Source organism: Excalfactoria chinensis, chromosome 3 (assembly GCF_039878825.1).
Source record: "Excalfactoria chinensis isolate bCotChi1 chromosome 3, bCotChi1.hap2, whole genome shotgun sequence".
NCBI lineage: Eukaryota > Metazoa > Chordata > Aves > Galliformes > Phasianidae > Excalfactoria > Excalfactoria chinensis.
This window is the reverse complement of record NC_092827.1, coordinates 52,533,810-52,677,988: the sequence shown is the minus strand read 5'-3', so window position 1 is coordinate 52,677,988 and position 144,179 is coordinate 52,533,810. Positions and strand designations below refer to the sequence as shown.

Genomic DNA, 144,179 nt, shown 5'->3' with positions numbered 1-144,179 from the left:
GATGGGATTTTCCTTCAGCTAGTGACAGAACTAAAAGAAGCAGATTTGTTTGGTATCTTAATGCAAAGTAAGCAGAAACAGGCCTGAAATCAATTTGAAAAAAAGCAATACACACTCAATGTGTAAGTCTCTCTGTAGAGAGACAATTCTGTTGTCTGAATTATTTTCCCTGGTTTAGCTTTAGATCTAAGGAAACAACTGGGAGCACCTGTACTAAAGAAGCCCAAGAAAACCATGAAAATAAGGAATTAAACTCAGTGGAAGACTAACTATAGAGAGGCAACGTGACATATTTTGAAGAACTATCGTATTAATAGTGTTGTCATCAGTACAGACACAAAAAGTGACAAAGAAACCTGGAAAACATGCAAAATCTCATTCTGAAGGCCATGATACAAAGAAATTATCTAGAAATCATGGTCCTCTATTTTTGCTTCCTGGCCAAGCATTCCCTATCAGTCTCACAAAACAGAAGCATGTTTAAGTTAGAGAACTGCACTGTAATTGAAAAAGATGCTACTTGAAAAGTATGAATAAAGAATATGGAAACTGAGGTCAGAAAACTTTTTGTGATTTAAATAAGAGGTGCTAAACCTCAAAAGATGGAGAAAAGACAGATCCTGTGCCAAAGACAAAAATGGACTCTTATTTCCACCTAGTCTCAGCAGACTTTGTGAGTAAGATGTACATAGAACTTGCATAAACAAATTTCACAAGATCAAGATTGTGTGAGACTACATGTCATGGTTTTGCAATGTTGTAATTTTGCTATCAGTATTCCACATCATAACATCACGATAAAGCATGGATAATTTTGATGAATCTGCTGCTCACAAAAGAAGACTGAATGTCCCAGAGAACACCACGGTCAGTCATATGACCAGGACTATATAATCTCACTTCAGTGCTGGACTCGCTCTCTCGGATCCTGCCAGCCATGGGGGAGCCGTGTGGGAGCGTTCCAGCCGTTTCGCCTAGAGTTACAGTAGGCCTCTCGGTTTCGGGACTCACTCTCTCTTATTTTACTTGATTTGTTAGCCTTAATTCCAATTATATTGTGTTATATTGTGTTATTCTGTGTTCCGATATAGTATTTAGTAAATAAGTGTGCCTCCTTAGATCGTTGCCGCTGTATTTATTTTCCTTTTTTTCCTTTTCCCTTTTTCCCTTTTCCTTTTGGGATAGTGGCCTGCAGGCCGTCTATTTCCCCTGTCATGGGTGCAGGTAGACTTTAGGTTAAACTGTGACACTACACACTGAAGATAATTGTTTTTCTCCCTCAGAATTTCTTATCTGAGAGGGGCAGTCATTTAAAATCCACAGATATGAAACAAAAGTGATAGAAATAATAGCAGAAAAAGAAAGCCACTTTTCAAACTACTAAATCACTTCTTAGGTAGAACATCTTAATAAAATTTTAACTATAATTACTGCCTCAATAAATTAAAAGCTCTCAGTGGTGCTATCAATTCTCAGTAAAGGGGATGGATAGATTTCAGCAAATCCTTTCACCTTAAATTGCTCAGGTTTGAGAATGCTGATGGAACTTTAGAGGAGTGGGAGAGGAAGGGAGATGCCAAAAAGAGAAAAAAAAGATGACAACATAAAAAATCAAGAATTATCAGATCAAAGTCTGATACAGAAATGTATATTGTAGAAACAATTGTAGGTTATTTTTGTTTGTTTGTTTTTAATTAAAAGCCATGTATTTTCACATCTTTATTCTGATTTTGTTTAGTATCTGTTCCTCAGTATAAAGTATGTGGCATGTTACAAAGGCAAAATGCCAAAGAGCCACGAAATCTCTACTGAGTAACACCAAATAAAGCTCAAATACAATGCTAGTTCTCGTAATTCCTTAGTGGCTAGCAGTGGGCTCATTCAGGAGCACGTGTTATTTCTGTTAGTTTTTGGAGACTTGAGTTTGAATTAGCAACTCTGTTTTAGAAGGTGCCCAAGAAATAAAAGAAGACATGATTTTGACCTACTAAATATCAATAGCTATTTGATAAGATTGGAGGGACTGTGATACAGAGTAATTAGAAAAGGAATAAGGGATAAGATACCATCAATCACTTAGAAGATTTCCAGACTGTGTGGCAAAATGCATACCCGAGTTAGATGAGGAAAAAAAATGAGTCTGAGGCTAAAATGCCCTAAAGAACTGTAAAGAATTTTCATTTCACTGGCAAACAAAGGAAAATATTGTAGTGACTTTGTTTCAGTGAATAATGCTATGGGGGATTTCTTTTTAAATGATGTCAAATATCAAGCAAACATACATGTTAAAATCTTTTCAAAAATAATCCAAACTAGTCTAGTAGTCATTGGTTTGTTGAAAGAACAGATACATGAATTAAGTGCAAAGCAAAGCAATACTTATGCTTCCTGTGACAAAATGAAATACGATATGCAAAAAACCAACAACAAAAACCCTACTGATACATTGATTTCTTATGTCATTATATTCAGCATTGAAAACAGGCACTGAGTCATTTGCAGGCAGAAGAGCAAGGTCACGCGAAGAGGTCTTGGATAATGTGTACTTCTTTTTAGAATGTAAAGAAGAAAGCATTCAAAAATACAAAGAGTTGTTCCCAGGATACTCTCTAAAAAATAAAAATAAAAATAGACATTGAGATATAGAAAACTGATCTGCCATGTTGTCCTTAGACACCTGTACACAATAATCAATTGCAGTGCATTGTTAACCTATGAATCTCTTCAATCAATGTTCCCAAGAAACATCTTGCTGAAAACTCAGTAGCACAGAATGACCTTAAAAAAGAGTGCGTCAGCTGCTGACCAGATTAATTAGTTTGTATCTAGCTCAGCACTAGTCAAGGTTTGGGTTATTTTCACAATCCACCAGCCACATACATTTTATATTAAACCTCATTTTTCCTGTTACTTTGTAGGGGATGACATCACACAATATTCAGGACTTTTCATCTCCAGCAGTGAGGGATTTGCTGGTCAATACACTCTGTTACAAAAGACGACTTATTGATACTGCCAGATGAAATGCTTGGCTGATCTTCAGGATATCTTTCAGACAATATGCATTTCCTCACCAAAGGTAATATCAACATTAATACCATAACCTATAGATGTGACAGCAACATGAAATACAAATGAGATCCGTCTTTTAAAAAGAAACGCTGTGTACCCTAAAAACTATTGCTCTACTGCAGCAGAAATCAGATTATATGGGCTAAGTAATCACTGTTAATTCGTAAAGTTCCTCACAGGAGACTTGGAAGTCTCACTGCATTTTCTTTACTGAAGGAGTGTGCTATCATCCTTTTACCAGAAATCATAGTCTTACCACTCAGTATTTATTTACAGCTGATTGGTGCAAAAAGGCTCTGAACAAAGTCTCAGGCAGCCTGAAGAGAACTATTTGGAGTAAAGTGGCAAGATAGTTAAAGATTGTAGGTTACATAAAGTTTGTTCAATGATACAGCACTTGCATAAGGGTTAAAACTGCACCTATTCTATGTGGTGGAGTCCTGCCAGTGTTGGCACTAACCTAACCTAACACAGCTTATATGCACAACAAAATCAGACAGAGAATAAGGAGCTCAAACAACATGATAGTGGTAGGCTGAATTCCAAAAATGTAATAATCAGAAAGACATCTCTGTGCTTTATAGATACTCTCCTAAACCTGACCAGCTCGCACAATTCAGTTCTTATATTCTAAACATTCAATGAGGATGAAATGCAACTGCCCCACAAGTCAGCCATGTTCATCTTGAGAAATGCTCATTAGAAGTTTCTGCCTCTTGGGTTATTTACTAATAAGCCTCAAAAGAAAATTAAATCAGTATCAATCAGCTTCTTTACGAATGAAAGAATTTCTGAACTCTACGGCACAAACTGAGAAGTTTCACAGCTGGTCCTTGAACTGAATAACCCAAAGCTCTGTTAGAATCACCTGATGATGACAGTAAGTTACCGATATGAAGGCAATGGATTTAGAAATGTCTTCTGTAAATGAGAGTTTGTACATGTAAGTACTTCATTTATCATAATTACTATCTTTTAGTATAGGGGAAAGAATGTCTTTGAATCTGATGGAAGTTAAATTATTTTAAATGTGGGGGGCAAAACACTTTAAAATACAAACATACCAGAAATGTTGAAAGCTAATGCTAACGGGGGCACAGATATAAAATAATAATTACTTACAGAAAGGAAAATTTTGCCCTCAAAAGTGGAAGAATAATTAAGTGAACTTATTCCAAAGTTACATTAATCTATTATTTACTGCAGAAGGGATGAAACCATATTCTATCACTTTATGCAGCTGCTGTTGATAAAACAAGACACGTTTTCTGTATGACTTAGCTAGCCAGCCATCACACTCTACACCAATACCACTTCTGCTTCATCTTCAGATAAAGCTCGGTGTTGTAGTAATGTGGAGGACCACAGAAGGCTGGGAAAAACCCTATGACTAAAGCAATAAATGGCAACTTCCTACTTATGAATTAAAAAGCAAAACAAAACAGCAACTGAGAAAACAGTAAAAGCTATGAAGTAAATAGGATTAGTAATCACTACTTCAGATGAGCTACTTGAAAGTAGGAGAAAGTGCAAGGTGACCTCTTAATTGCTTACAGTGTGATGAGTGTAGATAATAACATCTGCTCCATTTACAGATAATTTGCACCGCTCGTAAACATCGTTGTTTTCCCCACAGGGAAGAGCTAAAGAGTAATTTTATTATACATTACAAGGTGCAGGAATATTAGGGGAAAAAAAATAAATAAACAAAGCACACAAAAAAATGTAAGAATAAAGTTAGTTTACTTGAAAAGGAAACTTATTCTGAGGTGGACGTTAGGCCTGCAAGTAATATGTGGGGAACTCAGGCCAGTGGAGGTGGTGGTGGTTTAAAGCCTTGTTGCTTTCTCAACTCCCCTCACACCAACGTGTAAACTCAGATTTATTTTGTTCATTATCAGCAATGACAAATCACTGCTATCTACGTTATCTGACAGTGTAGATTATATTAATATAATGAATGGACTAAAGATAATTGAAGTACATGCTGATCTGAAACTATTTTGTTTCAATTTGTCTTATTAAGTGTTGCATGGGATTGCAAACTGTTGGCGTTAACCAGTTTTGGTTTTTTATCATTTACTGAAGTTAATTAATTCACTTCTAAAATGAGCAGCTACTGGATTTAAAGCTTTAAAAGGGCCAGAGTTGTCTTTGTTTTCATTCAGAATTTATTTGTAAATCTCATTTTCTCTTGGGCTTTGAGACTTCTTTATAGAGCATCACTGCTGATTTTCAGACACATTGAATTTGTTGAAAAATAAACAACAATAAAATGGACCATTAGCTGCTGTTACTGCCTGGTGTAATACCATTCTTACAGACTGACATCTTGTGGAAATGCAGGGGCACTTGGAATAAAACATCATATATGACCAATATTGAGATTTAGATGCTCATGACATCAGGCACACACAGCACTCAAAGCACATAGAGGCCTCCTCCAAAATACACTGTGCTTGTGGGACACTGACTTTTGTTACGTTAATAGAAATTGATATAATATAAAGAAGAGTGAGATGGAGCTGCTATAGCTGATATACATGATATCCTCCTTCCATCACCCTGATGCAGTGTTAGAACCTGCTCCTATCAATTGCAGCTCATTTAAAGTTATAAATAACAAGGCACTTCCATTTTTTCCACTCCATTGGTACAGAGACTCATAGTCTCTATAGGAGGAATACATAACATATGCCTTTTGTTAGTAAGTATAAAAATGACAAATAGCTGCATAACTAAATCAATGCATGCTAAGACTGTACACAGTATTATTTCCTAATGAACAGCTTTCATTACAAAAAGCTGAGATTATTAAATGGAATCAAAATATTTATTTGTAAAACCATTTAAAGAAAATAACAAAAAATTAACACCAAAATTATTTACACATTTCCATAGAGACTAGTCATTAAAATGTTGTTTTGGAGTTTATATGTAACACTGACGAGCATTAAGGAAGAACTCCCACATCAAAAACAACCCTGTGCTTGTTAATTCTTTCCACTTGCAGGGCTATTTTGTGTTGCATGAGGAAAGAGATTAAATTCAGTTTAGTTTTACATTAGCATGGGCACAGACACTAGAAGCAATTAGCAAGAAGGTGCAGAGACTTCCTGGGTAACACAAAGGTTTGTTGCTTCAGAGATTAAGAGTCTGTTCTTGCTTTCACTTACTTCTTTTGAGATGCTGAAACTCAATTACTAACCTTTCAAACTTTTCACACCGTTCATTTTTTTGAAAACTTATTCATTAGCAGTAAAGAAAAATGTGTAACTTAAAACAGGGTTTTTGTTCTCAGGACTCCTTCACCTTTATGTTCAAATTTTGATTCTGTTAATTTTAATGTATTCTTTTCGTATTAACTTTAGTAACACTTTAACTAGAGGATTATTATTATATTTTACCCCATTTGCTGACTTCAGCTTTCAGAATATATAGAAGTCCTCCTAAAACCACTAGTTTACCAAAACATGGCACTTACCTGGAAGGGTAGAAAACTGTTTTGGAGATATAAGACAGCCCTTGCCCTAACATTTGTAAATCTTATCATTATAGAAACGTCACTTTTCTCTACTCTCACTCAATGCTAGTTACATTTTAAATCTTATTGTAAATGTGAGTTCAATCTTGCTTTAAGATAGAAAACTTTTTAATGCTCAAAAATTTGGGAAATTTTCAGAAGGGTTTATGAATAATGTGCTTTTCAAGGACAAGTGGGAATAAATTTTAGGACTTCAGAAACATCTGAAAACAGTTCAAGATCTGTTGTGCCTCCACCTCCTATGACAAGAGACTGAGAGAGCCGGGACTGTTTTGTCTGAAGAAAAAGAGGCTCAACGGGGATCTTATCAGTGTGTATGAGTACCTGAAGGGAAGATGCAAAAAATATGGAGATAGGCTTTTGTCAGTGATGTCCAGCAACAGAATAAGAGGCAATGGGCACAAACCAGCGCACAGAAGGCTCCCTCTGAACACCAGGCTACACTTCTGGCACAGACTGCCCAGAGCCTGTGGAGTCTCGTTCTTGGAGATACCAGAAGCTACCTGAACATGGTGCTGAGAATCCTTGCTTGGGCAGGGGTTGGAGGAGATGAACATGGAGGTTCCTGCAAATCTTAGCCAGCCCCAAATTCTGTGAATCCCTATCAGTTAGGGAACTATGGGGGCAGGGGAGGGAAGGATCTTGCAGACTGTCTATTTTCATTGCCTCCTTTCTGTATATACCTTTCAATAAATTCATACTGTTTTCCATGTACGGTATCATTTAAACTGAGGCATACAGGTGCTGATGAAATTTGGACCTGTTTCTCAAAACCAAATATATTTTGCCAGAATGTGCTTTTTAGCATTGCAGGAAATCTGTAATTTAAAGGTAAACAAGCTTAACTTTAATTAGAGGATCAGAAACGAAAGGCTAAATTGAAAGTAAGAGATTCCGACTCAGAAAATGTAATGTTTCAATTAAATTATCTATTCCATGAACAAGTAAAACTACATTCAAAACTACAGTTGTAGGATTTGATGTCTCCTTTTTCAAAGCAAGTACGTTTTATGCAATGGGAGGCGGAGGTTTCCATGTTTATGACTAATTTAGTTTGCTAATTTAGATACCAGCTTATCATTCAGATATTTGGTGTTATAACTGTGCTATATTTAGCTGTCAATCATTAACAGAAAGGAAAATTGCTATAGTGCATTCTAACAACTATGTTAGTAATAGCGTTTAACAAATAGCTTTGCAGATGTGTTTATGACTCTGGCTACACTGAGAAAGAAAATTAAAAATACATTCTATTTTGCACAGTATCAATTACTGATTCAAAACAGGAAAAAAAAAAAAACAAACTGTTAGAAGAAGTCAGAAAAAAAATAATACCAAAAACTGTACAGTGAAACTGAAGGGCATTCTTTCTCACAATATCTCCAGAGATTTATTGATTTGATTCTTTTATTCTACTTCGTACTAGGAATTTGCCTACCAAAGTAACCTGTTCTCAAATAACACAGCTTACAACTAGAGGTTCAACTTTTGATGAAACATCGGGGAATCACAGCTCATGATTAACTTTGATGCTCACAGGAAACACTTCTCAGGAGAAAGAGAGAAATGATAATCTCCAAGCCTCTTTTTCCATGATCATTTGTTCATCTTCCAAAGTTGTCGTCCCACTCTCTTCCAGAGATGCTCTTATACAAGAGGATATAGAAATATATTTGGGATCTGTACTCACATTCTCCAGTGGACCTAACATCAAATTCTCCACAACAAATAAATTAACCTATTGGAATCACTTCTAAAAGGATTTTCAAAAGTTCATTACGCAAGTTGTCATCCATCTCACATTACTCCAACCTCATAATGTAAATGCCAGCATGCTGATGAATAGGTCATGTTCAATGCTTTCCTTCATCATAGGACTGTGTGGAAAGGGCCTTACACAATCATGTACTGCAAAGGTTTCTGCTACAGCTAAAGCAGCCAGAAGACCAATTTGTGTACTCTATTTATAGTGTTTCTAATTATGTGTGTTGCAAGCTGATTCCAATTATCTCAAGGAGCTCTGTTTGAAATGCTAACATACCAACCACACATAAGTTCAGGACAGACTTGAAATGGTAATGTCATCCTGTCTGAAGACCAAACTTTAGAAGAGATGTCCATAAGCCAGTTCAGGTAATTCAAGCAACCTAATCTAGCGGAAGCTGACCTTGCCTATGTTATGGGGGTTAAAACTAGGTCATCTTCACAGCTTTCCCACCAACTCAAACCATTCTGTATTCTATGATTCTAGGAAGTTAGAGAAGTCAAAATCGTATGCAATGTAAGCTCAATGTGATTTTTTTTTTCCTCCTGTTTTCTCCAAATAATTTCACTGCAGGATGACTGCATTGTTTTGCTTACCATAACCTCCACTGCTGCCAGTCCTACCGTCTTTCAAACAATGCTTTAACACTCATTTCCCATTCTGTTTCACAAACATCCTTTTACAGGCTAATGCGAAAAGTTTTTGACATAATCATTACAATCCAGACTGAATTTTAATAAAAGATAAAGAGATCCTGGGAATAAAAACAGTTTCAAATGATGGTAGCAAGAGACCAAAAACAAGTCCTCCTTTTATAGAGTTAATATTCTTAAATTACCTTGTAACTATTATCAGAAATTAAATGAACTAGTAACTGTATGAAGCGTGCAAAGTTTTATCATGTCCCTAAGTATGATACCCATTGATTGAATCGGGAGTGTAGAATCTCACTGTTTGGTAACTGAGGATTTAATTTTCTGTCTTCGATATGCATTCATACAGGCTTTGAGAAGCCTTCCAGTACAGAGTGATATTGTTGTCATTTTACTACTTCCAGAAAGAAGTAAAATTTCGCTTTGAAAAACTGGGAATAAAAAGCAAAGAAAGCAGAGAAAAATAAGATACTCCATTTCATACTCTGCAACAACAAAAATAATTGAGTTCATGTTTGATTATTTGTAAGTGTACTTCAAAACAATACGAACAGCTCTTTTGAACAGAGAATTCCCTTCATAGCAATGGAGTGGAAAAAAGTTTACTTAAGTTTTGGGTCTTAATGAAGAATCTCAGTGTTTCCTTAAGGAAGAACTTTTCGATGGCATAATTTTTCATATTGTTTCATTATTTCAGCTAGACTTGCTCTCACTGTACAAAAGACTCATCAGCATCTGGTAAAGTTATCTTTCTATTTTTGTGGAAACAGGCCAAGATATGCAATAACAGCTAGTAACTCTATGGTAATGAAGTAACCATTTCCTGGAAATTTAGGAGTTGAAAAATATTTTTTAAAAAATTATCTAAAAAGCAATACGTCAATGTAGAAACCAGAGTTAATTTCCTTACTCCTTTGCTACTTCTTCATGGAGACCCCAGCACAAAACTTGATGTAAGAATTGGACGTATGTGAACTGTAGACGTGACACTGTAGTTAGGACAAAAATATAAGCAAGAAAATAGGAAAACCTCTTCTCAGTCAGGGAAAGCTAATGAGAGAGAGATGAGAACAGAATCCAGGTCTCTGGTATTCCTGACTTCTCCTTCTCCCCCAGCTTGTTGTGGTTGGATTTGTTGATTTAGAAATCTCCTTAGCAGTATCACAGAACAAGCTGAAGCTAACAAACCCAAAGGATTTTGTTCAAACTCTAGTCCTTACTCTGACATGTCTTCCTTTTATTGTATTACTGACTAGGAATTTACCAAAAACAGTATAAAAATGTATACTAACAATTTTAATTGACCTATAGGTCTCATGAATACCTTTTCTTTTCTGGACAACTGGCATATGTTTGATAACTAGATGGCAGTCATTTATTAATGTTTTGGTCAACATTTTTCCTCATTTCATTCCAGGAAATCCTTCTATTCAATCACAGTCTCCAGAGATGGATGAGCTGGGTGTGGGTACAGCTTGCTGACCTTACCAAGGTTTTGCTTATGATGCAAACTGATGATCTTGGAGAAAATTCTCCTAAGAATACTAAAAATATCACTCATCCTGTGTTTTTAGCTTAAACAGTGACTCGATGTTTTTCTCTCTCTACGTTGATCTTTTTCACTCCCTCTCTATATACACATAAATGCACAATGAACACTATCTACATTTGGACCATTACCTCATCAAGTCTTGTCTAACTGCTCTCTTCAATGTATACGAACACCTGTACTTTACTCCAAGAACCATATTTGATTTTACTCTTTCTATGCATTCAGATGAGTACTTACATAGCACTGCCTTCTATATCTCTGGATGTCTACACCAAGGAAGGGTGAAAGGCTGGCAGGACATAAAAACCCACACACACTGAGAAGGTTTTCAGACTAGCTGATATGGTAATCTTTTTCATCAGTGTCAGCCTTAAATTCAGATATAAGAAAACTGATGGATCATTTCAGTTGTTTCTTCTCATAAAACTCATGGTAATGAACACTAAAAATGAAGGAATCATTTACCTACACATATACCCAGTAAACATAAATTTAAAGCCATAATCTCTGGTCTAGAATTCTATCATCAGAAAACTTAAAGGCAAAATAAAATCTAACTTTTTCACCTTGATTTTAAAAAGAACAGCATTTTGTGAACATCAAGAAAAAAAAAGTTACATTGTTTTATACTGTTTGCTTTTGTCTTCATCCATTTGCAATTTCAGTTCTAGCCAGGAGCAGAAAATAATGTGTTAAACAGGACCAGAGAAGACAAATATGAAGTTTTAAATTTCCCACTACCTGTGGTTTATTTTTTTTTTTTTTTTCATTACAGTAGAAACCTATTGCTATCACACCTCAGGAAACCATTGATTTACAATCACAGTGGGACTGATGGGAACATAGTACACAGGGAGATGCGATTCCATTTAAAAGCAAACACCTTTTCAGACGTATTCTGCTGACACAGCAAAACAATAAGCAAACTGCCTAACCTTGTACTGTACCCCACACTGGCTTTCCCCTGATTCCTCAAAGGTGTTCAGAAAACACTAGCATTTTCTTTTGGGTAGTTGCCAGTTTAGAAATATTTCAGCAGGATTAACTTTTTCATGCAGAGATGTCCTGAGAGGAATTATAAACAATAAGAGTGGTGCTTATTTGAGGGTAAGCAAAGATAATCTTCAAAGATTGATATCTGAAGGTTTCATTTCCATTGAAAAACTTTGGAAAATGTAGTGGAAGAACCTAGCCAAAAGAATCCACGTGTTGCACAAAGATTGGTATGGGCTTATTCTTGAAGAAGGCCTACCTGTTGCAACTTCTTTCTGTATCCTCATTAAGGCACTCAACAAAAACAGCTTGTATTAATCAGTATTCAAAGATGGACGAAAATGCAAGTTTATTAATAATCTAAAAATGATCACTGCGTGATCAGCAATGTATTACCTGCTTCAGATTAGCAGGATTCATATCCCCAAACTAACAGAAATATAAATGTAATTATGTCCTAAAATATTTGGTTTGATTAGATAATCTGGTTATGATTTCACATGGCTCAAATCTGCTCAGAATTCCCTTTCTAAAATCTTCACATTCCTGCATTAATGCAAGAAATGAAGCCATTGTAAAATCACTACCAGTGAGAACACTGTTCAGCTTGTGTACTCCTGGCACCTCAGCACAATTTAACCTACAGGGCATGGAATTTAAGGGATACATTTGAAATGATGAAGTAAAATCTACACAATACTGACATCTAGTTCTGTAGAAATATATGCATATTTGATTTCAGACAATTACATAAGATGTATGAACAGATCTAAGAATTTTCCTTATCCTGCAGTATTCCATCATAAAGAAAAATAACAGAAACAGAAATGAACAGGCTCTGAATGAAAGGAAAACAAAAAAGCTGCAAGTCAAAATGGTTTTGTGAGCCTAAGGTACCCATAAGATTTAGATAGTAATTATGTGCTTAAATCTGAGTCTCAAACTCAGACACACTCTGCTTTTCATGCTTTGCATTAGAGCCCTCTTTTTTGTTCTGAAGTAGCAAAGTGGCTTTCTCTTCCTGGAAAGGAGCTCCTGCCCATGCTCTATTCATTATATCCTACAAGCCAGGATAATCACAACATCACTTTCTATTCAGAACCATCCTAACGACATCCTCAGCTTGTCTTTGTATTTCACTAAATAATTCTTCTCCATGAAACACAAGACTGACACTCCAAACAGCGAATAAAGACCAGAAGATTTTTCTCTCAGGAAAAGTAAACACTAAGACACTCACATACAATAATAATCATCATCATCATCTTGATTCCTCACAGATTTTTTTCCAGAGATTCCCAATTCAGTGATTTTCTTCTGCATGCTCTCAGCGAATGCAATGATAAAAAGCATTCTCTCTCCTTTAGCATTCTCTAGTCTCTGATTAGGATTACCACAGGAGATAAAGTTGTGGGTCTAAGAGCCTCTAAGCAGGAAAAGCCATTGACCAAAATCTTGTTTTCCCAGAGCAAGTCCTCAAAGTAGTACTTTAAACTAAAAAGAAGGGCACCATCACTCTGGCTATACCTTAAAGGAATAAGCCCTGCTCAGCTTATTGAGGTTATTTAAGAGCTCTGAGTTTCACTCCTCAGCAGAGTAAATATATATGTGTGCCCCCAGTGGCGCAGTGGTTTAAGCTGCTGCCTGCGGCACTGGAGGGCCCGGGTTCGAATCCCCCCTGTGGCGCAGGGGTAGAAGTGCCACTTCGCTACACAGAGGGCTCGAAACCCGGGAGTTGGACTCGATGATCTCTAAGGTCCCTTCCAACTCGCACGATACTATGATACTATGATACTATGATGATATATTTTTAAAGCCCTGAGCAGATTATCTCTGGATTCAGGGACTGAAACATTCAAGATGTGCATGTCTGCTCTCAGCTGTTCCCTTTCCAGTATTTCCATCACAATGTCTGTTTTAGACAGTTGTCTACTGATTTTTGGAAGCCAGTTTCTCAATGTGTTTTACGTTTTGAATCTCATTTTGACACAGTTCTTTCTCAGAAATGCGTTATAATTATCCATTCTTCCAGATTCACCAAGAGAAATGGACTTGAAAAAGGTCAGGTAACAGATAGAACTGACCTAGGCTGTCACAGATTCTGTGTTTGTGAAAGAAGATGCTTAAAGCAAGGGTAGAACTACCTGATGATTGTGGCAAATCTCAAAGTCCTCGAGATTGACTAATCATTCTCCATATCCTCACTTCCCTCACTGAATGAGCTTCTTATAGCCAAAAGCCTTTTTACAAACAAGAGTAGCTTTGTTAAGCCGGATAAACTTTCCTTTCTTATCTGAAACCATTGTGATTTGGATGTATTTGTTTCCCCCCAACTTGAAAATCTTCCCAGTACCAACTGTAATGGCACTTTCTCATAAAACCAGTGAAAACTATTAGAAATTTGAGTATTTATCTGTATTGCTTTGGTGCTGTTTTTCATTTTTAGGAAAAGATCTTGAGTCAAGTCACTAACATTTCTCCAATTAGCAGCAGCAATATGAGTTTGATTCTGCAGCTGATTTAGTCACAGGAAATGGCTTTACAGCACAGCAACACATCACTGATAGGATAATTAGGTACTGCGCCTGGGGCACGCACTCTAGGTTTTCCTCTAAAATATCAGAAGAGGAACATTTTAAATAAAACCCTTCAGAAACCATCTACATATCTTAACATCCGGAATAGTAAACTGTCTTTCTACCTGCACGTAATCTGCAACTCCCAAGTGCCTGCAGGAAATCCACAAGAAAAACCTCACTTACGCACATATTCACCACAGCAAAATCATGCAATCAGTGAAGCAAAGATAGCAGCTGAGGCCTGCTGCCGCTGGAATATACTTGAAATAAAGAAAGCCAAACCTACCCACTCCTTAGCATTACTTATACATAAAACGCAATAAAATAAGTGCCTATATGTGCTTTTTTTAAATGTAAATATGATAAATATACACAAACTCACCATTAGTGCATGTAAACATACAAAAAAAAGAATAACACCTATTTTTATGTGATTATTTTTTGTTAAGCGTAAAGTATGTACACGTTTGTACTGTGAGGACACACATACAATGGCATCATTGTGTTATTACAGTGCCCTTCGTCAGTAGAAATCTGTGCTGGTTCCAACTTGTCTGCTTTGTAGCTGTCTGAAATTGATGTCTGACCTTCTGGGTTTGCAACCTACATGTACACAGATTTATATCCAGGACTGCACATGTTCTGAAATCTATCTGGTGATTGCTTTTAAGAAGGCCAGAGAGGCCTTGTATTAATTTATTGTGCATCTCACTAAGAGAAATTATCAGATGTGTATTTTTAGTCTTTGTGTGTTAATTTTAGGTTAGTTTGTTGAGAGCAATACTGTGCAATACTTACATCCTTACAATGTAAAAATACATATGCCAGGGCTTTGTAGAAAAGAGCATTACAAGTGTATATGTAAACACAAAAAAACCCTCCTATCAGTCTAGTTATGAAGAAAGATGCATCACAATATTGAGGAGGGGTGAAGTGCTGCTGTACAAACTCAAACTAAATAAAAAATTCTTCCAGGTTTTGAAGAAATTACACTGTTTTCTCCCCGTCTTCATTTTTATGCACTGTGTCATTCCCTAACTTCAGCCAGAAACACAGGTACCACACAGTGCTAAGGGAAAAGCTCTTCCTCTGCTACTGTACTTCTGCTCTGATGAGAAACAGGAAATACCAGCACTCTCATGAGAGTGCCTGTTTTCTAAAGACATCCAGCTCAAATTGGGATGATTACACAAACCCATCTAAGCCTGAAAATCTTTTGAAATTGGCCCATTTCTAAGCAGGACATAATAAGCATAGCAGAATGCCATAGCTTCATCTCCTTAAGACACTCATAAATATGAGGTGAAGCAGCACTGTTTGTCTGACATCTCTACAACAAGAATTAACTCTTGATAAATATTGAATTGGAAACCTTGCCAACTCTGTGCACAGATCTCTACATTTAAAGCCTCCTTTAACAAACAGATAAAAGTAAACATTTTCAGACAGGGGTTTCTGTCCCTATGATAGCTTATAAGGGCTGTACTTTTACAGGTTGCACAGTCAACTTTCTGATAAGCAGAATCCTTTGGGATTTAACAATGAGTATACAGAATCTCAACCACACAAATCCTTGATAAAAGGGTCCTAAGAGTCAAAACCAAAAAGTCAGTACATAAGCAGACTGACTGTACTGTTACCCAACGTAATGCTGACAACAGCCAAGAGCAGATGCTTCAAGAAAGAATACAAAAATCAGGACACATGGCATGTGTCTAGAAAAGATTTTAGCCATCTGGTTGAGTGACTTTCTTAGACAAAAGGCATATTTGGGCCATCATGTTTACTGGCAATATGAAACACTTTTGTTGTTGTTTTAATTTTGAAAACAATCATATTTTTGGCCTCAAGATCTCAGAGCAACGAATCACAACAATTTAACTGTGCGCTCTGTAGAAAAGTAAATTCTTTGTTTTTCTTTTAAGCTGCTTTTAGAGTTCCTGTGCTATGAAGAGCGTGATTATTCCTTACTCATTTTCTCTATGATTTTATTATACTTTTTCTTTTCAATCCATCTTTGGTCTTTTTTCAAACCAAACAATATTCCCCTAATCAACCCCTAATTAACTCCTCGTGTGCTACACTCCTGAGCAGGTTTTTGTACGTCTTTGTATACTAATGTTTACTTACTGGAATTAGACAACCAGAACTTCACTTAATGTTCAAGATGTGGACATATCCTGGATTATTTAGTGATGCAGTGACACTGTTTATTTTTCTCTCTTCCTTTCCTCATTCTTTTCACATTTTTTGGCTGATAACATGTCAGCTGATGTTTTCAGAGGCCTACTCAGAGAGTCCAAGCTATCTTTCCTTAAATGTCACAGCTTGTTCAAAGTCCATTGCTTCACAGACATAATTCTGGGGACTTCCCACCCCAATCCCTGCACATTATAAGTATCAATACAAAAGCACTATCTTATCCTTTATCCAGCTAATGTGAACCAGAAAATCCATTTGTAGCTATTCCTAGTTTTTGCCATGCTGAACAATTTCTGATTATTAGAAAATTTCTTCTTATCCTTCTCCCATCACTTCTTTTCCACCTCCCTGTGAATAGCTGAACAATGCATCTTCCAGCACATACCCTCATGAGACACCAATGGAAACCTCCCACTACTTTGACAACTCAGCCATCTTTTAACCAATAATTTATCCTTTAAAGTATGGTTTTTATTTTGTCTTACAGAAATTTGGCCTCTTCAGGAATGACTGTGGAGGGCTTCGTGGGAAGCTTTTGGAAATCCCAGTATGCTTTATTCACTAGACCACCCTTATCCACATGCTACTGACCTTAAAAACTGCAATACTTGAGATTGGCTTTCCTTTACAAAATCCACATTAATATTTCACACATGCATTTATGCATATGGTTACCAGTTCTATTTATTGTTGTTGTTTCTCAAGATTTGGCTGGTAATAGAGTAAGATTTATTGTCCATAGATTGCCACAGCACCCAAGGACTTCTAAAGCTCAAGGTCATATTTAGCACCCTAATTTCCTGTTAGAGTGAAAAAAGGCATGTTACACACATTTCTTAGCTCACTATTTTTATATCCGTGTTCTTTTAAAACTCCAGGTTGACTCTGGCAATCTGATTCTTCAGATTTGTTATTCTAGAATAACATTTTAAGTTCTTTGAAAGTACAGTGAGATACAGGCATAACAAAATGGAGCATATATCCAGCAGGTTCCCTGTGTAACACTATAGATACCTGTAGTATTCTCCTTGATTGCAGCCATGCTAGAGCTGGGACTCCTTAGGGACAGATCAGTAAAACCCAGTACTAAGACCATAACACAGTATCTCTCAGAAAAGCAGCAAGGCTAAGTTCCTAAGAGTACTGCATATCTTTAAGAAACAGACAAACCTGAGCTTGAATCCCTGCCTAAAGAAGCCAGTACAGACTGTGTTCAACTGCAGCAGAGGGGCAAGTGTCTGCTAAAGGCTGTGTCCTGCCTACATCTCTCCACAAGCAAAAAAACAGCTGAGGATGTGCTGTAGCAGCAGATGGATACAGGTTTAAAGTATCAAGCTTCAGTTGGGGAAGATCCTGAATGATCTGCTACAGATTCAGAGCTGAAGATTATAATGAAGTACAAAATTATATCTGTTCCTGAATTATGGAATCTCACCTAGTTTGTGGTTTTCAGGTGGTGGTGCATATTCTGATCACATACTGGATCCACTCAACATATTAAGTATCAATTATGTGATTATTTTAAATCTATCTAAAATGCATTACCTTAAAAGGTAATTAGCATTTCCTGGGTTTTGTGTCATAAGGGAAGATATGCAAATCTATAACCATTTCACCATTTTATTTCTAAATTAGTTTTAAATCTAATGGGTTTTCCCCCTCATTTTCAATCACTAAGTATATATATTGTATAATTTTTACTATTCTCAACTCCAATATTTTTTAGTTCTGGAAACAAGGTATGTCAAAAACGTGAAAGGTTGTTCAAGAGTAAGTTATATTTCCCAGAAATATGAATGAATTCAAACTATAAGAAAGCCTCTAAATCTGAAGGTTTTAGGGCTCATCGTTTCAGATATTTTTTTATACCAGATTTAGAGAAATACGGGATCTGGATGACTTTCAGATTAGATTTCTGAAATATTCAACTGTTTACTTTTAGTACCTGTCCTCTGCACCCTCTCACTGTTCCACTTCTTTCATTTCTCGCTTATTCATGTCTGACATTTCTTTCACTCCACAAGCATGCACTGAGATTTTCATAACATGCTTTTCTCTTGTTGCTTTGTAAAAGAACTAGATAAAAATACAACAATAAAAGCCTTTTTACAACACCTTTACAGACTCATTTTAACAGCATCATTTGTCATCATAATACTGTCCCTGCTGCATGACCACAGAGTGCATTGCAACCTGCAACAAATCCCATCAGACAGGCCCGATAAGGCCCTTCCAGCTAAAGACTATCCAGACTGTATTTAGACATAACCACACCAGGCCTGCAGACTGTCATATTTTCCCTGGCCCCTGCAGGCTTTCCCTGCCTACTCTAGAGTTATTTCCTGTACATAGCTTTTTTTTATATGGCCCCCAAGTGGCTTTTCCTGAGCCTTTCATACAAGGGCTAACTACAATCATTCTTCCTTCACCCTCTGGGAGCTTTGGGATTACCCTTCATCCTCGAAATGCATTCAAGGTTGTAGCATTATTCACATGGACCTCCATGTTTCCGTTGATTATTAAATAAGTTTTGGATACTCTTTCAGATGAGTTCACAGAACTCTCAGGAATCAAAGCTAGCACAAACCCATCCCATCCCGCTTTCTGCCAAGGGCTTTTCCTCCACATTACAGGATCCATCTTCCATATAGCATGCCTTCCCTTTACTTGGCTTGCTCCACCCAGAAGCTAGTCACCACTGCAACAGACGTGCTCTCTTTTTCTGCCTTTCCAAGTCTTCCTGCCTGAGAGCTTCACTGGATTAGTCAACACCAGTTGTTGCTTCTGCAGTGATGGCTTTAGGCATGATGTGTTCCTCAGACTGTCCGCTTGCTTACCCAGCTGCTTGCAGGCAGTCTGTTCTATCAGGTAAGGTAGGAAAGCTTCTGGTCACTCCTATACCTGCAGTGAATTTAGGATTGAATCTGTAGCCCTGCTCTCTTTAATGATCGAACATAGTGTCAAAAGAAAAGATCGATGAAACCTTTTAGCTAATCCTCCACCCACCTCTGCTTGCCAGAAGTGAGGTTTTTAAAGCTCACCATTAAGAATGTCATTTCTTTGTCTTTCTTTCCGGGGGATTTCCACATTCAAACCACCATCTTCAGCAGAGCTTCTGGAGAAAATAGCCTTCGTGAAGGATGTGGTTGTCTCATTGTTATAAGTCAGCCCCACTCAAGCTTTTTTATTGCTGCAGACAAAACTGAGCATAGAGGAGGCAGAGACGCTGCCCTAGGCTCCATACCCCACCCTGTTACTACTTTGTTATTAATAACACAATGCAATGAGCAGTGGAGGGAGTATGTGCTCAGTGAAATGAAGTAGGGTTTTGAACTTAAATACATAATCTCTAAAACTGAACTTTAATCCCTGGAGCCTTTTCCCAAAACTGAATGGAGCTAAGCACAGCAGCCCCATTTTGACTGGTTTGTTTGTTTTAAAGTTGATAACAAAACAATAAAAGTTGGATTACAAAGAAAAACTTAGGCTTCGCTCTGCTGACCTTCTCAACACGCAGCATATATGCCTCTGAAAATATCTATATATCTATACTGCATTGAGAGCAGGGTGTGATAATGCTAGGAGACTGTAGTCTTCTAGACTATCATTTTGCAGGCAGTATTATTTATAATGTCTTTAGTGGATAAAAGATAAACAGACAAAAAGAAATGAACTAAAATATCCTTATCTTTTATTATAATCAACCTACTTTCTGACAGAAAGCTAAACTTTATGGAAAGTGCATTAAAAGCATTTTTGCTAAAGGTCATAATTGCAACAACCACTAGCATTTCCTAACTAACCCTGGGGACTCTTCAGTAAATTATAATATCTGGTAGATGACATATCTCCATTTATTGATACAAAAAAGTGTCCTTCATAATACATACACTGTCTCATACACTGCCACATATATATGCCTCATATGAAAGTCATTTCCTGTATTATTTGGACTATTAAGATATTATCTGCAAGATAGCCAGACTGGCAACTTTTTTTGTATTTTCCAGCAAGCCTAGATACTGAGGAATGAGGTTTTTACAGTCTATTTGTTATACCTTTAATAGAAAGGGATTAGTAGCATGATGAGGAGGAGTATTAGTTTGGTCATACAGGCATTTCCCTAGAAGGAGACAAATATTATGTTCCACTGAAAATACATATGTAACAGCTGCCATCTCTACAAAGTAATTTTTGTTAAGGTATGTTAGTTACTTGATCTAAGTACCTTCTTTAGTCTTTGTATATACAGTTCTCCCAGATGGTTAACAAAGATGAATCAAATAAACTGAGGTGATTTAAAGTGGAGTGTCAGTCAGAAATACAACAGGGATTCATTATCTGTCTGATGCTGCCATAATTTTAAATACTGCCAGCGCTGGGATTAGGTTGTATCTGTTGTTTTGCTTGTCTTTAAAAAAAAACAAACCAAAACCTGGAGGTAAGAAATACATTAAGTACAAGTACAAGGCATAAGCTTGTTGAAAAATGTGTTACAGTCAGATGTAATAATGTTTATTATTATTATTATAGTTATTATACTTTTATATATGTGTATGTGTGTGTAAAGCTATATATATCATGTATATGGCTTTATATATATATAAGCTTTATATATATATATATAAGTATTTGAAATTAAGAGTGTTATGAATATGTAGCATAAAATAAACAATAACTATCCTGAGATAGATAGCAGTCATAACCAGTCCTTGACTACAACCCTTTTCACCTGGCTGTATCCGTCATGTAAGTTGTTTGCATATGATAGAACTGCACCAGTTTGCATTCTCATTGCAGACAGTTATGCTAATCAAACTGAATTTTAACTGGAATATCTTAATTGGTGGGAATGGAAAAGGAAAAAAAAAAAACAAAACAAAATAACAAAACACTAAAATGTATCATGTAGAACAAAAGAATTTTGATCCTCCAAGCTGCTTTCAAATATGAGAACACTATCACTATAATATGTAGCTGCAGTGACTACATTAGCAAACATGCCCAGTATAAATCTGGAAGAGAAGATGTTTGTTGTTCGAAAGAGTGTGAACTAAATAGCAACAATTAAGTACTGCATATGCCCTGAAAAGAAAGCAATAGTGTTCACAGAGACAGAAACAAAGATAAAGATTTCTACATGTAAAGTGAGCGATTATATTCATTTAATTGCCTGTTCATAAAAGATTAACTAAAAAGTTACAGCACTTCAATAAAGTATTATGGTGACTTCTGTCAAGTATTCTCTTGGATTATTAAATGGCAGATAAATAGGAAAAGGGGTCATCAGGACACTGCTAATAATCAAACACATCAGGCCTAGAACTCAGTCAATGTCCACAGTACATAAAACAGCGTCACGTTCGCTCTCATAAAATTGGACATTCCAGAGTCAAATTTAAGCTAATTGTGAAGTTGGAGGCAATAACTTGAAATGCAAAAGCATTTCAGTTACTGAAAAACATTTCCCCTCATCTGAAAAACAGAGGAGGGGAGGAGAGAATGAGAGAGAAAGAAAAATAACAAAAAAAAAAGAAGCATCTCCGGAGGTTCACTGCTAGCTTAGTTTCTGGTTTGTGTCAACTTGTTTATATCAGCTGCTGATTTGCGTCACTGGCTTGGCTTTGTGGTTGTATCTGGGGCGTGATGGACACCCTGGTGCATTAAGAAATTCACCACAACAGTACAGCATGTTAAGATCAAATAGCACAACCTAACGTTGTTTTCTTAAGTACACACACATCGCACACAACCCTAAGAAGAAAAATTACTGGAGGCAGCTAAGAAAGGCAAATTATCGGTTTTATGCAAGACAGCTTTAAATTCAGATAAAGAGAAAAATGTTGATGTAGTACCAAAAGAGTGTACGCCAAATATTATAAAGGGTTTCAAAATGTTGTTGTTGTTGTTTTTAAAGGGCTTGAATTTCTAGGAATCAAGATATCTTGCATCCTTTCACCTCCTCTGAATTTTTAGTGCAAGTATCTTGAACCACTTCATACTCCCTGTGGTGTGCAGGGAAATTTTAGTTATGTCTTTAATCAGCTCGTTGGAAATGGAAATAAAACAAAACAAAAAAAAATCTTGAACATTTAAGCTTGAGCACTGCGTTTGCACAAGATACCTTTGATGCTCTGCTTAAGGCACATACACTGGGCAGTATAATTACAGTATCTGGAGTACACATACAGCTGAAATCAACACTACATTTTAAACTCTGTGCTCATGATCTGACTGCCCAAGCTCCCACAGACAGAACTGCCTGAGCACTTCATAAATGAGCAAAAGGTGGTGTGTACTCTCGCCTGCTGTACCAGATTCTGTAGAGCAGAAAAGGCAGAGCAGAAACTACTGCAAATCTGAGAGCTGGCTTCAGTAAGTCTAATAGTAATCGTCCTCAGCTCATATTTTGTTTCACATTTTCTATCCAAACTTCCTCAATCAAGTTTTGCGATAACTCATAGCAGGCCTAACAAATAAACAGACAAAATAAATGCACGAAATCTTAACAGCGCCATGCGGAAAATAAATTACTTTCAAAACCATATTTTCTGTGAGCAAACTTCCTTTAATAAAACCTGAGAACAGTTCCAAGAGCATCAGAACACTTAAGATTTTTCTAAAAAAAACCAAACATGGATTCATTTTTTGAAAATAAAACAAATGTGGTCAAATTTATAAAGATATTAAAAAGTCATTTGAGGCAAATGTTACAGTTGAAATGTTGTGATCAACCTGTTTTACTTCTTTTCTTTCTGAGAATTTAAAAATATTTGGCTGTTTCCCAATTTGAAATGAAGTCAGATTTTGAAATCTCAAATTCTTGAGTAAAGTAGAAAGATTCTCTTCCAGGTTGCTCTGATAACACATTGTATTTCAGAAGTGGGAGCTGAATGAAGTTATTGACCTCCGTAGCTGTCCAAACACATGATCTCCATTTTCATCCTAGGAGTCTGTCCTCCTTGTCCCCTTTCCCATGTGCTAACATTACCACAAAGCATTACAGGGCAACCCGGTTGAAAGTTATGAGATAACCTCCAGTCATCACTCTCAGCTGACACTGGGAATTTTGAGACCTGGCAGGATGCCTCAAATCTGGAACTGGGAGCTTCTGAAAATATTGTGTTAACACAGCTGCTAGAAGCACACTGAGGATTTGGTGAGCAAGGCAGAGCCAGAAAACTGGGCTGGAGTAGCTCTGTGGCTTCAGGACTGTGGCATGGGCCCCAGGCTTAAGGAATCCTCACTCTGTTAGCTTGAGTATTGGAAGATAAATACCTGGCTACAAAGGAAGGTTAAGAGGCACCTTTTCTATTGGGAAGAGTAAGAACAAGCAGTAGCATCCAGCAGCATTTTCATTGGATCTATGTGCAAAAGAGAACCCTCATTTCCTCCAAGTGGGAACTACATCTCTAGGTAGCTTCTCTGTTCTCCATTATTACACTAAGCCAGCAGGTTTGCTGCTCCCATTCTCAGGGCTTTTTTTGCTCAGACATCCTAGACAGTTTCCTTGGTTCCCAAATTTTGTCCTTTCAGACCTCCTTAAAAACAAAAGAAGGGCCCTGAAGTGTGCCTTTATTACAGCCAGAGAAACTTGGAAAAGAGAGTTTACAAAAATATTTACTATGTGAACTCCCTTCTGCCTGTCTTCATAGAAACTGATCTAAGTGACCAAGGGAGAAACTTGAAACCCAAGCTTCTAACTCAATCCACAATGAAACAGAAAATCAACATGCCCTGAACTGACAACTGGAAAATTATGTCGAAAGAACAAGTCTTCACTGCCTTTATAGCTTTGCAGTTCTTCCCTCCCACCCTCCCCCTCTCTTACCCTCCATTTGCTTAAGCATGTACTAATTGGATAAGAAACAGAGGAAGATGACTCCTTGGAGCTTTGCTGACAGCATGAACTACTTCAGTTTACTGCAGCAGTTTGACTAACTGCCTATTATCAATTGTTAGTCACTTTGATATAAGCAAAGTTGGAAAATGAAGAGTTAGTACTTTAGTCCAACAATCCTCTCTAGCTGAGATCATAAAAATGTGCAGTTCTGGCTGCAGTACTTAGATGCTCATTCCTCAGCCAATTCAGTATTAGGAGATTATTATTCTACCATATGAAGACAGTGTGTATTATTTATATTAGAGAAGTAACCCCTTTTGAAGTTGTATGGGAAACTGGTAATCACAGCCTGAACCTCTGATTAATCAGCTGAGGCAAGTGTTGGGTCAGCTGTGGGAGCACAGGTGGGAATAATTTAGCTGTGCTCCCGGAAGGGGTGGAGTTCGACTCCACCTCCTCTAGACCTCATTTAAAGGCTGACACCCACTGAGGCAGCATCTCTTGGAGATTGCTCTCTGGTGGAGATTGCCCCAGCTTTTCCAGCCAAGGCATTGATATCGGTGAGTTTCCCTTCACATATAACCTTTTGTATCGTCTTTGCTATCATCTTCATATTATTCAACCTTACAGAAGTATACAACTGTAAACTGCAAAGCATACATAACACTGTTCAACTGTTTTCACCTAGTTTTTCACACTCCTACATAAATGACATATAAGAATAACACCACGGGTGAGAGAGGTGCCATAGTTCGATAACACGATATCTAACACACTGAACAGCAGCTGCCTCTCTTAAAAAGGCCTTGCTTAGTTATAGATTCATACACCAATAAACATACAAATTTGTTTCTAAGGTCAGTTTTTTTCCTCAACACTATCCATAAGGTGTGCAGACAACCCAGCCTTCTTTGCATCCAGTAGCACTGGTGTAAACAAAATTATTATGCTCCACACCCACTGTCTTCTTCAGCTTCAGAACTAGAAAACTTCCAGATATTCTGGGGCAGAAGGGTGGTTGTGAAAGCACATATAGACAAAACAACTTGATGAAGAACCTTAGATGGCCATCATTCTCCCTTGAGTATTTATATGCATTGTCATATGGTATGTCTACATGAAGGACACCTAAAAAATTATCATTGACCTTAAGAATGATTCTGGACTTTGAAGCTGAACAGCATGCCTTTCAAAGGCAGGGGGGTCAGAAAGGATTAATGTAAAGCAAATAATGCTCAGAAGGTGGGTAGGTGAACCTCAGGGATGGAGATATTTATCAGAGAGGTCACTGATATCACTTCAAGTCTAACTGAAAAGGCCTCAGTGGTTGCAGGCATGCTAAAATACAATTAACTACTCATCAATATATTTTGTGTTGGTACATCTATGGTCTTTTTGCCACTAACTCACAGAGGAGATATACCTTGTAAAAAACTTGGCTTAACAACATAAAGACAGCTTTCCTATTAGCTAAGTTATAGAGGCAAACACTGTTCATGACAGTCTGTGGGCTAGGAAATTACTGTGGTTAATCTTCTGACTCATGGAATTGAAGAAAACCTCAGGAAGAAACTTGGAATGGATCTGAACCATGTCTTTGTCTGAAAAATATATCAGTAGAGATTTGCATGGAGGACAGTTTCATACTGAGGCCTTTGGCAGTTGTCATTATCGATAGTTGAAAGTAAGAACAAGAAAATACTCTTGCATGGTCTCTCCCCTAACTGTGAAGCTTCATAGGCCTGTCCAGCAAAACCCAACTGGAGCCAAGAGTTGCTTCCAAGCAACCACTTCAAACACTTCAATGAAGTGTTCAATAAAACTTGAAGTGTTGAAGGGGACAGGCTTTGCCAAGAGTAGATAATATCTTGGTGAAATTTATACAGCTGCATCTCCATAAACTATGTCAGATGGCAAATTATAACTACACCAATGCCAATATGAAGAATCAAAAATATCAGAATGACACCATTGAGTACACTGCCAAGGCTGACTTCTCTGGTAATTTTTCTATCGTGTAAATTGTGCTCAAGCAAGAGTATTTCTGTTTCAGAAAGTTTAATTTCTGTGGAGCTTTTCCCTGTTGTGACAAATGAATGCCCACAGACAGTTGCAGCAATGCAGGAGAACATAATAGACCCAAGAAAGTCACTGCTTGACACTAGTGAAAGCCATTCCAGCAATACCTGAGAGCCCATTACAATGGATACAGGCACATAGGTTGCGTATAAGATATTAGTAATCAGATGACTTCAAAGAAGACTCACAAGATTTCCACCTGAAACAATTAATGATGAAAATATAAATGGTCAGATTTAGAAGGTTGAGGGGAGTAGGAAATACAGAGTATTTCACTTCAAAGTGTGGAAGGTGGGGAACAGCTTGCAGGCATGCATTATCAAACAGTAAGTTCTCCTGGAGCAAACATTTAACCGGATGCACGGGGAGACCATCAGCATAGATGAGCAAGGGAGAATATGAAGAAAAATATGGTTTTATTAAACACTTTGCCAAAGACCTGGTTTTCTTTAAACATACTTGTCCAAAGTCTCATACTTTTAAGCTGTTGTAAATTAGGAAGAACATAGTTATATGAGAATTATGTAAACAGGTTAGTATGACACTCCTCATATGAATGGATAACTCATCTTAAGACAAAGACAAAAGCCATAATGCAATTATTGCTCAACTTACATGTTTAACTAGTGCCAGTATCAGAGAATGAAAACACGGTTTAATATATTACAGTATCTTTGGCAGGGGGGTTGGACTCGATGATCTCTAGAGGTCCCTTCCAACCCCTACAATTCTGAGATTCTGTGATTCTGTGATTCTGTGATCCAGCTACTGGCTTGGTGACCACTTCAGGTCAAAGATTCAGTCTAGTTTTCTCCGCAGTTTAACGGAACACACATTTTGGATTAGGAACAGAATTGTTTTCCTTAGCCTGCCAAGTGACATTCAACAAATCACTTTGCTGTGCCACAATTCTTTGCAAATTAAATACAGCATAACACTGGTGACTCTTAGCAAAGTACCTCCAAAAGAAACTAAGTCCTAGAAATTATTCAAGAATCATTGCCTGGTTATAGTCATGTGAATGCACTGTCTAGTATGTTAATATTATTAACCTGATTATTTTTGTATAAACACATACACACTTCATCTAATTTCTTAATTTAATGAATAATACTATGATTAACTAAACTACTACGCCATGTTAAAGGTTATGAAAAGACTGTGAAAGTGGAACAATCTTTCACAGGGGCCCATATAGCTCCCACTGCTATTGGGAGAATTCACACATACATCAGAAAGGACATGGTTTATTTTATATGGCAGGATTCATAAATCATGCGAATAGTCTTATAGAAATGAGAAGTTGTGATCTACCATTAACATCCCTTATGCTTACTGAGTAAAAGAGCATTCATTTCCTTATCTAGTGCAAATAGAACTGAATAGCTATGTAATGAGATTGTACTTGTATTACTTGCATTTCATCAGGAAGGAGTTCTGGAATAATTAACTGCCCATGACACATGTAATATTGTCACCACATCCTTCCATGTTTGAGGAATAACTAGACAATTTGCATGAAGAATATTCTCCTAAAAATGTGTGTTTTCCCAAATAAGAGAAAAGTATCTGCTATCTCTTTTCTATTAAAGGGTCAACAGTATGAATATAAATATCCAATAATTTTGTATGCATCATTCTTAAATAGTCTCCAAACCAAAATTCTTCTGGATCTTAGTTCTTTGTAAATCAATTACAGTCTTGGTATTTTGTCCTGATATGGGATGAAAGTTATCCTTGAATCTTGAAGAATTTTACAGAAGTGAAGCCAGTGTGATTCAGTTAGCACAAAAGCCATTTCAAAGAAAAATACAGATATTTGACATAAGTACATATGAGAACACATTTTAGAATGAAAAGGGCTAAAGTAGATTTACCCTGCTGTTTTTGAAAGTAAACAAACATTTCCATAGTTGCAGGGAGTGAGATGAAGAGACCTGGACACTACACAGAGACAGCTGAGGAGCACACTAAAACAGAGCATTATGAAATCATTCAAGTCTGTGGATTCATTACACGTGAGAAGGTGCTCTGTGGAAGTCACTGAAGTCTTACATCCCTACAGCCACTAATATACAAAGTAAAAAAAAACATACTATTCCAGCTCATGAGAGAAGCTTCTCCAGAAAAACAAACCAAAAAAGAAAACACTCAAATCCAAGCAAACAGAAAAACTTACATTTCCATAGAAGCTGAGCTACTCATTGAAAGAGATTCTTGAAGCAACATCATATTTCTCTACATTTGTTAGGACCCTGATGCCCTAATAAGACTTTGATTATCCTCACCTGGGAACTCCAGCCAGACCCTGCCCTGGGCTCAGGAGCCTCATTTAAGCTCAGCAATGCCAGCCTTCTTCTCTTCTCCAGACTGAAGAACACCAGATCTCTCATCCTGTCTTTACAGGAGAGATGGTTTATTTTGAGGATCATCTTTGCAGTCCTTCTCTGGATGCACTCAAATAGGTGTATGTCTTTCCTGTATAGACAACTCCACATCTGGATGCAGTGCTCCAGGTGAGGTCTCACCAGTGAGGAGTACAGGAGCAGGATAACTTCCCTTGTTTTGCTGGCTGTGCTTCTTTTGATGCAGCCCAGTATACGGTTGACTTTCTGGACTTCATCACATTGCTGGCTCATGTCCAGCTTCCCATACTCCATTGCCCCAGGTCTTTTTCAGCAGGGCTATACTCAGGCCTTTCACCCTAGAGCCTTCTGAATGGCATCCCATCCCTCTGGTGTGTCAATCGCATCCCACAGTTTGGTATCATCAGCAAACTTGCTGAGGGTGTACTGAAACCCACCACTGATGTCACTGATGAAAATATTAAAGAGTAACAGTCCCAACATTGACCTCTGGAGGGGCACCACTTGTCACTGATCTCCATCCAGACATTGAGCCACTGACCACCACTCTCTGGACTTGATCCTGCAGCCAGTTCTTTGTACATCAAACAGTCCACCCATCAAATCCATATCTTTCTAATTTGGAAATAAGGATGTTATGGGGTGCTGTGTCAAAGGCCTCACTGAAGTTGACATAGATGACATCCGTGGCTCTTCTCCATTGATATGGTAATGCTATCAAAAAAGGCTAATATGTTGGTCAAGCAGAACGTGCACTTGGTAAAGGTATGCTGGTTCTTCTGTATCACCTCGCTGTCTTCCATGTGCCTTAGCAGAGTTAAATCAAGCAACATAAATTGAGTAACAAACTATTGTGAAATTTCAGTGCAGTTCACCCAAGTTTTCCTAGCTCATGACCTATAAAGTTTCATAGTAAGTCAGCCAGCATATTAGTATTAGTACTGTAAAAATTTACTTGATACCAATACTATGTCCAATCTATAAACATATGCTTCGGAATGTTAGTGACCAGCCACTTCATTCACTTAGGAAACTTGCTTCTGAATATAACACTGCTTTGCTAAAGTTGGTAATATTAAAAGAACCTATTTTAAGAACTCAATTACTATTTTTCAAGTGATTTTACCAGTTGGGATCCTGAGAATGTAGCAGAATATTTTATCTGTGGGAGACAAAATACAAGACAAAATATTTTGTTGCCAATTTATCAGCCTGAATATCATTGGAATAAACATTACTACTAAGAAGTCCCACTCAAGCACCACTGCATCTATTTCTTTTCCTTTTCTGAAGTTAAAAATGTATAATCATTATGTGTAACAGGTCATGACTGATTTTCTGGTTTTGAAGCTCTACTTGCAAGTACTATCTGGCATAAAACGTGGTCTTCAATTCTCCACCTGCACCACAATTATTTTTCCCATTAGCAATTTACAGTAAGCGACTTGATGGTATTTGAGCCGTAAAATCTAGTTCTTCACATACATACCCCAAAGTTAGCGTATGTCTAATTCAAGAATATTTGCACACAGGCTACTGTAGTGACAAAAAATAATAAAACATAGGGCTGGTGTTAACAGAAGACATCCTTTGTGTCTTTATTTTAAACATGCAGCATTGTAACTCAGGGAGCAAAAATGCACTCTGGCTAAGCTATGGTGATACTTTTTTGCTTTACTGGCATTGTTTAAAATGAGGTTTCTATTGTATTTTGGTGACATTAAGAGTTAGACTAGCTCTCCTCACCAAAGTCAGTATGGATGCTTTCCAACATGTATGCAGCTCTCCAGCACGACAGGATATTTTAAAGTCAGGTTTAGAGCACGGCTGAAGACATGCTTCCCAGGGAAACACAAGGCTGAAGATCTAGGATGTTTGTCCCGTAAGGCCTGCAGAGCTGAGCAGGAGGTCAGATCTGGCAAATGATGCCTGTCTTTTAGGGTTGCAGGGCCTGTAGCTAAGGCCAGGGTTGAGGTCTGATTGTGTCATGCTCTGGATTAAGGATGATAGGGACTGAAGATGTGAGTTTATCCTGGAAACTGTCAAGAGTCATGCTGCTGCAAGTAGCAATGACAGATTTATGGCAGATTACTGGTTATCTGGCGGTCACTGGGTTGTAGTTAGCTAAGATTAGCGTTATACTTAGGACTTAAGAAAGCAGAGCTCCAAGAGTTTGCTTTTCTGACACACTTAACAGAATTAGCATGGTAACTGTGGCAAGAGTGAATGGGACCGGCTTAGTGTTGTGTCACAGCTACTTGGCAGTAACTACAACTGAATGAGGTTTAAGGTTATGGCCTAGCAGAGCATAGGTTGAAAGATGGCTTTAATGATGGTTCCTCTATAGTCTAGAGTGAGATCTGATGCTGGTAGTTTTAGAAAATCTAGTTGCTTAAGGAAGTTTCTAGGAAAGAGAGGATCCTGAAATCATGGTCAATTTTAAATTGGGATTTGAAGTTTAAACACTGTTGTGCACTGGAGGCTCGTCCCTGTCTTGCTGGGAGATGTCATTTGTTTCCATTGGCGTTGGGAAAGTATTTGTGCGTCCTACAGTATAAACAGTGTTCAACTTTAGTGCTGATTCTGCAAGACCTAAAACAGTGGAAAATAACTAATCCTGGGAGAAACAATGGCTTACGATAAAGCAGTTATGGATTACTTGGCTATCGCTAACCATAGGGAAAATATGTTAAAGAACTTGTACAGGGGCCATGTTTGACACACGTTTTGACTGATGGTGAGGATGAGTTATAAATCGTTCAGCTTACATTTTCATACAAAACACACTATGATGCTTAACTGCTTTATCAGAGAGGCAATGAATTTCTTGCAAGAAATTATGGAATTATGAAAAGTGACCTTTTAATTGTTAAATATTAATTAAATTAATTAAATGATTTTATTCTTTGAGCATTATTTGAGGCAATATTCTTTATGTGTTTAATTTGTTGTAAATTAATAGCTAAAAAGTATAAAAACAAACCTGTTTGCTTTGTCCTGTTTAAGTAACAAAGGCAAGTGTCATGTAATTTTTCTCTTTAATGATCTGCCACTTATTTAACTTAGATGTCTGGTTGGATAGCAAGACTGTTAATAGAGAATTTGTGTTCAAAGAGAGTATGTCAATAAAATATATCAAATTTCAGTATGAAATTGAAAACTAGGTCTTAAATAAAGTAATATAGAGATGATGTAATTCAAAAGTTCACTATATGATACTCACCTTAGTGTGAAATAAGAAAGTCCCCTTTTTTAAAGAAAAGAAACCAAGATAGCAAAACTGTTATAACTCTAATGGTAGAGGGCAGGATGCTGTAGAATCGACTTGTCACTGTTCAATAGTCTTCGGTACCAGTTAAGATGCAACGCTACCTTGTATTCACAAAATGTGCAAAAACAGTCGTAACGATTCCTAAGCTGAAGAAGTTCTATCTTCTTTAAAAGAAAAAAGTGGAATACTTCCTCCAAGTTGCTAGGTTTCCTTTGGAAAAGAGTAAGAAACCCAAAATACAGGAAGCTGAAGATTCAAGTATCATTTTATTCAACTTTTCAATTTAGTGCATTTGGAAAGTACTAAGTAGAAATAAGTAATACGATAATTACAAGAACATGGCACAAAATATTTAGGAACTTACTAAACCAATCAATATGTTATTCTTAGAAATTAAAGTAATACTGAGAAGGACTGAAATTAAGACAAATGCTAGATTCATATGAATCAGTGCTTTTAACTCTGTTAATCCTTGTTTGACTGCCATGTACTCAAAATTTGAATGCACATTTTCTTTAACAAAATGTGCTGCATTTTATTCATTGCTTATACAGAACTCTGGGTATGTACGATGTTGCTTTCTTAATTTAGATTACTGCATATCCCCACTGAGATGTTTAGCCTCCATTTCAAGTGTAGTAATCATATAAAAGCAGTTTGTTTAAAGTATTTTTTTAACTGATGCGTCATTTATTTCATTACGGGATAGAACTGGACAAATTTGTCATAAAATATAAATAAAGTTCTGTATTTGACCTCATTCTCTCGAGCAAAATAATAAACAGAAGAGATGAAGTACAGACAAGAACAAAGCTCTACGAACGGTAGATGTTCAGTTTCTGTTAAAAGTCATTACAGGTTTGAATAAAAGTGACAAACGCTGGCCTTGTACTCTTCTCACCCAAGAGAACTTGCTATCTTTGTGGCTTAATATTTTCTGTGAATGTGCAATTTGCTGTTTACATTCCTAAGCCTGCTTTGTGCTAGATCTGAAAGGAAAGGCTTCTGCAAAACAGCTGAAAGACACAGAGTGAAGTTTGTGTGATTCTCATGAGCACAGGAACAGTGAACTATTAGAAAAATAACTTTGCGAAACAATGTCTTAACTAAGGAGATATTATCAGGTTTCAGGAAGAAACTCCCTTTCTCTTTCATTCCAGATGGATATTAAAACTAGTGCCAAATGATAATTATTCTTCCCCATGTTAGTCCTTTCCTAATACTTTCTAGTCCTCAGGGAGGTCTTGATGTTCTCAAACAATTTTTGTGCAGTAACAATGCCCACTCAGCTAATTTATAGACCTTGCCTGGTCTCAGACAAATCTGCATATCCTGACTTTTCCTTTCAGAAATCAAGGACTCCTTCCATGTTTGCTGGGGAAAGTCTGTATTTTTCACTATCTAAAATAACCACATTCCTGAAGAAAAGAGAATTTCTTCTTTGAAGTACAAATCTCAATCTTTTCTATGTTATTCAGATACATAAATGCTTCTTAATGTGGGCATTCCATCAAATAAGTTGTTTTCACTAAGAATGTACCATTTCTACTTTTTGTAAGCTTTTGAAAGCAATGTTATGAGAATAAAAGTTGCATTTTATAAGGAACGCTTAGTGTATTCTTATATTTGGGTTCTGTCTTAGATTAATTTTTCTCTCAATTCTTTCATCCCTCAAGAATGTATGTATGTAATAGTTTGGTAACGTGCCAGCTTTGCTTGAAGCATGAACAGGACAGTTCAAGGCAATCCCCAAACACTAGATCCTCCCTTCCTAGAGAAAGGCTTTTACTAATGTGCTCTAAAAGAGATTTTGTTCTTTTCCAAAATCTAGAACTCAAGTTGCTGGTCAAAGATCACACCACTTCAATTTAGTTGATGTTCCCAATGAATTCTTCAGGAATTCCCAACCTGTATAGAATAACAGAACTGATGAATCATTTGATTTGGAAGGGATCTTTAAAAGTCATCTTATCCAATTCCCTTGCAGTGAACAAGGACACTGTCATGGTTTTGTGCTGTCAATATTCTACATCATGACATCATGTGCGGTATGAACTGTTTTGGTGGTATAAGAAAGTGTAACAGAGGGTATGTGGAAGTGTAACAGAGGGTATGTGGAAGTGTAACAGAGGGTATGTGGAAGTGTAACAAAGGGTATGTGGAAATGTAACAGAGGGTATGTGGAAGTGTAATAGAGGGTATGTGGAAGTGTAACAGAGGGTATGTGGAAGTGTAACAGAGGGTATGCGGAAGTGTGGAAGGTTCATGCTCCAGATCTGTGGAATGGCAGCATCCCGAGTACTCAGCCCTTGGAGGAAACTACATATCCCAGGGGACAACGCGGCCAGAGATGAATCACCAGAGGAGGAGGACACACATATAATCTCGCTCCCAGGCTGGAACGTCCCTCTTTTCGCCCTGTCTATCACTTTGGAGCGCTCCATCCCTGCCGTCTCGCTCTATCAGCAACGTTCCAGCCTGTCGCCTAGAGATTGCAGTAGGCCCCCGGTTCTCCGGGACTCTTTTTCTCTCTTTCTTTTTCTCTGCCTTGTTTGATATAGTAGTTGTAGTTATATTGTATCATATTGTGTCTCGTATTTAGTAAAATAAGTTCTTTCCTTAGATTGCTGCCGTTGTTTTCGTTCATTTCTCCCCTTCTAGGGGCAGCAGCCTCTATCACGGATAAATCTAGATAACCCGATTACAGACACCTACAGTTAAATCAGATTGCTCAGAGCCCCCTCCAACCAGACCTTGAATGTTTCCAAGAGTGGGACATCCACCTCCTCTCTGGACAGCGTTCTCCAAAGCCTCACCACTCTTACTGTAAAAAAAAGCTTCCTTCTTATAACCAGTCTAAATCTGCCCTCTTTTAGTATGGAACCATTTCCCCTTGCCTTATCACAACAGACCCTGCTAATGAGTCTGCCCTTTCTTTCTTAAAGCCGCCATTTAGATTCCTGAAAGACTGCTGTCGGGTCTCCTAGGAACCTTCTCTTTTCTAAGCTGAAGAGCCCCAGCTCTCTCAGCTTGTCCTCATAGAGATGTTCCAACCCTTGGATTATTGTTATGGCGCTCCTCTGGACGTATTCCAGCAGGGCCATGTTTCTCCTGTACTAAGGGCTCCACAGTGCTCTAACTGAAGTCTCACCAGAGCAGAGTGGAGGGGCTGGGTCACCACCCTTCAGCTGCTGCCCATGTTTCTTCTGATGTAGCCCAGCATAGGGTTGGCTCTTTAAGCTGAATAATGACATGACATTTAAAAGAGTCAGGAAGTGTTATGTTCCCACTCAGGATGGAATTTAACATCTATTTGCCTCCATGAAATTAGACTTAAGACCAGAAAAGATGTAGAAAAGCAAGTTTATTTTCAAAACAATACAAAGGTTACATTACAAAGAATATATCACAACATTTGGAGGAAAACAAATGACAAAAAAAAATCACGTTATCTGTCAGATACTTTGGAATGCCTCTGTTCTTTTACATGGTTAGCAGAACTAGGAATTGAAAATAGTGAAAAAATTCTACAGTGGTTAGAATTACGACCTGGTTCTTATTACGACCCCTGGGCATGGTCTCCCTGAGTAATAACTGCTACTTATTGCAGGAGTAAGGGACAATTCCCCCCACTCCCAGGTGGTATAAACAACATATCCTGCATATTTGCTGTGATCCTTTATCTTGGCAGTTATTTCAATAGAAAGATCAAATTTTACCTTCTCTGCTAATGAAATTCAGTTTGCCTGGAGATTTAAGGCTCTGTTTATCAATGAAGAAATGCACTCTTCTACTGGCTTTTCATTGAAAACTGAGTGTGATAGGTAATTTTTTTTAACACTTCTGCAAGCATGTTCATTTCATGACTTAATTTTTTCTATATTATATACCTTTGAGGGCTAGTTATTGTATAATAATTGTATGATAATTTATGCAGTTTTTTGTCAGCTCTTTGTAACAAACACATGATCATTAATGAGAAAATGATAGAGATAATGGTATGCTTGTATCAGGTGCATCTGATTCACATCTAGTCTAATCTGAGACATGTCACCATGAGAACTTCATCTTCTGCTACAAGAGTTCACAGTTCTGTGTATGTCAGATCCCTGACCCTTGAAACAAACTTGCCCTCTGAATTCATTCTATGCTTCTTAGTCTCCTCTGCTTTCTTGAAGCTATCAGCTTAAAGCATTTCCAAATCCTGTGCTAAGATGTAAAGAAAGGTGAAGGGAAGAATCATTCCAATAGTCATAGGGTAAGAAAATTCTCTCATGCAGCTGGACTTTCAGAAAGAACTTCTTTACAGAAAGGGTGGTTAGGTACTGGAATGGGCTCCCCAAGGAGGTGGTTGAATCGCCATCCCTGGATGTGTTTAAGAGCCGTTTGGATGTGGTACTCAGGGATATGATTTAGCAGAGGTTTGTTGTTGTGGTATTGTATCGTGGTTGTTTTTTAAGAGATAGGCTACCGGTTAGGCTGCGGTTGGACTTGATGATCTTCAAGGTCTTTTCCAACCTGAGTAATTCTATGATTCTATGATTCTCCCCTTCTGGCTTTGAGAACAATCCAGAGTCTTGAAATGGTAAGGAGAAATCATGGCTTGTCTCCCAAGGCAGCACCAATAACATGGATGATCAAGAGAAAGCTATCAAGGAAAGAAAGATGTTCTTTCCTGCATCTCTGGAAGTCTACAGTTGGAACATTTCCAACTGAAACTCATAGATTCATGAAAACACGATGAAAGAACAGTCTTACATGAGCATAAAACATCACCACCTTTGTTACCGAATTATCTGATATCATAGATGAGTAAACCAGAATATTCTCTTCATCTTAGTCTTTTTAAAGACTTAATTGAAAATACCTTGCTATGCAAACAAACAAAACCAAGTTTAAAAGGACAAGGCAATTCTTGAGTGCCAAAAAATGTACTATTTGATATACTTTTATATCTGTCAATAAAAAAGTAAGTATTACATTTACTCAAAATGTGACTCAAAAAAAAGAAAGAAAAAAAGTCAGAGAAACTTAAGCCTGAAACAATCAAAAGCCAGCTGTAAACAACTTGAGTGATAATAAACTTCTACAGCTAATGCGAAACACAGGAATGATCCATACTAGGGGACAATTTAGTCCTCCTTTCTGACTGGGTCATTCAGTGATACTTGAGTATGTGCTGATCCATGCTTTACATGGAAAGAAGACTGTGAAAATATAAGACTCTCAGCTGACTTGAAGCAGCACAAATCAGTCCAAATTATTAGCCTTTAACAGGGGTCTTGTGTACTTGAATTGCATGGAAAGAATTTTCAAATAAGCAACACCATTATTTGTTGTGGCTTCACATCAGAGGCTGCAATGAAGTGTTTATTTTTAGTCTGTGAAGTATAGACTTCTCCTACTAAACACAGAATTACATACTGAGATAAACTTGAAATAAAATAATCAAAAGGGCCATACCTGTTGAAGCCAGAAAAGGAAATAAAACAAAGTCTGAAGAATTCTTAAACTGCAAAGTATTTAAGAGCTGAAAGGACCATTAAATCATCTGATCAACCTATGGAGGTAAGAGGCCATTAGGTTTTCTCCAGATACTTGTCCCTACAAATTAAAGATTCATAAAATAACTCAGTTCTCGGAGGATGAAGCTATATCTCCCAAGCAAAGACAGTGGTTTAGCTCTCAGCAGTGACACCAATCTGAGATGAGTATTAGCAGGTAAACCGTAACTGAAGCTACTGAAGGAATACAAAGTTAAAGAGCATTCTTGTCAATGGAGTCAGAGAAAACTTGTTTCCACTTCCAAAGATAAGGATTAGTATCAGCCTAACAAAAACAGCAACAACAACAACAAAAACAAACAAACAAAAAAACAAAACAAACAAACAAAAAAACATCTGTGATTTGGCAGTAACAAAAAAATTGCTTCACCTCAAAACTACTCTGATGTCTAATGCTTTGTCTCTGATACTTCACTGGTAAAATGGAGGGAAAAAATGTAATATATGCTGTTAAATACTGATCTTTGTATTTTGAACTATGCAGGCACTGACAGCATAATAATAATAATAAGAAGAATAACTGAAGTGAAATAACTGGTGATGCTGAGCTGCAAGTATTAAGAGTGTGCTGCAGATAATGTAGTTATCATTTTCTCCGTATCATGGCAGAAACTCATTTAGTGGCTTGGTTATTCATAGACTAGTTTCTCCCTCCCTCTCACCTTCCACTTGCAAGTGCAAGAAAGTCACCTAAACTTTTGTTCTAATAGATATAATTAGTCCTACATTGTAGTATTATTGCAGTTCTGTTTGTGTGATCTTTCTTTTGACAGTTGCTGGGAACTTCCAAATTTGGACAAAGACACCTATCAAAGAGCAGGGGATAAACAGAGGAAATCATATAACGATCAATTTCACAGGAGTTCTCATTTAAAAGATAATTATCATGGAATCAAGACTCTAAATGACTGAAGTAACAGCCATCATAGTTGTGTTGAAAATAAACTGATTTAGATCACACAGTTTATTGCTATAAGAGGGTAGCAAACTTTGGGTATTAGGTAACAACAACAGATGGCACACATCCTTCTGTTGTATATACACATATATTTTTTGTACTCATGTACAGCTTGCATAAGCAAGTCTGAGATATCTAGCCTAGAGAAAATAAGCATACCGGTGATATAAATGCGATTGAAAAACTATTTAGAAGTAATTGTTGTTAATTCACTGCCACCATGGAGGCAGTATTAAATTGAGATTTGCAGGAGTCTGCCCTGAGTCTGATACTATTTGATGTTCTAGTTTGTATTCTAGTTATTAACTGGATATTGTAATAAAGAGGAAACTTTTTAAACTACTGGTAAAACCAATCTGTGAGGAACTGCAAGCATTTTAGACAAGAAGGTTGTACTTCAAAGGGGTCTTGACAAATAGGAAATATATCTGAAAAAAAAAGAGAATGCAATTCAATAAGGATTGGTATAAGACTATATACAAAGCAGTGAACACATATACAGCTTGAGGAATGTTTACTTGGCAGTTCTGAAACTACATAGATCAAGATCTATGAAAGAGTCAACAACATCAGTGCCACTGGAAAAAGCATTCATGACTATCACCCAGAAGACTGTAAGGAGAATTTTACTATTTTGACACTAGGACCTTAGCTGCAGTACTGCACTTAATTTAGGCACCATGCTTTTAAAAATGTTTGGAGCGATTCCAGGGAGTCTAGCATTGAGCAACAGGCATGGCTGAAGATCTAGAAAATATCATTTAAGGGGAAAGACTGAAAGTACTGAGATTGTTCAGGCTGGAGAAAAGACGGGAAAAGTGTTAACAGTGTTCACATTTTGAAGAATGCTCCCCTTTACTGCTTCAAAGAGAAAGGCAGTAATCTATTCTCTTTCTGCTGAACAGGAGTAAAAGACCTAAATGGTAGCAAAAGGTAGAACAATGTTCTAAAAACAAGCGTAACTAGTCATTGGAGCTCTGTGGGTGAAGAGGCTGTGTGACCTCCAGTTCTATAAGATTTTAAGAACTACTTGCAATAATAGAGATATCATTCCCCCTACATTAAAAAGAACAGATAGATTGTGGGTCAATTCAGAGTCCTGTATTCTACATTGCTAAGGCAGATGTATCAATCTTTCCTCTCCACAGGTCACTTGATTAGAACTAATCACTGCAACTACTAGAACTAGCCAGTAGAATCAATCTAATGGACTAATCTGAGTTACTCAAGATCAATCAGATCATAAAATATTTGAGTTCAGGCAGTGCAAGCAAAAGGTGAGAACTATGAGACTATTCAAAAATGCATGGTAACATGAAATAATGCTAAAAAGCAAAGTAAGAAAGGAAAATGATTTTATACCCATTCACTGGTAGCTGGATTTATATATGTGGACCGTTCTTCAGCTTGATCCGATAATGCAGAGGAATGCTGGGTTTAGTGGGGAAATGGAGACGGAAAATCATTTAGATGAGAAGGTGATTTAATAAGCAGTATGTGAAAGTTTCAGAGAGTTGATGTAGTCTCAAAATTATCTTTTAATCCAGTGAGGATCTGCAAATCTGAGTAAGAGTAATGATAGAGACCAGACACATGTCAAAGTAAAATGATTGAATACAGAGGTAGAATTCTGATTATGGAGAGTGATGGAAAATTAACATAACTGGTAGGAATCTGAGTATCTAAAATCTTAGGAAAAGACTGCTAATAAAAAGGCTGTAGGCCAGTAACAGAGTCGGCAAAATCATAAAAATGCAGAGAGAAACCGTGGCAATCAAAACTTCAAACAGATATAAGTAGAAAAATATCTAAACTTCAGAAGTAAACCAGTGAACATTGACACTATGATTTTCCAACACAATGGTTTCATACACAGTAGGGCTTCTATCTGACTGATCTATGCATATGACTGACACCTTTGCTTCAGATGTGGTCAGGTTGCCATGTCCTTGTTTACACAGCTCAAAAACAGGCAAAATCACAGAATCACAGAATTGTAGGGGTTGGAAGGGACCTCTTGAGATCATCGAGTCCAACCCCCCTGCCAAAGCAGGCTCCCTACACCACATCACACAGGTAGGCGTCCAGGCGGGTCATGAATATCTCCAGAGAAGGAGACTCCACCACCTCCCTGGGCAGCCTGTTCCAGTGCTCCGTCATCCTCACTGTGAAGAAGTTCTTGTGCACATTCATGCGGAACTTCCTATGCTGAAGTTTCAGCCCATTTCCCTTAGTCCTGTCCCCAAATATATATGAGTCTTCTACTTCCTGAAGTAAAAGAGGGCTTGCCATTATTCTTTTGCAGTCTCAAAAAGTAAGAGCTGCCTTGAGGTTACCTAGTTTAACAGAAAAAGAACACAGACTATAAAAGAAGCCAGTTAAGAAAAAAAAAAGGCACAAGCACAGAAAGAGGAGGCAATACTACATTAAGCACAAACAGCATTCCAAATGACAGAGAAAACATTAGAGAAAACTGGAATTTAAAGGAGAAGAGGGTATCAATGATAATTCTTAGATTTCTGGTTTCAGAAGCAAAGTTAGGAACTGAGTTACTAATAAGTATGCTGAAATCAGAAACAGGGAAACTTTTGGCAATAACCTCAAATGATGTTATGCCTTTGCTCAGGAGATAACAGAATCCAGAGAGGCATGTAATTGGGAATTAAAAATGTAGATTTGCTAATATGTACATAGAAACAATGGCTAAAATACATATTAATTATGAGTTGTGACGAGATAAGGTTATACATAAAGAAGCCTATCACAGTTCAATCGTAGAGATAGGGAAAAGGAATGCAAAGATACCCAAAACTGAAAACTGAACAGGTTGAAAAGCATCTTCAGTCAATTCCTGGTTTCTAGCTCAACAAAAAGGGCAGAAATAGTAGAACAGAGACTTAGAGTTACGTGTGCTGAACACATGAATTACCTAGCAGATTTTTCTTTAACTATAAGCATCATTTTAATTATAAGCATCTGTTATTGCTTTGCATACTACTTAAGGAGGAATATCCTATGCAAAATCAGGTGCTGTTTATTCTCTATCATCAAACCAACAGGATATTCAATTAGCCATTTGAGTTCATTTTACTTCAAAATAAATTTGAAATGTTGTTCCAAAAGCAATGCCTCCTATTTATTTACATGGAAACTGCAAGAGATACAAAGAGTACTATAACACTATTTGTGGGGGCAAATTCTCAGCTACAAAACACTATTTTTCAACCTTGTCATCATCATTAGCGATGCATTTTTATCAGTGACTAATGAAAGCCTGCATGCCATACACATACAAATCTGTCAACTTCAGCCTCATATTGGTTCAGTAGGTTCTGACAAACTTTCTATTCCTGCATGAGCTTTTCATGGGAACTGTCAGCCTCAAACTTCGCAGTATTCCACCATCATTTCCAATTATCTGAAGCTGATATTAAGCTTCTTATGCAGCAGTTTGTATGGGTGAGCTGATCAAGTCGCTCTCACTTCTGTAGTGTGCCAGCTGTGCATGGCCATCCGGAATGTGGCGTGACATTGTGATCATCACTGCTGAAATGCACCACTTACTGCCTGTGTTCACATCCACTGTTTGTCTCCATAAAAATTCAGCAAGCACTGCTGAATGTCAGTGAATGCCATTTCTTCTAATGGAAGAATTCAGTGACACACACATGCTTCATATTTCCATGTCAGATGTCATTTTGTCAGACTGCCCCTCTGTTGCCATCTGTCACACAGCAGCAACTTGTGGGAAGGTTCAGTGTCTAGTGTCATACCACTAATATCCGCCTCTGACACCACGAGCAAACATATTAAAATAGGATGCATTACTTTCGGAGCACACTTGTAAATTGACTTATTAAGTATCATTATAAATCATATATGTGACTTTGACATAATGGTGCCTTCAAGAGAAATTAAAGGTAAAGTTTTTTTTTCTGTGCCAGTATCAAAATCTGATTATGCTACTGTACCAATGCAACACCCTAACAAAGGTAAAATCACCTAATTAGTATCCATAACTGCAGAAATAAACTGCACGTTTGTTTGACAGCAGAATTTCAGTACAAAAATGAGATTTCTCACCTTTTCAATCCCAGATCTTTCCAATGCAAAACTGCAATGAAGTTAAACATTCACACTGTTTCATCTACCTCTCAGATACCTACAGTGAAGCTGCAGCAAGATTCCACAAGAGATGGATCAGGAGCAAGCAAAAACAAGGCTGCCCAACAGCCCATTTGCAATAGAAATCTGAAGTATCTCTGAAGTTAAATGGAACTCTTGCTGGCAGGAATACTGATTTTTATTGAACAAACCACTGGAAGCTTGGAAAGAGATGAATATTAATCATGCTAACAAATTATTCCAGTAAGATAAGCAATGATTAAAACAGTATGCTTGAATATTCTGAAAACAAATGAAGAAGAACCTACCAGAAGTCTATGAACTAAAATCTCTGAGATGACCTAAAGATACAGATGATACAAATCAACTGAACCATTTTAAAGAATACATTAGTCTTCTGTGAAATGATGGAGGCCACAAGTAGTCTGCAAATAAAAAACTATTAATCATAGGATACAAGAGGGATGTACAGCAGAGCCAAGCTCTCTCATCATTATTCTTTCATCATTATTCTTAATTAATTAAAGAACACTGAAGAGCTGAGAAACAGAAAACAATGTAATTAAAATGTATGCAAAGATGCAGTAACCATCGACAAATTGAAAAGTTAAATAGTGCTGCACTTAGTTGCAGGAAAAAATTAGCTCCAATAAGCAGTGTTTTCAAATACTTCAGAAACAAAACAACCAGACTGAGTGACAAGTGTTGCTACTCTGCCATCATGTGGCGAAGTACCTGCAGTTTCCCCGATGAGAACCTGCTTTCAAGAACACAAGACTTTGTAAATGTTATTGTTCAGAAGACATGAAAAAAAAACAAAACAAAACAAAACAAAAACAACAAGAAAAAAAAAACCAACAAAACAGTAGAGATTTAGCTATATTTCAGGAGATCGTGCTGGAGAAACCTTAACCCCACTGAAATCACTATCAGATCCAGATCACAGAATCACAGAATTGTAGGGGTTGGAAGGGACCTCTAGAGATCATCGAGTCCAACCCCCCTGCCAAAGCAGGCTCCCTACACCACATCACACAGGTAGGCGTCCAGGCGGGTCTTGAATATCTCCAGAGAAGGAGACTCCACCACCTCCCTGGGCAGCCTGTTCCAGTGCTCCGTCACCCTCACTGTAAAGAAGTTCTTGTGCACATTCGTGCAGAACTTCCTATGCTGAAGTTTCAGCCCATTGCCCCTTGTCCTGTCCCCAAATATATATGAGTCTTCTACTTCCTGAAGTAAAAGAGGGCTTGCCATTATTCTTTTGCAGTCTCGCCACTATGGCTTCCACATTTCAGGTATTTATAAACCTGGATCAAGTCCCCTCTCAGCCTTCTTTTCTCAAGGCTAAACAGACCCAATGACGGTGATGACTTCTCTGTTTGAAAAGGCAATTTGAATCTATGGCTTCTGCATCCTTATTTTCTGACAGTTAAACAAAACAAGCTTATCTCATGCTTCCTCATGTTCTAAAAATAAAACACATTACCAAGAATGGCTAACTGAACACATCAGTACACAACCTGAGATAAGAGGGAGTGTTGATGGGAGCCTCCTATTAACTTCAGCCTAGTTAAAACGAAGAACAGAATTACTCATTCAAAAATAAGGAATCTAATATCGCCCATTAACACCAGCTTCTAGGAGTGTGCTACTTTTTAGTTTCAAACTTGCTCCAACTCTCTCCACTGCTAAGACTGGAGTTTCATAAAAGATTCCTAAACTCAAAGCATCTGCACATAGACAAATGAGATTTAGCATTTAGATGTTTCTTTCAATTTTAATGCATTGACTTTCTGTTATCAGCCTACAAGTAAAAGCTGCAGCAAACTGTGAAATAAGTCTTCTCCATTTCAGAAATTTTAGCTTTGAGGGAATTGTCACCCACAATAAAGTGATAAAAGCAGAAAATAATCCATTTTCTACTTAAATTTAGAATGATAACTGCAGCTCAAAAAAGTCAATAAGGGTAAAGGATATTCAGAAACACATGCAAAAAGTCTTTACTGGAAAAAGGCTGAGTATATTGTGTGCTTGTGTATTCCCCTGAACTACAGATACTAACTTCAAGTGGTGTGTCAAGGTCTGAACTAACAAGGAAACCTTTTCATCTCAAGGAACCGAAGCTCTGAGAAAAGCCAATAGAAATCTACACTGCCAAATGAGCATGTACTGACATTTATAGTTACACTATCCAACTATTTAGGAATTCCAGAATAGTTAGGCCACACGATTTGCTTTCAAAGTCCTAAAATTTGGCATGGTAGATACACTGATCTCAGGATATGAAGTATCTTGCATGACTCATTTCTAAGCTTACTAAAGGAGCTGGTAATTGATCTTAGACATTTTTTGTGGCATTTCTTTTCCTAACCAGTATCACTGCATTTCTTCTGTGAGTTGTCACATTAACTACACAAGCTTCAATTTCTGTGAAAAAGATTCTTTGCTCAGAACACCCAATAACAGAAGCCAAAATTATATTTGCCTATGAAGAGAACATAATTCACAAATAACTTCTGCTAGAACCCTGCGGTATATTTAGACCTGTGTAAATCGCCCAATCTCAAATCCTGTTTCTATTTCATGACTTCAAGTGACACCTAGAGGTTGTCCCCTGCATGGGACAGATTCTACCTTTCTGTTGTCATTTAGGTACTGACAAGACCTACAATCCATTCTTCATCATTTCAAAATGCCTGCAATATTTTCAAATGCACACCATATCTGCAAACCTTCCTAATGTGGACTATAATACATCATCATCGTGCATGTCCCTTTCTACTTCTCATACTTAAGTAATGGGAAACTTTCAACACAAAAGCTACTTCACTTGAAAGGTGAATACAGTGAACAAACTTTTCAATTCATTTTAGAATAAAGTTCCATGCACCCATGTAACTTTTCTTTCTCAGGAGTCTTGTTTTTCTCCATACAGCAGAATAGGATTCGTGTACTTGTGTATGTTTTTGGGTAGGATGCATTGCATTTGGAATACGCATGCTTTTCTTTGGTCACTCAGAGGTCATCCAAGTACAGACAAAATGCATCCCATGATTTTCTGGGCTGACAAAGTTCCCAGCTGGACCTCTTAGACTCTGCCCCTGACTTCCATTGCTTTTGCAATAACAAGTGAAGTCTACATCTTTTCCAAATACATTTTACTATCAGGAAATGGGAAAAAAAAAGGATATTTGTGACACTGACTTTGTTACACATTGTAATTCCCCTCCAACATGGAAAACTGTCGTAACAAATATTTGTTTATAGAACTCAGGCTTCAGAAATACATAGAGTACTTTATAAGTGTAATAGCTACAGAACACTTCAAGACATTTTTATGAAAGAAGTATTCCTGGAAACTGTACACAGGTTTGTACTAGTAATAGAAAAACATGTCGAAGTCTGATGCCTGCTTTATTTAGAAGGCCCTGTAACTCATTATTGCTGCTGATCTGTGCCAAATCTTTGACAATATCAAAGCTGGCTTCAATGTCAATGAGTAAAAATGAGCGCTGTTGAATAAGTGTATAAGTGAGCATCCTAACTCTCATATGTCACTCCCAATGCCAGGCCCAGCTTTCATCCAAGCCCCAAGGCCTTGTACAAACCTGACTTTCAACAGCCTTAAAAAGTAGGACATTTTTCATCCTTGCTGTAACATCCACCTGACAACAGTCCCAATACCTATGAATTACAACCCTGTACATCCTGAAAGTGATTTTATATAGTGGGCACCAATTCTTACCTGTGAGAATCAGGCGATTCTCATTTAATCCCAATACTAATCTTAACAGGAAGCGTAATTTCAAGAGTGACAGCACTCTTCAGCGATCACCATAAAGGACTAATCACTTTAATCACTGCTCATTTCAGTTTGTCTCAATTTCCTCTGTTGGTTTGCCAATCCAGCAATATATTCTATGTTTTTTTTCTGTCTCAACTATTAGATGAATCTTAATCGTAACCTAGAAGCTTCAGTACAGTGAAGAGAACAGTCTGCCAACTGTACTAGAACATCTGTGTATGTGCACAATATGTAGGCTGATTTACAGGGGAGGACAGTGCTTATGCAATGTTATACCAGATAAATATGAAACGTTACCGGCAATCTCTAAGATTAAAGTTCATTGTAGCACACGGAAGGCTTTTAGGACCCTTGACTACTCACTGACTCACAGTGGACTCCTAAACCCGCACAAAACTTGTAAATCTGAAAGAACAGTGCTTAAATCAGCTACCTCTACCAGCTCAAGTTGATATACGACTCTGCAGACTTTGGGAGCGAAGGTGATTGCTTTTCAATCCATGCTAACTTGGAATGAATATTGTATGTCTGACACCAGATTTACTTTTAGAAGAATTGTAGCACACTATAATGGATGACAACCCTAAGCATCATAGTCTGGAAAAGTTGTGCATATATTCCCACACACATTCTAATTCTCTGCGATTAGTGATGACCACATTAAGAAGTACTGTGTGAGAACGTAAAGGCTGAGGAAAACAAAGATAACACGTGTAAACCCGAGAGTGATCTCTATAGAAATCGTTCCCAATTCAGGAGTAATTCTAACTAATTCTATTTGACATCAAGTTCTACATGTCTATTCCAAACGCGATCGATGTGATGCAAAGCACCGCCCCACAAACACCCTCCAGACCGCCTACCCTCACGACGCAGCCGGCCGCCTCCACAGCGCCACAGCACTTCCGCTCCTTGCCAGCAGGAAGAGCCACGAGCAAGTTCTACCCAGCGCTGTCCCATTGACGCGCATGCGCAAGACGCACGGTTTCCCTGGCAGCGGGGATTGTTTTCGGCCAAACCACCTGCGCGGCGCTGCGGGGGGGGAGCGTTGGGTGAGGGAGAGTCCACTGACGGGGGGAGACGGTGCTGCCTCTGCGCTGCCACCGAAGCGGACGGGCCCGATGTGAGTGATGTCGTTGCGCCGCGGGCGGGCGGGCAAGCGGGGTAGCGGCAGGCAGTGGACGGCTGGGGTCCGGAGGAGGGCAGACTGGGATCCGCCCCCAGCCCCCTTTAGCGGTCGGTGGTCGGCGGTGGATGCGGAGCGCGCTGTGACGCAGCCGTTGGTGCGCGCGGGAGGTGCTCGGCGTGGACCGGCCGGGTGGGCCTGCGGGTGCGGGGGGGACCCATCGATGGTATTTCAGTCTCCCGCAGGCTGAGAAGCCTTAGGTTCAGCCCCTCGGTTAGCTTCGTTGTGTATTTGTCGCTTGTGTCCCTCTTGCTGCTCCCACAGCTCCGTGCAAAGCGAAACAGCACTCTGGAAACGCTGGCTGTAGTCTGCTGATGGGAACTAGCCTTCATAACTCTGATTAGTAAGGCAGAGGCTTGAAGTAAGCAGTGATAGAAATCTGCGCTTCCTCAGCGAGAGCTGATATCCACAGTTTTGCCATCAAGACAGCAGCTGGTGTTTTTTTTAGCCTTCTCGGTCACGGAAAGGCCCCAGATGTAGTGAAAACTAAAAAAATAAAGAGTTCCTCTGAGGCTTTTTGGTATGCTACTGCCAGAAAGTCAGAGGGCATTTTGCTGTCCTCCCATCCCTGGAGATTCTCAAGGCCAGGGATGGGCCCTGGGCGGTCTAAGTTGGAGCTGGGTGGGCTTTGAGGTCCCTTCCAACCCAACCATTCTGTGGTTCTGTGATCAACTTGTTAAAATATCCCCTCAGAGTAGAGTGAGCACAAAGCATTTGCAGGCACATCTGTGCACTTCTCATAAGCCGTTTTTACAGGCAAGTTCATAGATATTTGCATGGTATTAATCAAGTTCACTGTCAGCTTTCTTAACTAAGAATAACACCCCTGCTTTGTGAACTCACATTTATTGTTAGTAAAAATAAACAGATTCGACTCAGTATTATTTTACTGTATAGTTCTGCATTAAAGCTTTTACGTGTGTCTAGAGATGGTGGTCCCTAGAGACACCTGAATGAGAAACCTACTGGTAAAATCCAAGATCTCCTACTATGAGATGACTGATCTCATGTAAAGGATGAGTTGTGAACAAAGAGCTGCTGGAAGATTTTTGAATTCCCATTCTATAGCACAATTTATACAAATTCTGATTTGTTATAGCTTGCTTTTAGTTTGTCATTCATTTATTAATAAAAGCATTTTTCCAGGGTGGTGTGGCATGCTTTGCTTTGGGAATACCCACACTGTAAATGAAGAATATAGTGATTCACTGTACTGCAAACGTGAAAAGAACAGAAATTGATGGAGAATCAGATTTAGAAGTACAGGTGAAATATTAGAGAAGATCAAGACTATTGATTTTTCTGAAAGGTCTCCATTGGTTCTTGGAAGATTTAATGATTTATTTTTCCCGATTATTCCTGATGGCTGAAATATGCTCCTGTTCCCAATAATAAGTATAATATAACATAATAAATAAGTTTTTTTTGTCGTTCCTGGATTGCTTTACGTTAATTAACATGGGAAAGATTAAGTCCAGTCAGGCAACACTATATTTTACCAGATTAATCTCAGTGAGTTTATTTTAGGTTGGATAGTCAGGGCGTCGCTATGAGAGTGGCGAGGCGCTGGCACAGGCTGCCCAGAGAGGTTGCGGGTGCCCCATCCCTGGAGGTGTTCAAGGCCTGGTTGGATGGGGCCCTGGGCAGCCTGGTCTACTATTAAATGTGGAGGTTTGTGGCCATGCCTGTGGAAGGGGGTTGGGGATTCATAATCCTTGGGGTTCCTTCAACCCCAGGCCGTTCTGTGATTCGGATTTGGGGCTTGTGGTTGTTGATCTCTAATGTAAGGTTAAATCTCTACTATTTTAAGGTGATGTTATATAAACAGTTCTTATCCCTGTTGATTAATGATCTATATTTACACCAGTCTCATAGCTGCTTTAAGCACATCAGACATCATGTAATTCTAAACTAGAAATGTGCGTGAAAGAGAAGCACTGCCACTATAGGATTTAATCTCAGTTTTACTGAGATGATATTTCGTAATGCTCAGAGGTAAATGGAAAATGATGCAGTCTGTGGTCAATTTGGCAAACCTATGCATTTCACAGAGACTACTGGTCATGTAAGATGAGCCTGGCCTTGGGAAAGGTATTTGTTCCATTATGAGGAAAACTGTCTGCAAAATTAATTTACCTGTAGGTTTTTGTTGTTGTATGACTCACTTGTCCTTTGGCTATAAAATATACCCGTACTTGAAGTAGGTTTGTACTTCACTTACTGCACTACTTTGCTCTATGTCATCTTGCATTTTTTGTTCTTCATCATTTCATTCGATTTTATCATTACATTTTTGGAGAGGTGGTTGAAATCAGTGAACTAATCATAAGAGGATCGTAGACATTCTTGTCACTTGCAGTGAATGATTCAAGTGGTAGTATGCTAAGTTTTATTATCGTATTGTTTTCTACTCCTGCAAATTATGAGTGTTTCCAAGTTGATGATGAACTGTGCTTTTAAAATGGTCATTTTGTAATAATAGTATAAATTTCAAAGGCAGATGTACTTTCAGTAGCGTTTTCTGTTTTCATTCCCTGTTAGAATAAGGCATTTGAGTTACTTTAAACAGGCACTGTTTAATTGTGCTGTTGAACTGTTGAAGCTTTGCTCTACAAGTAGGAACATTTTTAGTAAGGAAATATATTTGTGCCCTGGCGGGTGAAAGGATGAAGCATATTCCAGAATAGATCATTTCCTGTAAAGTCACTCTGGCCATTCTTGGGCATTTCAGATGTTCTTACATTGTTGGATGCTGAGTACACAAAACTAATAACATCTGCCAACTGACTATGCAGCATTTATTTAACCTCAAACCAACCCATACACTTTGCCTATTTTTTTGTTTGTTTCTTAATTTGGTTTGGTTTTGTCAGTTAACAGGCCAGGCTACCATAAGTAACTGAAAGCTTGTGCCAGTGGGGGTTAAGGAAGAAGCAAGTAACACTGAAAGAGACAGGAGGAACCTGAGACCTACCATAGTGAAGATGCTCGGGCCCATTATCCACCCCAATTCCTAATCTATATACAAGTATTGTCAGTGCTAGATGAAGCTGGGTTGAAGTGCTAGGGTTGAAGCTGTACTGGGGAGAATTAAGTCAGTAGAGCTTAGTAAAGTTTACTAGTACATCTTAATTTACTAGGACTGGTGTATTTTGGGTCCTGTCAGTGCATGAGTGGTGTCTAACACAGGCTGTTATGTAGGAAGAACTTGGAGCTCTTGCCTGAGGAGCTATTGGAAAGGTAGGTAGTGATAGTGATGATAGTGTGTTGCATAGAAGGCCAAGGGAAACACAATACATTCATAGGTCATAGGAAGGAAGGTTTCATTAGTTCCACGGTTTGCAAAATGGCTTTTTGTATTATACAACCATTCTGCTTCTGACACATTCTTGACAATACTAAGGAAAGTATTCACAGGTAGACCAATAATCTTAGAAGAGCTGAACTCACCTTACTAGTGAAGGTGCTCTCTGGTTGTGCAGCATTTTTCCTTAGGAAAAAGCCTAGGCATAAAAGATATCCTTCCTACACTGGCTGGCCCTTACATGGGCCCAGGGCAGCTCAACACTGTGTCCAACCCTTCTGGTCAGGTAGAGAGTAGAGGTGCAAACAATTTGCCTGTGCTCCCTGGGCCAGCCAACCCCTTCATCAGGTGCTCCATTACCAGTTTAAGTCCTGACCTAACAATTCCCCTACAGTGACATTCTCATTTTTCTTGATGAAGAGATAAATCCATGTAATATTTTTATTTGCCTTCCAGCTTTGTTTGTATTTCAGATTAAAGCTTTTCTCCACAACCAGAAGGGTGTAACATTTTTTTTCTTTGCAGAAAAGTTTCATGTAATTGCGTGTCTACTTCATACAAAACACAAATGCTTTAGGTCAACATAAATATTTAGAGAACTGCACTAAAGTTAGATTTGCTAACAGCTGTGGATCTTTTTCAATGTAGTTTATCAATTGGCTAACATGGGATTTCTTTAAGATGCTATCAGATAGGAATCTGATTAGGGAAGTTTCAGTGTAAATGGCTTGTCATAATTTAGAGAGATACTTATTTCTAAACTGACTGAAAGACCTGTAGTCATACTTGATATTAATGAACACACATTCAATTTGTAGCTTTAATAAAGTCTATGGCCCAGTTATGTTAATTAAAGTTGTTAATTACTTTGAAGACAATGATGAATGCCGAGGAAGAAGCAGCCGTTGTGTTGAGCCGCCTTTAACTGAGGACTGAAAATGCCGACAGGTAAGAGTATTTGTGTTTGATTTCTAATGCATATTTTAATAGATAGAACTACGTGATGGGAGCTTCTTCTGTTGATGAATTTTTCAAGCTGCATTGCTTTTGTTTTGAGCCCATGGTTGTGCCTGGTTTTCAAGATACAGCTTTTTAAAAATTATTTTTTATTTTTTTATTTTTTAATGTATCTGCTTCTTTAAATATGTTAATTATAATGGTAAATATGCTCTAGCTGAGGATTCAGTAGGCTTTTCTGGTGGTGTGCTGGATTGCATTTGTAATAATTTAGTTACAAATTAATCATTAGCTAGGCATAGGGTGGCAGGTCTAGAACACCTGCTACTTCAAGCGTTGAAATGCTGCTGATAACAATATTACGGTTTAGATAAATCCAGGGGCTCTCAACTTTAGCTGTTTTCAGATCCATAGGTGATTCTGCCTCTTGCAGATTTGTTTCAGGCTCAGTAAGAACCCAGAGCTGCTCCTTTTTCTGGGGGACAGTATGTTAATCTCTTTTATCAGGGTACTACTGATCAGAAATGATGAGGGCAATCATCTGTGCTATGCTTTGGGTAGCTCAAGGTCTTTTGCTGTTCCTGATGTGTGTACTGTTTAAAAATCTGCTTTCTTTAGGAAACAGATTAAAAACAGTACTGGTTTCACCAATGAGTAGCTGTGCTGTGTGTGTTTGTACCATGTTGCCAAGTGATCTTCTTGCAGTTCACACTGTCAGTGGAAATTCTTAACTAAATGCTAAGCACATTTCTTGGTAAATTTTTCCCTGGTAAAAATAATTACTGCCTTCTGTTGTGTTAAAGCACTTTTATGGGAGAAGTTGTTTTTGAATCACAGTCTAATTTACATTTTTCAGTTGAAAGTGAGGCAAAGGCAAAAACCAAAGTTCGCTTTGAGGAAATCTTCAGACGTCATGCTGACGTAACAGATGAAAAGAAAGCAAGTAAAAAGAAGTTCCCCTCTCAGGAGAATATTGTGGTAAGTCTGAATGCATCCACATTTTCTTTAGCTGCCTTTCTTAATGGAAAAAGACCAGGAAAATGTACCTCAGAAAGGAAATGTGCAGAACAAAATGCTTACGTGTCTTTTGGTTTAACGTGGGTTTCATTTATTGTTTATGTACCAGAAGTTGACCCTTTTACCTTAGTGGCCTGTCAAATCATTTGGTACGTAATTTTGGAAAAGAATGAGTGATATACACTCATTTAAAGTCAGTCGGTACTTTTTTGTCATTATGTTTTTTAAAATTCTTGCAATTTTCAAATTTGCAACTGACTTCAGTAGGAATTTGAATGATAGAATAATGTGGGATTGTAGCCATAACAGTGTTTGGTTTTGAGTAATACAGGGGTGTAATAGATCTGTGAATTGAGAACTTATAAAAACTTAGATCTTCATCAATTTCATTCCCTAAAGTTACTGATATAGGAATTTACAAACAATATTAAACAACACTTGACATGCTTTTTCATTTTGATCTCTATAATCAACATATTTCTGCATGTGCTGAACTATACTTCTTTACCTGTGTCATCGCATGTGTACTTACGCAGTACACCCATTTTAAGGATTGTGCCTTAACTCATGACTTGCAGATTAGGAATGCTTCTATCAACGTGACTGCATGGTTAGATGACTTTTGTTTCTGGTTTGCCTCTCATTAAAAGAACCTGAAAGATTCCTTTGAGTTCGTATCATAACATTTTTCCTGAACAGAAACATAGTTTTTGAGTCCTATATAATTCCAACTATTGGTGATTAGATTTTCCAAGGAAAGATCTTTGCTTAAAAGACAAGTTTATTTTTGTGTGTGTTCTTTTATTTTGGTTTGGTTTTTATTTTCTCTGTGTTAGGTTTTATGCTGTCCATCTTCTTTCTTGCAGTTGCATCCATTTCAGATGTTGGAAGTGAAAGTCAATTCTTTTGTAACTTGTTAAAGACAACTGAATGCTATTCTATATTATCTCAGATCTTTACATATATTTATTACTGATTATGTAACTACTAAATGTACTTATACATAAAACCACCCAATATTGTCGTACAGAAATACAGCTTTGTCTTTTGATCATCTGAAGCTAGTATTTATGGATATGCATATATACGTATATATTTGGAGGCTCAGGGGAGACCTCATTGCACTCTGCAACTTCCTGAAGGGAGGTTGTGATGAGGAGGACTTTGGCTTCTTCTTCCAGGCAACAAACAGGACCCAAGGAAGTGTCCACAATTGTACCAAAGGAGGTACAGATTAGGCATAAGGAAAAACGTTTTCTCTCAGAGTGGTCAGGCACTGGAATGGCCTGCCCATGGACTCGCTGTCCCTGGCAGTGTTCAAGAGGCGTCTGGATGAGGAGCTATGAGATATGGCTTAGTGGCTTTTAGTAGCAATGATAATAGGAGAATGGTTGGACTAGATGATCTTGTAGGTCCTTTCCAACCTTGGGATTCTATGATTCTATTTTGTGAGCCTTGGAGCATATATTAGGTAGTCTATATAGAGAATCAGTGTGATGTTTAAAATATAAAAAAGATTTTTGCTTTGCTGCATGTGTAACTACAAGAGTATTCTGTTTTTAGGTTTATTTCAGTAGCAAAGAAGGGAGACACATGTGAGCTGCAAGTGTAGGTGCTAAGGTGTTACATACTACAGGTTTTGAAACATAGTATGCAAACATCACCACTGTTAAATGCAGCTAGTAACAGCTTAAGAAACTGTCAAAACATCCTTTTGAGTATCTCAACCATATTTACATTTTGAACAGTGCTCTCCATTGCTTACTTAGTCCCTGATGCAATCAGAGGCATGTGTAACTGTGGCCTTGTTGTAAGGGTTATCAAGTGAAGATCACCAAGCTGTTTTGCTGTTCTGTAGATCAATCCCTATGGTAAAGAAAAGGAAATACACACAGTGGATGAAGGTTCATTCTAGAGTGACGCTCAGTGCATTACTGGTTTTTAAATTACTTAAGCCACCAGTCACAACCAAAAACTCATTGCAAGGTTATCAGCATCTTCTAAAAGAAGGCTTCTTCAAAAGTGATATTCAAAGATCTGCTAATGCAATAGTACAGGGATTTTTCGTAGCACAAACATAACTATATAAGTGTTCTGATGCTGAAGGGAGTAGGTGATCTTTAAGGTCTCCTCCAACCCAAGCCATTCTGTGCTTCTATGGAACATGTTTTTGTTTTTAAATTGTAATTTTTAAGGATGATGTTTCTTTGAGCACATTATTGTATATTCACATGCAACTATATATTACTCACATAAAAATCTAATGATTTCTTTGCTTTTTAAGTTGGTTTTCAATTCAAGTGTTTCTGGTGTAAAAACGCTCCTGTTTTGAAATTAGCTAAACAATCATGATGAACTGAAACAAAAGCAATAACACACCAGTAAAGTAGCATTTTTAGTATTAATGTGGGTGGAACTGTGAGTTTAAACCAATCAAAACACTGAACCAAAAACAAGTTGAGAACAAGATATATTGAAACCTCACACTGACACAGTTCTGAATATTTCCTTGAAGTCTGTCAAAGATTTAAGAGCTCACACTGATATTTTCCATGCTGCATTTTGTTAGGAATTTCTTCAGCAAATGCCTTTCATTTATTTATGAGAAATAAATGTTTGTGAGAAAGCAAGAGAAGGATACGGTCAGATTTGCCTGGTCCTCTTCCGGTTTTGCTCACTTCATATAACAACTGTACGGAGCTTCAGATGTCTTTAAGTAATGTGAAATTCAACAGTGATGTTTGTCTTTGTGCCACATACTTGCCATGAATGGTCTTCTGTCACATCAGCTGCACAAGCAGGCCTGTTCTATGCTTTAAGTTGCAGTGGTCAGGTCCATACATGCTGGAGTTACTCCAAAGGGTATGATTGTCCTCTGAGCTGATTTTGTGATTAAAATGCTTTTTCTAACTTGAATCAAGTGTGTTATACATAGATGGTTGCTCTTAGCTGATCTCTTGTGGTTCTGCTTTTCAGATGGATCATCTTTATAGTGGTGTCCTCTTATTTGTTCAGCACCTAATTCAAATGATGTTTTAATTGCGTTTTGTAATTGTAAGTGTAGAAAACATGGCCTGAGTTAAGATAACACAGGCTATATGTCTGAGGAACTTGTGTTTCAAGAGCTGTCCTGAAACAGCTTTGTGCTGCTTGCTGTATTTTTTTTAACGTTCATGGAATTTGCTGAAGTTTGTGATTGTTTTTTATCTCATTGTGAGGTTCCTCTGTTTTTTTTTGTTGATATATATATTTTTTTTTTCTGAAAAATAAATATGATTAAGTGTCTGTACTGCATTTTTGTGGACAAATGGTATTGTTTGTAGGCATAGTAAGTAACCGGTTCTAGTTAACACATGGAGCAGGATTTTGTAAAATCCAGGTTTCATTTAGGAAATGACTCTTGCACACCAGGGTTATTTTAGAAATACTCAAACAGGTCAGATAATAGGGTTTTGATTTTGGTTTCTGAAAGAATTCTTTTTGCATTATGATTTAGCACTGTGAAGTAGCCAAGAGCCCTGAAGCCTGTCTTCTCAACACAAAGGGGAGAAAGCAACAATGAAAAGGGACCTCTTGGGGTGAGATAAGGACAAGGAGGTCTTTCACAAATTACTATCACAAGTAAAATGGACTCAGTTTGAAATGTATTGCCTACTGATAACAGACTAGAGCAGTGAGAACTAAATGCAAACTAAGAAGATGTCTCATAATCTCATAATGCTCCTTCTCTGCTGTTCATTCTTGTTTACTCTGTCTCTGCTCCAGTGTGGGATCCTTCCCATGGGATGCTTACCTTCCTGAACCAATCTTGTGTGGGGTCTCCAAGCACTGCCCCAACACAGCACTATACTATGGGGCCCACCCTTCAGGCAGTGTTCTAGCATGGGTTCCCTGGCCCTCCTGCCCCACTGTGGGCCCCTCCCCATAGGCTGCAGCTCTAACCTGAGCTGCTCCTCTGGGGCTCTCCATGGACTGTGCCTCCTTCAGGCCTCATCCAGCATTGCACCATGGGCTCCTCCATGGCTGCATGAACAGATCTGCTCCATTTGGTGTCCATGGGCTGCAGGGAGAGAGCCTGTTCTTCTATGGATCTCTCCTTGGCTGCAGGGAGCTGCTGCTCTCCACCCAGAGCACCTCCTGCCCTCCTTCTGCATTAACATGAGAGAAACAGCACTGCTGCCTCCAAGTTTCTCACTCTAGTCTCCCAGCTGCTGTTGGACAGTGCCTTTTTCTTTTTTAAAATTGCTTTCACAGTGATGAATTTGTGTTGGAGCAGCTGGATCTGACATGGAGCGGTGCTGGTCTCTGATCACAGATCTTTATGGTCTCTGCTATGTCTCTGCTATAAAGATCTGTAGAGATTTAGATATCGAGGTAGATAATCTATTAGAAAGTAGTATTTTACTTAGATTATGCAAGACTTTAAATTTTATTTTCTTTCCCTTTATATGAGATTTCAAGTTATCTATATGTACATCCTCTTAAATTATTGACTTATGAATAAAGAGGATGTTACTGGTATAAGCAAGAAAAAGATGAAGGTACAAGACAGCCTTTTTCATGATTTTGTATTGAGATAATTTAAACTAGTTTTAGACATGGGGAGCTAAAAATAAATATACCTACTGAAAAGATATGTGAATGCGTTTAGAGTTTTCTGATGTGTTTGATAAAGATACTTGTGTTAAATTCCAAACACTTTCTTTTTATTCATCAGTATTTTATTAGGATAGTAAGTTTAAGTTTAATATATGGAGTTCTTGGTAGCACTTAAAAGCCTTATTTTGGCAAAGAAAAAGTTTTTATGCAGGCTTTTAAATTGTTCTGCAGCTTCTTCTGTGTGTGTTTTGAAGTCAATTAGTAGTGTTTCATATGGAAACTCTAGAGAACTTTATTTTAGAATACAGAGGAGATGATCCCCAGTGACTTTATAGAAGCTCCAGTGAGGAAACAGCAGTCTGTTGAACTTCTTACAGAGCTGGACTTAGTTACTTGCTGTGTTGTTTATTGTAATTTCAGTGTCCAACTTTGGCAACTAACTTGCAGTGAAAAATACTCCAAACAGCCAAGCCTGAAGCTTGTTTCTAACTTGAATTTTAAATGGATGAAAATATATATTTTTTTTGCTGCACCTAGTTTTCAAGTCTGTCATAGTGTAAAGCATTATTATGGAATATACTTATAGAATGGACTTGTTTGTTTCTTTTTTGCTAGATATACACAGGTCATTTGAAAAGACAGTCAAGCTATACTGATTGTGAAGTGTCCAAACACATTCTTTTTCCAGTGTGAATTATTTGTTGTCTTTCAGTTTGTCATTTGTTAATTTTAAACATGAAAACTATTAGATCCTTGATTTTTTTTCTAATATACAATTATATTTTATTTTTTTTTCATTTATAGCTTGACACTTTTAGAAGTAATATTGATCTAACCAAAGAAAGTGGGAATGATGAATCAATTATAAACAACACGTACAATCCTGAAGAAGAGAGTCCCCGATTCACAAAAAATAAACTCAGAGAGGTAGCATCAATCTCAGAGAAAATAAATAACGATGTTGTTAGTGAAGAGGAGAGCAAGCAAACAAAGTCTAACAAGAAGAAAAAGAAATCGTTGTTACAAGAACAATTTAATGAGGAGGAAGATGTATGTGAAGCTAGATCGGAGAGTTTTGAAAAAAAGATTAATGATTTTCCTAAGAAAAAGACAAAAAGTAAATCACAAACAGATGTACCTCATCAAGAAGGTGATGGGAAGATTAAAAATTCCTTCACTGAAGTGAGAAATGCAACTGAATTAGATGAGGAAGAAGAGCTAATTCAAGCCTATCAGTTGCATGTGGCTGAGAATGAGGTAAATGCAATTAAAAAGAAAATAAGAATGAAACTTAAAGAACAGATGTCTGAATTTACCTCTGCTGTTCAAAGCGATGAAGTTTTATTGAGTGATGAAGTGGGCAAAAAGAAGAAAAAGAAGAAAGAAGTCGCAGTCGTATGTGAAGCTGAAACAAGGTATTGTGATAAGTAGACCATTTGTGTATGAATCTTAAGCAACATTTTTCACATTAAGATAGTCTATCAGGGAGCTTTTGTATTTATATGTTAAGTGCTGAGCTAACTGAATAATTCTGTTACGAGATAAATGCTTCAGAACACTGTTGACATTAATATTAAACTTACAGATTCATAATCTTTCATACAGTTTTTCTATATGCCATGGAATGCAATTGCTGACAACAATCCATTACATTGCAGTGCAATGTCCCTTTCTGAGCTACAGCATCATCCAGCAGAAGCTAACAATGAAAATCATTTATTGGAAAGAGAATTTGTATCAGAAGGACAGAACCTGGAAGAAAGTATGGAAAAACAGAAACCTAAAGTAAAGAAGGTTAAAAAGAAAACCAAAAAAGGTCTGCCAGCAAAATGAGCGGTGTGCTTCTGTATCCAAACCTCTTTGTTTTTGCTTCTTTGTTATTTGTTTCTTACCTAAATATTTTGCCACTAGTAATACCATAACAGTGACTGAGACTGGAGCTGAAGTTGCATGTTTCTTTAACTAGTTGTAATTTTTTTGCTTCCAATTCTAGCATTCAACTGTAAGGAAGCTAATTTGATATATACGTAAATATGTATATTTAATCACATCTTTATAAATATTGTATTGTCGCTGCTTTGACGTGTTGCTCAGTTCAAACGTTTCCAGATAGCACATGGCCTTGTTGGAGGATTAATTTCCTCAAATACTGTAGAGTCCAAAATAGGAAGTGATTTGGGGTTTGTTTTGTTTTTTTTTTTTGAAAAGGTTGTCACATGAATTCATGTTTTGCTCACTATTCAGCATGGCAGTCTCACTGTAACTTCTAAATTGGGATATTCTTCAGCCAGTGTTTGATAGATTCAGGCAAAATGCACTAGCAAAAGCATCAGTTGCTGCTTATATAGTTTGGTTTGGTTTTGGTTTTAATAAAATTACAGGCCATAGCCCTGAGCAGGTTAGTGAACTATATTAATTTTAAGTAATTATGGCAGAGAAAAGCTTATGTCAATCAAGAGAAAGACCTCTGCTTTTAAATATTGTTAATAGAAGTAGTTTGTATACATTTTTATATATTGTGTGCATTAAACCATTTTATTCTAGCCTAGTACAAAAAGAACATACAAAATACTATTACTGTTGAATGTTAATAGAATATGAAATATTTTTATACTCATTAAACTGCTACAGTAATCTCTTGAGTTTTGTTTTTCTGTTTGTTTGTTACTGTTTCTAGAAGATAGCGCAGGAATTACTGCAGAAAATGACGAGGAAATGAGGACTTCAGAAATTTCAACTCAGTCTAAATTTGGTTCTGATGATGATCTTGTGTTGGGAGTTTATATCCATCGATCTGATCAACTTAAAACCGATCTGGTATCTCATCCTGTAGTTAAAATCCATATTGTTGATCAGAAAAGTGGGCTATATGTCAAGAAGGATCACAGGTGACTTTTGTTTAGTAAACTGTTTCTGTTGTTTGTGATTGTTATAAATACATTTATTTTCTTTATACTTATAAAATGGAACATGAAAATAATGCTGAATTTGAAGCTTACAAGGCTTCTAATTTTATAATAAATTTTAATAAATTTAACAAATTTTTAATTTATTTTCTAAAATCAAATTTTATCTTGTATTTTTCCTTGCTTTTGTTAATTAAAGTTACTGTTTTGTTGGAGTTTTGTGATTCTAAGACATTATAACAATTATAACTTTTTGGAAATTTTTTATACAGGGAGAGGAAAGTAGTGTCTTACTACGAGGAAGAGCAAATTGACCACATTCTTCCTATTATGACACAGCCGTATGACTTGAGACAGTTTAAATCAACAGTCCCAGAATGGGAGGAACAAGTTATTTTTAATGAGCGCTTTAATTATTTTATTCAAAATACTGAAGAAAGCCCTCGAGTAATTCTGTTTTTTGAGGTAAGAATAAATATTTCAGTGTTTTGATTGTTATGATTTTGTAAAGTTTGTGTTTATTCAAGAGTATGTGTGTATGTATGTATGTATATATATATATATATATGGCTTATTCAAATGTTTTATTTTAGTTATATTGAATTACTAGTGAAGCTTTAATATACAGCATTAAGCAGAGATATAAAAAAGTAGTATTGATGATTAACACCACTTATTTATAAGCCTAAAAAGCCCTGATCTGTAAGAAGTAAGGAGAACCAAACTTTCTTATGCACTCAAAACTCAACGTAAAGGCTCATTAAATAACTCCAGATCAGGAGGGATGATACCACATATAATAACGCTTTCTTTTCCACATACATCTTTGAATCATGGAATGGCTGGAGTTGGAAGGAATGTTTGATTTTCAAACCCTGTGCTGTGGGCAGGGGTGTCACCCACCAGATCAGGTTACCCAGAGCCCCATCCAACCTGGCATTGAATGCCTTCAGGGATGGGGTACCCACAGCTTCTGTGAGCAGCTGTGCCACTGCTTCACCATTCTCTCTTTAAAGAATTTCTGTCTAACATCTAATCTGACCATTCTTTTTAGTTTAAAAATGTTTTCCCTTGTCCTGTCACTGTGAGATTAAAAGTTGTCTTTCTTTTTATAAGCCCCCTTTAAGAACAAGCAGGGCACAGTAAGGTCTTTGTAGAGTACTTCTTTGGAACAAGCCCAGGTCCCTCAGACTGTCTTCATAGGAGAGGTTCTCCAACACTCTGATCATCTTCATGGCCCTACTGGGCTGCAAGATCACACTGCTGGCTCATGTCCAGGTTTTCATACACCGTATCCCTCAAGTCTTTCTCCGCAGCACTGCTCTCAGTTAGTATATGTTCTATATACAGTATCACTATATGTCTCTTCCTGTGATACTCATAAATGAACACATCTTTAGAATAAAGATTCTCTGGTTACTTAGCACACATGTAGCTGCAGTTGTGTGTAAAGATTATTCATGGGAATCATGATGGTGGGACCAAGAGTATGACTACACCAAAAACCTGCTGTTTGAACAGCTGCTGTTTTAAGTTTAACTTGGAAACTTAAAATCATGTTATTTTCTATATACTTGATAAACTTACAGGAGTTGCTGTATATGAGAAGATTCTGGTCTGATAAGAAAAATGAAGAATCTCATGGGCAGAACTGATGAAGTTAGGAAAGAAAATTAGCTTTTTGACTGATCTTTTCCAGTAAGATTAATTTACAGCTTGTTTTGTCTGTTAGGAATGTTATCAATATATATGCTTTATATGGAGGATTTATGAAAATTATACATGATTTTTTTTTCCCTTTTTTATTGAGAAAGAAGGGAAAAAAATAAACTAAAAAAAATAAAAGTTCATTTTTAAAACAGATCATAGATAGTCATCAGGTAAGTGCAAAAGGTTCTTCTAATTGTATCCTTGCGTGGATGAAACATTTTTTTTGTAATTTTCTGAAATTGAAAGCTGTGATAAATCACATCTAGTGCATTTTCAGCAGTATTTTTTTTTATTTCCATAAAGTACATATTCACTAAAAGTACAGTTATATACCTATTGATGCTTGCAGATCCTTGATTTTCTAAGTATGGATGAAGTGAGAGTCAACTCTGATGCACGAATTCAGGACTGTGGTTTCCGAAAAATCTGTTGGGCGTTTCTAAAGGTATTGTAAATATTTAAAGGAAGAAGAAAATATTAGAAAACTTTTTTTATTTTATTATGTCAAATAACTACCAGTAAACGGTAAAATACTCCATTGCCTGGAAATATCCAGAAGATGAAAAACAAATCCTTTCTTGCTTGGCTGTTCACTTCATTCTCTCTTCTCTAGGTCGAGTTCATAGAAAAGTCAGTAAAGAAAAACTGTTTTTTCGAGAAGGTATAATATATGGAATAATTTGTTGTTGTTATTTGCTCATCAAGAATAGAAGGAAACTGTCTCTGAAAATTTACTATTTTCTATTGACCAGTCTTCAGAAAGTCTCCCTAGCCTGATGATAAAATGACTGCCATTTTTAGTTGCAGAGCTTGAGATGCTGCAGCAGTGAGATAGAGCCTGCACGTCACATGCTTTTTATTCAGTTTAGAGGGGACTCAAATATATTATTTTGGTCTTTTAAGATCTAACAAGGTTATTATATGTTTTAACCTGCCTCAGGATTTTTTCTTTTCACCCACCTCTGTGGATGATAAATTTTCACAGCCATGAAGCAGTCCATAACATGAGACATACAGGAGAAGATAAATGGACTGCAAGCTTACAGGAAAGCAAAGGGACTACCTGGTCATGGTGTAATGATTCTTATCTCATCCCAAGATGACTCTACAGGAATAAGAGTCCCCTGTCTGGGTGTGGATACAGTTAGAGCTGTGCTCCTGAACAAAAGGAAGGATGCACTTCAAGCTCATATATATAAATAAGACTGTGATTTGTTCTTCATTACTGTCTGTGTTATCCTTTAATCTGTCAATCAGTGTAAAAGTGTCTAGGTAAATGATGGTTCTTAATGGCAGTAAGTACACAGAATGAAAAACGTGTTAATTTCTGACTTGTTCTGCCAGTATGACTTCATTGTCAGAGAGGAATAGCAATTTACTTTTCCAACTCTGTTTACATGAATTTCCCCTGAAGTTTGAAAAGTTACTGTTTTCCTATATCTTCCGCTCTGAGTCAGTCTTACCAATGCCTTGTGCTTTAGAATTCAAAGTTATCATAGAATCACAGAATTGCTCAAGTTGGAAAAGACCTTCAAGATCCTCAAGTCTATCTGCAACCTAACCATGCTACCCTAACTCTAACAACCCAAGTGTGGATGAGGAGGCAGATTTGGAAGAGGTTCTTTATGGCTTTAGAGTCATTAAGGATTTAGGTGATTTCACCAAATGGTAATTAAAAAAGAAAAAAAGAGACCGCAGAGGTCTTCCCATCTGCAGGATATCATTGTTGTGCATGTGAAGTAAACTCTAACAATTAGTCTACCATCCAAGCTTTATCTTTGTGATTTCATGATGGAGGTATTTAATTATTTCATTACCACTTTTAGGGATAGTAATCTTTCCCATAGGGAAGTGGACTTAAGAATTTATGCTATGTTTGTTTATAATATTAGAAATAATGAATGATTTTTATTAGTTCTGTGTTAACATTTGTAGCAGAAACGCTAAGTCATGGCCTGAACCAGCGATTGAGCATCTGGTCGGAAGGCAGTGCCAACCCAGGCCAGCTCAGGTGTATGCAACACACCTGAGTGACTGGAAGGGGTGGAACCAAAATCCACCCCATCCCAGATATCTTTTAAGGGTTGGCAGTGGAAGCAAGAGTATCTTGCTGGAGATCCCTGCTTACATGAGGCCTTCTAAAGATGAGCAGCTTTTTTTTTTTTTTCTATTGTTTCTGGATCTACGGCTGCTGTACATGAGCTTATCCTCACTTGCTGCAGTCTGGGACTCTGCTAGCTCATTGTCATCGCTGTGTTTTCAATCACGTTATAGCATTAAAACATTGCACACTTTTTAATCACTTTTACAGCTTGTTGGTGCAAATGGAGTTCTAAATGTGGATGGAAAACTCCGTCTGCAGTTGTATTACCCACCTTCGAAGACCAGGTCCCATTCAGATGTTGTTGAAGTCTATGACTGGTGGGCAAAATGTCCTAGAAATCGCTACCCATCAACTTTATATGTTACTGTAAGAGGCATAAAACTGCCAGATCATGTAAGTTAAATTTTATGTATTTACTGATGCTAAGCTCCTACAGAAAAATCTCTGTAAATAGCTGCTCTGTGTGTGTGTGTGTGTACGTGTGTGTGTGTGTGTGTGTGTAAATGCTGTGCTTGTGTATTGAATATAAAATAGCTAGTACATAACTAGCTATAAAAACTGCTTTGCATCTTAAGATATGTATTCTAAACTCAGTGCTTTGTAGCTATCTATGGAAAAATAGGCATTTTTTCCCATTTGCAGCATTGTATATTCTGTCATTGACAGGAAACATTCAGGGTACTTTCTGAAAAACAGATAATCCTTCTCATTAGGAGAAAATGCTATTTTAAGTCACTGGAGTCATGTGAAGTGTGTAAATTCTGTAAGTGAGAGAAACAGTAAGTCATTTAATTATGAATTGCTTTAGATGAATTTCTTATATTTGGATCTAATGTATGAGACTCTTTTCAATCTCTTTGTTTTTCAAAGTACACTGGAAGTAAAAAGTACTTTTAAATTGTTTCTGTTATGATACTGTTTATTTTATGAACTTTTCCCCTAATAATTTTTCTGCCTTAAGGTTGCCCCTTCTTTCCGTTCTATGGTGGCAGTTCAGCAGGAACAAAGTAGTGCAACACTGAGTGAGCTCCATGGGGAGGAAACTAGAAAATCATGTGAAGTCAGTTCTCCAGAGGAAAAAAAAGAGCCGCTAAAGTGGTCAAGGCTGCCTGGACAGGTGAAGTGTTGTATTTTTCTTTTTAAATAAAAAATAATTTAAAGTTTTACTACCTCTTAATCATAGAATCATAGAATTACCCAGGTTGGAAAAGACCTTGAAGATCATCAAGTCCAACCACATCCTAACCAGTACCCTGTCTCTAAAAACCCTCTGTTAAATCATATCCCTGAGTACCACATCCAAACGGCTCTTCAACACATCCAGGGATGGCGATTCAACCACCTCCCTGGGGAGCCTATTCCAGTACCTAACCACCCTTTCTGTAAAGAAGTTCTTCCTAATATCCAACCTAAACTTGCCCTGGTGCAACTTGAGGCCATTTCCCCTCGTCCTGTCACTTGTCACTAGTGAGAATAGACCTGCCCCACTCTCACTGTAAGAACCTTTCAGGTACTGGAAGAGCACGATAAGGTCTCCCCTCAGCCTCCTTTTCCCCAGACTAAACAGCCCCAGCTTCCTTAGCCTCTCCTTGTAGGGCTGATTCTCCAAGCCCTTCACGAGCCTCGTTGCCCTTCTCTGGACCTGCTCCAGTACTTCCATATCTTTCTTGTGCTGAGGTGCCCAAAACTGGACACAGTACTCAAGGTGAGGCCTCACCAATGCTGACTACACAGGCAGGATGACTTCCTTAGTCCTGCTCACCACACCATTCTTGATACAAATAGTTAATAGTTCTATCTATTTGATTTGTTATAAGGAAGTCATGCATTAAAACTTTAGTTGTGACATTTTGTTCTTTCTAATAGCACAAAATGCAAAGATCTTTCAGAGGTAGGAGAGAAGGCACAACTTCCAACCAATAATGTCTATCCTACTGTGTTTCCCAAAAGAGTCAAGTGTTTTTATCTCCAGAATTCTCTAGGAATCTGAAAGGCTATTCAGGTACTGAAAGTAAGTTAGGAAACCAGTTCTCAGGTTTAAGCAAATCTGTACACTCCCTTTCATGGAGAGCACTTCAATCTATCTAATCCTTTCTTTATTTCCAAATAATGTTTGCTAACTATAATGATAAATAATAGGTAAGTCTGCTTCCCAGTGTGGATTTTCTTGCTATAAATGGCAGGTTCCCTAAAATGTGTATTCATGTTAATGTTAATTACATCTCCAAAAATTGCCATTCTGTGAGTGCTTATTCAAAATTAATTGAAAGAAAAGTCCTAGGAATATTAGTTTGCAATTGACAGCTCCATTATTCTGTACTAAACTTTTGTTTCCAACAGTGATCTGTTTAGTGATATGGTGTCCACTGAAAACATTTTTGTAATGTTAGCAAGGTGTTGCTCTGAAGCTTACTAAAGCCAGAGTTTTTCCAAAAAAATTAATCATTCAAAGTTATGATCTTTGTATACATAAAAATAATTTTACCTTTAAAGATAAATTCCTTAAAATATACTTTTATGTATCCATGAGTATAGATAGATGATATTTTTCCAAAATGCTCTATCATGAACTGAGTTTCATATGAAATATTTTTATGTGAACGCTAACTACATGAACTTTAAGTTCAAGAATTTTTTTCTGAGCTGAAATGGATTCAATGTTGTAATGTTTTATTTTAGAGAGAGGTTAAAAGGCAGAAATACACCTCCTCCTCACATGTATAGTTTCTATAAGATTCTACAAGATGCATTTCCCTTTATTCTTATGTGAAGAATGTATACTAAGTTATTTCAAAAGCAGATATATTTGTATACTTTAAACGCATAGAAATTTATTCATATGTATTTACTAAATTACTAAAAGTTTTGCCTAGTCTGCTTAATGAAACTTGAGATGCTAACTCCATAGCGTATAGTATGAAGGATTCTCATGGTTAAGTGGATCTTAAAATGAAGGACATTTTCAATTTAGATTTCCTTGAGTTTTAAAGACTTGCCAGTTCTCTGTACTGGAGAAACAAAAATGAACATACAAACTAAATGTGGTGGAAGTTATACAGAACTCTCTGTTTATAAGGTTGTGGGTTGTTTCTTTTTTCTTTTGAATTCCCTTCAGATGTTAGTAGCTTTTGAAAACTTGTGCAAGAGAAGAGCTGAGGAAGTTTTTCAAGTGTTGTTTAGGCAGTATTTATAACTTTGTAATCTCAATTCTTTCCTGAAAAGCTAGGCTTGTCGCATTCCAAACAAACACCTGTTTTCACTGCGAGGTGGAGATATGGGCTGTTTCTGTATTCGTTTCTCTCATGATGGAAGAACCCTGGCAGCAGCATGTGCAGGAAAGAATGGCTATCCCATCGCTTGTAAGTTAAAACTGTGCAGTATTTTTCTATAACCAATATATTTTATCCTAGTGTGCTTCTAATAGTTTAAACCTGGTGGGCCCAGTATCTGAAGAATTAGGAAGATTTAAGACATTTGTGACATCTGTGAACCACTAGATGGAAGTATATGCTTGCTGTCCATGCACACCTAGCAACTATTTGTTACTGTTTTCTGAAAATGAGAACATAAAGAAAATGAACTAACTTGTACTAGCAAAAATTCAGCCTCAGACTAGATTAACCTTTGCTTTATTTGTGTAAAATTGATTGTTGATGCTTTCAAAATATTTATTTTTTTATTTAAACTTTCATTAGTGTATGAAATTCCTTCTGGACAGCTCCTGAGAGAATTCTACGGTCACCTTAACATAGTGTATGATCTTTGTTGGTCAAAGGACAGTAAACATCTTCTTACTGCATCCTCTGATGGTACTGTCAGGTAAGTATGATAGAAATGTTTTGGCAGACAGCTTCAGTAGCATGAATTGGCTTAATTTCGTATTTATGTATTTGAGAGTAAAACTTTCCCAAAAAATGGTAGTGTCTAAATCTACAGCCCAGCAAACAAATGAACAAAAAAAAGCTATATATTTCAAGAAATCACTGAGGCAGTTGAAATATTCTGTCCTTGGGAAAACTGTCATATTGTGACCTTTGCCTTCAACTTGAAAATTTGTACATGAGGCAGGAAATAGAAAATCTAAAATTTGTGAAATGTGTTTAAATCTGCCATTTTGCACGTATGTAAATTCTGATTTTTTCTGAATATATAGTTGAATATTGCAACTTAAATTACTGTAATTGGAGTTTGACTGTCTTGTTTCAATATCTGAATGTGTACACACTTTTTTCACCAATTAAAAAGTGTACTGCCTTGCAGTGTTAATGCTAAAATCCTAATCTGTTTGAGGTTTAGAAGCAAAACTCTCAAAACCGTAGAAAACAGGAAAATATGCCTATGACTCTGCAGAATTTTGTTATGAGCAACTTCATAGGTTTTCATGGGCTTTTTTTTGAAGTTCTTCAGATCCCTATCTGTTGTTTCTGTTATGCAATTCAGTAATGCTACAGGCAGTTGCATAATTAAAATACCAGAAGAATTGTTAAATGATACATGTGTGGAGCTTCTTTGTTATCCCCCTATCTTTTTCTGTATATGAATAAAGAGAATATTTTGTTTCACGTTTTTTTTTTTTGTTTGTTTTGTTTTTTGTTTGTTTGTTTGTTGGGATTCAGATAAAATAAGTTTTTATTATACGAAGTGTCAGTTTCAGTCATTTATATTTACTTGTATGAATGTTCCTGAATTCTTGAATTTGTGGCAGCAATATGAAACTGCAGCAGTCTACCTCCTTTTCTGTATGCTATGCATAGTCATAGTATGAGTTATTTCCTGTGTTTATTGTCCATTGCCTTCAAAGTGACTCAATTCAGGAAAGGATTTTTTTTTTCCCCTAATGTTGGGATTATTTGACCTTTGAATCACATTATAATTAAAGGATGAGGATAGAAAGAACCTTGTTATTTTAAAGTTATATCAGTTTATTACCTGGATCATCACTCAGAGAGTTCTACAAAAGCCTGAAGGGAAAACTAAGAGGTTAAGTGAATCCTTCTTTATATGGTGTTTTATACTGACAGTGCTGCCCTTGAGCCTACCTTAAGCTTTAATACCTCATTATTTCTGAGCAATAAATAAGCTTTTTTGCTGCTAGAGCAAAGCCATTCTAAAAGATAGGTTTGTGACTTTGTACATTAAGTTGCAAGTTAATGGATGTACTCTCAGGGATTGTAATTTTGTAATGAGCTCACTGCGGAGTGACCTTAGAATTCTTCAGCAGTCACCAAAAACAAAACCTAGAAGAACAGCACTCGAATGATTAAATTCCATGTTGTAACAGTGCTCTCTCTGAAGCATGTGATCCACCTGTATAGTTTATTTAGTCTGCGTACCATTGCATTTATGAGTTCATCTTAGGAGGAGGTTAAACAGTTGTGCAAAAACTCTTCTTAAGAAAAACTTGATATTACAGCTGTGTGGATAATAAAGGACAGGAAATAAATTTAGTTCTTACTATGTGCTTATCTGAAGAAAATGCCTTTGAGATCATGATAACCACTGTATGGTAGATAATTATTGTTTTTAAATTTTTCTGGGTTTTTAATTTTTTTAATTGGTCCTCAATGTTCCTTTTGTGAGTTGTTTTTATTCTTTTTTGCTTCTATTTTGTTTTTCCTTTAATGTTACCCCAATCTTAGTAATGTGTTTATAAGTGAAGAAAGAAAGCAACAATCCATTCCATGAAATACTTAGTGGATTTTAAAATGTGCAGAATATCCACTAAATAAGTACTCTTGAATTTACATGGAAGACAGAGTACTATGTGAAGTATTAGATGTACCTTAATTCATGTTTGACAATAGCATATTAAGGGATTAAATATACATGCAACAAATTGGGAGGATTAAAAGTGGCTGTTAAATGTTTGCAAGCATTTGATTTTAGAACCACTAGCACAAAGCAAAGCATCAGTTATACCTATGAGTATGATTGCTTTCTTCAGTAGATGTCCTAACATTTTTTCCTTTTAGAATGTGGAAGATTGAAACACAGGTTGCATCTGCAATGAAAGTTTTCCCTCATCCTTCATTTGTTTACACTGCAAAGTACCACCCAGTTGCTGACTTTTTGGTGGTGACAGGATGTTATGATGCTGTAATTAGAATATGGAATGCTAACGTGAACGAAATCCATGGGCAACTGCTACAAGAGCTTGATGGTCACAAAAGTTTCATCAACACACTTTGTTTTGATACAGAAGGTATATACTTGGTATTCTTCAAATATTATCTACTTCGGTTGAAGTCTAGTTTCATACAACTACAGGCAATGTGAAATGCTATGATAAAATCATTTTAGTTGTGTTTGTAATTAATATGTTAGTATTGTGTGTTATTTGGAACTACTTCAAACAAACACAAAGGGACATGTAATTCCTGATGTAATTGAAGGGGAATTGGGAATGGTAAGCATACAAAAGATAAACAAATGTGTAGAGTCACTCAGCAGTAATGACTGGACAAATTTTGATAGCAGTTTAGTTTGTGTTGTCCCTGTATAGTCCAACATGGCCCTGTTGGAATGTGTCCAGAGGACTGCAAAAATAATCCAAGCAATGCAACACCACTCCTATGAGAACAGGAGCTGGGTCTGTTCAGATTGGAGAAGGCTCCTAGGAGACCTGAGAGCAGCCTTTCAGTATCTCAAGGGAGGCTATAAGCAAAAATGGGATGGACTCTTTAGCAGTGTCTGTTGTGAAAGGGCACAGGGAAATGGTTTCAAACTGAAGGAGGGGAGGCTGAGACTGAATATAAGGAAAAAGTTGTTGGGTTTGTGGTTTTTGTTTTTTTTAGTATGAGGGCTGTGAAGCACTGGAGCTGGTTGCCCAGAGATGTAGATGCCCTGACCTTGGAAACGTTCAAGGTCAGGCTTGTGGGGACTCTAAGCAATGTGGTCTAGCTGTAGGTGTCCCTGTTCATTGCAAGGGAGTTGGACCTTTGAAGGTTCCTTCCAACTCATATGGTTCTGTGTAACGCTCAGTGACCTATGAATGTTCATCTTGAGCATGTGAATAGAAAATGAATGAATTTAATAAAATTTTGAGCATCCTACTGTCTAACTTATTTGGTAAATCCACATTTATGGTATAAAATTTCATTCTCTAGTGTGAGCAAAATGTATTTGCACTGATTATGTCACAGCAAAAAAAGGAATAATTTGTTTTTGCCCATTCCTGAAAATAATAAGCTTTTTTTTTTTTTTTTTTTTTTTTTTTATTTGTACGGTATTCTGATACAATATTTTTATTTCACAGGGCTCCACATGTTCTCAGGAGATAGTTCAGGACTGATAATAGTTTGGGATACGTCTGTGAAAGGAAGTTCTCAATGCCTGTTTCAACACTGGAGAATTAATAAAGTATACAGGTTTCTTAAACTAGCACTGTAGTTTTTATGTGAAATGTTGCAAATATGGTCACTTGATTACAATTCATTTTTTTAATAAATTAACTTGTTTAACTGGAAATAACTTGTTAACAGTACAAAGTCGTGATTCATTGGCAGCATTTCTGAATTATTTCACACGTTTAATTGTGGTATATAAAACATTACAATGCTTAAGGTTTAATAATGCGATATTGACGGGTAGATGTGATTTATTCTCTAGGGAAAACAATAAAATAGACAGACACCTTTGTTAATACCTTTGAGGCCTGAGAATAACGTGTTTCCATCATCAGCTGTGTTTCAGAAGTTCGGTCAGAATAGAATTTGCCTTGTGGTTATGAAAATCTTATTGCTTAGGGATCTAGAATCAAACAATTTCCTTAGCTGAATCGAGTGAAGAGAGCAAAAAAAGAGCAATAGAAGAGAAAAAAGAATAATAATGTTTACAAACATAAGTATTAAAACACAATTCTTTTTTTTTTTTTTTTTTTTTTTCCCATCTTTCTTTAGGAAATAAAAGAAAATGATCTTAGAGGAACTCCAATAAGTCATTTGGAGGTGCATCCAAATGGAAGACGTTTATTAATCCATGCCAAAGACAGTACCCTGAGAATTACAGATCTCAGAATGTAAGTAGATTTGGGTATTAGTGTGTGCTTGCTTTTATTTTAAAAGCTACTTAGCGGGGAAATTAGATTCCATAAAACTTCTTGATATATAGTTGTGAAGAAGAAAGATGTCCTAATAATTAACATCTTTTAGAATAAAATATCTAAAAATGACTAGATTACTTAGGAGCTAAAGACAACATGAAAAATAACACCCCAATCTTCTAAAGATTGCATTCACTTTTAAGAGTGGAATCTAGGCCTAAGAATAACTTTGAAATTTTAACATTCATATATTTCTCTTAGTTTCATATTGAGTAGTGTCTGGAAAATTATTTTCATATTAAAAATGTAATGAAGATTGTCATCATATGTATTGAGTAATGCAACGATGTACATATTGTGTTTGTATTGAGCAGGTGGTGAGATTTTTTTTAAACCTAATTCTTAATTACTTTCTTATTTTAATAGTTGTGAATGTAGTGCTTTACTAACAAATTGCAAGAAATGGGGTTGACAGAATCGCTGGAGTTACTGAGGTTGGATGGGGCATGGGGAGTGTCTAATCTATCCACACTAATGAAAGAACAAGATTAGGTTGCTCAGGGCATTGTCCAGCTGTGCTTTGAAGTGCTTTGAATGTCTCCAAAGAGTAGATGTAGCATTAGCAATGTGGTCTAGTTGTAAATGGAATATCCTGTATTTCAGTTTGTGTCCATTTGCTACTCATCCTATCATTGGGTGAGACTTATAAAAGCCTAACTCATGTCAGTTACATAGAATGTTCTCCTTTGGAAAATCTTATTAAAGAATGCTCTTTGTAAATGATTCATTCTTAATTTCATGGGCTCCATTCCTCCCCTCACTGCAGAAAATCAACAGTCCCTGGTTTTCCACATGAAATTGTGCATGGGGTATACCTTTGCTGTCTGACATCATGAGAAACTATGCTTGTTATAGTGTTCATGTGTGTGTGCTCACATGGTGTACCTCCCCCAGAAACCTTGCTACTGAATGGATTGTGTGCTTGAGCAAGCTGAAGGCCTGCTAGTCCTAAAAGTGACTCTTTATCTGTTACTGTAAATGATAAACTATAATGACTGTTCTAGAAGGCTAAACTTATCCACTCAGTGAAAGCCGAAATCTGTAGATGAACTGAAATAACTTGTAGCCTTTGTAGCCTTTTTTTTTTTTTTAAGTAGATGTTGATGTCCTATCAGAACCATTTCAGAACAGTGAAGAGTTGAAGTTTCAGAGAGAAATTTGGACATGCATATTTAATCTCTATAAAGAGTTAACATGACATGCAATTGCACAATTATTTTAAGTCAATTTATCAGTAGAATACAGCATACCTTTAGCCATGTATTCCTAGTATTTCCTGTTTATCAGCTCTAGAGATCTTTGCAGGGTAAGTCAGATCAGTGAACTGATCCGGCTGAAAATCAACCTACAAAAGCAAATGATTAAAATTAATTTAAATCAGTTATCTAATCTAACTCATTTCATAGCTTCTAATACACTAGAGAAATGAGGTAGAGCCTGGGAAAATGAGGGTGGAGAGGTTAGCAGCAGGACTGCTGCTTTGACCACAGTCCGCAGTTACACTGGCTTAAATCTATCAATAAACCACAGAGTCAGATACCCAGGAACGATAACTTTGCACGTCATCATTAACTTTTCATTCCATGCATGAGAAAAGAGGGGGTGGAGGTCACAGATCAGCACAATTCACTTTGACAGCTAGTTGTTCTGGGCTGTCCTCTTTAACTTTTTTTTTTGTTGTTGTTGTTGTTTTAATCTTTTTGGATAATATTGCTGTCCTGTCACTCAGGTATGTGATCACTGTTTTGTTTCAGACATTAGGATTTCTTTCATATACAGGTTAGTTTCTCATCTTACAGAGCTATTCTAGACAACAACTCAGAAATACTGTCTTTCTGTTCACACAGCCTAAACTCTTGCTTGGGCAAATATGCTCTTGCACTGTGATCTTCAAAGCATCCAAAGCTTGCCAAATGTAATTGTATCTCAGATATGTTTATTCAGAATATTGTTAAAAGTAATGCGCCCTTCTTGTAGTATAAATCGCATTGCAGTTCTCCCAGCCTATGTTCATTGCATCTGTGGTAACCTTTTAAAAATTCTTGCTTCAAAATCTACAACACAGTGTAATTTCTTTCCCCACTTTGCACTTTCATATCTTTTCCAGCTCTGTGTCATTTTAGAGGTGGTCTCTTGCAAGCTGAGATGCTCGTTTAAATCTTATTGACAGTTCTGTGTTACGTGATTCTTACAAACTAGTTCATTTCTAGATAATTATGACTATGCTGATTCTTACTGATAAAGATTAGTACTCTTAAGTAGGAAAATGATATTAAAATATTAATAATAAAAGAATTGGTGTCTAGAATTTGTTGATTCTTCTGCTGCTTTTGTAATGAAGGAATTAATAGCCTAAAAAGTGTAAGGAGAGATGCTAGATAAATTTACACATAACTGAGTTGTAATTAAAGTCAAGAAACATAATGAAAACATTTATGGCGGAGCATTTTGGAATAATAATACTAATTTCTACATTGTCTTTGAAGCCCAGAATCAAGAAAATTTGAATACCTGTATCTGTATCTACTCTCTATATCTAAGTATATACTTTTTCTAATGAAAGACAAAGGTATACACTTTCATGTGTAATTTCAAGCTTGTTAAAAAAAGTAGGGAAAATGAAGGGTAAGTGTTTCACTCAGCAAAAAGTGAGTGCTTGCGTATTTGCTTGGGAATTACTGTGTTTTTCTGAGACAGGAAAGGATTGAGACAAGAAGTTGTCTAAAACATAAAGTATCCTCTACATTTACAAACTATTCTTTATCTTCAGCTTGGCTACAAAGAAATATATAGGTGCTACAAATTACAGAGAGAAGATTCACAGCACCTTAACACCATGTGGTACGTTTCTTTTTTCTGGAAGTGAAGATGGAAAAGCATATGTATGGAATCCAGAGACAGGTAATTATCTTATGATTTTTAAGTAAATTTGTCAAGATTAAGAGGAAAGGGTTCTGCAAGCTTTACTGAAGCATTTTTGGTATGAGGAGAAACCTTCAGTAAGATGTTCTAAAATCTTGGAACCTTAGCTCCATATTTGAAGTAGCTGTCATGAGTTTCTAAGATCTAATCCTCTAGAGGAAACAAATAGGCAGAGGTAGAATTTGTGCTATCCAGCAGGAGTGGAGCACCTTAAGGTGAGCTGCCATTCCACAGTTCACGTGTTCAGATAAGCATCTTGAAATATACATAAATGTTTTAAGTTAAATCAGTTTTTTTGTTGATTGTTTTAATTTGGTTTGGGTGGTTGTTGTGCCTTTTTTTATTTTTTTATTTTTTTTAATTTGGGAATTAAGCTTTTGTTCAACAAAATGTTTCTTATTTCCCAGGGCTGATCTAAGATTCTGAGTATGTTAGGCCTTTGGAGAATAACATTTCTTCATAAATTATTCCTCAGACTTAATTATTTTAAATAACTTTACTACTGAAATATTTTTTGAATATATCTAGATAAGAAAAGATAAAGGCTTTGTAATATTTATTGTATGAGGTAATAGCAACAAAAACCAGAAGAAGGTAACAAGCGCTCCCTAGTTTTCATGACAAAAACGTGCCTTTGATTACGATGTAAAGAATTTTTAAACAGGAAAAATACAAAATCATTTAAAACTGGAAGCTAGCCAACAGTTTCATTTTGAATTTCTTTCTATGTTTCCAATTAGATCAGTTCACATCCATGCCACTACGTAACTTTTCTCAAGTATGAGGGAGAGAGACTGTTAATATATTTTCACTTGGCTTTCACTCTTTCTTACTTAATGTACTATGTATATATTCACGTGCAATGTACACAATGTGATCATCTGAAGTGCAAATTTTATTTCAATTTTAATAATGTTTTGGTCAGTTTTCACTCCTATGGTCACTATTATCTAATTGAAATCTACAACTAAGATAGATATCACTGGTGAAATAAAAGCACAAACACATGCTGTGTAACATCACCTTTCCAGAACCTCCTTACCAGAACAGCACACTTCAGCTAACCTGATGCATCCTCTGGGGTTTTCTGTAGCTGTTGCAACAGCGCTAACCTTTCTGACTTCTTGAATAACTCAAAAGCTTGCAGTGCAATGCTTTTTTTTTTTTTTTTTTTTTTTTTTGTCTTGTGCTACGTAATACTTTTCAATAAGGAAATTGTATGAAGAGTTTATTTAAAGTGGTGGTCTCTTTTAATAAAGTAGTACATTTTAATAATACAGGGTTTAACCAGCTCAAACAGTAATGTATTCTCTATCTACTTGAACTTTTCTATCCTACAGCAATATATCATTTAAGTTGTTCAGTTGAATATTTGACTCTATAATTTAATAGCATAGAAATGAATTAGTTTACAGCTTCAGAATCATTACCTACTTGAAAAAGGTAAACAGAGTCTTTAAGTGTTTTGGCACTCTGCAAACTACTGCTGTTAGTCAGCTGTATCAAATAAATTTCCATGATACCAATAACTTTATTTCACTTCTGTAGGAGATCAGGTGGCAATATATTCTGAACTTTCCTTCACATCTCCACTTCGTGACGTTGCCTTTCATCCACATGAACATATGGTGTCATTTTGTGCCTTTGGTCAAAACCAGCCAATCCTTGTATATATTTATGATTATAAAGGTACAGTACAAACTCTCTTCATACATATATATGTAACTTTTTTTTTTCTTTAATTTTAGTTGTTATTTGCCTACTGTTTTTACTTCTTTTGACAAAAAAAAAAAAGAAATGGTCAATTGATGATAGTAAATACCCTTATCCTGGGGGATACCAAAACATGACTAGACTTAACTCTGAGCAGGAAACTAGAATAGACACCAGAAGTCTTTCTACTTCAGTGATAGATGTGTTATGGTATGTTATTGTGTGATTCTCTCAGCAGTTCACAGTATCACAGTATCACAGTATCACAGTATCATGTGAGTTGGAAGGGACCTTAGAGATCATCGAGTCCAACTCCCGGGTTTTGAGCCCTCTGTGTAGCAAAGCGGCACTTCAACCCCTTGTGCCACAGGGGGGATTCGAACCCCGAGCCACCGGTGTTGCAAGCAGCAATTCTACCACTGCGCCACCGGGGCACACAGTTCTTGGCATTTAGGCAGCATTGTGCAAATACAGTGCTCACTCAGAAAGTTATGCCTGCTTATTTCCATGGAAACTGCAGTAGATATGAAGAGCACAATAGCAGTATTCGATAGAGTGAATTCTCAGCTACAAAACACTTATGTTTCAACATAGTCACCACCATTAGCAATGCATTTTTATTACTGATGAACAAGCACCAGCATTCTGTCCTTGTGAAAATCTGCACCAGGGAAACCCACTGGTTCTCAATTACTGTGACTGTATTGTTGCTTGGAAAATGTTGCTCATGCAGTCCATCTTTCATCAGTCCAAACATATGGAAGTCAGAAGGCACCAAATCCAGGCTATACAGTGGGTGTGGTAAGACCGTCCTCTGTTGCCAAGGTTGGCAGTTTGCTCTTCAGACAGGTTATAGGGCCTGCTGTCATTGCGAGAGAAAGGTGTTGTCTTAAGCTTGATCCTTCAGCTTAGTTGGCATCACAGCGTAGCTGTCAGAGTTCATGGTTTGTCTGGGTACAAGGAAAGGATTACCCCTCTAGTATCCCGCAGGGTAATGCATATCACTTTACCCACTAATGGCTGTGTCTTGAACTTTTACTTCAATATGAAATCTGCATCACTACTCCATGGCCTACCGTTTTGACTTCTGCTTTTACTGGTGACTCCATGTCTCTCGACTGGTAATGATGCAATCCAGGAAACTGTCACCTTCCACCCAGTATTAGTTCAGTAGGTCCTGACAGACTTGCATAGGGAATACTTTCTGTTACTGTGTGATCGTGTGTGAGGCCCACATGGCATAATCTTTGCAATATTTAAAACATCTCCACCATTCTTTCCAATGTGTTGAAGCTGATCTTCAGTTCTATACGCACTTCCCTGGTTGTAATCTGCCAGTTCATAGGGATGAGTTGATCTAGGCGTTCTTCATTTCATGGTGTAACAACTGTGTCTGGCCATGCGGAATGTGGCACACACCACTTACTACCTCACTGTGCTCACATCCGCTCTTTGACAGTTGCTGAATGTTTATGGAGACCACAGAATCACTGAGGTTGGAAAAGACCTCTAAGTAGATCTTATATTCCAGTCATCCACCTACCACCAGTATTTCCTCACTAAATCATGTCCCTGAGTACCACATCTAAGCATTTCTTGAACACCTCCTAGAATGGTGTCTCAACTGTCTCACTGAGCAGCCTTTTACAGTACCTGACCACTCTTGGAGAAGAAGTTTTTCTTAATAGCAGTAGGACTAGAGATAATGGCTTCAAGTTGTGCCAGGGGAGATTCAGATTGAATGTTAGGAAAGGTAGTGGTGGTAGCTGAAAGTTTCACTACATGATTTTGGTGCTCTTCTCTAACCTTGGTGATTCTATGATTCTAATATGCAACCTGAACCTCTCCAGTGCAACTTCTGGCAATACCCTATTGCTATTCTATTGCTAGTTATTGCTAGTTATTGCTAGTTCTATTGCTAGTTATTGCGGAGAACAGGCCAACACCTCACCACAGCCTCCTTTCAGATAATTGTAGAGAGCATTAATGTAACTCCTGAGCCTCATCCTCTTCAGACTAAACAATCCCAGTTGCCTCAGCCACTCCTCTTAAGACTTGTGCTCCAGATCTCTCACCAGCATTGTTGCCCTTCTCTGTATGCACTCCAGGGCCCCAATGTCTTTCCTTTAGTGAGGGGTGCAAAACTGAATACAGTATTTGAGGTGCAGCCTCACCGAAGCCAAGTACAGGAGGATCACAGAATCGTACAGGTTGTAAGGGACCTCCAGAGATCAAGTCCAGTCCCCCTGCCAAAGCAGGTTCCCTACACCAGGTCAGACAGGTAGGCGTCCAGGCAGGTCTTGAATATCTTTAGAGAAGGAGACTCCACAACCCCCCTGGGCAGCCTATTCCAGTGCTCCGTCACCCTCACCGTAAAGAAGTTCTTGCACACATTCATGCAGAACTTCCTATGCTCCAGTTTCTGTCCGTTTCCCCTTGTCCTGTCTCCACACACTGCTGAAAAGAGTCTGGCCTCACCACTTTGCCCTCCACACCTCAGATATATATAGACTTGAATCAGGTCCCCTCTCAGTCTTCTCTCAAGGCTAAACAGAACCAGTTTACTTAGCCTTTCTTCATAGGAGAGATGCTCCAGGCCCTTCAATATCTTTGTGGCCCTCTACTGGACTCTTTCCAAAAGATCCCTGTCTTTTTTTGTACTGGGGAGCCCAGAACTGGGCATAGTACTCCAGATGAGGCCTTACCAGGGCAGGTGGAGGATCACCTCCCTCGACCTGCTTGCCACGCTCTTTTTAATGCACCCCAGTATGCCATTGGCCTTATTGTCCACAAGGGCACACTGCTGGCTCATGGCCAACCTGTCGTCCACCAGGACACCCAGGTCCCTCTCTGCAAAACTCTCCAGCGGGTCATCCCCCAGCCTGTACTGGTGCATGCAATTATTCCTCCCTAGGTGATCACCTCTTTGCTCCTGCTGTCTACACTTTCTAATGCAAGTCAGGATGCCATTGGTTGATAAATGGCAGTGGCTGCCATTTTTTCTACGCTGAGGGATTCTATTCCACACTTTGTTTCATATACACTTCCATGTCAGACGCCATTTTGTCAGATTGCCCCTCTGTCTGTTACATGGCAACAAAATGTAACAGGATATTGGTGGGAAGGTTCAACCTCTACTGCCATACCGCCAAGATCTGCCTCTGACATTTTGGGCCAGCATAATAGAATGCGAGGCATCATTTTTGGAGCAGACTTTGTATTACTTAGAATCCCATTGTCATTATCAAGGTGGATTATGAAGTCGGAAAATAACGTTGTTCTGAGAATTAGTGAGCAGCTTAAAAGTCTCAGTATTTCATATTGACTTTGTTACTAAATAATTCTTAGTAGTTTAGAAGGTAATTATAACGAGATCATATAGATTTTTTTAATTAACGTTAAGCTTCTGATATGAATATGTGGCAGATAACATCTGTTTCCTATGGTATCTGCTTGTTAAAGAGAAGATGGTTAGAAATGTTAGCTGTGAATCTGTGGTCCACAGAACAAAATCCAGACTGTCTTTTGCAGTTTTCTCTGGTTTTGTGTTTTGTGGCTAGCTTTAGCAGTGTCACTGTTTCAATTAAGGACATAGATTCACACATCATATTAGGTTTTAATAGTAGACAAAGTGAATAAGAATTTAGCATTAAATTTTGCTTATCTTCAACAGATTTTTTGTTTGATTTGCTGTGAATGTAGGTTTATAAAGCTAATCTTGACTTTATAACTTTGCTTTTTAAATAACGTGCACTAATGAGATTACTCATATCAAATCTCACAGTTCAAGTTATTTGTCTGTTGAACCACTTGACTTTTACAGGAAAGTAAAGTGGAATGACTTTGCAGTCAGTATTTAGTGCTAAACTTCATCCTAGTGAGGAACATTCATTCTAGAGAGCAATGGAAAAATTATCGGTTGAAGGATTCCTTTAAAACAAGTTTAGTACTATTCAGTAGGCAGTGAATCTTTAAAAAGCTAATGATGTGTGTGCATGTATATTTAGAGATCACACTGATATCACACTGGTAGTTATTTGTATCATCTGACTTTAACTAAGTCACTGGTGACAGTAAGATTTTGCATAGGTTGTGGTTTTTTTCTACATTGTCTGTTACTAACTTCTTGTTCCTTTTCTGGCTGAAAGCACACACTGCTTTCAGAAGATAGTCTTACTGCTGTAGTGCTGAAAGAGTTAATCATACAGTAATACTAATTTTAGTCACTGACACAGTTTTTTCAGACTCCAACAGTATGTGTTTTACATGCACCAGAAGTTTTATAAATATCTTGGACAGAAGTTACATGTAAAATTCTGTTAACGTTTATTGGCTTGAGACCACAGTGTGAGAATTACAAAACAACAAATTATTTGTTTAAATGAGGGTGTGCACAGCTTCCATCAAAAGTATCCTGTGTTAGATGAGTCAGCTGCTTCCTAAGAAGGACTCCTGTACTTATAAATGTGTCTAATGAGGAAAATTTCAGAACAAGTAAAAAACTTACTTGAACTTATTGCAAGTTATATACTTCCTTGCTTTTGAAAATATTTTCCCACCATCAATGTTTCGTTGCAGAGAATGGCATTGTTTATCAGCAATAGCATAATATGAGTGCAGAATGAAAGGTTACCGAACAGATAAAAGAAGGGAGACATTGTGATCAGGAAGTACATGGGGAAAGTTTCACAGAATCACAGAATTGTAGGGGTTGGAAGGGACCTCTAGAGATCATCGAGTCCAACCCTCATGTCTTTTCATGTCTTTTTGAGGTTTTCCCCTTAGTACTATTAGTACAAATTCTGATGGTGTTTCACTGAAGACATGACTGGCAAAATGATGGTGGTCACTGAAATGTTTTTTTTTCTCTTGACAATGTAAGTCTTCACCTAACACTTTAATATTGTTTTGTTTTGTTTCACAGTTGCACAACAAGAGGCTGAACTTGTAAAGGATCTCAGCTCATCACTTAGCACAGCTGCACCAAGGGGACCACAAATGATTAGCAGTTTTTCTGAAATTCCTATGCAAAAAAGTTCAGTGATGTCTCCTGCAGATCAGTTTGTCAGTGTTGCAAGAACATCAATGCGAATGCAAAAGCTGAAGCAAAAACTTGATTCTGTAATGGTAAGTCAAACTTGATTCTGTAATGGTAAGTCAATTTTTTCTATTTTCCAGGAGTATGCAGTTTTCTCAGACAAAGTTCATATTCTTGGAGTAGTTTATGTAGCAAACATATGTGCATAGTCTCGAGATCTCTTCAGAAATGAACACATATTTCTGTAATGTTAGTGCACCTGTGACTAACTCTTTAGAAAAAATCAATCACATAAAGCTTAGTACCTGAGGTTTTTTTTTAATCAATTACTGGTGGTAAGGAATTGATTTTTTTCAGTGTCCATTGCCATTCATACTATCTACTCTCTAGATCATTATAGCCAAGCTTTAGAAAGGTTATTGGTTGGTGGTAGTTATTTCTTTTTATTTATTCACCTATAAAACTGTGTTTGGCCTAAGAGGCAAGGAGTTTCATGTCAGAGGACTGACTGTAGGGCTCAGCTATGTAGAGATGAACTGCCTTCTGTTGGACACAGCCATTTCCAGCCAGCTCCAAAAAAGGCAGTATGGACTCACTTGCAGTGAAACTGAAAATGATCTGAAAGGCATATGATACATCTAGAAAAACATAGTAAAGGAAATATTTAGTTGCAAGGGGCAGGAGACCGCAGCAGAGAAGGTGCAAAGAGAGGCACATGAGGAGGCATGCTTAGAAACAGGAGCTGAGGAGGCACAAAGGAGATGGAGATGAGGAAGAAACACAGAACCATACACAAATGGAGCAACAGAACAAGAAGGAAGAGGCACAAAGGGAAGTGCGGGAGAGGATGTGTGAGGACACAAAAGAAAAGATAGGAGGAGGTACATCAATAAAAGAACTGCAACCCCTGAGAAATCCCTGCTGGAGCAGGTACAACTTCTGAGGTGACTTTGGCCTATAGAGGACCCACACCAAAGCCTTTGAAAAGGGTAAGAAACAGTGAGAAACCAATAAAACCTACTAGGCATTAACGCATCTCCTACACCATCCAATGCTTTACCAAGCAGAATAAGTATAACACAGCATTAAAACAAGCCATCTAGAAACTGCAAAAAGGGAAGAAGAGGTGTTTCAAATGAAGCTGAGGCAGATAAAGAGGAAGAAGAGATATTTTCTTTCAGTATTTTTTTTATTTTCTTGCTTGTTTCTTGGTATCTGAATTGACAATTAAAAGATTTTGTAATTGGCAATCAATTCAATTAAGCAAAATTCACCAACTTGAGACTAGCTCACTTTTGACAAGAATGCAGAATATTTCAGAACCATGCAGTTGTAATTAATATTCACAATTACATGAACTACATTTGGTTTTCCACATATTATTTTTCATTTTAAGTACTTTTGAGTGCATGTTGATTTTTAGGTAGCCTTAGGCTTTGTCTGCATTAATAATAATGAAGCAGAAACATACAGGTGATTAGGTTAAAGCACTTGTTACTGAGGATTGTGTAGCTTCTCTCATCAAATCTTAGGGGTTTTGGTAGGATTATGTCTAGTCTTGTTCTCTGGCCTGTACATCCCTATTATGCTTGTGTTTTGAAATTACCCAAAGGAGAGCTATCTCAGCCCTGACCAGATTTCTGGACTGCAGTCTCCTGGTGAACCTCGTTATTAAATCCAATACTAGGGCATGGCTAATGTTAGCATGTGACTGCTATCTGTACATCTGGCCACACATAAGGAAGCAAGCCTTGTTTATTTTTCGCTTAGTTCTTCCTCTTCAAGTGAGCCGTAGTGCTTTGAAGTTGATTATGAGACAATGAGAGACATAGTATGGAGATAACTGAGCATCTAACTTTGCATTTGGGAAGAGTTCTGTGGGAAGATTTCCAAGGAGAAAAGATTTCTTGCTCTTCTGCATGTTTTCATCTGAGGAAGAAGATGTGGATAATAAATTTCTTGGAGGTTTTTTTGTTTTTGTTGCAGCTGTTTGATCCAAAGATTTTGTGGGAGACAAATCTGTTTTAGTAGAGTCATGTAACCGTTAGACTATAGTATGATGATTGTGAGACATTAGTTTTGGTTTCTCTAGAATACACTGAGATCTTCTGACAAGAATTTTGCACTACATGTTTTCTGTAGTTAGATGAAATGGTGTAAACTTACTCTGTGTTTAAGAGAATGACTTTCAGCCACTATCATTTGGCAATCCTAACTCCCATTTATAAATGAAAGACCAGTTCATCCTGAACAAGTCCACTGAGAGCAGAATCATGATCAAAGACTTGGACAGCATCCTCCAAGCCCTCTGCTCATGGATCATATATAAGAGAGATTTTGGAAAGGTCATCTGAGCCCTTTCACTGTATGGGTTTCTAAACAGTGAAGGATGGCATTCAAAAAAGTCCACATCCAGTCTGATGTCTGTCCCTGAGCAATGTTGTTTAATAAAACTTGGAGACCTTCCTTGCAGAGATTTATGAACAACTGAGGTCTTGGGTAGAAATTTCAAAAGGACCTGTGATGCTCATATTTTCATCAGTCTAGCATGATAATCAGTAGGGACCTCCTTTCCAGTGGAAGACAGGACTATTTATTGTATGCACCTGTGGTGCCCATTAGCCTTGTTAGGAATCTGAATATCTTCTGGGCTGGTGAGTAAGGAAGCTCTACTTGTGCTAAAGTAGAACCTGGATACATGCAGCACTTCATTCTTTTAACATAACAATTGTCTAGGTCTTCCATTAGGTAGAAACAGTGAAAGAACTGATTATTTACCTTTATGATTTATCAGCAATTGCAGTAATACTGCAAATCTTTCCTGACTTTTAAATCTTGTTGTATCCAATAGAGGCCAACCCCTGCCTTGCCATCAGGCAGTTGTAGAGAGCAATAAGGACTCCTCTGAGACCCCTGTTCTCCAGATTAATCATTCCCAGAAATGGTGATGAAAGATGATCAACATGACAAACAACCACAGCCTTTTAAAGCTTTATGCCCCAGCCAGATAAGTAGAAACCACTCCAACATGTACTTGTGTGCATGTTCTTGGAACTGTGGATACAATCCTAATTTTCTTTATGTGCTGCTGTTACCATATAATTGGTCTCTGCAGCACTGATGAAGTCATTAACAGCCCTCGTGGTAAATCTAGTGAAGACCAGTTCTGTGGTTCTGCTTGAAGTTCTGAATGCTCACCTCATCCCTTCTACCCTGTGGAGATATGTGAGTGTGCGGTATGCCTGCCTTGGTTGAAATCATTGGTATTGTTGCCAGGAGCTGTTGGAAAAGGATGTAGCTGTGAGCATGCAGAACAGAAGTCTGTAAATGATGATGTTCCCTCACGAGGATTTTTTTAAGTTATAAGAACAGGAATTTAACAGCAGTGAGGGACCTCTGTAGCCAGGACACAGATGTGTTCCCAAAAAATCCTAGCTTTTCTCCTAAGTCTTCCAAAACCAGCCATCATCTTTTGGACTTTATCCTGCTTTTGTCACTGTTCTTCTTATATTTAGTGATAGTCCTGAAATGAGCAGTTTGACAGTACCACTGCCATAATATTGTTGTGCTGACAGAGGTGTTTTGAATATTTAGCATAAATTGTTGAGCAGTGTTGTTTCCTTGGTTAGGTAGCACTACTCTGGATGATTGAAGAGGTACATTACTACCAGGTGAAACAAGCAGTTAAAGAAGAGCAGTACTGGAAAGAAAAGCCTTAGCACAAAGAACATCAACAGATGGAAGGGCTCGTAAGGAGGTTAAAAGGATAGTAAACAAGAGAAATCCAGTTCTTGTAGACTAGAACCACTCTGCAGTGCGAGGCATGCACAGTAGGTGAGAATGACTCTCATGCACTCATAAGGTGCACTATTTCTTCAAGTTAAAGATAGTAATGTAGATGCAATTTTAGTTTTACTTTCTTGGAAAGTAGTAATGCACGTAGACTAGAAGACTGCTCAATTCTGCTATGCATGGGAACATTTTATGTGATTTTTCAGTGAATTGCACGTGGTGCTTCTGCCTTGACTTGCAGGCAGGGCGTAGGAGGAATGTCTTCCTTTTCTTTGGAAATTTGCAAAAGGTTTGCTAAGTAATTGTAGTAGATTACTTTAAAATATTTTGTAATCAGTCTTCCACTTAAAGGTTTGTTAAAGCAGTCCAGTCTGCACAACTTGGATAAAATAATACAGTGACTGTTCCTTTTTTAAGACCACACAGCTTACTTACCACAGCAAAGGTTTCTTAAACCTCCAGTGCAAAGGCATGCTCAGATTATGAAACCAGTATAAACAACCAGGTAAACCCAAGTTGTTCCACGAGTAGCACAACGTATGAAACATGATTTCCTGTGGTTTTCATTTGTCTCCTTCCTGCCTGGATTTTATTGCATTTGATAGAGATTGTTGTTTACCAGCTTTTGCCAATGTTTGTGTTAATGTATAGACTTATTTGAATTCTTGTTTTCTATTCTACAATTTGCTTTCATTGAACCCATCACCTAGCACCTTCCTGTGCTCACATCCACTGTTTTGTCTCCATAAAAATTCAGCAAGCATCTGTGAATGTTAATGGATGCCATTTTTTCTGCATGAAGGACTTCAGTAACACACATTTGCTTCATACGCACTTGTGTGTCCAATGCCTTTTCTGTCAGATTGCCCCTCAGCTGCCATCTGTCACACAGCAACAATATGTAACAGAATATTGGTGGTAGGTTCAACCTCTACTGCCACTCTACCAGCATCCACCTCTAATGTCATGGGCTAATGTAATAAAATAGGAGGCATTTATTTTGGAGCAGCCCTTGTATGACTTATTTCTTCCTCAGGGAATTAATGCTAAGGTGCATTTATGTTCTCAGAAGTTTTTGATAGAAAAATGCTTAGCCAATTTTCAGACATTAAAAGATTGCATAAATGCTTTTCTTTCAGTGTTTCTATTTATGTACTTAACATTTCACTTTCACCTATCAATCAAAATGTGTGTTTATATCTTTTCATAATGAGGGTAATATATGATGTGTAAAATGAAGAGAAGTGCTTCTTGTAGAGGTAAAATATCTTAGCTGCGATTTAGTTCTCTTTTTAATTGGTCAGAAACTCCACGCAGTATCTTGAAAGAGAAAAAATCTTAATGACAACATCTGTTTATACTCCTCAGTACTAATCCTGGAATCAATTATATTTTGGCTGCCCCATCTCTTAGTATGTGAATAATTCTAAATTAAGAATGTTTGGCTTTTCCAGTCTTCTTCACAGCATATTTCTGTGTAAAAATATTATGAAAATGTTATAGAAGTGATTGCCAAAATTCTGTTACTCAGATTTTTCAGTGCAATACATGGAATTCTTTCCTATACACAGAACTACCAACAACTGTTGGTGAGTTTTTTTGGTTCTTTGACCATATTGTTATAACAGAATTCATCAAGAGAGTAGGTACTGGGAGAACATCCAGAAGCATTCTACCTCAGATTACATTTAATATATTGAACTTTGATGATTACTCTATATGACTGGATTTTGGTATGTACTATTTTCCTTTCCATGAATTTCACTTTATATAGAAAGTATGTCAGGCATGAGAAATGTGTTGCAGTCATTTTCTGGCATAAAACTATAGCCATTTAAACTGTTTTATCTGAGGTTGAATTAAGATGATGATAAGCATTTGAATGTGTGTGGATTTTGCCGATTGATCCTTTAATTTTTTTTCTAGTTTTGTCACCTTTGTTTTCGTACCATTAATGTTTGTCTAATATTAAAGAAATGTTACGCGTTAGTTTTTTCACTGCTGAACAAAAGAGACAGGGTTATCTGAGCAATGCTATGCTTATTCAAATCATATATAGAGCAGAGAAGGCTTGGCTCACTCATACTGGTAAAAGAGAACAGACTATATCTGCTCGTGCAAGCTGTCTTATTTTCACCAAAGTGTAGAGAAAGCAGCTTTTGTTAACAAGGACATTTTATGCAAGAAAAGACCATAAGCGAACACTGATTCAATTCACTTAATAACATGGTTGCCCGTTTTTTAAATTAATACTTATTGTGAGCTGAGATACTTTCCTTCAACATGTTGGGTGTGGGAGGAACGCAGTTTGTGACTCTAATACTGAGATACTGTAAATCAAGAGGAGTGTAGATGCCCCTTCCTTGGAGATGTTTGAGGCCTGGTTGGATAGGGCCATGGGCAGTCTGATCTAGTACTTCATTTAGTGGCTGACAACCCTGCCTGTGGCAAGGGGATAGGAACTTGATGTTCCTTGAGGTCCCTTCCAACAAAAGCCATTCTATGCTGATTCAGTGATATGCAAAATTAAACCTCAATGGATTTTTAATAAAGTTTTTCAAATTCCTTTTGTTTTACTGTTAACTGGAGTAAGCAATGCATTTCTTATTCAAACAAAACCAGATTAACTATAAATTTACATTCAAAAGTGCTGCTTTATTATGAGGAAATTGTCAGGTTTTTGTTTTTGTATTTTTTTCTGCTTTCTCTAAATTTGCATTACAGTTAATCTCTGGAGTAAGCAAATGGAGACTAGTTAACATAAATTAGATTACAATTTCTGTTTAAATGCTTTGTTTTAGAAGCAACGTAATGAAATGCAAAGTGGTTTGTAGAAATTCACTTTTTTTGTGGTCTAGAATAGTAGGGATGATAATGAAGTTTTCACTGGAGAAAAAAAAAGAAATAAAATCAAAAATCAACTTTTGAACATCTCTGGAAAAGCAAAGAAATCAGAAACTCTATGTAGAAAAAGATTTTATGTGGTAGGAGGCCCAGAGTCTAAGCAGATACTTTGGTAAAGGTGAATAATGCTAGGAAGGAGCTTACAAATGTCTGAGTATTTACATGATTACCTGAAACTGCATGCTCTTCTTAGGATTATGTCCTAATGGCTTTTACCATCAAATGGAGAGGAATAGGTTTGTATACATATTTGAACAGCTGTGAGTCAAAGAGTTACTAGTGTCTGTTTTCTTTAGAAGGAAGAGAAATAAAATCATAAGACAATCTTTGGGTCCATTTTGAGTAAACTGCAAGTTATGTCCATTTTCATCCCATGAAAAGGTTATCTTTTTTTTTTCTTTAACTGCTAAAGAAAAGTCATGGATTTTTATTTTTTTTTCCGGTCATATTTTTGATAGCAAGAATCAAAACCAACCTTGATTTGAGTCCACAGTTTATGTGTAGCCTACAGGGGTTTTACTGTGCTAACAGATCTAGTTTTTATTGCTGTGCTGATGCCATTGGCCAATTCTGCTATCATCACAGAATCATATGGGTTGGAAGGGACCTTCAGAGATCATTGAGTCCAACCCCCCTGCCAAAGCAGTATTTCCATGCATGTTTGTATGCTGAAGAAATACCAGTTGTCTCCAAACCAGGAAAGATCATACTCTCTGAATAGGACTGAGTGAAGCTGCATAGCATTGCCTAGACTTAACTATTTTATACCTTGAACAAAGAATTTGGTTTTCTTTGTGGCTAAAAGAAAGGAGCTTAATACTTCAAAAATTTAATTCTTAACAACAACAACAAAATCTTAAATAAGAAGGAAGAAAGATTTTATGGTAAGCCTGTAATTGAAATGCAGGAACTCTGTGGTGTTACTGAGGAATGGAATATATATAATTGCTGTGAGCTGAGATACATCTGCTACAGACAATGGCTTTGTTCATTCTGTACAAAAGTGAAAGAGTAAGAGGTGGTATAGAGCTGGACAACTTGATTTGACTTGCAAATGGGCATGTATATATGGAAATCTTGCTTGTATTGATTGGAAAGATCATAAAATTGCATCTGTATGGGGGAAAAAAAAAAGAAAAGAAAAGAAAAAAAAAAAAAAAGAAAAAAAAGGTCCATGTCGGCATGTGAAGTTTTTCAGTATTCTGTTTTTCAGTCTCTCAGAATTCACTTTTCATGTGAAAACTCGTTCTACTGAAAGTGCCTATTTGCATAATTTGCATAGAGCTCCCCAAACACAAAAAAAAAGAAGAATGCAAATCAGCTTTGTTTAAACTGGGCAAAAAATTATCTAGATATCCTCTTATTGCTACAAGAACTACACAAATGTTATAATTCTTAGTTTTAGTCAATTCAGGGTAGTATCAAACTGTGTCTTTGATAAAGCTGTGGTTTTTGCATGAAGCAAGCAAAGCCTGTTGTGAAAAATAAGTAGATTGATGGTTGGCCATCTTAGCCAACTTTGCTCATTGCTGTGAAGAAGATATTTAGCAACAGCTTCCCTCAGCATGAATTTCAAAATAAAATAAAATAAAATATATTGAAAGGTTGCTTCACTCTATTCTGTAGCCTTCTGTATCTGCTGTAGGAAAATTAATTACTCTTCATAAGACACTATACCTAGAAACGCCTATGTGAATCATTGGTTCTCTTTTTAAAGCTGAGTGATTCCTTTCTCTGTTATAATATTGTCAGTGATTTTTTTCTTTCTGGAGCTTTTAAGAGATTTAAATACTACTTGAGAGCATGGCACCGAGGTTGTAAAAACTTTTATTTTGCATCTACAGACAGGCAGTCTTATATATTTCACTTTCAGTGAACTTCCCTGCTATTAAGGGGATGAATGCATCACTCTTGTCAGATTTCTTTCATTCAAAACTGAGGTATCCAACCTTTTGGCTTGCTTTGGCCTTCCTGAGTGAAGAGGTATTATCTTGGGTTGCATGTAAAATATATAATATAGTTAATGTTTCTCATAAAAAAAGAGGGCCACTAAACCATAAAACTAGCAGATTGGACACATATAATTTAAAGCTTAGTCAAATCTCGCTTTTATAAAGGCATGGTGGGTTGGTGGGCTTTTTTTCCTTTTCCTTTTGCTTTTAAAGACTTGGAGAAGAACAATAAGCTAGATCTTATTTTGCATTTTTAAAAAGCTGGTTTTCTTAAGTCTACAAGAGCACTTTCACTTCTAATGAATGTGTCTAGTGCATTTGATTTAAAAGCATATGTAATGAGTATTTGGGCAATACAACAGGAAAATAAAGATAAATGAATTAAATGCTGTACAGGGATATTTTACACGTGTTTCATATCTCTCACGTAATATAATTCAAGCACCATAATCAAGACAGTTTTCTCCTGATTCCCTCCCCCTCCCCAGGATGAGCCAGAGAAGTAAGCATTTCTAAGAGCTAGTTTTAAATAGTTGGCATTGTTTAGTTTGGTTACCAGAGGTTGATACATTCAACCTGTCTTTATTCCCTATTGCACTGAAAACCTGGTGTAGAGAATCTGCTTTGGTAGGGGAGTTGGACTCAATGATCTTTCAGTACCTGAAGGGAACCTATATCCAGGAAGTGAGTAAACTCTTTGAAAGGGCTGATAATAGCAGGACAAGGGGAAATGGATTAAAGTTGAAAGAGGGTAGATTTAGGTTGGATGTTAGGGGGAAGTTCTTTACTAGGAGAGTGGTGAGGTCCTGGAACAGGCTGTCCAGGGAGGTTGTGGATACCCCATCCTTGGAGGTGTTCAGGGCCAGGTTGGATGGGGCCCTGGGCAACCTGATCTAGTAAATGTGGAAGTTTGGTGGCCCTGCCAGGCAGGGGGGTTGGAGCTTCATGATCCTAGAGGTCCCTTCCAACTTGGGTCATTCTGTGATTCTGTGATCTCTGGACCCCTACTATTCTGTGATTTTGTGAAATCAGTTGTTTGTTTGTTTTTCCTGTCAAAGGAATTCCAAAAAGTTATGTGAATATTCTTAACTAGAAAATACTCTTTTGTTCCATTGGTTATGGAGAAAACTATAATGTGCCCTCATCACAGAATTCATGCAAGGGACTGATCTTCTATTTTGTCTTCCTGCAGAAATACTCCCACTGGAGTTAATGGTCATTAACAGGAGATGAAATACTGGGAAACTGAGCTCAACATGTTAGCATAACAAGAATACTTTTCTGTGTTGGAGTAAAGACATAAACTAATGGTTTTCTACTGTATTTCTGTCTACCAGAGAAAACTTCATATTTTTGAAACTTAATTGCTTACATATGTAAGTTTAGCAAAAAACAGATTGGTTCTGGTTGTTGTTCTGAAGAGTTCTTGCCATTCTGCTTACATTTCACAATTGCTGTTTATTAACATTCAGTTAAATTGACTAATATCTAGATGTCCTAACGCTTTTATATCATGTCCACTGGTTGTTCTGGTTGTTCCCCATCCCTGGAGACTTTCAAGACCAGCCTGGACCAGGCTCTGGTCAGTCTGATCTAACTGCAGATGTCCCTGTTCATTGCAGGGAAGTTGGACTAGATGGCCTTCAAAGTTTCCATCCAGTTCTACAGATTGTATGATTATTTCTGACCAGTTTTGGTATATAGTCCTAAGAATTGTATGCAGTTGCTGAGAGGGTACAATTTTTATCAGGTGTTTCTTTCAGTAGAGTTAAATCCATTTTACTACATAATATCCAAATATAGTTAGATTGAGGTCTAGAGTAATAATGCAGAAGAGATAACGGATATCCTCTATGTCTTGGTCAGGTTACTCAATGTGCATTATTGGTGTTGTATTGCCTTCAACCCAGAATATCCACCAGTGGCCAAATACTCTGCCTTATTGAAACCCTTTGAACTGTTTACTATATGACAGAAATAGTACTTACACAAAATATACCGCTTCTGGAAGTAAGCCACTGACTCTCTTTGTTCTAGCTGTTTCCATTTTTTTTTAATAGAATTTAAAAGCCAATAGATTGAAAGTTCTAAAAATGTCACTGCGATATTTTGGCCCCCAAATGAAGTTTAAGAGTCTGATTAAAGATTACTGAAGTCTAAGAAAGTTCATTGCTGAAAGTAGGGTTTTAGTTGCACTAAGTGACCATACTAGACTGTGAAATGGGCTCGATTTTTGAAAGGGTTAACAGTGATGTGTTTTTTTGTTTTTTTTTTTTAAATGTAAAGTAATTCTCCCCAAAAATTTAGTATTCAAATTTGTTTTGAAGGGGAAAGTTACAAGTATTTTAAGATTACTTTCCCTCCCCTCTTGCCAGTTTACCAAAGGAAGCTAGATAAAACATTTAACAAATAGCGAAATTCTTGATTTGATTATGTGAAAACCTCTTATAGTCATGTATTTTGCATAGCCTCTATGGAATAATGTGTCGAATAAAGTTTGGGAAAGGTTTATGTGTTGTACTAGCTTCATGCATGCCAGGAAACTCTACAGCAAATCAAATTTTAACTATGTTATCTTTGTTATTATGGAAATTATGACTGCAGGTATTTTTTATGTAGCTTACTTGAAGGATGTGTTTGGTACTTTGGATAAAGTATGCTATATTGACTTGCAGAAATAAGTTTGGTGTTGGGACTGATTTAAGAGGTTTTTTTCATCTCGGACTAATATTGTGTTATCTCTTCTTAGATGTTGCATTGTTTGAGTACTGAAAAGTGAGAAGTAAATATCCTATTGTGTTTTATAACCATATATAAATATATAAATGCTGCTTAATTTTTATGCACTAAGATACAACAAGATGATAATTCAGACTTCTGTTTTTTTACTCTTTTCAGAACTTGAGAATTTATGTGTCTGAAAAAATGTAATTTGATTTGTACATCTGTCAATACTTTTTCCACAATTAAATGTTACGAAAAACCTACCCATGGAAATTGCTATTTGCCATCTGCTTGTCTTACATTTCTTCGTATATTTTAATAATGCTTTAGAATAAGTAATTATTTCTCTATTTGATGTTGCATCAAGTAACCCAGGAAATTACACTTTGGTTTCTGATTTGTCTTTCCTATTACAGACGAGCTCAAATCTCTTGCTTCCTGCTCCATCATCACTGTCGCCACACTCCAAACTAAGACTGCCAAACACTTTGAGCACTCCATTGAATCCTCTATATTCTTTCTCAGGTAAAAGCAGTGTGTTTCTTTCTTTATATGCTTACTATCTCTATTAATTGGGTCAAAACTTCTGTAATTTTTTTTTTTTCTATATAAATTTTACTTTGTAGCTCTTCCAGGGAGTGGCCAGTTTGCTAAATGTGATTATCACATCCCACCCATGAAGGGATATGTGACCAGATTGCAAACCCCTCAGTTAGACAAAGGTGAAACAGCACTCAGAGTCCAAACGCAATCATTAGTTTTAATGAGAATCTCTGCGATGCAATTATCTTAAAAGTACTGGCACTCTTATTCTGTTATCTAAGCTGTGCAGATAGACTATGCAACTTTATAGAGCCTTACATAACTTAGCAAGTTTAAAAGATGGGGGAAAAAAGGAGAAAGAGAGAGAAAGAGATGAATTGAGAAAGAGATCACCGGTCCAGGTATCAGGGTTGATCCAGTCATTGCTGGTCCTCTGTGAGAATGCTCATCCAGAACCTTACCTGAACTTCTCCTGGGAATCCTTGTATGCCTGCTAGATTTGTGTGGTCTAGGGAATCCTTGTATGCCTGCTAGATTTGTGGGTTTTGTACCTTTGGGAAAAGTAGGAAGTCTGTGGAATGGTGAATTGGAGAAAGGTAGAAGAGATTTAAAATTCTGGTAGTACAGAAAGCAATGGTTTTACTTTTGAACATAATATAGTGTATACTAAACCAGATCTGCTTATTTATGGAATGTGTTGGAAGCAGAAAACCTTATTGTTTTTTATTTTAAATGTACATGTGCACTATTTTCTTATCATAAAATAATGTGGCATCATTAACTGCCTGTAATGCAGGAACCCCTCACTTTTATCTAGTGGATGTTTGCCTCTTCCTGAGGGTTATGCTGGCTGTTACTCTCTTCTCTTCACACTTCCCTGTCACCTTTTTGCTGTGTATGTAGCGGTTTTCAAAACAAATTGCATAATTGCCATTGCAGTGGAATCCATAAAGGCAGCATGCGTAAAGTCCTGTTAGCATTCTCTTTATGTACCTGCTGTATGTTCTTGTTCTATTAATGCTGCAGTTGCATCTTGAGATATGAACAGTATAGTAGCCTGGATACATGCAGGACTTTATTCTTTTAACATAACAACTGTCTAGGTCATCTATTAGGTAGAAACAATGGAAGAACTGATTATTTAATTTTGTGATTTATCAGCAATAGCAGTAATACTACATGTCTTTCCTGACTTTTAAATCTTGTCATAACCAATTGAGGTCAATCCCTGCCTCGCTATCAGGCAGTTGTAGAGAGCATTAAGGACTCCTCTGAGCCTTCTCTTCTCCAGACTAATCTATCCTAGTCCCCTCAGTGACTCCCCATAAGACTTGTGCTCCAGATCGTTCACCAGCTGTGTAGTCCTTCTTTGGACATGCTCCGGTGCCTTAATGTTTTTCTTGTAGTGGGGGGCCCAAAATTGTACATAACACTTCAGGTGCAGCATCACCAATGCCGAGTACAGAAGCAGGTGTTGGAAAAGCTACTACAGGAATAATTGTCTTGTGGCAGCCAAGCATTCATAGTGGTATCACTTTTTGATCCTTTAATGTCAGCTCTCCCTATCATTGCAAAGCAAAATTCACCAAGCACTGTACTATACACCCACTAATAGGGAAGTTGAGTTGCACTTAAAACGTCATGAGACAGGTTAATTTTACCCTTTTGATGAAACAAGTTGGAAGTTGCAAAAGCTCTATCTTTCAATTATCAGACTACTGATGTTAAAATCTCTGCTGTTTTTGTTTGCCTTGCCTCCTTAATATTTTAAGCATCTTTGGACAGTGAAGTCACTTTCTTACACACAAAGAAATGGTTTTATGGATGTGTGGTATACCATGAGAGAACTGGCTTGCATTTGTTGGCTGTATTCAGCAGTGTCTCTTCAGTAACTCTCACTGTATTCAGGGCTTGTTTTCTGGAATAAATTTTATGTTATAGGTAATTATAATTAGCAGTGACCGTAATGGTTAACTATGTGGGAGACTCAACTATAAGTATTGCATAGATCCTTTCAGTAAAAATTTGACTTCAAAAACCAGTTAATTAAAATTGCTCTTAAAAATTAATTACATTATGTGCTAGAAACGTGATGGTTCTTGTATCTTGAAAAAATATCAAAAACAAAAAACTTAATGCTTTGGCAAGGTTGAGAATAATTAGAAATTTTCTCCCCATTAACACAACTGACAGTCAAAGGTGTTTTCCACCTATGTAAAGCAAAAGCTTCAAAGTGGTCTTGCTCATTCTCTGTAGATGTAAGAAAAACTGACTTTGCATTTAAACACAGAATCACAGAATCACCAAGGTTGGAAAAGACCTAAAAGATCATCCAGTCCAACCGTTCACCTATTACCAATAGCTCCCACTAAACCATGTCCCTCAGCACAACATCCAAACATTCCTTGGACACCCCCAGGGTCGGTGACTCCACCACCTCCCTGGGCAGTCCATTCCACTGCCTGACCACCCTTTCTGAGAAGTAAATCCTCCATTGTATTTGATAGACTGTTCAAAATTACTCTTTTTGGTCACAACAAGATAGTGAATTTCTGCTTTGGACATGAAAGAGTATGTATGCATCAACTAAAGACTTTAAAATACAGTTTTGTAGAAGTAGATATAAATAAAGTACAGCAAGTAACAAAATTCACGTTTTTGTGGAGTCACTGAAGTATCTAAAGTTATATCCTCATAGGTATGTTATTATCACACTTTATTTTATTTTAATGTTTTGTATTTCCTTCCCAACACTGTAACATCTGCCCAAGGATGTTGTGGATGCCCCATCCCTGGAGACATTCAAGTCCAGGTTCAGTGTGGCTCTGGGCGGCTTGGTCTGATGGTTGGTGACCCTGCCTGTGGCTGGGGGGTTGAAACTACATGCTCGTTGTGGTCCTTTTCAACCCAGGCCATTCTATGATTCAGTGCTACCATTACAGTGCCTGGAGACTAATGATTTATTTTTGTTTGGGGGAATATTTTTCTTACTTAAAGCATAACTCTGTGAAGCAGGGATGTATATAGAAAACAGGTTCAGTGTGGCCTTGCTCGTCGTATCTCCTAGGAAGAAACGATTGGGAAAAAAAGACTTATAGAAATTATCATTGAAAATGTATCAAATGAACAGTGAATTCAGTATTACTATTAGAGTATCACAGTACCACAGTATCATAGTATCGTGCAAGTCGAAAGGGACCTTAGAGATCATCGAGTCCAACTCCCAGGATTCAAGCCTTCTGTGTAGCAGAGCGGCACTTAAGAGTAGCTTACTTCTCTAAGGTGAAAGTAAACAGCAGTAAATTATCCTAAAGAGACTAAGATATATATATATATATATATATATATATATATATATATATATATATATATTTGTATTTTATCAGATTTTATAGTAGGAATAAGTTCTCTCTCTCTCACTCTTTTTTTTTTTTTTTTTTTTTTTTTAAGTAGTGTGTATAAAAGACTTACTGTGGAGAAGGTAAAGTTAACAAAGAACTCACAGTTTTGAAAAAATCTGAATGTATGCATTCCTTGTTGAATTTCAGTGTGCACTGCTTTAGTAGTTCACTGCAAAGATTCATCTAGATCCACTGTGGTGGAGAACAGTGCATAAGCCTGCAGGGTTGTACAGGTTGGAGCTATGGAAATGGAAATGGAAATGGTATAGCAGTTTGCCATAATGTCTAAGTTCAATTCAAAGAAATTTTGAGTTGCACTGAGATCCTTCACTTCAGTCCTGCATCTTAAAATCATGGCAGGGTCATCCTGTGGTGAAGACTACATATACATACCCAGTAGTGCGGTTACTGGACTGTTTCTATTTCAATGGGTTTGAATGCAATGCAGGATGCTAGGATCAAACAGGTAATGATGGAAAATATTTTTCATTTTTTTCATACATTAGAATGCTTACAAAAGGGAAGCAGATAATGTTTAAGAAAAGAGTGAAATGAGTTATATTTACACAAAAGTTTTAGTATTTTTCCCCCTAGTGGTCTTATATTTTTTTTATCTTCTCCTATTTATTCTTAGTACTTCAAAAAGAGATCTGCAAGCTTCCTTTTCACCATGGAATGATCGTAACGTTACTTTAAATGCACAAACTTTATGGATGAAAATAACTATTATGAGAAACATCAGAAAACAAGCACTTGAATAAATCTTATTTTATTCTCTAGGTTTTTACCTGTTTTTTTGTTTTCTCCTAACAAGCAAAGATAATGTCTTCAAATTCAATGCAAGGCTGTATTTTAATTGTAGAGCACTGCAAAGTTTTGGATTCAATTGCTAGAATTTCTCTTTATTCTCAAAAGAAGATAAGAACTGAGTAGAGACAAAGTGCCAGCTAAATGCACACATCAGATTTTCAGCAGAGGTGAACTGAGATATCTACACTGAAGCCAGGTAAAAACAAAGCAGAACATTAAGTCTAAAATGTTTATTATGTATGTCTACGTGTTAATTTGAATGGGAGTTCCCATGTGGAAAATGGTTCATTTTAATGTGTTCTTATCTCACCTTGCATTTAGGGACAAGATATTAAAGAGAACAGAGTAAGAGAAGATTATTTTTCAAATTGAGGAGTACCAGGATAGAGCCGCATTTTTGCCATGGCTCAGAAAATTCTGAAGGGAAAGGAACTTCACAGGTCTCTGAAGCCCCCTCATACTGTGCCTCCACTATCAGTTGCCAGTGACAGAGTTTTGACCCAAGGCACTAAGACAGGACATTAACTTAAAATAAAAGAGCTGAGTGCTTACTTTTATAAAAGCAATAGTAAAAAATCTTTTTGTAATTTGAAAACAAAAGGTGTATAAATAGATTCATCAAACCACAAAAATGTTCCAATAGAATAGTAAAGACACAGAGACAAAACCATTAACATTAATGACATTCTAGTTCTTCAGTTTTGAGAGGTTGGTTATCCAGTTTCCTCTATCTGATTGATAAGATGTTATAAATGTCAGAAGAGTTTGTATTTTCTAGTTAAACTTGCAAGAATTGTTTATAGTGAGATCAAAGATACACATGTTCCTTTATTATATGTTCTTTTTCATGTTTCTTCTAGGCAAGTTAATTAAAATATTTCACTAAAAATTACACTAAACACATAGCACAATAACAGCAATCTTTGAAGATTCCAAAATCTTTATCAAAAGAACACCATTTATATTTACTTGAAATTGGTGTATGTTAAGGTAATTACTGCTGTGCCTTCAGGGTGAAGGAAGTGCTCTCAGCCAAATCATACAAGGGTGTGGATTAAATGAAGCATTACTCTCTGTTTGGCAGCATCAGGTATAGATTGCAAAATCAGGGCGTGACGTAGTACTGTGGAAAGACTCTGCCAAAAGTGATTTGGCCTGAGTGTGCCCTTACTTTCTCAATTATATGGATCCTAAAACAACCAGACCTAATTAATTCCTAAGTAGAGAGGTCTTGTTAACTGTTTCCAGTCTGAGCTTGTCTATATTTTTTGAACTATTCAGGCGTGAGAAGGCACATGCTGAGAAAGTGCACGCTTAAATGGAATTGTAGTTGTTTTTAGAGGTGGAAACACTTCTGCCAATGAGCTGTTGCAGTAGAATGTCAACTCTGTCCAGAATAAAGTTAATGTCAGCAAGGTTGCAATGTGTGTAGCAATAAGCATGCGTGAATGAATTGATCAAATTCATCCTTCTATGTATTGCTCCAGTCCTTCTATCACTTCCAGAGATGCTGGAAGGACTGTGCAAAAGACTCAATGTTGCCCATAGTGCACAGGCATCACCCCCACAGGGAACCTGCGTCTCTTTGATTTCATTCTCTGTTTTGACAAGTGAGAAAAAAACAAGTGCTCTTAAAAATGACCTTGTTTTTAAGATGCATTATTCATCCTTTGTTTGCATACATACTTTGGCTATTTTAAATACACTTTGTTAATTTTCTAGTTTTTTTTTTTTAAAATCTGTTTGAAATAACTGAACTTTAATGGATTCAGGTGCAACTTGTTAGCCTCACTCCTGAAAACCACGATCAGTCAGAACCAACTTCCCTCAAGTGACTAATTCTTTTAATACAATGCCTTTCATATTAACTTTGGGAATCTGTGGGCTGTGCTACAGTGTGCAGTTTATGCATTATTTCTGGGACCAAGATAGCTCATTATAGCTTGGTACCAGTTCTGTTGGTCTTTAGAAGCTGATGGTAGAGGGTGGTTGCTGAGAAAGTGTGAAGAAAGCGTACAGAGAAGTGAAGGCCTGTATGGGTGAGGTAACTTGTACCTTGCTATTGTCACACAACTTTGTGACTTGGTAGTATTTACAGAGCTGGCCTCAACATGCTGCTTTGATCCAGATGAAGTGAGTGTTTCACCAGACTTTGTCTCCTCTCTGTTGCCTTACTTTCTTGCTCACTGCAGGTTGTAAGGAACAATGATTGATTTCTTTTTTATTTCAAATAAGGTGACAGAGTCACCTTAAAACTCTGCATATTACTCCTTCCAACTTTTATTTTGTAGTTTTCTTTCACCTTAAGGCACACTCAAAGGAAAGAACAGGTTGTGCGTGTTCCTTCCTCTTCTTTCAACTCCTAAGCGGGACTTGGTCCCCTCAGTTTTTACTTCCTCCTTTTCTCTTTAAAGATCCAAATGTCATATAAGCAACTTAAAACAAACATGCAAGGAGAAAAGATCCTTAGAATATTTTCTGATCACTTGACCCCAGGCCTAGGTCCAGCATGCCAGACAGACCTTTTGCAGAAGGCACTTATTCAGGCTGAATAACAGGTAGTATTTTAAATATTGTATGTCTTGTCTGAGAATTGGTTGTAGTTCATGGCATTCACACCCCATATCCTGTCATTATCTATTTTTTATGAAAAAAGGGACACTGTCTCTATGTCAGAGGTGTTTTGCAAAATAAAATGTCTTTTGTAAAATAAATGGAGTACTAACAGGACATGTTTTGAGAGTTCTCTCATGAAACTTCTGTTTGTCCCCTTCCCCCAGTACAACATAAGAAGTAATTCGCCTGGCCTTTTTTCTGTTAAGGACTATAACAGCTTAGATGGACTTCGTAAGATGTCGTATTTTCTGTTATACTTTTGCATGAAAAATAGGGAAGCTTTTCTTCCCTACTCCTTGCATCTTTAAATTTTTATTTTGGATAACCATATTTAAGCTGAGTTCACCTCTATAATAATATTAACATAGTCCTTGAAGTTTTTTGTTCTAGGCTGTCTTGAGCAGGAAGGTCTGTTACCTTCTGTATTTATTCAGGAGAATTGGTTGTAGCAGAGCTCTTGATAACCTTTGTACAACACAAATTGCCCTTTGAAGAACTTTTGTTGTGAACCAGATACAAGTGAAAACTAACTTAAAATTTACCTATTTTAAGGACTCCAAGTCATACTGAACTGGAATTTTTCATTCTGGAAATGAATTCATTATTATTGTTTTGAACTATATACAGATAAATTTGTGGTAGATTTTTCAGCTTTTGTGTTCATCTGCTCAGTCTTAAAATATTTTCCAGCTCCTTTCTAGTTGCTTCAGATTTGACTTTTCCTATACTAAAAGCTGAACCACAAGAAGTATAGTTATGCTTTTTCTTGGAGAGTCTGAACTGTACTGCCCACGTAATGGACATTTAACATACCATATTGTGTGTACTTCGATAGCAGAATTTTATCAGAAAATTGTAATTCATGGTGCATAAGGGACTCATACATCATTTTACCTAATCATATATGCAAAGGATCTTCAGCGATTGAATTTGTGGTTTGAATTAAGGATCTTCCTGTAAATCATCTTTACTTCTTACCAAAACCAAATCCTTTTCAAGGTAAGTTCCAAGAATCCTGCAAAGGGAACAAGGTGTGTCTGGAATTGTCTGTATCACCAGTGTTTGAGATGATAATTTGGCATGTGCAAATGTGGAGAAGCCATCTAGGAAGATCTAACAGCTGTGTATTCTTATGTGAACAAGTCTGTTAAGGTGTATGCTTTCACGATCCCAAAGTTATACAATGCTATTAGATGGTTTTCTGTGTTTTCCTTGGTTGTTTGATCTCTTCAAGTCAATAAACTTTTTTTGTAGCAGTTAGCAGTGTAGTAGGTTTTAAAGAAACCCAGATATCTTTAATAATGTGTAATGTATAGCAGTGGGTTACTTTCATAATAACATATGGAGAAGAATTCCCCATCCTTGAGTATCCAGACCTCAAAATGTGCCATTTCTCTTATCAAAGAATATGAAAACTTTGATGCTGCTTTTGTGTGCGTTTTGGGTTGCTGGAGATGTGATATGAGGCGCCAGTCAGTAGCAATTTTAACTGCTTGTGATATTAGTCAAAAAAAAAAAAAAAGAGAGAGAGAGAGAGAGAGGAAGGGTGATGTAATTAACTGGCCATTGCTGAATTTCGGTTGTTAGAGGAACCATGCGAAGTAAATTACTGTGTTTTCCTTTCTTGCTTAATTTTCATTCTTTGTCTTTTATCTCTGGACAAGTATGTTTCCTAAAGACATGAAAAGACCTCCTGAGGTCAGCCGGTACTCAAATTTTAGAGCTGCAGATCCAGTTGAATTCTGTGTCAAATCATGACTGTCATAACATATTTTAGGGAAACAATAAATTCTCATTAAGAGCTCTTATTTCCTCTAATTCAAGCAGGGTAAAGTAAAACAGCACAACAGAAACAAGAATACTACCAAACATCAAGGTGAGGGTTACTTCTTCATTGTTGTGTACTCACAGTTACCGAAAGGTAACATCATAAGCTTTGTTTAATACAAAACAAAGCAAGTTTCCTTTTCAAATTTAATTTAGCTTTTTTGCTTTTAAACAGTTCTGACAAGCTTAGCAAAAAATAAATAAAAAATAAAATTACTTTCTGAGGATATCTGTTAGAAAAATAACCCTTGTTAATCCAAACTATGTGTCACAGTCTTTGTTTTCCTTGCATCTTTTTTATCTGCTATCTAGAACTTGTACATAATATTGCCAATCTGATTTCAGAATGCTGATTTTATCTATACAGGCTTATTAATGTTTGTTGTAGAGCCATTTTCCATTCTCTCTGTTATAGAAAGAAACAACAGGTTACTATAGCCCCTGTTTATTTTTCAATTCTATCTAATGCCATTATGATGTAACGTTAGAGGTTGTTATAAATTATCACGTTCCTGATTAGCATGAATTCAATATATTCTTTACTTCAAAAGAATGCTTGGGACACGTGCTACTACTTGCGTTGTTTATATATGGTACTGTAGAAACTTAACATTTGCAAGAAAAATGTAAGATGATGATTTGATAAGATTACTCAGAAATAATTAGGTGGGTGTGTAGGCTCCTAAATGTATTTGATTTTAATCTCTAATTAAAAAGTTAGATTTTTTTTATTGTTTTTGTGATGCAATAGCTTTTACTTCATTATACCTTTTGTAAATAGGGGCCAAATTCTGCCTGCTCATTATGTCTAAGTACGGGATGAATGTGTGTATATGGAAACAGTATTCTCCTCAAAGCCATTGACAGTCCATCTCCATAGTTCCTTTTGAAGGATTATTCCAAGATGCAGAATGCTTACATGTTTGTGCCCTTGTACACCTTGAACCAGAAGTGAAAATGGTGGCTAACCTTGCATGAGTTATCTCTGTGCATTCCTTTGGCTGATGGTAGGTTTAATTATCTTTGTGGGAAATGGCACTGCCAGAAGCATAGTGTTTTTCATGTTGGTGCTGTCTGATTCTGAGATCTCTTATATGAAGGTTGGAATTAACTGGTGTTGCAGTGAAGATATCTCTTTGAGGATCTACAGGTGTGAATTCAAGTCTTGCTCCATCCCACTGATCTAACACTGACTTAGTTCTGCTTGCAAGGGCATAGTTGGTCAGTCGGGCTGGGGAATCAGACAACCAGATGTAGTAACCATAGGTAACTGTATCAGTCCTTCAATAGGAAAGTTGCTGTGTTTAAGCATATTAGATCAGTTGTCTTGCATGGTTGTGGAGAAACATGACTGACTCATGGTTTAAGAAGCCAATCTTCTCCTAATGCCTGGAGCTGGGGCATCTGCTGGAAAATCACTTGCTGGTGTGAAAGTAACAGTGGCAGTATGTGTAGAACTGCATGGTACTGAATTGTGTAACTCTTCCGAGTTAGTTTTCAAGATAACTGTTTTTAAGAGCAGCATTTAGTAAATCATTGATAAAAAGATAAAATTACATACTTTTAAATGGAAAGCTTATATCCTCCTGTTTCAGATTAGTGTCGTATTTTACATGGCAGCCACAGTCTGATTTACTGATCTATGTTCCCATGCTACTTTCCTTTTGTTAGTTTGTGGGTTTTTGTAGTTGTAATGGGAATGGGGAAAGAAAACAACTGAATATTCTTCTCTCCATCTAACAGCACAGCTCTTCTGGCTTTTTTTGTTTATTTGTTTGTTTTGTCACTGCCACCTGAGTCAGGCTCCTGCCTTAACTGGAGCAGCAACATTAGGCAGCAGTAAAGCTGAAGTTTCTTTCTCTTCTTTTGAAGAGTATAATGTGAAGAAAGGTTCTCACAGGATGAAGGATAAAGTAAATGAGGTTTGTAGAAAGTAAGGGAATGATAAGAGATATTTTATTTGTCCTTTTGATTTTGTGCATTGTTTTTAAGTGAGTATATCCAGGCAACAAATTGGAATCTCATTTAGAAAGTGAGTGCTAAATTGAGGAGGTGGTACAATTACTCTATAAGAAGAAATAAGTAGGGAAAAGACAAAGAGGGGCTGGTAACAGTGCAGGCTTACCTGTTATTAGGTAGAGTTCTGCAAGCTTGCTGAAAACACTGCAAGAACCATGTGAGTGTTTGCAGAAGTTTTTTGCATTCAGTAGTTATGCCATCCTAACACTTCAATATGTACAAGTAAACATGGCATGTGAGAACTGTTTGTTTTACGTGATGTATGTGATACAGACTGAAGAAAATTAGCCATTTCCTTTGGCCTCATACTAGTACAAGGAAAACAGTGTTTTAGAAAGGCTACTCAATTTTGTTCAGAATAAGACAAGGAGCCACTTCTGAAATCAGTTTTATTGTTCTACAGTTTCAGTGGATTGTGTTCTGTAGTAGTTTTAAAAGCTACGATACAGATTAAACTTAGAAACATTTAGCCTAAGTGGTGTGAATTTGAATTGGGTTCTCACCTGCAATATTAGATGTTCATAAAATGTCTGTTTTGGTGGTAAAACAAAAACGTACACCCATTCCTTTAATACTGTGTAAACTGCATCTGAAAATGGTTGCTCCGGGTTTTGAAAGTGTTTGTGATCTTGTGCATAAGTAAAGAGAAACAGTTTCTTATCCAATATATAAACAATTATTTTATTTAATGAATTCTGTTTGATCTGTTAAAGCTTAATTGTTGTGAGAATAAAGCCCTGTAGGGAAAATAAATATATATTTATGCCATTACAAAATGATCCTCTTTCTGTTACATGACACCTCACTTGAAAAATCCCAGAAAGGAATTACACTGCTCTAAAACTTTTAAAACAAACAAAAAAGCTATGCTATGAAACCTGAATTGGAGATTACAATGCATACTAGAATACGTTCTTGACAGAAAATTCACAGTTTTGAATAGGTGACTCTGCTGAAAAATTAATCCTATTTACTGAAAATAGTTCTAAAGCCACAAAAGGTGAATAGGAAAATGGTCTGAGCTGATACATGTATTTTCAACTTATATGGATTGTTTATTTGGGTATATTTTAACTATATTGTATTGTAAGAGGCCACAGTATAAATTACAAGGTTAATGTCTGCAATAAGAAATACTGTTTCCTAGAAGCATAGTTCATTTTCATGTTATTTTCATGTTCTTCTGTCTTTTAGAGATTTTGTGGAGTTTTTTTGTGTGTGGTTTTTTTTTGTTTGTTTTTTGTTTTGTTTTTTGTTTTTTGTTTTTTTTTCATTTAGAATAAATTATTAATTAATGTAAACTTCAGAGTAATTTATTTTTTCTCCATATGCTTTAGAGGGTTCATCACAGGAACAAGTCTGAATATTATCTTTAGTTATTTGCACAGTGATATTGTTCAGTGGACATTCCATGCTTCACCTTCAGTTGATTTCCCTAACTGTAGTTTCCATGAGATAGGAGTTACAGGAGTTTTATCATGCAAAAATACCTTTATTAACTAACAGAGTTTATCAAGTGAATTTCATGAAGTGAGAAAAGGAGTTCTTTCAGAAAGCGAATAAAAGGCATGAATTCTCTCAGTCTCTATGAAAACAGAACATTTTTCATATAAATATTTGATATTAGGTGGCTGTAGATGCTTCAATACGTTAGTAGTGTGATCATATGACTACTGATAATTTTTCCCCCTTTCCTGACTCTCTTCTTAATTTAAAATGCATAATGATGATGCTGTTTAACAGGAAGTGTTCTCAATTAATTGCTAGTGCTTCTTTGTGGCACTGTTGCTATTGCAGTTGCTGTGACATAGAGGTTACTTCCTCATATAAATTTTTGTATAAATCTAATCTGTGTGCTGCTGAACTGTGTATTTCAGCCCAACTATTTGGAATTTTATCAGTTCACGCTGTGCTCTTCTAGAGCAGGGATTAATGTTTTTCAGTGAAAGCATGTAACGAATCTGCGAATCTAGTAGCACAGACGTACATTTTGGAAATGAGGACAACTACCTGGTTTATGTCTTTTCTCTTTAGCCTCAATTATACTGGCAGAAATTACACAGCCAGAAATGACCAAGTGACAAAAGATGCACTTTCATTTCATTGTTCAGATAGTACAGGAAGCTAATAAAGTTTCAGACTCTTCATGGAAGCAGGCTGTGTTTCTCAAAAGATATCAATTCTGTCCGCATTTACACAACATCATTGCATACTTGGATTTAAAAAACAATAAAAGCAGTTAAACTGTGACAGTGTGGAAATTCTGTTCATATGATAAAAAGCAATGGCACCAATTGTTTTAAGGCATTTAACATTCCGTTTAGACATCAGTGATTGGTTAGCCTAGAAAAATGTTCTTCTCATGTAAAATTTCATGTGAAAGAGACCACTGGAGAATCAGTGCAGGGTAATAGGAAATACAGTAATTCAGTTATTTTTTTCATGGGGAAGATTAACTTCTTGAGATGTACAGGGTTTTGAAGGTGAGGACAGCAGCGACTGTTTAGAGGGGTGTTTGTTGGACAGTTCAAATAAATCCTCTGAATGGATGGAAGTGTTTCTCCATTAGAGGTTCTGAAGCATCTGTAAGATAAGGCAGCCCAGAATAACCTGGGTGGATGGTTTCCCCAGGCATGACCTTTATCTGACTTGCTGTAGGTGAAAGCCTCTGCAGGTCATAGTGTTCTATCAGCATCATTTTCAGATGAAATGCAAATGGTTGTCTGAAATCCTGGCCTCAGTTTCACTCTCTTACTGCAGTAGTTCAAAGTTTGTACATCTAGGATAAGAGAGAACTGAAGCAACCACTGCTGAGGCTGTTAGTCACACCTGCTCAGTGTCGTTTAAACACTTCATCAAGCATGGAACCATGTCAAGCCAATAGCTGTGAAAAATTGCTTCAAAAATCTACTGCATCTTTTGAGAAAGAAGGGATGGATATTCCTTTGCTTGCTGAATGGACCTTGTTTCATGGACTAGGGAGGTTTCTACTGTTGTTTTTAAATGCCATTGTCACCTGCATGAGGGCAAATAAAGGAATGCTTGGTAACTGGAAACAGCTGAAGGATGATACTTAAGAATAGTCTGGAGTAACCAGATCATGATCAGTACAAACAAAAACAGCATTGGCTCTGTGAAACATAGAACACTTCAGACTCAACTCTGGTCAGTGTTTGCACCTCAAATGAATTGACAGGAATTTCCTGCTTGTCTTGGAAGAAGGCTCTGCTCACAGGGAATGCTAAGTCAAAACTGGTACTAGCAGCTAGAACTCAGCACAGCACTCCTGACGTCTTTTAAGCTTCAAATCTGTCTCTTCCAGTGCTTGCAGCAGAGCAGGTCAGCACTGCCTTTATTCAGGCTTTATGGTTGAACTAATATTCTCCAATTAAGTCTTCACCTGATAAGTAGCTGCATATAAAGAGCCGCAGGAGGACTCACATACTCCTGAAGAACCGGAATGCATCTGTGAAGGAAGTAATTGGTGCTACTGATTATATATTAAATAATAATAATAATAATAAATTTTTAAAAATCAAATAAACTAATGATTTGATCATAGTGTTTTTTCAACTCTTAGCATAGATAAAACAATTGCGTAGAGGAAAAAAAAAAAGACTTTTTTTCTTATCTTGCAGACATTTTATTAGTCTCGAGTTCTGATTGCTTTTAATCCAGTAGTTGATATGACATCTGTATGCAGTGCTTTATCCACCAACTTGCAGTGTTTTCTCTGTAGCAGCATATCTTGTAACTGTTGGACTTTGTGAATAGCAATTTCGTAGACTGCAGCATTAGTAGAAGCACTGACCTTTGGTGTTAGTGCTGAATCAATGTTTTGAGAAGTAACTTACTTGAAGGAAAGAAGGCTTGAGGTCTGTCATCTTTGAGTATGTGCTGAATTCAGGAAGCCTTTTCTATTCTCATCTCTATTCCTCTTCCAGAAAGTAATGCAAATACTAAAGTAAAAATAAATCAATCAATCAATAAGGCAAACCTTTCAGAATAAATAATTTCAGAATTTATGGACATTTTTTTGAAATGATTAAGATCACAGCTTTTTCATCCATATGCAGAATTGAAAAGTTAATTATTGTACTTAGGTTTTCCCGTAAGTAAAAAAATATTGACATGCACAAGATCTGCAGGAGCATGGTTTAATTCCAATTGTTTGAACTTGAAGCTTTTATTATATTTAGAAATATCTTAATATCTTAATGATTAAACATTTATGAGCAAATCTCCTGTGAAAGTCTAAACCACTAGGCTTCAGAAAGGATACAGTAAGAGAAGTTGTGCAAGGTTCCCCATGGACCTCTGCCAGTGCATGGGAATCTGAATCTGAAAAAATCCTCTATTCTTCAGATACTGGGCTTGTCAAGAATAGGATTTGGGGTGCTAAATGAAAATGAATTTTCATAATTTATTCCCATTTGAAAACAAATCTTATTCCAAATCTTGTGTCTCATAGAGAAAATGTAGTGAGCTTAACTCTGTGTTGTCTGGCCTCTCTATTCTTAAGAAAAGAGAAACTATTCTCCAGCAAAGCGGTAGCATTTTTCATTGTCGTGTTCAACAATTTTCATATTTTTCTGTCTTTTTAAGATGTTTTCTTAAGTATGCGGCTGAGGAGACCAATAACGGAAAAGAAAAATCCATAAATGATGAAAGGATTTCTCTTGGCTTAACATAATGGTTTGAAAAGAAAAGAATTTACAAGTGCTCGTTCAAATGCACTGTATAGAGAGTGAATAAAGTAAACAGCAAGATGTGTTGTGATAGGAACTCAGATGATCAAAGACAACTACTGAATAGGCACTTATTCTTTCAGATAAAATAAGGAAGTAATTCCTTTGAGAGTTCTTGTGATCTGTTGGAAAACTTTGTGTGCATTCCTTGGAAATTCAGTGAAGAGAGAAGCAATACAGGCTAGATAATAGCATCAGCTCTGAGCACGAGGTGGCATGTGGACATAGCTTGAGCTATTTCTCCAAATCATTTGAATGGAAATATTGGATTAGTTAACCTTGTGTCAGGTCTGTTAGTTGAATACACCCACCAACTGTTCCTGACTGAAGGATGCGTAGTTGTCATTGAAAAGATGCTGCTGCTTTTCATTAGAATTTTGTCAAACATATCCTGCTAACATAATGATATTAAAATAAAATGATTTATTCTGGGGAAGAGGATAACAAGCAAAAAATTCACAGCCTTTTCTTTTCGCAGGGTGTTTCAGCCCAGTAGGAAATCCTCTTAGCCGAACACTATTGGGCAGAATACAGATGGTAAGGAATTCTATCTTTGCATTTTTTTTTTTTAATTTGATGTCTAACTATAAAATGTCATTATTCACAAGTTCTTACTGTAGAGAGGTTTTCTTTTCATCCTGCCCTTATTCACAAAAAGTATCTTCAAGCAAATCGTCTCTATGGGTGAAAAAAGTTTTTTTTTTTGCAGGTAGCCGATTGAAAGATCAGATATCTGTAAATTAATTTTTTTTAATCATTTATTTATTGCTGTTTAAAAACAAATAAGTCAAAATCACAATCCTGTTTTACTAAGACTGTAGGCATCGGTAATTAGAGAAAAATGGAGCAAGAACTTGAAATTAAATCCTGTGTTTTTACTCTTTGCTAGTATTTCACCTATTCTAACAAATGGCATCACAATTATCCCCTATTAATTTAATGGCTTCTGTCTAAGACTTCTTAAAAATTTATAGGATTTTTTTCCCTTTTTTATATTTCTCGTTTCCTAGTCACTGTGATAAAAAACGACAGAATCTGTAATGCCGTTACTCCTAACTATATACTTCATTAAGTTAGGTTAAGCATAGAGGAGCTAGTGAGGGAAGGGTGAGCTGTGTTCTGGGCTAAAACTACATGAGGCTCTAGAAGACTAGGGCCTGTTGTACTCAAGATGTTAATGCTCCCTGCCCTCATGTATGGAATGCCATGATTTAATATGCCATGTTAATAAAGTTATGGAAGGCTCATAAGACACACTGGATTCACCAAGAAATTTTGAGTCTGCAGTTTTACATCACTGTTTCTTTGTTGACTAAATGGTTATTGTTTACATATTTTCAACTTTCTAACCGTCATATAGTTGTTATGAATAAATACACGTTCATTTGTTGGTGAGTATTTTAGTGTTCTCTGTCACAGAGAGCTTTATAAACAATTAGAAGACCAACTAAATAATAAGTAAAAATAATAAACTAACTAAATAATAAGTAGCTGCTAAGTTTAAGTATTTTTTTCCTGAGGGTTAGATTAAGGGTTTGAATATTTTTGTTACATTTTCTGGTGTATAAATAATAATCTGCAGAAATATGTATGTGTGGTAAGCACAATTAAAGCAAGTGGTTTTAATCGAGCAAGTAAAATATTAACAAATGACAAAACAGCTTTTGAATAACTTGAGCAGCTCGAGTGTTCTCCGTACATCTGAATTCATCCTTTTTTCTTTTCTTTTTATTTTCTCCTTTTTTTTTTTTTTTTTTCCTATCCCTGTGGGCTTTACTGCAGCAGCTGTGTTTGCATTTCTGTTTTCTGTTTGTACATCGCAGGTTTCAATAAAGTGCAGCCTGGCACAGGTTGTTTGTTTCTTTCTCTTTTTTTTTTCCTTTTTCCTCTGGGCAGATTATAGATTCCCATGCTCATTAAATATTGAAGAGCTGTAATCAAATAAGGCATGTAGTCATCTGGAGCCTAAGGAAGTAACTTTACTGTAGTTTTATGACAGCAGACGGATTCATTAAGACCAAAGGAGAGTACATAATTCTTAGTGGTTAATGCTTTTAGAATCATTTTAATTTAGCTATTAATACCATCCTTGTCATTCAGTTTCCTGTAGACTAAATTTGTGCAGTTAAATGTCCTTAGCTGAGTGTGTGTTGACAATTAATTGGACCAGCGAACATGAACAGAAATGTGACCGCTAACAACATTCAATTATTTTACATTAAGTCTCAGCTTATTTAGAATTTCATTTAAAACTTCAGTTACAGGAATAAAGAGTTTGCATGACATTCTTAAGGAAGGAAAGGATTAAGTCAATTTCTAGCCCTCAACTTTATGAGGAAAAAGGAAAACAGTGCAGTAAAAGTGTAAACGTTCTGATTGACTTTGTACATTTAAAAAATGCTTTAAATGTTATCAGATTTTTAAGCCACTCTCAGAACTTTGGCTGTTAAGCTTTGAGGTACAGATCTGCTGACCAGACAAGGGAAGCTTTGATGTTGATTCCCAGTGTCCTTGCTGGAGAGTCTGCGCAATGAGCACTCCAGCTTCTCTTACATCCTCGTAGAGAACAGGTGCAGGAGGTGGAGAGAAGCAGAGGCACTGTACAGTGTCCAAGAAAGAGATGTCCTCCTTCGTGTCACTGGGTCAGTCTTTCCAACTGGAACAGGGCAGTGGGTGTCTTGGGCCCTGGATTTACAGTCATCATATTCACCCTGCAGTGTATGCCTAAGACTGATCTGAGACAAGTTTATTTTTCAAATTGAGTTAATAGGAGTTAATGACTAATTAGAGGTGTACCTTGATTTTTATGATGGTTCTGACAGTAAAAAATTTGTTTGCATATAAAGAAGAAGCATATGAAACCAACAGTAGACTTTAAATTTTTCCATGATTTTTTTTCTTTAAATTTTGATTATACTTTTTTATTTGAAATGTACTTCAAATATATTTAAAATGTGGCAGAAATAAAATGCTGGTTTTATTTATTTATTTATTTATTTTACAGAAAAGGCAGTCATAACACACCACTTGCTCTCACTCAGAGCTGTTTCTCATAAAGCTATGAACACTATCTGATGCCCAGATCTTGCTGGCCACCTTATATCTCTCTGAATAAAAGCAAAACCTCCATTACCACAATCACTGAAACTACCCAGTTATGGAAAAGCCATAAACATTTTAATTAGTGCTGTGACCAGTGGTACTTGAGAAAGCAATTCATTTATCAGGTTACTCTTACCTGCAGTTCTCTCTTATTATTAGTTCTTAAAATGTTTTCTGTTTTTCTTAGAAATATCTAAGTTATCCACATGGGCCTGTTGTGGATAACCAATATTGTGTTCCATGGTCTGGAATTGCATTCATTTGTCTTTGTCTGAGGGTGTTCCTTATGCTGAGTGCTCCTTGCAATTTTGTTTGTGCCAGATCACAGATGGTCTGCTCACTTTAAGAGTAGCTCCTAAGAACTTATCTGTAGGCCTCACATCCGTTTGGATGGAAGAAAATGATTATTTAGCTTCCATCTTGCATTAAACAAGAAGACACTAATTCTGAGAACAATGTAGTCACATGCTTCAATATGCCTGTTGCTTTACTGTAATCCTGAAAATGCAGCTTAATCTCACAGCACTAAAAAAAATAACATTCTTAAACTGAAAAGGCAGTTGTTTGCAGCAGGTTTTTCTTGCAGAGTACCTGGATAGTTGGCAATATTTGATGTACAGAGGCACTGCAGAGCCAGCTCTGGTACCACGCAGGGTTGGCAGGCCTGTGGTAAGCAGCCACAGCAATTTCCCGGCTGGTGCAGCAGCAGCTGCCACCGGGACTGCCAATGTGGTTAGGGGCAGCTGAGCCCAGCTCCCTGGGCCTCTTTAAGAAGAAACTCTCTGGATTGTTGTTGCCTTAGAAGTTTAACGCAGTATCTGAGAACACTGAGCATAGTCTCAGGATGACTCATGGATTTCAGATTGTTATTTCCAAACAGCTTGCTCTCTTCGAGGTCTTCTTACGTTGAGTGTTTGAGAGCACGTAAATACTTTATTAAAGAGAGAGACAGATTGAGACACAACAATGGGGCAACGTGAGTACCTGAACTAGATACCTAAATAATACTGCTAATAATTCTGATGAATCATTTTTGAGCAACAGGAGGCACTCCCATCCCACAGGCTAAGCACATTGCCTACACGGTTCTCTTAACCTTGACAGTGAAAAATGAGAAATAGCTGAAACCTGTAAGGCAATGCTAGCTACCAGTAGACCACTGGTCATGTCTCATACTCTGAATTGTGCTTACACTGTTGTTTGCTCAAAATTTGCTTATCAAATCAGGCAGTTACTTTTTTTTTTCTTTTCATGTCCTGCTTTGTGTATACGTACAGAATAATTCAGAGCTCTGGGTGGTAGGCTTAGATGTTTTGGTACATTTTAAGAACCGAATGTGACTGTTCATTTGTGTATTGCATTCATTGGTATGCACTGTGTGTGCATGTAACTACGGCAGTGATGCCTGGATATGAGATGGAACCTTGGTTTTCAGGAGCATGAAGAATTTACTTCCCGTATGCGATAAGCTTAGCAAAGTTAAGAAAACAATGTGTAAGGGCAAGAATCTCTGTCACAGAAAATGCCAATTACTCTGCCAAAGACTATAATAATGATGTCCCTTGGATCAACCGAATAAAGAAATAGAATATAAAAGAAGTAATTTGGGTAGATATTCTCAAATTTCAGTGTTGTTTGCAATGTGGCACAATCTGTTATGGTTGGAAATGTTGTTTACTTCAAATATTCTCATTTGATTCTTCTCTTCTAAAATATTTTAATTACTATGTAATATTTCTGTTCCACATTGTAGTTGGTATCCTTTGATGCATGCAAAATCTAGGGGAAACTGGTTTCCCATTTGTGAAAATAGGCCATTGGAAAAAATTAGGCAAAGAACTTCCATCTCTTCCATTGTTCAAATCTTTCTCTTCTTTTCTGCTAATCTTCGCTGTATTTCTATTTTATATTTTCTTGCAAATGAAGGGCCATCTTTTTTAATAGAAACCAAATTTTGTAGGCAGTGGCACATCCTAATGATTGCCGTTATATATAAATGGCATTCCTGTGGCTTTACCAGACGCCTGAAGAGTTAAGTGTCAAAGATGGAACTATTTGAACTGAATGTTTAAGTATTGGTTATTAAAATCAGCCTGAAATTCTTCCTTATGTGCAAGTGAAATCTTCTGCATACCAGTTCAGAGGTAAAGTTCACTGCAACAGTTTCTTAAACATCTACTGTAATATTTGCAGTGCAGACAAGCTTAGTCTGTATAATCATCAATCCTCTGTCCTCCCACACGTTGTCTTTTGTGCAACGTACACATTTGAAAAGCTTTATAAGTTCTCTAAGTATCTGCATAGCCAGTATTATTCTGGATTGCTCAACATCACTTCTGCTTTTTCTTTTTTTTAAAAAATAGGTTTATTGCAGATTTTTATTATTTATTTTTTTTAGAGTAGGTATGACATAGGGAAGAAGTGTAAAATTGCAGTTTATCAATAACCTTTATTACTGTGTTATAATATTTCATCTTCTAGAGTGATGACCGTCTGACTGCACTGGGCGAAAGAGGAGGAAGCAGTTGTCTGCTCGAGCAAGAGACAGTAAGTATTATGTAATTTTTTGCAGTATCTCTATACCTGTCACACTGGATCTGTGCTTTTGAAAGCGTTGTGGCTTTTTAGCATGGATTGAAGATGTTTTTGCCACCCTAGATTTTTCTTGTCTCCATGTTCATAACCTTCTTATTGGTGGTTTTACATCATTTCTGATGAATGATTTTGTAGAATGTTGATGGATGTAGATTTATTTGTCTTTGCTTGAATTCAAACTCAGACAACATCTAACACATATCTGAATGTCACATCAGGAAAATTCCATTGCTTTGGGCATAATTACGAGTCTTTTACATTCTTCTTCGGTCCTGGGATACATTTCCTGTATTCCCCTCATGCTCATTTTCTGATTATTTATCTCTAGAGACTGTTATGGCAATTTCCACATTTCTTTTAAACTGTCAGGCTTGCTAAACCAGTTGTATTACAGGACACATTGGTATTTTAATTTTTTATTTCTGAGAGACAGAAATAAGTGGGACTTACTTGGTTAGTCTGAACTGATTGTTGACAGTGTTTCCATGTTAATTAATTTTTGTAACTTTTTCCCAAACAACAAAACATCTGCACTAAAACTATCTTACAAAAAGCACTGCAAAAAGAAATAATCATTACTCTGCCTTTCATTCTGCCAAATGGTTAGTGTAAAATACCTTTTACCTTAAGTGACCTCATGATTTTCATAGTACTATCGCTAAGGAAACCTTAACCACTGAGACGAAGTGGGCATTGTTAGAGCACCCCTTACTGGGCATGATCATGTAAGGTTCCAGTTCTGCACTGATTCTGTATGGATCTCTGTAGTGTATTTTAATATGTTTCTATTCTATTTTATCGTTCATCTTTCTGTAGTCAGCATCGCCTGTAATTGCTGCGTATCTTTCCTAATGTTAGGAGAAGAATTATGACAGAAGATGGTCCTTGTTTAACTCTTTATATTTAAGTGTATGCTTAATGAATGCACATTTAGATAAATTTCTTGTATAGTGACTGCTATGGTGATATTACTTCTTTGTTGCCAACCAGCTCACAAATTACCACATACAATTTTCAGTGGTAAAAGCATTTTCGTATTTTCCCACTCATAAGTGATTCATCAGTGAAGTGCAAGTATGAAAATATAAATGACATTGGTTATATTTTTACACACATAACTCATAGGTGATCATAATGAAAATAGAAATAACAAATATGAAAGACACTGCAGCTCAGCACTCTTCAGATTTAAATGCATATATAGGTCATTAAAAAAATTATGCAAATCTCTATTTGCATAATAACTTTACTGTCTTTAATACCCTATACCCTTCTATCACTCCCTAACAATCCCTGTTTCTTATCTTTTTATTTATGAATTCATGAAGGTGAGGATTCTATATAGGGGAATAGTGCCCTATGTATAAAGAAGTAATGTTTATGATCTTCACTTACAATGACAGAAGTGAGCAATTCCCCTCTTCTTTCAGTTCACCTCTTTTCAGTCATTTCTGGCTCTGAATTTGTCAGAACAGATTTTTGTTCATAGAGCATGGGAAATAAATAAGAGATTATGTTTTATATTTTCACGTTCAGGGTAGAAAGCAAGCTTCTGGCAATGTATTCTATGTAGTGTGCGTGGTTCTGACCACCGTTTGTGCTTTCATTCTGAAAAGTATCCATGATCTGTTTTTCAGCTACAAATGGCTTTGTTATGCGAGGTAAATTATACACCAATTTCTTCTGCAGATATTTATAAAATAGTTTATGCAAATGCGTATTTCCAAAGAAACAAGAAAAATGTGAGGTGATCAAAGTAAAACTTTGCAATAACATTTTTTCCACTGAACTTTTCCTTCTGGTAAAACTGTAGCACTGCTGAAGTATTTATTTGAACGCATATGCTTCACGCGCACTCAGAGCGCGATCTGAAGGTGGTGTAACAATTCTGAGAAAGTGAATGTATGAAGTGTTTTTTTTTTCCTTTTGCTTCACAAGTAAATTGCTTATAAAACTAACAGCTGCTGTTTTGAAGCTAATCTTAGTGAATTGAATGTTCTTAACCATTTCTACAATCCCACAGTCCTTTATCTTGCCTCTCCTGCTGCTTTCCCACCACCCCTGATCCCATTAGCAAAACTTGAGACAGCCTCAGCTTTTACCAAAGTGCAGCTTTGGTTTCAGCTGCTTTTCTGCAAGAGGAAGTGAATGTTGTGCTTTTTTCTCTGTGGCATGGTTGTGATAAAGCTGTGGTGCTCTTATCTCTCTTTTAGGTAGTGGCTCTTTATGACTACACAGCGCATCGATCAGATGAGCTAACCATCCATCGCAGTGACATTATCCAAGTGTTATACAAAGATAATGATAACTGGTGGTTTGGCAGCCTAGCAAATGGACAGCAAGGCTATTTTCCAGCTAATTATGTGGCTGGTGAAAGTAAGTTTGCTGCTGTCTTCCTGGTATACTGATGTGGGTTTAACTGATGGTACAAGATTTTACCATGCTGTACTGCATATTATTGTGAAAATTTGAATTTATGTAGCACACAGGTGGCATAACGATGATTTATTGTGATGGAGAAATCATATAAAGTTAGCTAACCGTGTAGCAAGTTGGTATACTTGACTTTAGAATACATTAGTGCTTGGTTAAACATTCCTGCTTATATAGTACTGGCTTGATAATCAGTAAACTGGATTGATTCCTCATCCCTTCTTACATATAACCACCTGGCTTATGCCTTGGCTACATTTTAAAAGATATTTTAGCATTTCACATGCATCTTAGGCCTTTTTAGGCAATATCTGTTAGATCTAGCCAATTGTATCTTGTAAAACTCTTATTTCCCTCGCCCCACAACACTTATGGAGGATGCTCAGTTTCCAAGTAGATGAATTCCATTATGAAGTTTTAAAAGAACAATTATGGTTAAATCTCACATCTGAGCACTGAACTTGCTACCAGGCTCTTGTAATTAGATTGGTTAGGATTAAACTAATGCAACTAGAACTGAATGTAACTGAATAAATAATATAGGAATCATCCTAACAAGTCAACTGACACAAAGGTGTTCAGTGTCCTGTGAGTTGTTAGCATTCAATTTATGAATATAGCGTGTGATTACATGCTACAGGAAATACATTTGCTTTCCTAAGCTATCAAGCTATCAGTTATACTGGTATTTAGAAATCTTTTAACCCAACATTTCTCAAGATGTTCTCCCCCATTTTATAGTTCCTCCATCTGTCTTCCAAGTGAACTCTATGGTTGTTCCTTAAAAACTTGGACATACAACTGTGCTAACTAGAAGATGCCACTTAGAATTAGCTGAACTGCCATCCTTCTCCTTTGTCCTTCCCTCACACATCCTGTGCATTTTCTCCCTCCTCTGTTTCTTGCAAAATAAGCCAGGGACCTATAAATTTAAATCTAAACATAAAAATATAAACAAAAGTGAATGGGCAAATTTTGACCAGTTACTTTACAAAGTTAAGCTTCAAAGTCTTTTGACCAGTTTTAGTTCACATACAATTATTGGCTAGACAGTAATGTCACAGTTGTTCATATAAAGTAGATACTTCTCTTATTGTTTCATGGTGCTCACAATGGTGAATTATGATTTCTGTTTTCAGAAGAGTATGAAGAACAGCCTTCAGGATTAGTTTCAGACAGTGCTCCTCTTCTACCCAAAGGACCTCAAGAAACAGAGGAAAGTTCTCCAACACCCCATAAGGTATTAATATGAGAAGAATGGATTTTTTTTCTGCAGTAGTGATGCAGTATGTTCTTTGTATGCCAGGTGGACTGTATCAATTTTCCTTCCTTTTGACAAAAACTGTGATATCAGGCTTCATTCCAGGACAGCAGGTAGTTGTATATGATGTTTTTTTTCAGCAGATATCGAACATAACATTCATTTCTTCTGTGGATCTGTTTTGTCATTTGGTAGTTAAATATTCTACCTTACTCTTGCGTCATTATGATGAGCACCTAAACTACCTTTGACTCCAAGGCTGACAGAAGTGTCTAACAGCTACCCAGCAGAAGTAACTGTTGAAGGAACAACACAGATTTGTCAAAACCTGACATATTTTCTGTCATTTGCTTGTCCTTCCTGTAAATATGCACTGCTCACAGACTCTTCAAACTTTTTGCTATGAGATTTCCATATCTATCAGGTTGCTTAGAGAAGGAAAAGAAAAAGTTGTGATGTTTTCTCTCAAGAGTTTTTTTTAAACCTATTTAGTACTTTTCTAGTTAAGATGGCTAATGTTATCATAAAGCCTCACTACCATACCATGCGATAGCCTTCATGCAAACCTACTTACTTGTCAGTGGATGCTTTTGTTTAAAAGTAGCTGATGTTCCTCTGATGTGAATGACTGCTCCCATCCTGTATGTTATTCAAGAGTGTACATTGCAGCCGCACTACAGTTTGAATGAACAAAGGAAATAAATACCAAGAAACCTTGAACAGAACAGTATAAAGCTTTTTCTGACTCCACCCCTTTTTCTCAATTCCATGTGTAATTGTTTTCTGTGATAATATGTAAGATACTGCTTAGTACTTCCAGAGGTTTTCTCTTTGGTTAATTATTTTTATCCCTAAAGGATGTTCTAAGTAATTAAATAGGAGTATTAATCAGCAGTTCGGGCTTTTGTCATGACCAGATCTAACATCGCCCTCATAGTAAGCAGCTTTTGAATTGTGGTTGCATATAGTATTTTGTTTACATATCATACACTTTTTTTGCATGCAGAAATATTCCTATTTTTGTTGTTTTAGTTAAAAGTCAGAATGCAGTCAGAACAGAAGCCAGAAGTTAGAGGAAATGTATGTAAAAGTGGATGGGGGGGAAAGTAGGATTTTTTTTATTTTTTTTTTAATTTTTACAGTTACTGCTATATGCAAAGCTTGCCAAAGGATTCTCTTGTCTCAAGACTGTTATCAGAAACTTTGTGTAGTTTGTGTTCCCCTTCTGCAAAACAGGGATTATGATCCTTTTACACCAGAGGACAGTTAGTAAGCAAAGAAGTGATAGAAATGAATAAACGTTAGAATGTAAGAGTTATGTTTTATTCCAATATGTTTGTAGTTCTCCTAAGTATTCTTAATGCAGCAACTCATTTAATCAACTGCTACCAAAACCAATACCACTGATTTTAAAAGGACTTCTGTTCAGATGCCTCAAAGGTGGCTTGACTTTCCCATGTACTTCTTGAAAATGGAGTTTAATATTTCATCTTATTTGCAGGACTTAACGTATGCAGAATGTCTCGGTTACTTTTTTTCCTTTTATCAGATGATTTATCTTTGCTACGTAATGTATGTTGTAATGTTGAAGGTTTAAACATTCAGAGCCACTTTTATTAACCTTTTCTGTGCAACTTTTGTTTTTATGTACATGAATAGAGAGGTAGCATTCAATGAATTATTTAGTGCAGATTACTCACTTGGCAGTCTTGTTGAAGCCAACCGTCTTGTTGAAGCCAGCTGCTGTAAATTGAATTACTGAGTGTTATGTTTCTAACTATACCTTAAAAATGAAATTAATCACTACACCAAGTAATAATAACTAATCTGAAGTATCTGTTACCACTCGGTAGCTGAAAAACTCATAGCCAAACCACTGTCCCATAAGGGCAGGGGTGCATTACTTCCAGATATGAAATCTCCTCTAAATGCAGAGTGGAACAAATATAGGAAAAATAACTACATTACAGGAAAGCATGAAGATTTCACTTATCTGTTATCTGCATTACCAGAAGCAAAGGTATAACAGAGGGAATATGTTGCTATACTCACTCTATATCTTGCATAACTGATAAGAAAAAAAATGAAGAAGAGCTGAGCCTACACACTGTCATTAAAGACTTGATAATCTGTATCTTAATTTTTTTCTGTTTCAGTTTAATATAAATCTAGTTTGTTTACTAACTCAAAACAACTGTTAAGCATACTAACCAGTGTTAATTGATTAGTAACCAACACTAATCAGTACTAACCAATATAGCCAGTATTTATTCAGCTTGATGAGAAATTATGTTTGATCAGTCTTAGATTTTGTCGAATGTCATTAGCTGATGTACTGTTCTAACAGTAGTTTTTGTATTACTAGTAATACTTCCAGTAATACTTAATTTTAGTTATTTTTCACTGAGATTTTCTTTACTCTGTTCTGGCACTTCAAATTAAATTGAAAAAATTCAAATTTAATCATTAGTTTGAATTTTCTAATAAAACATATGTAAGATATACAGATATTCAAATGATATAATGCATGAGTTTGCAACTGTAGTCCATAACCAGGCAGATATGTTGCTTTTCATCTTGAGTAGCAATGAACAGTGCCAGAAAAGGGAAAAATGCTAGAAAAAAGGGTATAGGAGGATATACTTAATAGTATTAAACAGTGAGCAGTGAGGAAGAGAGTAAATAATACATGGTGTAGAGAAGTGCACTGGATGCACCCTCCTTCCCTCCTCCCTTTTGCTAAACAAGATCTGGGAGAATTAAGCCACAATGGAACATACATAGTGTTGTAGAAGGAAATTGTTGTTTATATTTAGTTAATCTGGTGAACCAGCTGTTACAAGATGCTATTAAAACTTAAACATTCAAGATTGTTCTTTTTTTTTTTTTAATATCAAAGCTTAGGCTGAGATAATGACTTAGATTCCAAAAACATCTAAATGACTGAGAAACACAAATCTAGCTGTTTTTTTTTCCAAGTTACGTAAGTATTTAGCGTACTGGCGTATGCATTGTACAACTCACCAAAAAGATAGTGAGTTGGAGTTAGAGCAAATGAGTCAAATCTCTGTGGGAAGCATGAGATGACTCGAAGTGTAATGGTTTCAACAAAAGCTGCTGAGTGCTGCGTAAAAGAAGCAAACTGTCAATGGGCTGTTTGTCACAGTGAGGTTCTCCAGATCTTTGTTTTTCAGCAATACCAGATACTTCTCAGACAAAACTGCTAAGAGGACCACTGAGGGGGCTGATCAGTTATGGCAGTTCCTGTGTTGCAGCAGTGACACAGCAATTTTTCTTCCTATTCCTTTCATTTTTTCATTAGTACAGCTGAAAAGAAACACCAATTTCTTCTCCATGAAGAATATGAAAAATCGTTGTTTTGTAATAGTAAAAAAGAAAAAAATAGCCTTATTTTCTCTGAGAGAAAAAAAAAAGGAAAAAAAAAAAATGTTGTTTCTTAAGTTGTTACCACAGACTAGAAAATATAAGCAAATGTTTTTTGTTATGCTTCTTTTTTGGCCACAAGCATGCTTTCCTAGATACTTATAGCCAGGTCTGACATGCCTCTTATCTTCATGCATTTTTTGAGGAATTCCTAAATATTACTTCTGTTTAGAATGTAGAAATTCAAAGAACATCTAAAAAGCAAATAATACTGTAGTTCTAATCCCTGAAAATACCAGATAGTCTTTTTAAAACTAGTTTTCCAACTGCAGGTATTATAAGCACATAAGTATCTAGCTAATCATCAGAATTTACGATGAGTGAATAAAATGCAGTAGTTAACATTAGAGGAGTATGCAATACTTAGAATCCAACATTAATCTTTGCAAATACAGACCATTTTCTTGCAGTTCAAAGAGCTTTCAAAATTATTTCTACCATGAGCTTTGCATTCATAATATAATAATTTTATGCAAACCTTGTTTTCCTGCGTTATGAGTTACTTAACTCCTGAGCCACAAAATTAAGTCATAATCATCTTTAATTACAACATACATTTAAACTGCCAATAGAGATTTCGTGGAGTAAAGTTCTCACTATGCTGTTGAAGAATCCCAAGAAATGGAAACAGGCCTATCATCCGGCTGCTCCAGTATGTCTACTGATTTCAGGTTCCTTAAGGTGAAAGAACAAAAGGCAGTTCAGATAATTTTCTGTTAGAAATGAGAATTTGGGATTTTCAAAATTTTAGCAAGTCTGGGATAATTCATTTTTTGACTAGAAATGTTCTGCTGTGTAAAAACGTTGTGTATGCCCTTTATTACTTGGTGTCCCTACCATGTATTCTTTAAACTGAATCCAAAAGGATTCTCAATGCAAAGTATTTTAGTTCAAGGTTATATGTTAATAATAGGGAGGAGTGATGAAAATAAACAAATCAGTAGTTTAATATATCCATACAAACTGTAAGAAAATATTTTTTTCTAGTATATGTATCTTGGAAAAATGAAGTCAAGGTATAAAATGTTTGTATGCATGAAAATAGATGGTTTACTTCCTAGAACTACGCTGTTATTATATGGTTTGGATAATCTGACTAGAGATAATCAAAATTTGACTCCATGTATATTTAAACAAGGTTTGAGATTATCACTGTGTTCACATAAATAATTCACATTCTCACTCTTTTTTTTTTTTCCCCGGAGCAGGTTATTAGACTTAGCCTCACATCTGTAGAAGTAGCCTGCCAACCTATTGAGGCTTTTCCTCTGGGCTTAAGCTCTGTCAGTGTGGTTGGATGTTTTTGTGTATTCAAAATTTATTAATTATATTTAAAAACTAAAAAGCATAGGAAGCTTACTCAGCAGTATTTCCAAAAATACTAGCTTGAGCTTTTGCTAGTAGTTCAATCAAAACATCATCATGTTATAGTTTGTTAAGCTTCTATATTCTTCTTTGTGTCTTTCTTCTGGTTACTGGGAAACACTTCAGTGACTGATTATCAGTTAGGGCAAGCAAGAATGAGGAAGAACTGAGAACTTCCAAGGGGGACACATTTAAAAAATTGACATAATAAAACTTTCACAGTGAACAGGGCTGAAGACTTTCCACACATCAAACACACAGAGGTGCGTTTATTTTGGAAGTTCAGAGAAGTTGCAGACCCACAAAAAGGGGATATTAAATTGGATTAATATACTGAAGCTTGTAACCGGGCTTCATTCTTGCCTCATATGATTACAGATCTCTTCTTCTGGAGTCATTGACACCTTTTGAGCTGAAAGCATACTTTTCTAGAATCATTCTGCAAAGTTGCTGTGTGTTCTTCCACAGCAGTGCAAAATGCACACAGCCTGATCTTGGAATGATAATTACTTTGATTTTTCCTGAAGAAATCTAAAGGAAATTTATTGTCTACTAGGAATAGACTATTTCTCTTAAACATTGTCTGACCTCTTTAGTTCTATAGTTTCTTATTTTTAGATACTCTGTTTTCCCTATAGAAGGGATTGTGTTCTGTTCAAGTTGAATTCCTCTCTATTTAGAATGTATGTTCCTACTTCTAAAATAAAGAGCTGGTAGCTCTTTCTTATTCAGGTCCAAAACCACCCCCGTGGTTCCTATGAATTCTGTCTCATAAGCATTTGTGCCTCCATTTACACTATTATTTAAGTTATTGAAAATACTGTTATTTGGTTTGTAAGCAAGCTTATTTATTGGGAAAAGTAGATATCTCGTAGTATCACATCCAAAGTCATTTGCTGTAAGGGATTGCTGACTGCTTAGATAGGAAAAATCAAACTAAGCTGAAACAGAACCAAAAATACTACTGATGGACTTTTATCCTATTAAAATGGCTCTCAGGAGCAAGCTGAATTCTCTCTTCCCCATTGTTTTCTCCTTGTGTCCTCATAGCCTCCTTCTGAATGGGATTGAACCATTTTTATGCAAATTTAAATGCAAAACATTAACCACAGATAAGTTCCCAGAGGACAAGACTTGAAGACTAAGAACACCTGTTCTGAACTGTAGTGCTTCAGTCTGCTGGTCTCTCCTAGCTGTGAGCAGGCCCAGGCTTTTGCATTTTCAATGACTAGGTGAGGCAAAGTCCTCTGCCTGCTGCTCTAGCATTTCTGCAAGGGGAATTTCAGATACTTACTTCAGGAGAAGTAGGGTCAATAAAAATCCGTGTAATTCCACCAGCAAAGACTCCTGTCAGTTTGTCATTTAATGGGGAGATCTCTGGAGAGGTACGTTACAGGAGGAAGGAAAATTAGGAGCATGGTGTAGTGTTGCATTTCTCCTAAATTTGATTCACCAGAGCAGTTTTGACTAGAGATATCGACATAGTTCTGAGGACATAAAGTATGTTGGTATAAATGTTGTTATCCACAGACTGTGTAATACAAAACATAAAGTTAATTCTAAGATGGTTTAATGTTCTAAAGATTAGTGTCAAAAGACAAAGACATGTTTGTTCTTGCTCTCTGTGATCCAATAAATCTTTTATTAGATGAGGTTCTGTAGAAATAGTTTCTCTGGGAGTGTTACCTTGTACAGAGGTGGCTATGGAGCAAGCACATTTACTTCCACCACTTCAGTCACCAAAATAGAGGAAGGAAATAATTTCAGATTGCCTGCACTGTTCCATTCTCTCCATCTGCCTCTTAGTCTGTCAGAGACCTCTCCAGACCAGTGGTTATAGAGACAGTTCTACTCAGCTCAGAGGAAAGCACTGACAAGGGCCTAGACTTATGAGACCTTGTCCTAGGTATTTCCTATAGATGCCTTCTGCTCCAGGTTCTCCTATGAAGTGTGTTCTGATGTATCTGATTTGTTCTGTGAGTAGCACAAGGAGCATTTAATGCCTGACTTACTGCTGTGGATTCTGCAGCAGGGATAAGGACTTGTGTAATTAAAAAGTGATGGCGTACTTAACCTTTTATTATTATTATTACTATTATTATTATTATTATTATTATTATTATTGTTGTTGTTGTTATTATTATTATTATTATTTCCTTTATTGCTTCTTTTGTGGAAGCACAGAGACAGTGTTTAGCATCAAAGAATTAAAGCCAAAGGAACTGCAAAGTGTGCACATCTTCTAGAAAAGGAAAGTGAATGCTTTATTGCAATATGTCTTTATGATAGTAATCATAGTAAAAGGACCTTCAGAATGAATTGATATTCTCCTGCCTTTCTGGTATACAGTGTCTTTCAAAGGGTGGAGAAATAGAATATGGCAACAAAATGGAGCACCACTGGCGGCACTGTACAAAATTTGTTATACTGTGTCCAGTATTTGTTCTTTGGAACAGAGAAATTCAAAACATTCATATTATCTGACACATTTTCTTTTCAGCAAACACAACCCTAGTAATTCTGCAGTGTGGATAATTTTAATAGCTAACACCATGTCTGTAACTGTACTTAGTTCAGTGTTTTCAGTACACTGACTATAGTGAAGAGTAGTTCAGTGTTTCCTGTGAAATCTTCCCATACATTACAAGAGGTCAAAAGGTTTAGAAATAGGGAAAGAGCAGATGAGCAGTCACATCGGTCCCTCTATGCTCTAGAATTCTGGTGCTCTTTACATCAGTGTACCTCTGGTGCACTGTCAGCATCCAAGTACTACCACAGCCTCCTTAGCTACACACTTGCATGCCCTTCTATATTCCCTTGCCTCATTCACTGCACTGCTTTCATCCCTCTTGTAGAACCATCTTCATGAAGCAGCCACCACCTCACTTGTTCCTTCAGTACTGCTGCTGCTTGCATACATCACTGAGATGGAAAAATAGGTCAAGTACTGGGCTAAGGGAGATAGGAAAGAAGAGACGACAGTGGCAGTGAGATCTGCTTCAAAAAGATCTTGTATCAATGCGGTTCCTGCCTCATTACATGCCTGAAAGTTTGTAGGAATGAGGTAAGAAAGAAAGCTATCATATTCAGGCAGAGCTCTGGAGAACTGGGAGTCTGTCCCTACATACCCTAGGAATTCTCATTAATTACAGTGCCAGCTGAACACAATTGCATGCTTTTCTTGCCTTGGTACCCATGCTGAAATGCTGTGTTTGAATATATAAAGGCCCACCTATGAAACGCGTAGTTTTTAAACAGATAATAGGAACTTTGTGGATACTTTAATCTCATAACTGTAAACCAAGGATAATTTTCTTTGTTTTGGTATTGAGAAGTATTTTAAAATGTAAGAGATGGCAGTCTTCTGTAGTGGCATTTAAGGGAATGCTACTGGAATGGGCTTTGGGAAGATCCATACATAATTAAAGCATTAGTAAAATATAGAAGTTCAGTTATATTCTCTCAAATAAGGGTAGTAAAAGAAACCCTAGTTGAACATTGTTCACACAGGATTTTCAGGGAAAGATTTAGCTCTGACAACAGGCAAGGGGAATGTGTGATTGTATTTGGCAAGGAACTCAAGGTTACCAGTGCTGTAGGAAGGATTTGTTATTTAAGAGTCATTTCCTTTTCAGCAGTCCCTTGTATGTTCATATCGGTGGCATTATATTTCTTCCATTTGTGTTTAGTTTTATCATTGACCTAGTCTGAAGTTTATTGCTCTATTAACAAGGATTTTGTGTGTGAAATAAGTTTTTTTCTCAGCCCAGTGCTACATTATGCTGATTTATTATCTAAGCTGACCCAACAAACTGCATTATTTCAGCAGACTATTTCTAGTGACTAATGTTTGAACTTGGTTGTTGTGGACAGCATGCATATATGAATTCAGCAACTCAGTGGGGTCTTGACCCTGTTTCTTCTAAGTCATCAGTAAAATAATACCAAATCAACAAAATAATACCAGAGAGCTGAATGAAGAAAAAAAGCTCAAATATCATTCAATTACTCGCATCAAGTAGTTGTTTGGTTGTTTTATTTTGTGTTTGTTTGCTTTATTAACTCAATTTTAAGAAAGTAATTGAATTCTTCAAGGCCTGAAACTGAGGTTTGGAAAATGCAAATTCTGGTTCCAGTACAGTATTTGCATGTGAAGATAATTCTATTCCAGATGCACTTTCTCCAGAATAAAACCTGGACAATAGCACTCGACAGGGAAATGCTAAATTTTATTCTTTAGAGCTTTGAAATCTGTGATGGATAAATTTAGTGTTTGAAAACAGTATTTTCATTCTTATTTTAAAGTATTGAATTTTCAAATCATGCAGATTTTGTAAAGATTGCTTATTTCTATATATATATATATATGTATGTATTTATATATATATTATATTATTATATATATAAAAATGGCTGTGTAGCAACCCATTGTTTTCTGTTTCCATTCAATCTGGAGTGACTGTGGTATACCTTGCATGTGAGGTCACAAAATGAATAACCAGTTGGCAGACTAGATGGTCAAGAGCTATCTTTTTTCTTCCCCCTCGCCCCACCCTCCCCTTTGTTCCTTCCAGAAAATTCTGATTTCATGGTTGCTTTTTTTAGCTGTTGTATTGTTGTCTGGCACTTAGAACTGCGGAAAGATGCTCACTCATTTTTAGCTGCGCTTTCAGAGACGATCATGTCAATAACTGACTCTTTACTCAAGCCATTCAGGCTGATACTAGAATATTAAGGATCTTATTTACAAGCAGATGAGTGCCTCTGTGCTTGGCAGAACTGAATGGGCAGATCTTTTTACCACCATAGCTATTTGAGAAATTCAGAAACAATGTAGTTGGTTTTGCTTTAGGCAGACTATGAATCTGAAGCTGAACTAAAAAATCATAAGCATGGGCCAAGTTAGTTTCAAGGCCATTCTTCTCTTTACTCTGTGAAAGATCCTGCTTTTTGGAAAGTACCAGATCTAATCTCTACCTCTCTTCTCTGCCTTGGGCTCCACTGTTCTGAAAGAGACTTTTTGTCCACTTTCCAAGATCTTCATGGGAACTACTCTCACAGGGCCTGCCTGGTTGTTACTCCTGGTTTTCTCATGCATGCTGTACCAAATGGATGCTTACAGAATGTGACAGTCTTGTCAGCCTAAAGTACAGGTCCACAGCAGTTTTTCATCAATGAAATTGTGATATCAGATCTAAGCCTACAGTGTGCCTGATGTCCATGGCTGGATAGTGTAGGCGATGTTCCAAGAGAGCAAATTTAAGTGAGTACATCCGGCCTCTCAGGTGAATTGGGTTCTGTCCTCCATTAAAGTGAAACTATATTTGGATAGTTTCCATGTAATTGTGAACAGTTTGTCTGGAAGGTGAGAGAGAAAATGATCTTTCTGTGAAAATGTTAAACTCAGGAAGGGCAGTCATGTTCTTTTGAGAGTTCTTGCAGTAAGTATGGGTGAGTAGCATAGAGAGCCACTAACTACCTTACATTGGTAATGAGAGTGTTTACTTAAACTTTTCTAGTAACCTGAAGTTACCTAGAGGTTTGTTTTGTTTTGTTTTTAAAAAGGCAGTTCCCTTGTTAAAAACATACAGTGAGATGGCTTTGTAGCATTCTATATTTATCCACACAGTAGCACAAATAACTGTAATTCCTCATGGACTTTAAACTTACTTAAAGGCAGAGTTTAACTTCTTGTTTTTACATACTTGTAAACTGTCTTTTATTTGCAAGTAGCTTTCTCTTTTTTTTTTTTTTTAAAGCTGGCTACTGTTTCCTTGTTTGTAACCACATCGGAGTTAACATTTTATGGCTGATAGACATTCTTTTTCAAACGAGGTATATTCTCCCCTTGTTCAGGAAGCTGGTGGGTTTTCAATGTACATGTGTTGGCTCTGTTGTCTTTCTTCTTTCTACCTTCCTGATTTTTTTTTTTTTTTTAATTTTTATTTTTTAATTTTACAGATGTCACCAGTCATCAGTAAGTCAGGGGGCCTGAAATGCATCTCAGAGCATGACACAGATAGAGACTCACCTGCAACACAGTAAGCAAGACATATTTGTAATAATTTGCAGTGTGTGGAAACAGTGATAAATGTCTGCAGGGTTATTTTGTCTTAGCTAGCAAAACAAGAAAGTGGCACTAGGGTATTCATTCAAAAAGAGTAATTCACACTTAAAATGTGAAGGAAATAACAGTTTATATATACATACACACACACAAAACCATATACTATTGTATATGTGATAATCATAACTAAGGGATAGAGCCTTGTCCTGTGGCATTCCTTCCCTGTGTATTAGGCTTTATTTATACGAATGGAAGATTCTTTTTGCACTGTCTAAAAATTAAAATGGAAAGGGTCTCATACTGAGAAGGCTGCACAAATTTTTTAGGAAATGCAAGCAACATAATCTAAGATGCTTAGATTATATTGCTTGCATTTCCTAAAGAATTTGTACAGTTCTTGTGTGAAAGCTGTAAGAAGGTAAGATCTGAATATTTTGCATGAGGGCTTCCACAATATGTTCATCTATTGCAAGCATTCATGCTTGGAATGAATGTTCAGAGGAGGGCTATGAAGCTGGTGAGGGGTCTGGAGCACAGGCCTTATGAGGAGTGGCTGAGGAAGCTGGGATTGTTCAGCCTGGAGAAGAGGAAGCTCAGGGGAGACCTTATTGCTCTCTATAACTTCCTAAAGGGAGGTTGTAGTGAGCTGGGGGTCAGCCTTTTCTCTCGTGTAGACAGTGATAGAACTAGAGGCAATGGTTTCAAGCTGCACCAGGGGAGATTCAGGCTGAACATTAGGAAATATTACTTCTCAGAAAGGGTAGTCAGGCATTGGAATGCACTGCCCAGGGAGGTGGTGGAGTCACCGACCATGGGAGTGTTCAAGAAATGTTTGGATGTTGTGTTGAGGGATATGATTTAGCTGGGAAGTATTGGAGATGGTTGGACTGGATGATCTTTTAGGTCTTTTCCAACCTTGAGAATTCTGTGATTCTGTGATTCTGTGAAAAATTCATCTAAAAGTACTTGTTGGGTTTGCCATTGCAGATATCTGCCATCTAAGCATATTTTTCATTAAATGTCTCACTTTTAAAACCATGATGAAGAAGGATTAGAACAGAGCTTTAGGTTTCTTGTTCACTGCATTTGTTGTGACTTAAAATACCCTAGAAAATGACATATATGCAAATGTGTAGATCATAACTGGTAAAGTTTGTTAATGTAGCATATAAAAGCTATTTCAGTATGACTTGAGATCCAGTCTAATCTCTGCTTAAATTTTGATCCATGTAAAAGTTTCTATTCTCTTCCTATTTTCTGTAAAAAAATATATACTTAATATCCCTGTCACATGTGATTACTTAGTAGGAATTTAGTAATAGCTAAACTGTAGAATCATAGAATGGTTTTGGTTGGAAGTGACTTTAAAGATCATTCAGTTCTAACCTTCTGCGGTGGGGCTACCACCTACTAAATCAAGCTGCCCTGGGCTCCATCCAGCATTGTGTTGAACACTTCCAGGGATGAAACCTGTTCCAGTGCCCTAACACTCTCTGAGTTAAGAATTTCCTCCTAACATTTATTCTAAATCTTTCCTCTTTTAGTTTAATACCACTCCATCTTGTCCTGTCCCTATCAGACTGTGCACAAAGTGAGTCTCCCTCCTGTTTTTGAGTTCCCTGTGAGTACTGGAAGGCCTCCCCACAGCCTTCTCTTCTCCGTAGTGAACAACCCCAGCTCATAGGAGCGGTGCTGCATCCCTTTGATCATCTTTGTGGACCTCTAGATCCACTCCAACAGCTCCATATCCTGTGCTGGGAGCTCCAGGCCTGAACATGGTACTATGGGTGGAGCCTGACAAGGGCAGAATAGAGGAGGACAATCACCTCTCCCTTGCTCTGCTGGCCACTATTCTTTTGATGCAACTCAGTTTACAATTTGCCTTCCAGAACCCCAAAGTCCTCCTTAGCAGAGCTGCTCTCAAGTGAGCTCTTCTCTCAGTCTGCGTACACACCTGAAATTGCCTCAATCCAAGTGCAACACCTACCACTTGGCCTTGTTCCTCATTAGGTTCATGTGAGCCCACTTCTCAAGCTTGTCCAGGTCCCTTTTGGGAGCATCCCTTCATTCTTTTGTATCTACTTTACAACTCAGCTTGGTGCTGTGTGCAAATTTGCTGAGGGTACTCAATCCCACTGTCTAGGTCATTAATAAAAATGTTGAAGAGCACCAGTCCTGGGATGGACCCCTGGAATCTGTTGAGATATGATAATTAAGTACACAGTTTCTCTATGGAGAAATTAAATTTAACACCTCCACAACTCACTATACCTTTATTTGAACCTTCAAATGAAGTTTGCCATTTTTCCTATTAAAACAGTATGGCCACAGTACCTGCTGTATAATGAACTGAATGGTAAGTCCTGATGCAATTACCTACCTTTCAGAATATCCAAATGAAAGATAGTTTTGCAATATGAAAACAAACTTTCTCCAAGGCGACAGTTACATTTTTATCCTAGCTAAGCAGTTATCCTGACTTCTGCAGTCTCTAAGGGAAGCAGAAAGCTCCATATAATAGATGTCAAGCAAAGTAGAGTTTTTATTGGAGTATCTCTAAGATTTGTTACATTATCACACCTGATGTGATTGTTCAAATAATTAAAGGTTGAAAACTACTTCCCAGAATTAGATTAGATTAGTTTTAGGCTGAAAATCTGCAAGATATCTTCATCATTTGAATAGTAAGGTTTAGATGCCGTTTCTCTGTGCAGACTTTTATCTCCTTAGATATATTCTTGTTTTACAGTTTTCTTGTGCTACACAAGGTAGTGGTCTCTCTGTAATGTTATAACAGTTATACATCAGATCCAGCTGAACACTCATTTGGTGGAAAATTATGTTTAATGATTAATTATGATTTTGAATCCTGATTTCCTCAAGCAACAATACTTCTCAACTTGTCCAAGGAATCCTAATGCAGAGGGTCATAACACCCTGAATCTTTTTCCTCAGGACATTCTGGTATTAGAACTGAAGCCATTTATGTGCTCATGGGTATACAGTTTAGTTTTTAAAATATGTATCAAACTTATAGGTAGGTAATGATAATTCTATTATCAAGGTTAATACATAAATGTTTTAAAATATAAAAAATATTACATTAGTACAGTATCACCAAGTATAATTGGCCTTGCAGTGGAGTTTTGGGGGAAATTAGATACGTTCATTGCATTGTGTAGTCTTGATTCTTCTGCTTCATTGCATGCTTCAACAGCATCCAACACAACACAAACCAACATTAGTTTGTGCAATGTGGAGTACAAATATTGGATGAAGACAGTAACTACCCTTGATAGATTACAATTGAACTATTATATAGTTAGAGTTACAACTTCTGCCAAGGACAGGAATGCATAGTAGAAGTGGTGTAACATCTGCAGTCCCTGGCATCATCTGCAAGACCAGTCTTATTCCCTTGTTCAGGCTGCTAACTGGGAAAAATACAGGAATTTGACTGATACTTTCGTCATTTTATGAAGTCTAACAAGCACGAATAAACATTGAACTGACTAATCCTATCAATGTATCATAGTTCAGGTAAGTTAAAGTAGGAAAACTAATCTTTTGCACTTTATCTGACTGTCTCCCTTAAAACATTCAATAAATAAGCCACGAATTTCTCTTTAATTGCAAGAATTTTGATGCATAAGCTAAGAAAAGGGGAAAAAAAAAGTGTTCTTGCAGTGACTTCGATGATGATGGAGGTTGTAATTGGTATTTTTTGTTACATCTGTTGACTGTCAATCAAGACTTTCTGATTTTTAAGATCAGGAACAGTTCTTTTCAAGGCAGTGCTGTGACACATTGAAAAGCATAGTAGTAGAGTGGTCACATATCTTGTCCTTGTGTTTTTTTTTCTGTCTTTGTTCTGCAGTGGAACAGTAGTTTTTGTAGCTGTTTCAGCATTGTACTCAAGGGGAACAGGCAGACAATTGCTCTAACACATCAGCTGTGGGTGGAAATTTGAGCTAACTTTATGTTTCTTTTACTCTTTTTATATCCGCTTTTCTCTAGAAGCGTAAAGAAAAAGAAGAAAAGGGTACAGAAGAACGAGATAGAAAATCAGCCCTATTTAATGGGCCTCGATTCTCCAGTATCATCAGCTAATGGTGTTCAAAATGAACCTACAGACCATGGGGTGGAATTGAAGACGAAGAAAAGGGCGGTGAGAAGCTCAAACTTAAGGACAAGTGGAATGACAAATACTGCTTTTGAGCCTGAATACTATGATGTGTAGTCATCATTTAATTCCAAATACTGCATGCAGTATACACTTACATTTGAATGCTGCAACTGCATCTTCACTTCTAGGACTGACAAGGAATAAAGAACAACAACAATAAAGAAATAAGTTAATCAAATGCACAAAATGGTGCTGGTTGTGAGTTACCAGTGGTGTAAGCCTGTTCAGAACAATTTTGCTCAGGTTCCTTGAAATTAACAGAACTTGAATACTGAGCTCCTCACTGCACTGGTAAAATCTGAAATGCATTTTCATGTTTCATGAGAACCCCACTGACAAATGTAGTGTTAACCATGTGATCATATTCTAAGTCAGGCTGACCAGACATTTCTGTGGACTGCCGATCAGTCTATTGCAAGCAGATAATAGAGTCCTAAGCCTGATCTAGAACGGAACAAGCCTGACCACAACTGAAGTTCTTGAATAAGCATTTTACAGTTTTGTTGTAAAATCGAGCAGTGTCCAGAATGGTGACGTTTCAGAGGAAGGCTGATGTCACAGTGTACCTGAAAAAACAGGCTTTTAAAAAGTGTTCTCCTGGTGGGAAATAAATATTCACTGAGACCACATTTTGCAGCACTTAAGCGAATTGTTCAGTAACTAACTATGCAACTGCTGTGACTTCAATAGGACTACCCATGCTTACCAATACAAATAGGTGTTGCAAATTCCAGGCACTTATATTTTCAAATGAGGTTTTCTACACATAATAAAGGTGCATTGCAGTTTTGTCAGAGTTCCTGGCTGCTTTGGCAGCAGTCTTGCCAAATACACATTCTTCTGTCTGAATGAAATATTTCGCTTCAAACCGTGTTCTTTGCTTTCCTTTTGCAGTTGTATGTCATTAATCAGGTTTTTCTTTTGTTGTTTTTTCCTTGAGAATTATGTTGTAAACTTTCGCTAATGATTTCACTGATTACCTGCAATGCTAAATAATTTATGGTTTATATTAAATGAAACACTTTCTATCAGTTAGTGTTGATATCTTTTCTGGCTGATGATGTCCGGTTTATTTTTGCTCTGCTTAGGAAATTCTTCCTCCTCCCCCTCTGAAGCAATAAATAACATAAAATTAGAAAGCCCTTATTTAGTAGACAGGGCACTTGATTCCATTAAAAAAAGAAGTGAGAAAAACAGTGTTGGGCACTGATGCGTGAATTGCACCCAGATGCAGAGCACTAGCTGCTATATATTGTAATATCTTCCCTGCACATGTTTTATAGCCAGAAAAATCTGTAAACCTGTTTCTTTTCAGTGAAAAGGAGTAGAAAATATCTTTTTTTTTTTTCAGCCCCACTGGTAATGGTACTTTGCTTACAATCATAGCTGCATGCCTAGTGCGTGTGTAGGAACTTCTCCTCTAAATGGGACACATATGTGTTCCAGAACATTATGAATGTGACCACTTTTCCAGTGGTCAGTTGTGTAAAATTATCTTAGTCCTGGAACTGCTGCTTTCGGCAAGGCTCTTCAAGGGATTTAAAGATTTTATAATAGAGAAAAATCTCAATGTCTTAGGGTTCTCTAAAATATGCCGGGTCACACTTAAAATAAGGGCAGAGTGTGACATCAGGCTCCACGTCAGGAAGAGCTGAGCAGTAGCCAAGATCTGGGAGCTCATTGGAAGGCATTGTAAAGCATTAATTTGGCATTGTGGATGCTGAAGACAGAAATAACACTTCAAATAAACACCACAGAGAGATGGTAGTTCTAATCAAAGGCACAGCACCTCCTTTCATGCTTGCGAACTAGGGCTCCAATTATGTTCACTGCTCTGAAGCTGAATAGAGCTGCTTTGCCACACTTTCCAAATTGAGAGGAGAGGCAGCAGTGGTGTCTTCCAAGGCATGGTTCCAAATAACAATTAAGCAGAAGAAATCAGATAAGAGCCAAGCATGAAAATGTGTGGAGTTGAAAATAAACGTTTCATAATGTTTTCTTGTAATTGCAATATCTTTTGTTTTTCTAATTTTTTCCTCCCTACCACACGGTTGGCTGGACTCTTCTATTGCTTTATACAAGACCGCTGCTGTTTTGGAGCTTTTTGCTTTTATTTAACAGAAAAATGAAGAAAAGTAAGGATCTACAGTTAAAAAAACAACAACAACTCCAAGTGTTTCTCCGGTATTTAGGTTAGAACCTGCAGACAGATCCCTTCTCAACAAGTTATCGACTCGGCATCGTAGAAAAGACAGTTTTCACTTTTTCTTTTCAATTTTAGGCGTTTCTTCATTCTTCAGATGTTGTCGGTGCTGTCCTGAAGTTCCAAGAGAATAATATTTTTAAACAGTTTGGAAGAGGATAATGGTTTTTAAGTGTTTGGAAACTAAACTTTCCATAATGCACATTGTTTCTATGTTAATGCAACCTACCTGTTTTTATGTCACTTCAGCATGAACGTTGTGTGCATTTGCTGCCAGTTGTCCAAGTATTTGAAAGAACTCATGGAGTGTTCGGAACACCTATTAAAATTTTCCCTTGTTTGTGTAAGTTGAAGAGCTGCAATCAGTGCCCTACCGCACAAGTGCCCTGCAAAATTGCTCGCTAAGCCCTGATATGGGATACCAGAATTAAAAACATCTGTTGGAGGAGTTTTTACAGGGTGATACTGGTTCATTGCTAGCACAACGCAGATAAAACCTTGTTTAAAGAAGTGTAAATAGTAGATATTTATAACTGCCTGGTGATAACAGCACAGTAGGCCTTTCATTGTTCTGGCGTTCCTAGATTTGATGTGTGTGTGTGGTTACAACATAGAGCTGCTATTGCGTTTTTATAATTTGGCGGAGATATTGTGAACAATGAATGCATAAATTAACAAAATAGGAACGAAGGGATGGCACTTTTTTTCCTGTGTTTCCCAATAGCCATCAGATTGCATTTAGTTTTTTTCTCCTTAAAATAGTTTGAGGAACAGACAGCATAGAACACAATAAGTGTATTTGTAGCATCACTTAATTCACGAGGCAGTAGGGGATGGATCACAGTCAAACAAGGGCTAATGAGAACACAGAGGAACATGACAACCGAAAGTCTCTGTTGACTAGTGAACTAAATCTGCCGGCTGGACCCAATTGTCTGAGGGAGAATTGAATGTCAGGATCACTTAGGGTTAACAATGGCCCATTACAAGCAAAAGCAGACAGCTATGAAAAATAGCCGGCATGGTCGCCATTCTGCGGAGACTGTGGATGCAAACTTGATAATGAGGCACTTCATTCACTACATCCTTCTGCTCTAATTACTAAGGTGAATAGGAAATACTTCATTTAAGGCGGGAACAGACTAAAGCAAAAACACTTGTTTGGTAAACACAAAGAGTGTTTGGGGGGGGTCTAATGATCCTTTTCTAGCACATATGAAATTAGTATGTGTGCAGTACAGCCTATTGAATGGACATGAAGTTGGGAGGAGATAGGAGTGGTTTTGAACAGTAAAGGAGGGCTGGAAAGATTCGTGTACAGGCTTGTGCTGAGGTTTCTTTCCTAAGTTTTCTATCCAATGGCTACAAAGAATATTTTGGACAAACTAATATATGGATGTACACCTGCACTTGTAAAAACATATTGCATCAGTTCAAGGATTTACATTGCTTCAAGTATAAAAATGAGCATTAGGAGAACTGTTGCATGTAGGGAATAGAAACAAGCAGAGGTCTGAGAGAGGGAAATAAGCAGCTTAAGAAGAAGACTACTGCCTGGGTGAGACATGCAAGAATGTGGCAATTAGAAATTGGAACTTAAGAAGAAGGAACAGAAGATAGAAGGGAGGTGTGTTAGAGCAGAGCTTGGGTGCTTTTTGGACTTTAGAAATTAAGATATTTAACCACTTCACCTTTTGATACATTTAAATGTTGTGCTATTTACAGGAGCTTGTATGAAGTCTTGGAGCCCATGTTGAATATTCTCTCGTGGCTTCTCAGAAATCCATAACACAGCCATAAATTTGAGCTGGAATACAGAAAGCTCCACACATCTGGATTGTGCTGTTGGGGTGGCTGGCACTTTAGTTCCCTAATTCTGCTGCTAGCACAGATCTTCAGAGGGCACATTTCTAGCTGTTGTCTGCTGCCATGTGTGCCTCTATCTCAATTTATTGCCCTCTGGCTTCTTTACCCACTGTAAAACAGAGCAGCGATGAGAATGTCACACATAACATTTATCTGCTGGTTTCAGCATCATGTATCGTACAACCCTTTTGTTCTACAGAGATGTGCCTCACTCACAGTGTTTCTGGCAAATGCCATGCCTGTTGCATGCTGGCTGGTTGCTGCCTTCCCCTTCAGAGTGCTCTGTTCTCCAGCAGTTGCACATGTATTGAGAGTCCCAGTTCTGTAAGCTGCTCAGAGCCAATGCACTGCTGTGCTCAAAGCTCCAGCAGAGCTGACCAGGCTTCCAGGAGTCACATCATAGCTGTAGTTCGTACAGCAACGTACCCTGACTTGAAAGACTGCAAAAATAGTTTTAGCTTGCTCTCGTAAATGAAAATGATAGCTCTGCTGTGGAGTTTCCTCCTAGAACTCCAGCTGCCCGTTCTGTGGAGCTTTATTGTGAGGATTTTTTCAGGCCCAATTTATTTGCCCCGTTTGGTTGTGGCAAACAAGCTTACGAGTCCTGTGTAATGTTCAAATGCAAGTACTCAGAAGAAACTGCAGATGCCACTTTTAGAAGAAAGATGTTTCCACACCAGTCAAGCAGTATCAGTAAAATCTATGCACCGAGAAGACATGACATTCTTTTTGCACTTGTATCGCCTGCACAGGCAGGGAGCATAATAAACTAGTGTGTAGCAGCTGTAAATTTTCTGAGGATTTATCTAACCACAAATACATCGAAATGGGGAAATAGGGCTATATTAAACTGTGCAAGATGCTGCTGGAACTCAGCCACTTCTGCAACATCCTGTAATTAATTTATTATGACAGGTCTGGCAAACTGAAACACTCAATACGCTTGCGACAGACTGTTATGATATAGCTGTTTGAAAACCCTGGAGTCACATAAAATGCAGGTATAACTGGAAAGGAAAGAGAAAAAAAAGAAAAAAGAAAAAAAAAAGAAAAAAGAAAAAAGCATCAGCCCAACATTGCCCTTATTTCTCTGAATCTAGAAATCTTTCCCAGAGCCGCATTTGCCAACATCAGGCGGTGTTCATGGCAGAGGCAGAGCAGGGTACGAGCTGGAAAGGAAATCCTTTCCAAATATACTGGCTTAGATCCTACTCTTCTGGTGGTCAGAAGGGCAGTTAATGATGTTCTGTGGGCATGCTCAGCAAAGGAGCCCCTTTTTCATGCACCCTGAGTCAGTGCAGGCCCTTGCCATGTTTTCTGGTGATGAAATTTGGAACTGGAGCTGAAATACTCAGCTCTAGTTTAATTTTCTTCTGATTACTCCTTATCTTTGTTACTCTGCCTGTGCTAAAAACACTCAGTTTTGCTAAATAAGAGAGAAGAGGTTTCAATGAAATTCTATGAGCTGCGGAAAAAACTGGTACAAAATTCTCACAAATCATTTCTTTTATGTGTCTTGTTGTTTTTTTCTGACAGAGGTTGGTTAAAGTATGTTCTCCAAGCGTTGTGCAACTGTATAAATAGAAGAAAGTCCTTCTTTCCCCTTCCCAAATTTTCTAAAGAAGAATAGGTTTTGCTTGTGTGCTTGCACTTCTTGTTTTAACGTGCACAAATTAAGCCTTTCTGGGTTTATCCACATCTGCAGGTGAGAGGAGCATGGTAATTGCAATTAGTTCTCATCGCCACGTGTTACTTGGCACTGGTTGTTTATCACAGACTGGAAATGTTCCTTTAGTTTCACTACAAAGGTGGTTTCTTTTGCCATTGCATCATCAACCATTTTTTCTTTCTGTGTATGTCATGGGGATTTTTGACACCTTTCATGGACACTGTGTAAAGCTGGTTAATTTTATGTGCTGTGTTAGTTTTAGTGCTTAATGGGAGTGTACAGTTATGGCTATAGGAGTGACATCAGCCCCAAACTCATTAAAAGAAATGCCATCTAAAGCCAAGCTCTAACAGCCTGTGTAGCCTATAATAAGCTTATAGGGGGTGGTTAATCCCCATTGTGGTTCGGTATAATGTCATAATGAGAAGGTGACATCATGGAAAGGGCAGAAGGGGCACTCAGTGCACTTTGCATTGTGGCCCAGGACACCAGCCAGGCTTCTGCTGAACAGCAGCATGGCTGGTCCTGATGGGACCCAAGTTGCATCTGAGGGTATCTAAAAGCATTTTCTCTGTTAAAGCAGGTAAAATGCTGATACAGCTCTGAGGTGGGGCTGCTCTGAGCCAGGATGGGCTCAGGCTCACTGCTTTCCAGGTGTGTCCTGAGTCCTTAAACCAATACAGGTGAAGAGACAGGAAGCTCTGACAGGCTCCTTACCACATGCTTGAGTGAAAGGTGTCCACAGCTGCTTTTTCTTTCTATCAGAGGAGGTTTGTTGTTTTTTGTGTTGTTCTGTTTTTGTTTTTTCTTTTTTAAGCTGGAGAAAAGCCTTCAGTGACAGTTCTTGGAGTTCAGCATTGCTGGAATTTAGCTTTTTATTCTCTTTGGCAACAAAATAGCATAGGTTTTCAGGTCACATTTGGAAACCGGAGCACCTGGCATTTGCTGAGAATCCCTCAAGGAAGTTTTTTGACATCATATGCCAAGAGGTATAGACTTGGCTGCCTGAAATTCAGTCTGTGAATAGTCTGAAATCACAAGGTGGGAAGAAGAAATTCTGTTAGTGCCCAGGCTCCGACTGTTGAACAAATTGTTGAAGGGCAGAAACCCATGTGAACATTATCTTAAAGTATCCCTACCTGCCTCCTGTTCTCCCTGTTATTGAGATCCACCTTCCAACACCCTCAGATTAATTCAGATGTGGTAAAAGCTTGATTCACTTTGGCTCATCAGGAGAGCATTGTTTTTTATTACTTCTTTACTTGGCAATACTTAGCATTCATCTTTTCATGCCAGTAAAGCAGGCATGAGCTGATGCAGGACCAGTGACTGATGGTCATACCTCCACCAGTGAATGTTCCCCTTTGGCTATGAAAAACTGGGAGGGTTGGAGGAGTATTTCATAAAACTGAAAGCCTTTTTTGCCTAAGCAACAAGTGCACGTAGTCTGGACCTGCCACCTGAAGATAGATCTAACATTTAGTGCTGGTTGCCTGTTCTAGGAATAAGTTTTACATGAAGAGGAAAGGCTGAGTGCTGTAGCACACTGAGGTTGACACAAGGCTTAGACAAAGCCAAGATTCAGTCTTTATAGGCTGAGGTTGCTTCACTGAGTCATTCAAACTCCGCCAGGTTCCCATGCTAGGACTAGCACCGTAACATCCACGAATGTTTGGGGTATCACTTTTTTTCAATTATTGTTTTCCTTTTTTGAACATGTGGTAATATGGATTGAAAACTTACCTCTGTATCATTGAAGAAACCTGTTCCTAATTTGTTTGAACTCTTGGTATCTTTTTTCTGGAACATTGCCATCTTATCATGGACCTGGAATCAGGCAGGCTTAGAATTTTATTCGGGACTTGACAATGTAAGACACAGCTTCCAAACTTAAAGACATGCGAATCTGTACCTGGAGCTATAGTTGGGTGGTAGTTAGCCTGACTTGCTGGGTCCCCTTGTGCCTGGAAGCTTCTTGCATGAGAATATTTTGTAGGGTCAGATTGGATTCCAAAAGTTCAGTCAGAGAGAAGCAAGGGGTTTGCTTGTGTCGTTCCAAGCCCACACACTTGCCATCTGCGCAGCCAGCAGAGGAGCACGTGAACGGCTCACTTTCACTTTGCGGCTTGGTGCAGAAGCATGGATCAGGAACTGTATGTGTTCCTGAGCAGAGGCCAGTTTCACACACGCTGAGGACATGGGAGTTATGATGCAGCTCCCACCCTCCCTCAAAACCTCTCTCTGCTCCCTGCTTCCTCCTACCTCTGCTGTAGCATTCCAGCTGAAATGGAGAAATGGGATGGGTGGCAGTGTGCCAGGTGCCCGGGCACCAAAGCCCACGCCTCTCTCTGGCGGACACCCTGCCATCCATCCCCAGTGACTCACTTCTTCATACAGCTCAAAGAACTTATTCACTCCTGGACAAATGTGTGCAAATATTGATAGAGCTGCCTTGTTTTGTACCGGCCTTTTTGAAGCACGGGGTTTTTTGTTTAGGTTGGTTGGCTAATGGTTTGCTTCTATCATTATAACTTTCTTTGACTGGAAAGGTTTGAATGGAACTGGTTTTTGCTGCTTCTGTCCTAGCGTGCTGAAGCATCTGTTCTGGGAGGAAAAGCACTTCACCAAATTCAGTGTAAAGCTGTGGGATCGTTGAGCTCTCCGAACACCAAGAAAATAATTTCATAGAGTATATCGAAATGACTTTTTGTTCCCATTTTCTCAGATGTAATTTGTATCTGTTTTCATGGTTTTTTTCATCATGTTTTAAACTGAGATATGATTGATTAATGTTTAACAGTGGTCTCAAAAATTCCATGACCTGGCTTACTCTTCTAAGTCACGTTTTATAGTATTTAATAAAAGTATCAGCGGTGATTTTAAGATAATTTTGGGAAAAAAAAGATAATTATTACAGTGTTTCAGGAAATGTTGACAGTATTGATAGTTTGTCACAGAGAATTTCTCTGCTTCCTTGAAGGCCTTTTTTTTTAGGCAAAACCTTTGTCTGAAAAACACTGATGTCGAATGCTCTAATGAATTTCCTTTCTGGCGGTGCAAGTGTTTGAAATGAACAAGCCTGATGTTGGTAAGATTTTTGTTGCTGTCTCGTATATTATTTGTAATAAATGAAGAGAAATACAGTCTAGATGAAACTATCGTGAGGAATTGATGCGTAACTAATTTAAAAAGAAAAGCTGCATTCAAAAAAGACTTGCCCAATTTTAGTTATCATACCAGGGAGATATTGCAAGGGAGGTCCCTGAGGTCAGTTCTCTGTCACTTCTATTCACTATTTCCATTAATGAGTTGGGTGAAGTCGTAGGATTTGTACAATTTGTGTGTGACACCAGGAGTTTGCGTGCTCTTTGTAGGATGTGGGCATAATTAAAAATGATTTTGGAAAATAAAACAAATGATGAAATTGCTGAAATAGCAGTCAGTAAGGCCAGCGCAAAATACAGGAAGAAGGAAACAAAGGCAAATATATGAAATATATCTAGGTTTTATTGGGAAAACAAAAAGAAATGTTAAGTACGGTAGGCTCAAACACAAAGTGGATCAACACTATGCTTATGCTTTTTTTTCTTCTTTTTGGCTTTTTTACCCCCCACAGAAATGTATCTGAGCATTGATATTAGCAGGGATAGAATGTGTAAGATCTGATGTTGTGTCACCAGGAATACTTAGCTTTAGTTTTGGTCACTGCATACTGAATCCCGTAGACAAACTGAAGAGAGCCCAGGGAACAGCAGTGAGAACATGACAGCGATGCTTAGTATTGTGTAGGTTTTTATAGAGAGCAACGGGTTAGCAGCCCTCTGTTTTGTATGATCTATGCCTATGTGACTCATTTATTTATTTATTTTATATAACATGGCTATTATTTTTTCTCTCTCTTTGGTGAGCAAGATTAGTTTTGTCTGACAGCAGTGCAACAGAGCAAAAAGAAGTGTTTCCGGGACCATTTAAATTAGATGGTCACGTATTTCCTTTCATTCTCTGTGTTACATGTATTATTAGTTGCCTTTTTCTTCCTTTAATATAGCATTGGTAAGACCTACTAGATCAGTGCTGGTGCTTGATTGCTCATAGGAAAAAAAAAAAATGACAGTAAAAGTGTTTTAATCATTATCTTCCCTGTCATAAATCTCTAACTGGAGCAAAAATCCTGACCCCGAATCTTTCTCCAAAACTCATGAGCCTGTGGCTATTCAGTTTTAATCGCATTGTTGCAGTGATTTATGGTATGGCCTTGGGTAGATTGAACCTCCACCTCAATTTCCCCATCTTTAGCTGGAGATACTAATATTTCTCCTGGAGACAGCTAATCTGTATAAGAATGCCTTGACAATGTACAGACCTCAAACCCTTGTCTAGCATAATCTCAAGAGTTTGGCTGTCATGGACTGGTATGACTCAGTAAGTAGCTGGCAAATAGTCTGTATTTATGGTGGGACTAAGATTTGAGGATTTTATTTTTTTTTTTACATGCTTTTGTAAACTTGCAGTTTTCAGTCTTACTGCTTGGATAGACAATTGTATTAATCTTATTGTGGGGGACTGGCAATAGCAGAATTGTGATGTAAAAGCTCTGAAGAAGGTCTTTCTTTAGAAGGATTATTCAACTGCATTGGTGACTCCTAGCTTCCCCTGGCAGCTCTCGCACAGACTGTGGAGCAAGCCCTGCTGGAGCTCCAAAAATCTGGGGTGGAAGTCAGGCC

General features: G+C 37.2%; 1 protein-coding gene across 3 annotated transcripts; it reads left to right on the top strand.

The window, feature by feature from the left end:
* Positions 1-47,355: 47,355 nt before the first annotated feature.
* Positions 47,356-134,906, top strand: AHI1 (Abelson helper integration site 1). Of its 3 annotated transcripts, none has more exons than XM_072331692.1 (25): positions 47,356-47,494; positions 51,736-51,809; positions 52,675-52,796; positions 58,239-58,849; positions 59,093-59,250; positions 60,112-60,322; positions 60,613-60,805; positions 62,400-62,495; positions 64,362-64,547; positions 65,116-65,271; positions 67,381-67,513; positions 67,850-67,973; positions 70,127-70,356; positions 71,410-71,513; positions 72,053-72,171; positions 75,026-75,156; positions 76,726-76,866; positions 81,815-82,017; positions 93,717-93,825; positions 109,743-109,801; positions 114,848-114,913; positions 117,175-117,337; positions 118,534-118,634; positions 129,426-129,505; positions 133,549-134,906. In XM_072331692.1, exons 2-25 carry the CDS (start codon positions 51,800-51,802, stop codon positions 133,769-133,771), a joined length of 3,729 nt encoding a protein of 1,242 aa, XP_072187793.1. In that variant the 5' UTR covers positions 47,356-47,494; positions 51,736-51,799; the 3' UTR covers positions 133,772-134,906. The 3 variants fall into 3 exon arrangements, 2 of the variants coding, with proteins under 2 accessions (XP_072187793.1, XP_072187794.1); XM_072331693.1 differs by lacking the exon at positions 47,356-47,494 and adding an exon at positions 47,579-47,654; XR_011903060.1 differs by lacking the exons at positions 117,175-117,337; positions 133,549-134,906.
* The last annotated feature ends 9,273 nt before the right edge of the window (positions 134,907-144,179 follow it).

What these genes read in the sequence shown, in the direction of transcription:
- AHI1 (XM_072331692.1), top strand. An exon ending in TCTGTTGGGCGTTTCTAAAG is followed by an intron (nt 62,496 to 64,361) that starts GTATTGTAAATA and finishes TCACTTTTACAG; the next exon opens with CTTGTTGGTGCAAATGGAGT. An exon ending in GTTCTCCAACACCCCATAAG is followed by an intron (nt 118,635 to 129,425) that starts GTATTAATATGA and finishes TTAATTTTACAG; the next exon opens with ATGTCACCAGTCATCAGTAA.